This window comes from Diadema antillarum, unplaced genomic scaffold, assembly GCF_040938485.1.
Source record: "Diadema antillarum isolate AM-2024a unplaced genomic scaffold, OU_Dant_1.0 seq00001495_RagTag, whole genome shotgun sequence".
Taxonomy (NCBI): domain Eukaryota; kingdom Metazoa; phylum Echinodermata; class Echinoidea; order Diadematoida; family Diadematidae; genus Diadema; species Diadema antillarum.
In genome coordinates this window covers 659448-781343 of record NW_027272232.1, presented here as the reverse complement: position 1 = coordinate 781343, position 121896 = coordinate 659448, and the positions used below count along the sequence as shown (strand labels likewise).

Below are 121896 nucleotides of genomic sequence, written 5' to 3'. Positions count from 1 at the left end.
TTTCTTCAACCGGAGCCCGTTAATATGAACTTTAATATGACTCTTCAGTTGGGTCCATGATGTGCCATGAATGGTAATGTATGAAGCAGATCTCAAAACGCCCTTGCGCTGTTGCTGTTGGCTGGGCTTCCTTCGCTCGCCTGTTATAGCTACCATACAGGGCCTTGACAAAAGGTTGCCTACTGTAGGCTTAGTATAGTTGTTCGTTTGTGAGTTTTTTTCTGATGTAATAGAAATAATGCAAAAATATGGTTTAAAAAAATGATAGGGAAATCTGCTGAATAAGGGACATTATTATTGTCTTTCCCGGACAAAGATTATTGTCATGGGGCTCACTTTGGAAAAAAAGAAAAGAAAAATGGCTGGTATTGAGTGGGTGAGAAGAAAAACCACAATTTAGGTGAATTGTCTGAATGTACTTCAGCATTGTGTATATCCATATTTGGAGATCGTCTCAATTCTCCCGTATGTAACTAGACCATACAGGCGTTAGGAAGTAAAAGCCTGCCCTCTACGGGACAATTCAGTTGTTTTCGTGATTTCCTACGAGGTACTGTAAAAGCTGGTATCTGTGTTGGGGTTCCTTATTTCTATTTACTTCTTTAGGAGGAAGCAAATGACGATGATGGACACCGTCAAACGAAAGGATAGATATATTCCCAACCATGTGAAAATAACACAAAGTACATGTATTCAAGAGTTTGCATTAGTCGGTGCTTTACCCATCTCTTAATTCTGTCTTCTTCCCATGCTATGTATAATCATTGGTTTTTGATTGAAATACCGTGCTAGGTTTCTTCTACCACGCAGTTGACGCAATGATAGTGCCTAATTTAGATATTTCAGATTTATTGAAATTAACATTATCATTGTACTACTCTCAGACGAGAGCATTATTTCAGCCGTTGTAATCTGTGGTCGCTTTCACTGATGACATCTACAAATACTTTAACAAAGTTACAGTTGTATTGATTTGCAATGGTTCGCGTGGTCCACGTACTGTACATTTTAGAAGTAATGCCACCTTCACTTTTACGGTACACTGGCTAAGAATATCGGTATTATTATGCATACAGTAAGATTGTTGGCATCATATATATATATATATATATATATATATATATATATATATACATATATGAAGAGTTTGTTCGCAAAACACCGATATGTCCATTTTTGAAGATTTTGAAGTAACGGTCTCTGACCAATGTACAAAATAATACCTTTTAAAATATATATTGGTCACTACATATAAAGGTATATTTTTTAAGGTATGGTCAAAAGAAGCAAAATTTTTCTTATTGTTCTCTTTATTTTTCTTGACCTTTAATCGCAAATATCTCCATTTGGCAAATATGGACTTATCGGTTTTTGCAAACAAACTCTTCATATATATATATATATATATATATATATATATATATATCTTTTGTATTTGATATCGTAACTGGTGATTATCATATGTTCTATTACATTATATCGTGAAGATGTACATAAAGCATGAGATAATAGCAATATGAAAGCAACAATGAAATAAAAGATTTTACTAACCCAGTGAAGTTTAACAATAAATACACTTCCAAACTATTTTGTAATGTTGCATTGCTGTCTGGTATGATTTGGTGAGCAGATAATACAGTAAAGATATGTAACGATAATATGGCATTGCCTGGCGGGGCGAAGCGCATGATTTAGAAACATGACACCAAACAGATTAGTCATCGCATTCTTCATCAGCTACCAGGATGCGATGTGATGTTAAATGAAAATCTGGTTCTGAAACAGACATACATTCAAGGTAAAATATATAATAATGAATATATATTATATAGTGTGTCTGTATGCGTGTTTCTGTGTTTAAAAAAGAAATCATAAAAAGAAATGCACCAGGTTCGATGGTGACACACAACGCGTCTTTCTGCCTGTTCAGGTGGAGTTAATGCTGAAAGTTTTCAAAAGTTCTGTACCGCTGTCATTATTCCTCCGTGAGAAATAGACATGAAATGGACACCAAAACAAGCCGGGGAACATAAAAAAATAACAACAAAGTTAGTATGTACTTCACCGTAGAAAAACAATTCAATTACACACACACACACACACACACACAAAGGAACAGACAATGCCATGTCAAATGCTCGCCAAGTTCACAAAAATGTTTTGTGTGTGCGTGGGTGTGTGTTTTTTTTTTAAATCTAGGCGTTATGAAAAATATAGTGTATCATTGCATTACTTTTTATATGTTTATGTTGCATGGATGTGTGGAACTTTATGATTAAATCAATATAGTTTGGTGAGTCAGGTTGTTCAAGTTGTCTTCATACGCACACCTACTTCCATGTCATCTAATTCTATAAATTTGATGAAATTTCTTCACCTCAGTTGTGTTTTTTAGACCCTGCAAACATGGCAAAGTTGGGAATTTTGTGTTTTCTGATAATCACGTGCAACACCGGTCAGCGAATGGTAACACGGCATTCAGGGAGACAATTGCTGCAGCCTTATTTATATTCTCCAAAGACTTAGGGTTAAGGTTATGGTTGAAATTAGGTGTTAGGTTTAGTTTGATGTGGGGATTAAGGTTTGGGTGTAGACTATATTATGTTTGGCTTTAACGTGCAAATATTTCGTGGGAACAGGATTGTCGAAGGAGCAAATGTCACGGAATCTAGCAAATTATACGCTTTGAAGGGTATACGCTCATGGATAACGGGTAAGTTCAGTGGAGATTCTATACGGCTGCATGTGTTTATACTTACACAGAAATAGTGATAAGGCTGTCAAAACTTTGTTACGAGTTTCTCGAATGTATCTGAGGAGACTGAACCAGCCTTTCCGCTTCATGAATCTCCACGCTACAGAATCTTTAACACTTGTTATTCGTGAATAATTTACACCACGTGGCACGAAATTGATTAAACAGAGTAACAACACACATTTCATTTTACCTCACAGAGAAAACAGAAATAATGACCTCAGTGTAACTTCGTTTAATATGTCATATCAAAATCACATTATTACATTATTACTTATTAAAATGTATTAATGATAAGACACTAGCAAGTACTGACTGTGTCAAATCCCATCCTTGATTTTGATGCATGTGCATGTTATGCCTGCCATTGCTTCGTTGTTTATAAAGACGCTGTTGGATTCTGAAATTCTGACCAGAGGTAGATAAGATTTGAAAAAAAGAAATGAAGTCTTCCTAGGCCTACTTAACTGTTCAGAGGAATAACCCACGTTTGTGTTCGTCATGACATTGACCTATTGGACTTTATTCATCTTTCTGATGTCTCCGTATCTATCTATCTATCTATTTATCTATCTTTCTATCTATCTGTCTATCTATCTATCTATCTATCTATCTATCTTTCTTTCTTTCTTTCTATTTCTCTCTCCCCTCTCATTATACTATACTATGATGTTATAGAATTATCTTATGTTATATCATATTATCATATTTTAGTATATGATATACGATATACATGCATCATATACAAGATGTACGCATATACATTAAAGCATGGACAGTTAACACACTGCAACTTATGTAAATAACCAATATATTAACAAAAATTGCAGTATCTATCTATCTATCTGTCTATCTATCTATCTATCTATCTTTCTTTCTTTCTTTCTTTCTATTTCTCTCTCCCCTCTCATTTTAATATACTATGATGTTATAGAATTGTCTTATGTTAGATCATATTATATCATATTTTAGTATATTAATTATGATATACATGTATCATACAAGATGTACGCATATACATTAAATCATGGACAGTAAACACGCTACAACTCATGTAAATAACCAATTTATTAACAAAACTTAATGTAATGTAATGTAGGAACCGTCTTCGCATTGTCTAAATATCAATTTCCCTGGTTGTAAAAAAACAAACAAAACAAAACAATGTGTCACAATCCTGGACAGTCGGGGGGGGGGGGGGGGCAATGGGGAAATCTACTTTTATCGAGTCAGTAGTTGTAATATTGCATATCCACGTGTCTGAACATACAGTGTAGGATTTCTATTCCAACCGCTGAAAGAAGAGGCAAAGTCCAACCGATATCTGTGAAGTAGCCTTCATGGGGATTACCATTGATATGATTATAATCGAAGAGACATTTACTTCAAAAGAAGTGCAGTGCCCAATCAAGCAGGATTCCATTTTCTCTTCTTCTTTTTCGTCTTCATTTTTTCTTTTCATACACGATATATTGCACAACGGGTTGGCCTATATCGCTTCAGTAAACATTTACAGTCAATATAGAAGGGCACATGTGAACGCTTTGCTTGCATTATACACTGCTTTAGTACAATGTATTGTTAATTGGGATTCCATGTCGCACTGACGCCCACACAAATTACACTATACGAAAGACTTTTAAGTACGTTGTATTGGTATTGGACTCGCAATGTATACAAAACGCGTTGGACGTACGTTCTACCGGTCACTTTACACAAGAACAACTGATCACTGCATTTGAGAAACACTGTTGGGTTGTCGTGAAAGACACTCTGATAGTCATTACAGCGTATTAACCATTTTAGACCATCACAAAACATTGGAGTGATCGCAGTCTGCTATATGATATCTGTGACACACCAGCCATGTCAACTATACCGGTATTATACCACGCGGAGGGCTCGTTCTACTCACAAAAGGTACGTTTCCATTACCATCATCTGAGTGATAATACATTTTGAGAAGCAGCAAGCACATTACGACTGGATGAAACGATCGTACGAGTCCATACAAAGATATTCTTGCTTTTGTTACCCTTACAAATCTTTATTTCGTGTGGACCATTTACGATTGTATCAAACAGTCCTGCATGAGTAATGTCATGTCATCTCAATAAATAGTACAGAAGTGCCGATTCAATACCATCCAGTTTCCCTAGATTAGTTGCCCCTTGGTCATATCGTAGAATGCCACAACAAACTCCTTCTAGGGTACTATCTCGTAGTGCCAGGAAATTAAACTACGTCGTGAGAAGGAAAACGATTTTATTTCCCAAGGCCAATAGCATTACCCTCGCTTCTCATGCGTTCCTCATTAAATAATGTTGTTTGCTTGTTTGTTTTTATTTTTGTAACTTAGGGAACGGAGGAAAACAAAGGCCAGTACCTCTGCAATTTCTCAAACTTTCATGCGCATGGATTTTTTTTTTTTTAACAGAACACCTGCAAAATAGTAGGCCTACTTATCATCCCAACTACTAGTATGTTGGATACCCATTAATTTTACATGAAGTATTCCTCAAGATAAAAATGTATGCCAAGGGCTTGATCGACAAAGCAACAAAACAACCGTTTCGTGCAAGATACACTGTTATAATGAGATTAAAACCTAAAATGGCATTAAAACGCTTTATCCTGGCGAGGAAAGCGCATGTTTTAGAAACAAGACACCAAACAGGTTAATCATCGCATTCTACATCAGCGACCAGGATGCGATGTGATGTTAGATTTAAAAATCCGTTTCTGAAGCAGAACATACACACAAGGTATACGACGTCTGCTCCTGGTCAAGGGTATACGTCAAGGGTATACGTCTGCTTGTGTGTATGTTAATTATATATATATATATATATATTGTGACGAACTCGCCTTCTCGTCGTGAATGATGAGAGTGTATTTGACTGTTTGTACAAAATATGTCTCCGCGAGCCGTGTCAGGATGGCCGAGTAGGCGGGGTTCGTTTTGTTGCAGTTTACAACGATCCCTCTAAATTATTAAAACTACTAGTCTGTACGCTACCATGTATTATGTTGTGTCAGAAGCAGCTCACCAACACAAGCGGCACACATACCAAGTTCAGCATCACTTATGTATGTCACTCCCAAGCGTCACTTGTAGAGGATGTTAAATTGGTACACTTATTTTGTTATCAACTTTTACTACCAACTCTTGCTACCAAGTTCTGCTACCAAGTTTTGTTACCAACTCTGCTACCAACTCAGTCACGCTAACGTGGAACACCTTTCACAACCATATGGTGGCACAGGTATCGTTGATGGTACGGGGTAAAGTGTTGTATCGCACCGTTACCAACTTCCTCAGGCGACGACTGGATCTTGGATTGGGCACGGACTATGCGACAAGTCACATTACCATTATACCCGAAATCCAATGACGACGACTGGAACTTGGATTGGGCACGGACTATGCGACAAGTCACATTACCAATATACCCGAAATCCAACGGCTTGCTAGTTGGTCTTCTCAAGAACGGTGCTCCAGCTCAAGACATGTACCACCACTCTGCACACCGCTGCTTGGTGATAGAATTCTCAAAAAGACACAGTAGAGTCGTCAGTTCAGAAACACATGTACAGTTTATTACACATAGAAGTGAACACTAACAACACATTGGAAATACATCATACACGGGCTATTTGTTGCGGACTATGTCACACAACGGCCACTTTATATGCCTCTCCTCCTATCGCGGAATGAGGAGGCAATCCCGCAAGACCGTAAGCGACGCGAGTAATACCCATAGTAGTCATTTAAATTATTTACAATGCTGGTGTGGTTACAAAATTCGTACAATGACTATACGTTTTAACAGTATCTCTTGTACATGGTTACTATAATTCGGCATGTATCATCGGTCTAAACCGGAGTTGGTATTAAAATAATCCAAACTTGTCCATGACAAACAAGTAACCATATATTAGATAATACATGTTTAAACTCATAATGATGCATTACCACCTTGAAACGTTTGTCCAACGTTTCGATAGTGTGCCCATTTCTATACTACAGGCACAATCGATTATGACAAATTATAATCGAACGGTTAAATCGAATTTCGTTACATGGCTTCTCTCCCCATGCAGGCTTCGTCCCTGGAGCCGAACACATGAAGAAAGAAAAAGTGACAAAAACAAAATTCACTTACTACTAAACGTTTTGTGCACTTATTCTGTCACAAAACTCTTACAGTTCATAACAACGTTATGTGACAACTACAGTCTTTAGTTCAAAGCTGTCCAATTGTCATATAGACTAATTGTTCGTCAGAATCTCATCTTTTAAGAGTTCAACAATCTCTTCGTTTGATTTTCCTGACCTGGCTGCTCCCTTGCAGCAGACAGGTCGACACGAGGAATGTCACATTTCACCCTGGCATGGTGTGCCAGAATGAATCCGATGTATGACGAGAGGAACGGGCGTGCCCCAACGGAGAGCGGCTCCTCGATCGGGGTAGATAATAAGGTGGTCTTCCCGGTGACCGAGAATAGCGTGCAGGTGAGGAAGAGTCGTCACACCGGCGATGTCCACTAGGTAGCTTTCCCGCAACCACTGGTGCTGTCGTGCTGACGCTGACACGTGTCCTTGCTCGGCCTGTAGAGAACACCTCTGAGTCGTCTCTCAGAAGCTGGTATGCCGATGAATTGCTTTCTGGGGGAGTTTCTGTCAAACTGCATTGACAGAAGTTATCCAAATGTGGCGGCACACAATTCTGAGTTATACCTTCGTCGAGAGGCGTGGTCTCCGTGTCGTCCTCAGCAAGGCGGGTAAGGTTGGCTGGCGCTGTCCCTTTTACCAACGTCGGTGCTGTCGTTGCTGCACATATATGTTTCTCATTGTTTATACATGGGAGAGATACCCATGGAGTATGCAGCTGCATGTTCTCGAAATCTAGCGTGGTTTCCAGACCAATCAAGAGATCCAGACCAAGGATGCCCTCAGCTCTTATGTCAGCTACTACCAAGTCAACTTGGCACAAGCAGGAGCCAAGCTGAAGTTCCATGGTAGCATGTCCTTTTGTTTTCAGCCGAGATCCATCTGCTTGACGAACGATGCTTGTCACTGGTTCAAGTGGTGGCTTTCGTTCAGGTCTCATTCGCAGGTACATTCCTTCTGAGACATATGACTGCGATGCACCACTGTCTATCAGAAACATCACCTCCTGCCCATTCACGTTCAACTTCACGTACAGTCCTTTCTGGAACGTGGATGACAGAAGTGGAGCTGGGGAACTAGGTAGTGGCGGGTGAGATGTCTCTGGTTCGGGTGCCTCTCTGGCTGCTGTGCACCCGTCGTCTGGAGGATTCGTACCCTCCTTGGATGTGTCCTCCTTGTTGTCAGAAGGCTGATTGTCCTCCTGTTCGCTTTTAGGGAGTGTCTCAGTCTTTGATGCCAAGTCGTTTCTCGGCACTGGCGCTGGTTGCTCCTTCTCCCTCTTCTTTATTAGATCGCTCACTGCTTCGATCATGAGAGTGGTGTTATTTTCACACACCCCCATGGATTTGTCAGCAGTGTCTTCATCCGTCACATCCACGTCTTGTTTTTCCTCCTGTGACAACAAGACACGGTTATACTGCTGACGGTCGCTCTCCATCCGTAGGAAGGCTTCTGTGTTGAGAGCAGCTTGGATTGCCTCGTCGAGCGTACGAGGCTGAGCTCGGAAAAGGCCGATTCGGATATCCCGGTCAACTATAGCATCGAGAAAGTGACCTCGAGCCAATTTATCTTGGCCCGCTTCCTCGAATTCAGGATATGCCATGCATGTAAGCTCGCGAATGCCCTGTCCTAGCTCCTGCAAACTTTCCTTTGGTCTGCGTCGTCTGGTACGCAGTTCTGCCAGGAATACTTCTGAATGCGAAACAGGTCCAAAGCGGTGCTTCAGGCGGTTCACAAGTTCTTGGTACGTCAACTGATGTCCCGCCTGCTGTGCTAGTACTTTGACAGCAGCTCCTTTCAAGCTGGCAGCCAAATATTGAAGAGCTTCCACTTCCGTCCAGCGGTTAACTCCAGCGCAAGCTTCGAAATGGCAAAGATAATCCAGCACAGGTCCTTTGCCATCATATCTATCTGGTATGACAACCGGTTTGCTGGTTCCGTTGCCCTGAACATCATAATGACGTCTCTGGTCCCAGAGCTCTGTTCGACGTCGCTGGTTCGGGCCAAACTGGTGTGGCATTACATCTGGTTGTCCACCAAATGTAACAGGCTGGTCACTTGTACGAGATGAATGCGACTGCTGCATTGGAGTTTGATGCTGCTGAGATAGTAGCTTTGCCGATGGCGAAGCTGACAACTCCACCTCTCCATTCGCATCTCCAAACAGCTGAGGTGACATCACTGGCGAGCGTGACAGTGACGACTGGTTACGGCGCCCTCCAAGTGTCATCGGTGAGCAGCGTAAGTTAGAAACCGAAGTTGGTGCTACTTCAGTTTGTTTGCGCACCGACTCGGACACCTGAGCAATCAAGTCGTCGATTTCGCTAATCTTGCTCTCCAGCAAAATTGACAACTCCAACAATGGCGTTTCGCGTGCCATAGTGAAAACACAGTTAACTACATTAATTCATACAAAAGTTACAAATAGGGATCCCACTCCTGACACCATGTGTGACGAACTCGCCTTCTCGTCGTGAATGATGAGAGTGTATTTGACTGTTTGTACAAAATATGTCTCCGCGAGCCGTGTCAGGATGGCCGAGTAGGCGGGGTTCGTTTTGTTGCAGTTTACAACGATCCCTCTAAATTATTAAAACTACTAGTCTGTACGCTACCATGTATTATGTTGTGTCAGAAGCAGCTCACCAACACAAGCGGCACACATACCAAGTTCAGCATCACTTATGTATGTCACTCCCAAGCGTCACTTGTAGAGGATGTTAAATTGGTACACTTATTTTGTTATCAACTTTTACTACCAACTCTTGCTACCAAGTTCTGCTACCAAGTTTTGTTACCAACTCTGCTACCAACTCAGTCACGCTAACGTGGAACACCTTTCACAACCATATGGTGGCACAGGTATCGTTGATGGTACGGGGTAAAGTGTTGTATCGCACCGTTACCAACTTCCTCAGGCGACGACTGGATCTTGGTTTGGGCACGGACTATGCGACAAGTCACATTACCATTATACCCGAAATCCAATGACGACGACTGGAACTTGGATTGGGCACGGACTATGCGACAAGTCGCATTACCAATATACCTGAAATCCAACGGCTTGCTAGTTGGTCTTCTCAAGAACGGTGCTCCAGCTCAAGACATGTACCACCACTCTGCACACCGCTGCTTGGTGATAGAATTCTCAAAAAGACACAGTAGAGTCGTCAGTTCAGGAACACATGTACAGTTTATTACACAGTGAAGTGAACACTAACAGCACATTGGAAATACATCATACACGGGCTATTTGTTGCGGACTATGTCACACAACGGCCACTTTATATGCCTCTCCTCCTATCGCGGAATGAGGAGGCAATCCCGCACGACCGTAAGCGACACAAGTAATACCCATAGTAGTCATTTAAATTATTTACAATGCTGGTGTGGTTACAATATTCGTACAATGACTATACGTTTTAACAGTATCTCTTGTACATGGTTACTATAATTCGGCATGTATCATCGGTCTAAACCGGAGTTGGTATTAAAATAATCCAAACTTGTCCATGACAAACAAGTAACCATATATTAGATAATACATGTTTAAACTCATAATGATGCATTACCACTTTGAAACGTTTGTCCAACGTTTCGATAGTGTGCCCATTTCTATACTACAGGCACAATCGATTATGACAAATTATAATCGAACGGTTAAATCGAATTTCGTTACAATATATATATATATATATATATATATATATATATAATTATATATACAGTCAACCTCGGATACCTCGACGTCGGATAAGCCGAATATCACTTACCTCGGGTGCAAAATGAAAGTCCCGATTGTTCCTATGGAGTTTCCGTGTATTAAAATTCGCGTAGCTCGAAGAAAATAACTCGAAGTTTGGTTACCTGGAAGTAAAATCTAATGTCCCAATCTTAATTAACTTATTGTTTTTCCCAGCATGTTGCTCGAATCGAAATTGCAACATCACTCAGCATCTCCGATTAAGCGCGCGTTGACAGCGGAGAAATGTCATAAATCTTTTCACACTCGACTGTAAATATTCTTAAAAATCGCGCTCCCAAAGAAATACCTGGTAGGTCTACACAGCTGACAAGAAAAACCTCCAACACCTACCTACTACACACGTACACGATATGCACATAGCACCCGTGCCAATGGAGTGCTTACGTTAACACTAAGCTCTTTTCTTTAACCACTGTGTTTTTTTTTTTTTGATCGTGTTACCGAGTAGTCATACCGTGCGCGTAGATTTCATAACCGTCGTGGCGCACCTGCTTAGGTGTTGACAGTTATATCTTTGGCGTTAATCACGGTCCACTGTTCTAACATCAATCTCCTGCGTAGTGCCTATATTTTAACTTTTTTTTGGCCTTTCACGAAGTTGGTTTCATTTATTCTTCCCCGAGAACGCAAGCACTGGATTTTTTTTTCCAGCAATGCGATTATGAAAAATAATAGTGTGGTATATGATCTGGAAGTATAAGCCGAGGATAATAAAGTATGGAATAGACAGGGCTCCACACTGACTTTATCGGGTCACCAATGTCATTGATTTTTATTTTTTGGTGGTCGAAAGTAAAATCTGCTGACGCAAAAAAAAAAAAAACAAAACGTGAAAAACATTAGAAAAACTAAAACGGTCCTACCAAACACAGAAAAATTAATATTAAGCATTGTTGAAGTGATAGAGATGCCCCATGTCTTAAACAAATGAATAGAAAATTCAATCATCTTATTCTGTGTTTTAAGATTTAGCAATTAGGCGTAGAGATTATTATAAAAGTTGATGCTTATACTAGGAGGTTAAAACTTACGTTTGAAATGAGAAAGTGGGAGCATTTGCTGACATTTGTTATCATCCGAAAGTTACCGTTATTCATTTCTTATTGTAAAAGCAATCATCCAACATATATTAGTATGTTAGCACCTTACGGAGCCGAATATAACCGTCAATCATTTTTAAATGTAAAAGCAAACAACCGACATTCATTTTAGCATCTTGGCGGAGCTGAATGCTATCCTTATCCATTTCCAAACGTGAAAGCAAACATCCGCTATTTGTTTTAGCATCTAACTGAGTGGTTTAATACCGTTAATCATTTCCAAATGTAAAAGCAACAATCTGTTATTTGTTTTTGCATCGTACGGTGCAGGATATTACGGTTGTTTATTTCAAACATCCGACATTTATTTATTACCGTATCCGGAGCCGAAAGGTAACTGCTGTCCACTTCCGAAAGTGAAATGAATCATCTGACAATTATTTTATCATTGTACGGAGCCGAATGTTACTGGTTTTCATTTTTGAACGTCAAGGCAGACATCAAACATTTATTTTACCATCAAACGTAGCTGAATTACTGTTATTCATTTCGAAATGTAATGGCAAATATCCAATATTTTTTTAACATCGTATAGGGCAGAATGTTACCGCCATTCGTAAAAGCAATCATTCGACATGTCGTCGGCGTTTTCACGAACCGACGCTATTTCGTTTTTGAGCGAAAATGCAATTCTGAGAAAATCGCGTTTAAAGATCTCACAAGTTTTAGACAACGTTTTCAATGACATTTCCTGTCTTGTGTGTGAAAATTTTGACAGGGTGATGAGAGTGGAAGTTGTTCTTCCTATCCATAGTGTAATTTTAGTGTGAATTCAAAAAATTTACGATATTTCTGTCTTCAAACTCACTGCGTCGGTTCGTAAATCCATCGTTTCTTGCGCGCACCATAGGTTATGTACTTAAGCGCGGGTCTCACGAACCGACGTAAGTTGTATTACGCCGGTTCGTGAGACCCGCGCTGTAGGGCCTGTACAATAGGTAACGTGCAATACGCGTCTATTTACGAACCGTCGCTATTTCATTTTCGTATGTGTTTACGTACAAATACTATTAGGGCTATACCTGCTTATCAACAATAACCTTATTAATTGAAATTAATTGTCATGTAATGATTGTTGTGATGATTACAATACATTTAGTGATAATTAAGATGATAATACAATGTACAAGCCAGTTTCTCTTAATTGTTCTAAAAAGAGTGTTGTCATTGTTTTCATCTTCATTTAGTACACGCATATATTGTTATTATAGCTGTGGTTGATCGTTCCAAAGATTTCTTTGCCCCCCCCCCCTTTTTGTGGATATATTATTATTTAACACTTTTGCATTTGGACATCTATCATTTGGTAATACATGTACTCGGTATACTGTGTTTCATATTTTTTTTTACTTTTTACTGTTTTTTTTAACTTTATTAACTTACTCTTTCATTTTTTCTCATTATTTTTAATTCAAATTGAGTTCACTTCTTTCATAATAATTATGAATTTTTGTTCTAAGATGAAGGATACCGCTAAATCTTGGGAAAAAGACGTGCCAGTCAGTAATAATTACTTGTATTTACTCATCTTTCATACTCATGCATGCACTCTGTTATTTCTTTCTCTGAAATAATATATTAATTTCTTTATTTCTTATTATTCCACATATTTGTGACATTTACTTTGTCACAATTTTTATCAGCGTCATTATTGTCATTTGGCTCGCATGCGAATTCACTCATAATTCCTCATTTTCCATCTTTCTCTTTCCTGCTCAACAGATTCTATGATAGCTGCACCTGATCATATAAAAACATAAAACTCATCCTGCATGCACTCTTCGAAACTGATAAACTCCTAAAAATACATAAATATCAACACTATCAGAATTTCAAGCTTCATTTAAAATATATAATAATGGTCATGTTTTATTATGCCTTTTGCAGCAATATATTGAAGAGGTACATTATGTAATCGAAGAAACATAGGTCCTCAATAAAATATCAAATTTGAATTATTCAGAGATGAGTAATGACAATGGGAAGGATAACAATTGTGGAAGAGCTCCATAAATCAATACATATCTAATGGCAAATGGAGATGGAATCAAGATTTAAGAATATGTGTAATTCAAGTTCATTATTATATCAGTTCTTGTGTGTTCACAAAAAGAGGAACACAGTTCGAACATGCACACCAAATCTTACATCGTACATTTACATCTATAGAGTGCGGACGGAACATATACAAGAGAAAGAATAACATTCTCAAATTAATATATCAAGCATAACTATGTATATGAACACACAAAGATGTTGCTGCATATGCATGAAGCTTGAGAGTGCTGCAACACCCATATGCTCAGATAAAAACTTGATGTATATCATACAAAAGAGAAGAGGTACTGCATGTACATGTAGTTACACTATTCACAGGACAGTAGAGAAAAAGCACGAGAGAGAGAAGGAAATGGGTGTCTAAAATAGGTCGATGCAAGGAGTGCCAAGCCAATTAAGTCTCTAATAGAAGTCATACATATATAAGGAAACAAATTAATCACAACATAAATGATCATGCTCATGTTAACCATTAGCATCTAAAAATGTGTGTAGAAAGCCCATAATATCAGCCTTTCGCCCCGTAGACTTGTTACATATGAGAAAAGAGAAAATTTGGCCGACCCCCCCCCCCCTCCCTGTGAATCCTTAATCCACCAGTACTATAAACACATTCTGAGAATGTGTTTTAGTACATGTACTAGCAAATTCACAAGAGGGATGGGGAAATTCAGCCAAAATTGTGTGTGGCTAAAATAATTAAAAAGAAAGGTAATCAGCAAAACTACGGGGTGGATGCAGACGAATTTTCATGTGATGACTAAAGAAAATGCAGCTAAAGGAAAAAAAAAAAGACAGCGGAGAGGGGCCAAGGCTAATTTGACTCCCCTCCCCCCCCCCACCAAAAAACAAACAAACACCACTGTTTTACAGCACCTTTAAAGGACTCTTAATTTTTTGTTTGTTAAAAACAAACGTCTCGAAGTAAAGAATTCCATATTGTAGGCGAAATGTAGACCGATACAGTGTATAAAGTGTACATCCCAAGCTATTAAAGAAAAAAAAAACAGATTATGAATATCATTTAAAGTAAGAATTTCAGTGTGTTTAATCATCTTTAGTTGAGTTGCAAATGACATGTACATAATGAATAAGAGCAGTAAACTTCGAAGTGCCCCCAAGCCCTTCTATACTTAATTATTCATGTGTAAAGGTAGCGCCAGGGCACTCCGGTGGTCTAGTGGTTATGACGCTGGTCTAGTAATCCAGAGGTCGTGGGTTCGAATCCTGCTTGGGCTGCCTGTGATTTTTTTTTTTTTTTTGTTTCACAGCAGCCTACAAACTGCACACTGCAGTTGCGTGCGTTACTACGGATGGAGACAAATGAATAATCTATTATTTTAATATACAATGTTTGACATCCTTATTGCAATCACTTTCTTTAATTGTAAATTTAGAGACATAATGAATAATTGTTAAAAGAAATCAAATTTCTGTATTTTGTTGTGAGTTTGCATGGGAACATACACATATTATAATTTACAATTTTAGTTAGATAAAGAACATCTTATAACAGAACTGTCTAGTGATGGTTGAATAATTATGTCAATTTGTTATAAGTCCTATCAGTTACATGGAGTGCATGTTCCCATGTTTATAAGAATCATACGTGACACATTCAAAGTGGGTTGAAGACAACAAAATAATAAATAAAAGAATAAAGGAGAATAGAACTTAATCTGATTACAGCATCATCTAAATATTGCCAATGTGCACTTACAAATCTATCAAGATTTATCACAAGGTTATGATTACCACACAAAACCTTCAAGATTTATTATCATGAAATACATACCAATGAACACTTAAAAAAATCTAACATTCCATATCCACATGAAGCTTTCCTTGATATAAATGTCTCTCTGTAGTGTTATCAAAGTGTAGCAAAATTGTAATTACGACATCACAGAATGGAATGCATTGTTTTCACCTTCAATCTTAGGATCTCCTTTCAGGTTTCCACTTTACAATCACATTTCACTGCAGATATACCGTCCTTATGTTGTCGCCCTTCATCCCAATTTCTCCCTTCTATCCTATCTGTAGATTGTCTTCTTTCCTAAGCCATTGTATTCACATTCCTTGATGATCAGCACGATGCTGTACTTTTTTCTTCTTCTCTGAAACAGTCCAGCTCTTCGCTACTGCATGGCATCAGTCATCTGAAAGAAAAGACAGAAATTAAGAACTTTCGATTAAAATCAAACATCATGATACAAGATACAACTTTCATTTTGAGAAAAAGAAATCAGCCAACTAAACTGTAGTTGAAATTATTTTGCTCTATTTATATTAAACATAAAACAAAACGGTATACATGATCAAAGAATGTCAAAAAAATACTGCTGTTCGTCTTTGATGCATATTCAAATTGTCTCGACTTTTACATATTTTAATGATGCAAGATCTTATGTCTAGCACTTAGTAAGTCTCATGTAGAATTTAAATTATTATTCACATGAACAAATCTGCATGTCCTTGTAAACAAGGCATTGCTTTGAAAAAGCTGAATATTACTAATTGCATTTGGGAAACAGTCTACAACAATCAAACTTGTTTATTATCAGAGACTTTAACATCTTAATTAGACCTAGACTCTACATTACCATTGTATTCACATCCGTTGGTGATGTACACGACCCTGTACTTTTCCTTTTCTTTCTGAGACAGTCCAGTTCTTCGCTACTACATGGCACCAGTCATCTGAAAGGAAAGAAAGAAATTAAGAACTTTTGATTAAAATCAAACATCATGGCACAAGATACAACTTTAATTTTGAGAAGAAAAAAAAATCAGCCAACAAAACTGAAGTTGAAATTATTTTGCTCTATTTATATTAAACAAAACAAAATGGTAGGCCTATGCAGGATCAAAGAATGTCAAAAAATGCTGCTGTTCGTATTTGATGCATATTCAAATTGTCTCGTCATTTACACATTTTACTGATGCAAGATATTATGTTTAGCACTTAGTATGTCTCATGTAGAAATTGAATTATCATTCACATGAATATAAATCTACATGTATTTGTAAACAAGGCATTGCATTGAAATAGCTGAATATTACTACATGTACCTGCATTTGGGAAACAGTCTATGACAATCAAACCTGTTTCTTATCAGAGACTGTAACATCTTAATTAGACCTAGACTCTACATTATCATTCAGCTTTTAAAGGTATTAACCATTCACCTATAAAACACTGGCATTGTCATGTGCATCATATTTCTTTGATACTGCACATATTTTCATGAAGTCTGCGCAAGAATGCAAATGAAACACGTCTGCTGTTTGGTATTTATGAAAAAAAAAATCACTAACCCGGAAGTCCTTGGCCTTAGGAATAACACGTGGCGAGTTAGTAGGAATTGACGTTAAAATAGAATAAGAATAGATCTACTAAATTGGCCTTTGCCTCATGAATGTCTGGTCTAATTATAGACTAAGTGAAGTCTAGACCTTTCACTTTTAAGTTACCAGTGGTTCACAAAATTTATATTATAGGGCTATCTAGACTACATCTACATCTAGACATCTAATACTATTAGATCTTGGCAACTTTAGTCTTTGTGACACGAAATTAACATGTCACGGATGATATTGCGGCGATATCCAACAGGATGACAGTACCACTATTACTGAATCAGTAAGTTGACATAGATAACTAACATCAACTTGTTAACGTACGCTAGATATGGCACCATATACAATAACCGGTGACACTGACACTGACAGATCTAACGACTATGTTTAGACTAACGTTAAAGAGTTAGATTCGCCATCTCAGTAAGTCGGCCAAGGACAAAGTCAATACAGGGCTAAGTCAGTGTTACTGTTATGTTAGGCCTAACAAATGTTAAAGGTTACTCGGTTAGGTTAGGTTTACCAGGACTCAAGAGTCCTGGTTAAATCAGTCGAGGGACATTTCTTAGAAGTCCTTCGATTCCAAGAATAAAAAGGGTGAAAGAACAAAGGGAAAAAAGGAAAGAAGAAAGGACAAAAGATTATGTATGGCTGCTGTGGAAATCGACAGCGCTACTGTATCACTATCAATCACGCGTAAATATGTAAACGCCATTTGGTTGGGCCGCATTCACAAGTTTTAGGGAAAAAAAGCCCCACCGCTGTGCTTCAAAGGTACTCCACTCGAACTAACGTTAGACATAATGTCACATATCTACACACAGTACGGTACTAGGGCTGAATTCACAAGTATACTAACACTGCACTGTACAGGAAAGCCACCTAACCTGTAAACTACTCGTAGTGTTTAGGTAGTATCACTAGACCACATACTGTCATAGATGACATCTACACCAACGCTGCACACTGGCACTGGTCCGACGGTCCCTGACCAGGAAAAATCACTGTTGGACACTGACCAGTAACTTTTTCAGGAATGGACCAGTAACAATTGGGGGAAAAATGGGTGGACTCTACCTACTATTACCACTAGTCTAGATGTAGATCTAGAGCTAGACTATAGACTCTGTGTTAATTTGACTTGGTCTTAGACTTCAGATGATCTTAGTTTTAGTGTAAACTGGCATTACAAGTAAAGTCTTAACTTAGACTTAATAGTTAAACTTGAAAGTTAAAGTCTAATATGTCTAACTTTATTCTTTACTCTTCCTTTGAGTTTTACTTTTAGACTTTTTACTCTTTTTTTTAGTTTAGTAGGCCTACTTTGTCAATCTCATGATTTCATTTTCAACTCATGAGTCAAGGGCAAGTCAAGGCATAGCCATGAGTGTCTTCGAGACTTTGACATCTTGCATGTCTTGCACACAGACGTTACGACTACAGTACTCAGTAGTCTCAGAAGTAACGACATAAGTTGAAAAGAAACTATAAATACATTGTAATATGATTTGGGATCTAATTTGAAATTGGATGGCGTTTACATACTAGGCTTCATAAGCATCACGCGATTGAATGCATTGGACTACACTCTACCGCAATTATTGGTTATGGTAGTCCAACTGAAACTGTTATTTTGAGCATGATTTTAATAGGATTATAGCTTACCATTCACTTCACTCGTGGACAGTGGGCTGGCTTAGGTCGTCATTCATCTTTCAGAAGGTTTGGTTCTCACTCTGAGATCTGGATTAAGGCCAAAACCTAATTCTAGGCCAGTAAGTTGAACAAAGCTCAAAATAATGCAACTGCGACGGTTCGTAAAACCCGCATTGCTCTTCACCCTAGCAATTCGGGTTTCACGAACCGGCGTATCTTTACTGCGTCGGTTCGTGAAACCCCTTTTTCTCAATTTCTCGATATTTCGAGTACCGTCGTTTTTTTCTTTCTTTGATAAAATTAAGAATAATTAATTTTGTGATCTAAAATTTTGGAATTTGGTAGAGTTTTGAAAGCACTTTCATTTGGTACCAATATCTCGATTTTGAAAATTTTGACCAAAATCGAAATAGCGTCGGTTCGTGAAAACACCGACGATGTATCGTGATAACTTCTGGAGCTAAATGTTATTGCCATTTACTTTCTAACGTAAAAGCAAACATACGGCATTTATGTTATCATCGTACGGAGTTTGATATTATTGTTATTCATTTCAGAAAATCAAAGCAAACATTTCACATTTATTTTAGCATCTTCCGGAGCTAAATGTTATTGGAATTTACTTTCAAATGTAAAAACAAACATCCAGCATTTTTTATCATCGTTAGGAGTAGAATATTATTGTTACTCATTTACGAACGTCAAAGCAAACATCAAACATTAATTTTACCGTTGAACGCAGTTGAATGTTACTGTTATGCATTTCGAAATTTAAAAGCAAACATCAGAAAGTTATTTTAGCATCGTATGGAGCAGAATGTTACTGCTATTCACTTCCGAACGTAAAAGCGATCATCTGACATCTATTTTAGCATCTTCCGGAGCCGAATGTTATTGCTATTTCCTTTCGAAAGTATAAGGAAACACCCGACATTTATCAAACCATCGTACATCGTACGGAATATTATTTTTTCGTTTCCAGACGTCAAAGCAAATATTCGACATTATCCAGCGTCTTCCGGAGCCGAATGTTATCCTTGTTCATTTTCGAACGCAAAATCAAATATCTGACATTAGTTTTAGCACAATACGGAGCTGAGTCTTATCATTATTCATTTCCAAAAGTATTAGCAAACATCCGACATTTATTTTTGTGTCATACCGAGTCGAATATTACCGTTATTCATTTCCAAAATTAAAAGCAAACATCTGACACTTATTTTAGAATCTTACGTAGCCGATTGTTACCGCTATTCATTTTCAAAAGTAAAGGCAAACATCCGACTTTTTTTGGTGGCGCGGTCGGGCCACCAAAATCTTTATTTCTGAAATTTTAATTTCAATTCCGATTTTCATTCAATTCATTCATATAAAAGTCAATTCAATTCCAATTGACAAGCATGCAAACAATCAGTAGGCACTACAACAGATACCATGTTGAACAACGATAAACTTCGGATAAGTCGAAGAATATTCGACGTACGCGTACCTCGAAATTCGCGTACCTCGAACCATTTTCTTCAGTCCCGACGAATTCGAGGTATCCGAGGTTGACTGTATATATATATATATATATATATATATATATATATATGTATATATAATTATATATATATATATATATATATATATATGTATATAATACATATATATATCATTTTATCTGTCAAAGGCAGATTTTTTATCAACACTTTATCGTTTGTTCATTTGCGAGCCATCAATGCTTGCATTAGGTCAATAATATTCTGCCTCGTTTGCTCTCTATACCCAACAATGTACTAATCTCTTTGTTCGTGCCTGCGTTTTAATACTTGTGTGCGCGTTTGTATGTATGTATGTGTGTGTATCTGCCTGCCTGTCTGTATGTCTGTCTATTCTGGCCCATGGGGTATGCAGGCTCGACTGGCCTTGGCGGAGAAGGGTGTGGCGTACAAGAGTCGTCTGGTGAATTTGATCATGGGCGAGGTCCACGAACTGTGGTACTTGAGGACCGTCAACCCCCATGGAACCGTGCCCGCCATGGAGCACAAGGGAACTTTATACACAGACTCTGCCGACATCATCGACTACGTCGACACATTACCGTCGTCGAGTACGTAAGGATTTCTATTTGTTTTCACAGTTGAGGAATTATGCAGTAAATTACCAATGTGTAATGTTTAATATATAAGTTGTAATAAAACTACTCTCTCTCTCTCTCTCTGTATAATACGAATCATAAAAATGGCAGGATATCGCGTGTGCCTTTGAATATCTTATCTTGGAGTTAAAATATGAGTCTGTGGCTGTGTATAATAATAAAGAATATAAAGAAATTAACGGTTTCAAGGCCATTGATTCCTTCATACATGCACTATAAACTTTCTGTTTTGATAAATAAGGCGAGTATTAGAGATCGGTGCTTGTTGTGCTCCGATTTTAGTTCCTTTACGGTTTTAGAAAATCCCCAATGTCACAGTAATCATGGATTGCGTCGCTATAAATATGAAACGAAATTGTCCTTCTGCCCTTCAAGACCTTCAGTAGAAATTACAAGGTGACTGTACTTGAACGTTATATACATGTATCAAAGAGTCTAAAGGTAAGGTCCTCATAAAACAGCAGAGAAAAACAATATGTTCAATGTTAACAAGACAACTAAATGTTGTTTTTTATGAAACAATTATACATATCTAAACACAAATATATTTTGACTGTTTTCCTTGTTTTTAATTTGCTTGTTTATTTTCAATTTGCTAAACATTGATATAGCTGCTTTTGCATTTAACCTTCGCTCAGCAGTGATAAACTTGTATCAGCACTCATCCCAAACAGCCTGTTGACTGTTTATATTGGGAGCAGTGATTTACAAAAAGTTCGTGATATCACATTGATACATATGTGTAGCTCATTTGTATTAAAAAACATCCTAGCATATAAGAATTTCCCGATAAAGCCTAGAATATTAGGAGATATTAAAGGGACCGTATAGTTTTGGTTGAGACCTATAATTTCAGGTTTCTAACATTAATTTTGTTGGTGGGATAGTGAGAAACCTCTTATGAAATATGAAAGAGCATGTAATTCTATGAGGAATTCAACGTTTATTTGATGAAAATTGGTTTTGAAATGGCTGAGATATCCAAAAAAGAGCGATTCTAATAAAGTGTGGGACCCATACTTTATTTATACGATCGTTTTATTTTACTTTGTTTGTGGATGTTTCAGTCATTCCAAACCCGATTTTCATCAAATAAACTTTGAATTCCTCTTTAAATGGTATGTTCTGTACTATATCATAAGTGTTTTCTTGGCATCTATAGCAAAAAGTTAAAAGCCCAATTCTCATTTGCACCAATACTGTTCCATCCCTTTAATAGTTTTCGGTTTTGTCAAAAAAAAATACAACCATTGTTCACATTTTGTCTACTTGACAAAGCTTACCTTTGTTTATACTGATGTAACTGTTTACATTGGGTTTTTTCTTTCCCTAACTCCATTGTAGAACTATTTTGAAGCATTTAAGCTGGATTTTGTTTTATAAGCAAATGGTGAATAATGTCTTTAAATTATATGCATTTTTTAAAGGACCCAAGCTATGCCCTCCCGGGGATTCAGACGAAGCCGTTCGCGCACGCCACTTCCGACAACTCTTAGATCCGATCGAAATTGACATCATCTCCTACGGCGCCATATTCAATCGCCACCTGACCAAGAACAGTCGTGTTCCAAACTTTATGTCAGTGGACCAGATGAAAGGTTAGTGAGGCACCGAGCTGGACCACAGGTCTGTTATAAGTAACACGTATTTCCCTTGCAAACAACCATTTGAGAGGTTTCGAAGTTCGATACCAAAGTCAAACCAAAAGTACAGTGTTTTTAGAATACCTGGTAGGGAGCAGATTCATGGGAGGCCCTATTCATTCCCTACCAACCGGGGTATGTAGGCCTATTACTCGAAGGACACAAATAGCACCGGTAAGCGAATGACTACGTGCATAATTCTTCGAATGTGTGTGTACTAATACAAAGAGGATTGAATACCGGAATCTCGGATCTATCAAAGCCGGGTCAGCCTTCCTAATGCGCTATCGAAATCAGCCCAGTTATTTCGAAGATTCGATGATTCGAATATGAAAAATCAATAAAGTTCGTTGTTCCGAATGCTCGTTAATCCGAAAATTAAATAAAGATTCGTTAATCTGACAATATTCGAAAAGTTGGTTTAAGTTATGGGACCTTATGAATTATGAACCTTATTTCGTTCTGGGAATTACGAACTTTTGGAATAGCGAAACCCCCTTTCTCATTTTATAATTAACCAACCTTCCGAATAACAAACTTAATTGCATTTTTGGAGTCACCAACAGCTGCTTGAAAGGACAGCATAATATGCAACTCTAAAATGTCTCTCCCACTAAGAATAGTTCCGTAAAAAAAAACAGCAACACCAAGCAAAACAGACCTTGAGGGACGTAAGGACAATCATATTTGTCTGACTTATAAGGCCATTTGAGAACAGGGCCGGAGCAACCGTGGAGAATACCCTACTCCACAGGGGCACTGCGGTAAGTGAGTAGTACACATGACATTTAATCGAAGGTCCAGAGTTCAAATCCCGCCAAATGCCTGCATGCGTCTGGACAAGATGTTTTACCCACCATGTCCCTCTCGAGCCAGCTGTAAAAAAAAAAATGGTACCTAGGTCCCGTTTAATAAAGCTTGTTATCAGTGACAACTGTCACATTTCTATTACAATTAATTTGCTCTCAGCCGATCAGATGCAAGGATTTCAGTATATAGCTTACAACAACTACACTGTATGACAACTTGTCACTGAAAACAAGTTTTATGAAACGGGTCCCAGGTAAATGTTAGGATAAGAATAGTGGAAGGACCTTTAGAGTAGAGGCAATAACGAATACTAATGGACCTGACTACTAACGACTTTGTTATTATTTTTAAGTATAGCAGTATCACTCCTTCGTTGAACTGCGCTGCAGGTGCGATAGGAAAGTTACGTGGATTCTTCGAATCGTCTGTAATTTCGACTGTGTATAATTATACCAAATTGATGTGTCTCGTTGTCATGTTCATGATTCTGCAGCAAAAATGGCCAAGGGGGCACAGGCTCTTGAAGAGATCAAGCAGAAACATCCCGATCTGGCCCTACCCCTGACAAATCGTCGCAACCTGGTTACCTTCAGTGACACAGCGAGTAACGAAGTGGCCTTCTTGAAAATTCTGGACGTGTGCGACAAGGCCCTGGCAGAGGTAGAGACAGCACTCGAAGACAGGAAAGCTGAGTTTGGTAAGTTTTTTTTTTTTTTTTTTCATGCGATGGTTTTATTTTCCATGATGATACTCCATTATTGGATAAGGAAATGTACCTCTGAGAAATGTACATGAGTCTATGTATATATCTATTTATGTATCTATTTACCTATTTATTCATTCATATATCCATTCACTAATTTATTTACTTTCATATAATTTACATAAAATTTACATGTTCTGAAATTTGTGGATTTGGAACAACGATTTTTGCATGTTACTGTAAAACGAATACGTAGCCTACCTGTTCTAATATTTCTTTCTGTGACTTCCCTGGGATGACTTCTCAACTCTACACATTCTCATCCTGTTACCTCCATCACTCCAAAGAATTTGCATGAATAGAAATGAAACATTTCACAGCCAGTAATCGAGTAATATGTGCATCGGCCACCTGGAAAGCTGCACAGGCAGGAAAGCCTGCCAGCCTGGTTTTTACTCATAGGTCAAAGTACGGTCAAGCATGCACACACACACACACACACACACGCACACACACACGCACAAAAAAAAAAACAACCTCAATTGTCACTGCCTAAGTTTTCCATTTTTTCACACGAATTCCAATATTTTGAGGACTTTGCTGCATGGAACTGCTAAAAAATAGTACACTCTGATTATGATGTCTTCTATCAGGAAGTTGAATCTGATGAAATCACCACCTTTAACCACCTTTTGAAAAGAAGTGTTATTTCTATCTCCTGTTTAGGTTGCAAAGGAGTTTGTTTTGTTTTGTTTTAGATATTGACCAGCAGTTACATAATTATGTACTATGATTTTTTTTTCGTTTGTTTATGCATTTTCAGACAATGAAGAGTACTGGCTCTGTGGACGGAATTTCACAGCTGCTGACATTCAGTTGGCGTGTATCTTGCATCGACTGGTATTCGTTGGTCTGGCGGAGCGCGTGTTCATCTCGAAGCGCCCTCACACGTCTGCATACTACCAGCGTGTCCTCTGCAGGACAACGTTCAGGCGGGAATGTGTCTACGCGAACAGTCTCTTTTGGAGTATGGCCATGCCAATGGCTCGCGGAATGTTGAAAAAGGCACGCCCGTTTATATTCACATTATCTCTCTTCGCCGCGGTCGGAGCGTATGCGTATCACTTCCACCGTGCCACCCTTCGCGAATACGCTATTGCGTTTCTCGACAAGTTCACGTACATACCAACTTCATAAGACAATCATGCCTAAAACACTACCTCTCCATGTGCCAATCTCCTTTTTTTAAACATTCCTGATAAACTTTAATTGGAATATTATCAATATTCTTGTGATATATGTTGATTTTCGTTGTTTTAATTAGTTATATTTGTTTTTGTATTTTATCACATCAATGAAGCCAAAAACAACAACAACAAAACAAAACACACACACACACACACACACACACACACACACACACACACACACACACATACACTATGGATTGCATGTTTAGTGGCTAACATTTTTTTTTTCCACTGACGTACGAGTGTTAAAAAGGCAGGTAGACTTGTGTTGAAACCCCGGCCCCAACACGGCAATGAACGGATGCATCTCTTGAATTTTTTTTTTTCTTCCCCGCAAATAAACAAGGCGGTCACACACACACATACACACATATATTATACGCACGCATACACATACGCACATACATACATAATCATAGGCATCTAAAAATGTGCTTCGTTGCTCGGGGCATGGCCACCGACAGTGACAAACATTGACAATAACTATCCGATGTATAAATCCAAACTACATGTTTCCATGTCAGTCTTGATACTCTGTTTCCCATCTGCTATAACTGTTGATAGAACTTTTGCAGCTACTCTGCAATTGTTATGAAGGAATGTGTTAATCTATTCTTCCAAAACCAACAATCGCTGGCGCCAATTGCAGAAGTAACAGAAAAATGACCTTGTCCTGTTTTGTGTGGCAATTGTTTAAAAAAAGAAATGTTTTCCCAATCAGATTATGTAGCAGTTTTTCTTAATGTAGCAACTCTCGCATGTGAATGGAAACTCTTGTCAAATCTAAGTGGAAATTCGAACACGTGAATACGTCAATAAATCTTATCATAAATTGTTATAATCTAGCTGTACTGAATGTCATTGTGTCCTTCTTGTCGCCATGTCATATAATATTTATACCTTTTATGCATAGATAATATATTTGAAGAGTTTGTTCGCAAAGACCGATAAGTCCATTTTTGAAGATTTTGAAGTACGGTCTCTGTCATAAAGTACAAAATAACACATTTTAAATGATATATTGGTCACTTCATATAAAGGTACATTTTTGAAGTTATGGTCAAACGAAGCAAAAACATTTTTATTATTCTATTCATTTTCCTTGACCTTCAATCGTAAATGTCTCCATTTGGCAAATATGGACTTATCGGTTTTTGCAAACAAACTCTTCATTTACTCACTTATGATTTAGCTCACTTTCATAGTAAATCAGTACTATAAAAGGAAGAAACACACAAAAGGGCCAAAGGGCACACTCACAGTCATGAATGCAAATAGCAAAATCAGATGCAAATCGTGGTAAAGGTATAAACCTGTACATACAGAGAAGGGTCTTGGCGTCCAACCGCAAGTCTCCTGGACGTGGGGCCATGCACTCTATGAAAAGCGCTGCTATATCATAATAAACAATTTTCCTGTAACAGACTTTCCGAGATAAGTCGGATGCAACAGCTCACTGTTTGAGATTATTCTTCTGCTTCGATGGTAATGCAACAGTTGATGTGAAAAAAAAAAAGAAATCAGCCAGACCGTGCTCTTAGTTCTGGGGTTCAGGGACCTATTTGACCGCTTAAACAATGACTTTTACATGCACTTGTACAAAAATACACACTTCAACACGTGATATTCATAGAAGAGACAATCACACACACACACACACACACACACACACACACACACACACACACACACACACATACACATCCATGCACAAGTATACAATCAACTCGCACGCACAAGTTGATATTTTGGCTATTATTCGAGGAAAATTCTACCCTGAACGGATATGAATACTTGCATACTATAGTGTCATTGTGTCTCTTTCATTGTGCAAAATCGAAATTCACGTTCAGGTGTAAATCAAGCTAGGCGTAGATCTTGAGCAATGATAACGATATTAATATATTTATTTCATTCTCTACATTTTCCAACAATTCAACACATATACACGAGGGTCATGATATAAGTACATTTTGTGCATTTACATGTGCTACATCCTGCCTAGAAATGTCCTAAAAATAATTAATAACAACAAGTGATTGTAGGATGTAGAGTAGTTCTTATGTACTCTTATGTACCATTCAGCAGCAGAAAAAAAAATAATGTCCGCGTGAATTTATTATATCAGACATATTCAACATTAACCCCTAGCCTATATGTGCACCGGGCGGGTCCTTAACAAGCCAAAGGTAACTGGGAACCTCGTTCTGAGCGAACTTACACCATTCCAACGAAGACAGTTTTCATGGATGTGGAGCAATGATAGCCGAAAGAAAACAACCCCCAAAATCCCCAAACATTCACTTTCCGATTTCTGCGAACTATGCTACAGTTATCTAACAATATAATGTAATGACTTTAACGTCAGCATATCAGCATTCCATAACTGAAATGATTGTCTACATTCCATAATGACCACTGACAATCAAATTTGTGATATTATGATATCACAGGATCATAATTATACTCCTAGTGCATCTTTACTGACAATACCATTACTCCTTTGTTACCGTGCCACAACAGACCGAGTGATCTACAAAATGATGTCTCGAAAGAAACTCTTGAAGGAGTGCTGCCCCGTCACAATATATCTGTTTCCATAATTATGATATAAACCTTTCGATCATAACAATTCTTTGCTTCCTTTCATATTGAATTATTGCGTTGTTTCAGCGTTCAGTTCAGTTCGCTCTCATCGTTCCGTAACATTCCATGTTCGTCAGAAAATGCACTTGCAAAGTTGCAAGTGATATCCTTTGTGCAATTGTCTAGAATAACGGGAATATCCCGTCATAAATAATTGCTTCAAGATAGACCTTTATCAAACTTCATCAATGTTTTCATATACTTTCAGCACGGCGTACAATTCAACAAAACTATACCATAGGGCTATCGTGTTGATATTTTGATTTCCGAGTATCCGACCGCAGCATTTGGGCTATCAAAAATATTATGGTTAATAACCAGAATCCTTGAACCTGAATTCCGGAAATATTGCACAGTGCATCTTGTGCAACACTGTGAAAGAATAAAGCGTTCAGCAAGTATCAGTCAGCCCTCCGTGAATTCCCTGCTCTTATGTTTGTTTCTTTTTCCTCAGCATATCTCCAGTCACATTGGTGCGTTTGCATGTGCAGAAGTGACCTGATATCGCAAACAACTATTATGGCCTATGAAATGTAAAAAAAGAAAAAAGAAAAGAAATGCTCCATAAGGCATTATTCCATTGAAGCAATGACCAATGCAAAATCGGGTGATTCACATATACCTGTTTGAATAACATGACAACTACACGCCTATCCAGAGCGTTATATATTTGAGTTGTATGAATGAAGATATCATACTTACTCTTCGATAAGTTGTATTAACTGTAAAGTACCAGATTCTTTACATGCTGTTGACATTGCACAAACACATGTAGCCGATGAGTGTTCGTCCCACAAAATCGGTGTTTGGATCGGCATTTCGATTCTGAACTCTTACAGCGTATGCGAACACCTTTAATACTTCTGTTAGCCCTTTTCGGTAGTCTGTCTTCGAGATCATCTTCCTGCACTGTAATGCTTCCAAGAATATTAAAGCCCTATAATAAAGACATAAATGACAGTATGAACTGGCTGGTCCTGCATTTGACAAAGACGGCGACTTCATCGCTGCAGAGGGTGCATTTTGTGAAGGGGAACCACGGTTTACAAAGCGTCTGGAAACCAGACTACCCTTTCGGGATGAATTTATTTTATTTTTTATTTATTTATATGTTTTATTTTCACAGGGTGGCTCCGTCAGTGGGTTAAACACTGTTGTTCTTGGAGGCCCTGCATGAACACGGCACAGCATGAATGGAAGATGATTGCTCATTACCATGCTAGCTACGTCATAATAATCTGTTTTTATTTTCATTATGGTGTTCTCTTTTCTGTTGATCAAACTTATACCACTATGGTGTGAATCTTTATCATCGATATGATACAGGTGCAAAGGTACAGTGTAGACAGAGGACTCGGTTTCAACTGCTGCCCTACCAGCTCATAGTCTCTGAGAGTATGGATATGACAGTTGGCCTGGCCGTCACAAGTCTGTCGTCCATAGAAATTTCTGTAAACCAGATTTCAGGGTAAAACATCTCGCTTGGGTAATCTAGGAGACGTTCTAAGGGGCTGGGAGATGGAAAATGGTTAAGATTCAAGACAACATGGAATGTTCTCCTAACCTTCTCACACTTTCTTTACCAATCGTCATGATCGTTGACGAACAATATTATTATTGTCGACTCATAATACGCGAATGTAAAAAAAAAAAATAAGTGAGTGCGCTGTGATTACTATTAATTCCAGATAATTTAACAAATTTTTGATTTTGTTTCTATCATTTCTAACTTTCTGGCTAACCTTTCTTGGTGCAAAACAGATTACGAAAAATTATCTATCTTACATGTACAGCGAGAGACTGAGAGGGAGAGAAAGGACTTTTTTTAAAAGTTAAGTTTTAGTGAGTCACTGGTCGGCTTCCCAGAGTCAGATCGTGGATTCGGACGAAGAGAGAAGTCGTGTCCTCGGCAGGCTCCATGTCGACGACGCCCGCGTTGTCGATGGCGATGACCGAGAAGCGACGGTGGGGGCGCTGTCCTGTCGACTCACGGCCACGCTGGCGACACTTGAACTCCGCGAGGTGACGTAGGACTGCGAGTCCGTGCAGTAATTAGGCGAGCCGAACCATCTGGTTTCACGTTGTGTTTGGCGGATCATTTTGCAGGGCATGGTTGCGTGTGTGTGTTGGGGGGGGGGGCAGGGGGCAGGGGGCAGGGGGCGATTGTGACGTGAGGGGAGTTCAGCCATTTGGCGACGAATATCAATTTAAGAGCAATTCCAAGGCATGATAAAATCCATGCAGGGTTTAAGAAGGTATGGAAACAGGATAAGCGTGGGATTGGGCAGTTCATAGCGAGCAAGGTTCAATGAGACAAGTTGATCGATCACATGTCGAAAAGGGGAAATTTGTCAACAATGAAGAAATTGATAAGGGCGCGTGGTTTGAAAAAAAAAGTAGAAATGGACCACAGATATTGGAGAGTAAAGCGTGTTTTCAGAGGGACAAGAAAAGAGAAGTATAGGACATAGGTGAATAGACAGAGGAACATGGCAGTTATGGAAATGACGTTAAACGATTCGAGCATTACAATATGAAGTGTTTCCGTGCGAGAGAACCAGAAAGATACCGTTGATATACGATATTACCGTTGTGATAGAAGGAGAAAAGATAGTTGAACATGATTCGTGTTATGAAGACATGATTAGTGCGATGGAGAGGAGTGCAAACAGTATTCGTGCAACGTAACGGAATAAGGTGGTAAGAATAGAAATGATTATTAGTCAGCATGGGCATGACAAACCAAAGTATTGTGGTAGTTTCGAGAATTGCGAAGAGATGACGTCAGTTTACACTAAACGAAACGGAGGAATTAACATGATAAAATACGGAGCGAAAATCATAGGAAAATACTCAGAAAGATAATGATCTGTTGGCGATATTAAATAAGACGCATGAAATCAAAAGGGATTTTTTGAAGGTTTAGATATGGCCGTGAGAGAAGGGGACTCGGAGTGTTAATAATAGTTATGAGGACATAGAGACATTCGTTGTCATAATATCAGGAAGAAAGCAAACAGAAAAAGGAGAAAGAGTATATCAATTTACCCAAATTTATCATCATTAACATTATTCACCGTATGTTATCCTTTTCGTACGGTCATGTTCCATCTCTCTTTGCTCCAAGTGAACTTACTGCTATTGTAAAATATGATATACATCAATTATCTCTTCAACAAGGTGCAAAATGCAAGTTCGACCATCTGAAATGCTACTAGGTATGTAGCTGCAGCACTCATTAATTAACCCACAGACGTATGTAGCATTCTTGCAAAACTTGTGCAGTGATTTTCTTCTTTAACTTACATCATGTAACCGTGACTATCAAGCACTGACAATGGGCTGTGAGATACTTTATATTACTGTTCAATATAAGATGCTTATGACAAATGGCACACAAATGCAGAATGGATCATTATTCTTATTTTCTTTAAAGTATCTTAGACTTAACAATCGACGATCTTAACACAATAATTATACTCAAACTCATATACAGTACAGTGTACCACATTATCATGCTATTAAATATGATGATAATTTTCCTATCAACTATACCGCATAGGCACACAGTGCAATAGTGATGTGGGATGTGTGTATAGTGTCATGGAGTGAAGTGAAAATATCACAGAAAAGCATGCTGCAACCACTGTTATATCAACTATAGAAAAAAACTAAACTAAATGAGTTACAATGAGATATAACATCACATATTCATCATGTCCATATGTATTTTGCGACAGTTTCATCCATGATATGACATTATCTATTATACATGCGCTACTTGCAACACAGGATTTGCAGAGAGCATTCGACTATTAGCATTTCACATGTCTTATTAAGTATAATGTTCTTTAAACCTGTGGTATACAATCGTGAAATCAGCCATGCATTTGGACAACGAGGAACACAGATGGGATGTCATGTTGACTGCTCGTATTAAAATGAAACCTTGCCTTGATCTTTATCAATGACACGCCCACCCCCAGCTCTGAATTAAAATGTGAACCAATTGTGCCTCGAGTTCGTTTTGAGTATTCATGCGAGGTGTACTTATTTTCTTCATTTGTTTACTTTATGTTGCTTTATATATTTTGTTCTACATGATGTCAGGCACCTAAAAAAAAGAGTTTCACCAATTGCTAGGCAAACGACAAACAAACATTCAAGAAAAACCCGAATGAGAAAATTCACAGCGAACTATATAAAAAAAACATAGTAGTGAAAGAATTATGTGCTCGAGTATGCAAGGACGAGATATTGAACTCTTGGAACACCGCTCTAGATGAAAATGAATAATAAAAAGAAATAATAAGTAGGGACCCTTCACCACGGTACCCTGATAAAGCCGACGACGAATCTTAGGGGGAAAAAAGGGAAGTAAGGTGATTTAGATGAAAAGGGGGACATTTTTCATGTTCTTGTTTAAGAGGCAAAGGCTTGAATAAAAAAACTAAACAAACGAGAGAAACGTCATCTCAGGATCTCAACATCTTTAGAGACTCTTTCCTTCCGTTTTTTTTTTCGGATAGAAAGCATGTTTTCATGGCGCTTCTGATCACAACATCAAACCATCCCATAAATGTATGGTGGATCGGCTTTTTACAGTTTCTTTGGTAGATATGAATAAAGTAAGACAAAAGTGAAATATTCACTAAACAGCTGGGAGTCTGCGAGATGGTCAAAGGAGATCAATGAAATTTAGAAAGAAAAAAGTTAGGCTGGGTTTTCAGTGATGACGAGCCACATTATCATGATAATGATATGATACGGACAAACAAAGAAGGAAAAAAAACTATGCAAGATGACAAAACAGAAACAAGAAACAAGAATGAAGTATTTATGATGAGGTGAGGGCAGTGCTTACTAGAACTCTGCTAGCCAGTCTAACTCAATCGACCCTGACCTGCCGTGCTCCCCGGGACCTTCCCCCTCGTCGCGGTCCTCCGCCTCGCTGCGTATCTCCATCTTCTGCACGATGAGGCGCAGGAGATCGTACTGGCGGTCGAGCTGCTCCTTGACCTCCTTCAGTCTGCGGGAGATTAAGGTCAACCTGAAAATGAACTCATGACGTCACTGGCGAACCGGACAGAGAGACAGATAGAGGCGGGGTATATATACACAGCTGCAAGGGCGTTAGAAAGAGATAAAAGAGGCTAGATCGCTACTTGTGCCAAGACTACTAGGACGATGGGACCTTCTCCGTATAGTGGGATTCAGAGAGCTACATTAAACGTGAGTGTCATATGATGCTTTTTCGTTTGCAATGTTTAGCATGGACTTTATGCTACTATGTCCTTTACTTTATATTATCACAATTGGTAATTTACTTGTAACTTGATATTAGCATAATAGACTATATTATGGTGTTTTTAACGTAAATTAATGCAAACTCTACACTACCATAATTTGGTACAGAGAAAAAAAAATAAAAGATGAAAATATTCATCACTTTTTTTTGTTCCGAAGGGGAGGGGGTCGCCAGAAAGAACATTACCACCTAATACTTTCTTAGCTTTTTGAAACATGATGTTCCGCTTAATTTCCGACTGAAGAAACTGATTTAACGAAGACTGTTTTCCAAGCCCTCAATCCACAAGACGACATGCCAATCACTATTAAGCAATCCAAAGCTATATAGTGGATATAAGGTATCACCATCTATCTTCAGAACAGGCCAATCAGTGATCAAAGTGAATAGCAGTGAGAGAATTTGGTGGGCAGATGATGCGGTTCTTGCACTCTAAGAGAAATAGATTCAACTGTCCACATTTATGGGTGCAACTTTGTGCCTTTCTGGTCTGAAAGGTGCAAAATTGCACCCGTCAGAAGTTACGCAGTTGTACCCATAAAGGTGCTACAATTATGTTACACGTAAAGGTGCCAAGATGAACATGTTTTTCCTAGTGTAAACACTGTTACGGAAAATAAAAGTCTTCCCGTATCTTGTTTTGAGTCAACCACACCAGAGTGCACATTGGCATGCTTTTAAAATCATATAGCGGAAAGAAGAGCACTATCTCATTCTGTTTTTATTCAATTCTATCATCAGTAAACATTCTGTACAAACTAAGTCAAAAGCAATCAATTGCAGGTACCAAGGACGGGGGAAATGCAAAACAGCAAATAGAAAATAGTTCCTATGTCTAATAAAATCACAACGATAAACTCAAAGGTAAAGACAATGAGAGAGACAGAAATAAAAAAGAAAGAGAATGAGAGAGGGAGATAGAGAAGGAAAAAAGGAGGGAAAGAGGGAGATTGCATGAGACAAATAGATAGATAGGCAGTTAGAAAGATAAATAAAGATAGAAAGAAAGACAGAAATAGGGTGTGTGAATTTTGTTTTATTGATAGCACTGTACTTGCGAGGAAACAGACGGAGGCGTTTTGTAGTATCTTCGACAGGGTGTGGGATTCGCTAAAGAGGGTAAAGCCACTTCCGCCATATTCCATGCTGCTATAATCATTTCCTCCGCCAAGAGAGCTACAATTTGCTGGCGTTGGTTTGTTTGTTTGTATATCTATTTCCAAAAATAACTCAAAGAATTATCAAACGGATCTACACGACACATTAAAGGGTGTGTACAGTTCTGGTCAAGGTGAAGATTTAGCTTTTAACGTTTTGTGAGATATTCAGAAACCACTCTATGAGATGTCAAAGAGCATGCAATTCTAAGGGGTATTACAAGTTTATTCGATGAAAATCGGTTTTGAAATGGCTGAGATATCAAAAAACAAGGTGAAACAAAGATATACTAATAAAGTTGGGGCATGTCGCCTTTTATTATTAGCACTTTTTTGGATATCTCAGCCATTTGAAAACCAATTTTCATCAAATAAACGCTGAATCCTTCTTAAAATTACATGCTCTTTCATATTTCATAAGATGCTTTTCATTATCTTACTTAGGAATGTTCAAAACATGAATCCCTACCTCAACCAGTACTGTACAGTCCCTTTAAGCAACAGTTGATAGTGACACAGTGAACAAATGATTATGTTTTGGCAGTGATCTGGATCACCGTCTTGATACAGGATTTTGTGTTTTTGTTTTTGTTTTTGTTTCAGATTTTTAAAGGATTCTTTATCATCGGAAACTCTTCGGCCATTTTCAGCATGTTTGCTTGGCGGAGGTCTGCTCTCTCCAAGTGCGTTTCTAGTTGGTTTATCATTTTTATCTAATGACTTGTCAAAATGTTCTAGGTCGTGGAATACCTCACCCATCGGTAAGAGAGGATGCAGAATTTGTAATGAGTCTGGATCAAAGACGTCAGTGCAAGCCGTGAGTAAAGAAATGGAGGAAGAAATCGAGAAAGTGGATGAAACGACAAGCACTATGATTCTGAATGGGGGATGCCACTTTTTTGTTTTCGAAACAAGATAATTATCAGAATATTCTAATGATCGGCTTCTTTTGAGAATTGATCGCACTACGCGTTTTTGTAGATAAAATCATGAACGTGGAGAGTTCATTTTTTTGGTTGATTTATTTTTTCAAAATATTTTCCCGAATAATTTCAAATCTTACGTTTGTCCGAACCCGCCGTGAAGCATACTCGGCTTGTGTAACAGGCTTTTTTTGTTCTATACTTTTTCAAAAAAAAAAATCCGTCTAACCCTTAAACATGAGGAAACGTCTGTCAGCAGTGGCTACAGTGATTTACATAGGCATACAGATAAACCACGAAAAACTCTCGAAAATTTACTTCAAGCTCACCTTCTCTTTTGACTTATCATCTCATTTTGTAAGATGACGAGTTGTGGGTCGTTCGCTGCGTCCCTGCCAATTTTAGAACCGTACGGGTTGCTCTCCATGCCCGCGGTCTCGCGTATTTTGTTCCATATCTGAATCAGCGAAATCGAAAAGAAAAGAAAGAACGCACCTAAAGTATGGTGAGTTACATTCGTGTGAAATGTTAAAGTGTCAAGGGTCTCGTGTGCTCTTTCAGTACAGTTTTACATGTATTGCCATCGTAAGTCGATAATGAACGATAGTTCATTTTGAGGATTTGTATCTTTGACGGTATGAAATATACGTAATCTTTTCCTTGACGAGATCTTGTCCTGTCCCAGCTGAACCAGCATCTCATATTTCGACAAGAAATCTAAAACTGACTAAGGTCTTATGACTTCTTAGATGTTGCTTGAAAAACAAAACAAAAAAAGTCGAGAGATAAGAAAGCTTCGTGATTACATTCATTTCTCATCTGTATTTCCAACCTGCATTTTGATTAAAAGCACCATTACTGTCATTCGAAGAATCGAGACATTTTCTCTCTACACATTAATGACTTGACACGGGTGATAAATATAGTGGGATAAAATGAAAGAAAAGGACAAGGGAAATGATAAGTTCAAATGTAGCATGCATTATACACAAAAATATAACATCATAGTGATAATCGCTCGACGTAATCTCGCCTTTTCTCACCCTGTATATGAAGTACTGCGCCATCTTTATATAGAAGAAGTATTTTCCCTTGTCTTGGGCCTGTGGCATTGCGGTAGTTCAGCAACAAAATAAAAATCACAAACAAACAAAAGAGGAAGGGGTTAACGAAATAGAACGAAAATTGGGTGGTGGAAGAACTTACATAAACGAGCAAAAGCATGGAAATTAAACCGAATAAAATGATTGGAGGCTTGCAGTTGTCTGAGATTGTACGCTGCTTGCACGTTTACTTACCTTTGTCCGTCTAGCTGTTAAACTATCCAAACCGTCTTACCCACGTCACCATAACAACGCCATGAACATTGGTGTTAACGCTCTCATTAATGGAACAAAGCAAAACATGATTTTTCCCCTGACTTTTTGGTACAAAATAAAGTGACACTGTTTTCTGTTTCATCCATTTCTTCATAGAGTATGAAGTATTTTGCCGTGTGTGTGTATAGACGTTTACACTGTGCACTCGTTACTCATTAAAAGTATTCTTAGTGTTTGTTTCATTGTCTATTTATCTATTTCCTTGTCTCAGTTTTCCTTCCTGCGATAGATACACCAAACATACTTGGCCCTGTGAGTGTAAGCGAGTACATTTTGCTTAGAGGTTAGCTTTTACTGTATGGTGTTTATCTATTGGTTGCTTGCTTTAATATTCGTTAGTCTCTGTGCTATTCCTTTCGGCACAACGCACAATTTCCTGTATGGGTGTGTACACACATGTATATTTGCCTACTGGTTATTCACCGAACTATACTCAGTGTACGTTTTTTTTTTTAATTTCTTGTTTCCTTCTAAGTGCGTAATGTGCACTGAGTTTCAAATACACTTTGTATTGGACTGTGTGTCAGTTGAAGTAGGCATACACATTTTGGTGTACTGCTTAATCATTAGAAATGTTTCAAGTGTGCTTTCTTTGTTTCTTCCTTCTTGCTACCTACACTGAGTATGAAGTATTTTGCTGTGTGGGTGTAGACGGTGTACTTGTCCCGCTCCCCTGCCTTGAGGATCCGCGAAGGCAGCTTCTGCTCCAGGTCCGTGTGTAGCTCCACCTGCATGGCCAGTCTCTTGAGATGAGCGTTGTGCTGCATAGAGGCGATATCACCGACGGCGAGACCAATCTGTAGGAGGAGGGGTGAGTCATTTTGAAGCGTTTTCAATTTCGCTTGTTTGTGTGTGTTTGTGTGTTGTTTTTTATCTCTGTATAATACACAGTATCTATTATCTGTTCATGCCTCTTTTTTGATTACTATTATTTCGTACCAATACAATCGAAAATTTACCGAAACTGTTCACATTTGGAGTATAATTTTGTTTTATTACCCTGTATTGGTTGTTTTCGGTAGGGGACTTTGTTAACGAGTCATAAAGAAAACCTCCTTGCAGTAATATGTTATCTCATAATAGCGTGCCTAATTTTGTCACTTTGGGATTATAATCATTGATAATTGACAAATTTCTGGCTATCGACAAAAAAGCGCAGATTAATAACAACGCTTAGATGAAATATCAACATCAATAATTATAACAGCTTTTTATGAGAGTTTAAAACTCGTCTCTATACGCTTGAAAAAAAACATGAATAGTAAAGAATAAAGAAACTGATAAGAATGTTTCCAACGCAATTGTTGCCATGTTAACATTTGACCTAGATAGAGCTAACCCGCAGTACTTTTTAGTCAAAGATATTAGGAGTCTACACGAAATGTGCGTCTGATGCGCTTTACGCTATTCAGAACGACTGTGATGAAATATTGTTGGCACGTTGGCATCATATTGTACAGTTGCCGGCAGTCATGGAAATTGGGTTATTCACTAATGCGACTTTAGGGTCGGATGATGATGTCGTACCAAGAGATTCATGAGCAGAATCGGCATGAGGAGAACGAGCCCGATGAGGAAGAAGTAGGTGAGCTCGGGATAAGGCATGGTGTAGTCGAACTCGTCGTTGGCTGGGTCGACGAACGAGTTGATGAAGTCGAGCTCGCCCAGGAGCAGCGCAGTGGAAACGCGGAGGAGCGACATGGCCGGGGAGGTGTGAGCGTGATTTAACTGTCGTGAACAAAAAAGGGAAAAACAAATCTTTGCCATGAGCCAAACTTCGTATGGATGATTTGCTTAACTGTATTTCTGATTATTTTCCTGAACATAGCCACAAATGAAGAATTTTATCGTAAAACGAACTAAGTCTATTCTTGCTAAGTTGAGATATTTGTGACTAAAGCTGTTAAAGACAAAGACAATAACAATAAAATACAGGAATTTGAAAATCATAACTTCTAGAATATTCCTTGTTATGTCACAAGTGAGTTATTACTGGAAAGGTTTAATTTTGCTCTTTCAGATGATGGACTTACTTTGAAATGTTTAAAAATATCCCTTAGCTCATTTTACAATTAAACTCTTCAAATATATCAATGAAATTGAGTATGAATTGGCCCGACCTTGTGTTTAGACTTAACTATAAAGGAATAACCGTCTCAAATGAATGGTAACATTAGCGCATTAGTTCTTAGATATGCGTTTGTACCTTCAGTTTGTACTAAAACATTTGTCTTCCGTCTTAAGATCAAAAGATAAGGTGAAAATATATATATGTCAATACAGAGTTATGGCTGATGCTTACTTTTGCATCCATGACCACGTATAGGATACTTTTACACAATCAAATCGCTATATTTTCCCTATGAGTCAAATACGTCTCAAAACGTAGAGTCGGTTAGACAGTACTTACTTCTCGCGGTACTAAGATGTGAAATATCAAACCGAACGCCACGATGAGGATAGAGAACACGAATAAGCATCAATATCCCAAACGAAAATACAGAGTTATGGTTTATGATTACTTATATATCCAAGACGGTACTTACTTCTCGCGGTAATAAGATGTGAAATGTGAGACCGAACGCCACGATGAGGATAGAGAACACGAGAAGGACTTGGACTAGCGTGCGCAGAATCTCTAGGAACATCACCACGTAGATACCAAATATATCAAATCTGAAAGAGCGCAAAGTGATTAATACAAGAGTATGTACATTGTGACAAAGGGGGGCACCATGGTCTACAGTTGAGTGAAATTCATACACGTGATGTGAAAAAAAGAATGACAGCGGTTTTGCTCAAATTTTAGCAGCAAGTTCGGAAGAGAAATACGCATTTTCTAAAAGATACGAAATACGTACCAATATTGAAATTAGCAGTGCTTTAGGAAAAAAACCCCACAAACATTCAATTCCTGTTATCACCAACTCCAAACAACGCCAAACGCCAAACAGTCAGTGGCAGTTCGAGTGATACATTGTAAGAAATCACATCGTCTTGAATATCCCAATTACGACTAGCATTGAGATGATCTTTTTTTTTTAATGACTATACATAATTATTATGCTGGCATTTCGTCTGGAAAAGACATTTTCTGTCCAATGGCTTGCTGCTTGAAAGCTATAAGTACCTTTGTAGGTATAGCAGAAAGTTGAACCACGCGAGGAAAACAGCCACCGCCCCACATTGCCACTGAAAGTCCTCGTTCTGCCCCGCCAGATAAGGCGCCACGAAGGCCAGCGAGGTGGCGTAGAGGGTCCACTCCAAGAAATTCGTGAATTCGTAGAAGTATTTTCCTTTCTGGGATTTGACAACGAAGAAAAAAACAAGAGCAAAGGAAAAAGAAAACAGGTGGGTAGTTTTCCTTGTGAACAATTTCTGATTTGTCATAACACTGATGACGTCAGCATTCCCGCCATACTATGGTATATAAGGATAAAACTCCAAGAGCGACTGCATTCAGCAATACAGATTATTTGAATTCTTCGTGCATGTCGTGTTATCATCATGCAATCGATCCATGTTTTCCGCTTCGTCAAACAGCAAATGCCTGAAAACGTTGTGTATGTCATTCTACAATATCTGGTAGTGAGAGCTGTTTACATTACTATTAAGATAAAGCAATAAGTAACAAACATGCAATTTAAGCGTATGACTCTCTCCTAAGTAGTATCAAATATTAAAATTTTATCATCCAGTATTACTAGAACTTAGCATGCACATAGATTATATTGCAATGAAGACTTGCTCAACATTTCCATCATTATAGCCTAAGACATAACTCAGGTATTTATGGCTTCTAGATTGCTATGTGAGAGTTTTTTTTTTTCTTTAAATGCATCCATCCACACCAAAACAGTCAAGCAAGCTATTCTACCACGCCAAAATGCTTTCTAGTCTAGTTGAATAATCAAGAAACTATAGCCTTTGTTTGTGGCGGCATAGCTGGGAAACTTACACCTGTTATACTTGCCTGTTGCAAGAGTTGGACGATTTCTTTCAGAATGTTCATGGAGGCAAAGCCACATATCACCCACACAGACACTTTCGTTGACATCGTGAACTACGAGAAATACAAAGAAAGGAGAGCAGTTTCTGAATCGGTTATCACCTTCTTATCGTATTCATCAGAATTACTGGCGATACTTCAAGCCAACTCATTTAGACAAACAAAAAGACGCAGCCTTTTGGAAATGGGTAAATATTCAATTATGCATTTTCTGACAAAAAGGCGTTTTCTTAGTGCTCACAAAGTACCGAGAATCCAATCTCTCTAAACTAATGATTCTCAGTCTTACTTAGCCTTTAAAGATGTTTTTTTCTTGTTCCTTACGAAATGATTTCCCAAATTTGCATTATTTAAGACCTCGGCACACCAAGCAAGGTAACTGCAATGGTCCGTTTTGTTTGTTTGTTTGTTTATTTATTTTTGGCTATCATGGCTATGGTGCGCCAAAAGTTACAACACACTTCCCCGCGAACAATTTTGTTACAAAATTAATCTTCAGCTGGTGATTTTGTTGCTCTTGCTTTTGACATAGGAATAAGATGTTAGGTGATTGTTACCGAGGCCTTTATTTTTGGTAGGTAAAAAATAGAAAGCTTCGTAATTCTGTGACAATAAGACATTTCACAATTTTGAAATAGTTTTCTCTTTATATCAATTTGATTAATCCGTAGCCAGGAGTTCATCCCATTTGTATCAAAACAAGAGGGAGATGATGTTGCCTAAGTTCCCATCCCGTAAGGGATCCAAGTGGTGCTCAGACCTCGGTCACAGGGAGATGGAGATCGACCACGGAGTCGGTGGCGTTCTCGGGCAGCATGCTGTCCGGCACGTCGGTCACACACACGAAGTAGGTGAGAAAGAAGACGAAGACGAGGTATATCGTGATGTTGGTCACGTGACAGGCTCGTCCGTAGGCATTCCTGTCAAAAAAGGCAAGACTTTGATTAATCATCTGCTCAATGTCTTGAAATGATCGTAATACGTACATGATTATGTATATGTCATATCTACTGGACGTCCCAGTCAATACTTTGATAGCACAAGACGACCCCCACAAAATGTGTGTGACATATTCCATGTGCGTATGTTTGTATAATGTATGTATAATATGCATTTTGTGAATAAATCAATCAAATCAAATACACACAAAAAGATTAACTTCTTTCTATCAAACTGATGATGCATACGTGTATCACAGGCACACAAAAGACAACAGTCCAATAAACTATTTCCAGGAAATTTACATTACCTCGGAATACAACTGATTATAAAATCATGTGAAAGATATAAGCATAGTGTGACATAATTATAGACAGAACTTCATTCAATATCACAGTTACTCTCCATCATTGATACATGACTTTTATAATCACTTATACACGTTTGGGCGTGCGCAAAATGTATAAAAGAAATATTTGCAGTGATTTTTTTTTTCACAATACAATAAATATACACATCCAATCATATTAGGTGCGGTCAGACTGGCAAAAGATCGAGAAGTTTAAGATCGCGATCTTTAAGATGTCGAAGTTTTGCCAGTGTGACCGCAAACTTCGCGCGAAACTTCCCGCGAAACTTCTCGATCTGTTTATGGGCGGCGTCTTCGAAGCGCGAGGCCATTGCCATGTACAGGTGTGCATTGTTACGTAACAATCACTAGCCATCGGACGGCGTACTCTTGCTTGCGCGCCTACCAATTGCCCAAAATTCGCGATCTTAGGGTGCGTTTATAAGATTTTTCTTCTGGCTAGAAACAGTGTTTTGAAACACTGTTTCGGGCCAAACAGTGATTCTAGCTCGAAAAAAATTCTTATAAACTCTCGCCGTGATTTGAAACAGTGTTTTGAAACACTGATTGAAATCGCTCAAAATAGTGCGTTTCAAAACAGTGTTTCTGTAGAATCAGTGTTTCAAAATCTTATAAACGCAACCGCGATCGCAAACACTGTTTATAATGACGTCACAATGCCTTGCGCGCACCCTGTTTGATCTTTTGCCGAGGAAAAACTGCGCAGAGTGAGTTGCGCAATGGCACAGTCTGAGCGAGAGCCCCAACACGCTCGGAAAAAAGAAAATCTTATAACCGCTCTCCTGACGAAAGTGTGATTTGAAACAGTGTTTCAAAACAGTGTTTCAAAACAGTGATTCTAGGCACGCAAAATCTTATAAACGCACCCTAAACTTCTCGATCTTTTGCCAGTCTGCCCGCGCCTATTATCTCATTCTCTTACATCCTCTTGTGATGTGTAATAACGAAAATTTCAAATGACAAACTAAAATGTAAAGATGAGAATGTGAATTTTTTCAAAATGTTTGCTTTACGGGAATTTAATTCATGATACGCGCAGCGCATTATCGAGAAGAGACATATTGTAAGCTTTTAACATCTCCGTCCTTACCATTTCATTGCAAGGTAGTTAACACACACTGGGTGGGATAGCAGGTTGATCCTGTTGAACTTCACCATAGTCTGAAGGAGAGGCAGAATAAGTGGGTTTAAAACAGAAACATGAAGCAAAATGTACACGTTTGCGACGGAAGATTAGCTGTAAATTATGAGCGTGATTGATTCATATTGATAAAGTAAAGTAAGCCCACATGATAAAAATAATTGATATGTCAAAACTGAGCTGAGCAGATCAGAATCAAAACCGCTAGAAAAGAAGAGTGGATATTTGTTATTTACATTGAATACTATTTCTATTTCGTATGAACAATGATTCACCTGGTGTACGTGCTCAATTTAAATCATTTGTATCATGATCCTTGTATGTGTGTATCAACTATTCCCTGATGTGCTTCCTTAAGTTGGTTGGAGAGGCCAAAGGGCCATAGTGATGTAGATTGCTCCTTTCCAACCCGGCAACTTAAGGAAGCGTACGAGGGAAAGCCTGGCATCTTGTATGCTTGTAGTTCGCCTGTTTTGTATGTTTATCTGTTATCACCTGTATTGTCTTCCAAATGCCGAATAAATAACGATAATTATGATAATAATAACAAGCCAGTACATGCAATCATTAGTCAAACTGCACGTTTGAAACAATTTGAAACACAATATACCGTCAGTCACTTATTATATTTCTATGATGTTCCTTTTCCGAGTATTTACTACTATTTTTAAACTGTTAAACTTTATGGGAATGAGTTCAAATTTCTAAGGCTAAAGCTTTGATACTTACATTGAGAACTAAAAGAGGTACGAATCCCTCTTCGCTATTCAAAAACCTCGATTGTTTCTCCTTTGTACATCTCAGATACGTGAAATCGTAGTTTCTCTGGAGAAGGGTAGAGGAAACGACAAAAGCAGATGAGGATGAAGAGTATCACTGACAGCGTCCCCCAACTCTAAGGCATGTTTCAGAAGTTTTTGACTGTGAGTTTCTGTGTGTTTGTCAGTGGAGTTTGTGCCTTAAGGGCTTTTTACACTTGTAAATTTTTGCTTAGCCCCGGACCAACGGTGGGGCTAAGGGGGGGCCTTAGCCCCACCGTTGGTACGGGACTATCCTTAGCCCACTTTCTGTTTACACTCGTTTTTGCCAAAGTGGGCTAGCCCCACCGATAGTACGGTACTATCTGGCCCTGCAAAATAGCAGGGGTTAGCACCGCAATTGCGGTGCCAAGCAAGTGAGTGTAAACAGAACGAAAAAATAATCCTGGGCTAAGCGAAGGAGGCGAAGTCCGACCCTCACTGACCAATCAGAAACGAGGTAATCAAGTGCTGCCGGTGCGTGCGTGTACGTGTACAGTACACAGCGTAATTATGAATATTCATGTGGTTTGGAAAGTCCGGGGCTAAGAAATACGAGTGTAAAAAGGTCAGTTTTCTCCTTAGCCCCGGACAAGAGATAGTACGGGACTAATTGGCGAGTGTAAAAAGCTGAAAAAAATGGTACGGGACTAACGATAGTCCTGGGTTAGAGAAAGTCCGGGGTTAAGAAACACAAGTGTAAAAAGCCCTTTAGAGAGTATTGATAAGAGCATAAACTGCGCAGCACTGAAACACCGGTCATATTACAGCCAAACACTGTGTGGGAATTTAAAGGGTTTGTTGAGCAGAATACGAGAAGAAAATGATAATAAAGAAATAAAACAAAGGGGAAGAAGACCCCCCCAAAAAAAAAACAAAACAAAACAAAACAAAACAAAAACAAAAACAAAACAAAAAAAACAAAAAAAACAACAACAACAAAAACAAAAACAAACAAACAAACAAACAAAACTAGATGTGGACAAGGGAAGTACGTGAGAGAGTACATCATAGGCAAATAGAAACAATGTGTGAACAAAGAAACCGGCCTCTTCACTGATCAAACATTGTTTTTGATAAATGACAGTAGATGAAACAGTGGCTATTGTTTACTAGCAACCACTTATTGATGCAACAAAGAATGGATCTGGTTCTAGCAAAACAGTCATCTCATCTGAATGAGGGCTTACAATGTGATTGCCTCACACAAAATAATTTATGTTATATTTTTCGCAAAGGCGTTAAGTGGATTTGAGGACAGAGTATTCGGACTCACCCTACTTCTTGGATCTTCTTCATCCGCCTTCTTCTCTGTCTGACATCTCTCTAAGACGGTCTAAACGGGGGCGGGCGGGTGGCGGCAAAATAACACAAATAAAGAGATTCTTCACACAACGTATATTTGAGAGAAGTTGATGAAGCTGCGACATGGTATTCTTGCTGCAAGCCCATCAGCTGATGCACATTTCATGTTTATTACTGGCAAAGCGTTTGTGCTGTTGAAGTTAGAGGAACGCTAATCATTACATACCAACATGACCAATTATTATAATACCAATTGTGCTCATGCTTTTTTTTCAAAGGTAGAAGTCAAATGCGATCACTATAATAGTTTCCTCTCTTCTGAATTAGGAAAACATAGGTCATGTATTAATGCTCTTCGAGATGTTTTGGCTTCAATCGAAAAAGCTCATCAGCTGCTCAAAACGTCAAGATTGTTTTAAATCGAAAGAAGAGATAATTATTAAGTTTGTCTCACAAAGTACGAGGTGATATTCTAATAGCTACCATATATATTTTTCCCTTAACATGTTACCATACTTCTGTGAAAGGGGTCAGTTTTCCAAAGATTGTATCATAATCAATGATTCATGGCTTGTTGGTCACCGCCTGTCATGGTAATAACTACAATTTATTATTATCCTATAAAGTCATAGTTTGGGATTCACAGGAGATGTGGACTGTTGAATGACATCTTGAGGCTCTTACGTAGGCGACTTCCGGAAGCTGCTCGATGAGTCCTAGCATGTGGGGCGCCGTCCTGTCCCCGCAGTCATCCATGGCTTCATGCCACCTTGGATACAGAGAGGATGAAAAAAGCAACGATTGTCGGAAACAATGATAATTAGTAAAAGAAGAGTTTTATGTAAAGTCAAAATTATATAGATTTAACGATAAAACTATAGTTTTCGAGTTGGTTGTTGGGCAGTGATAAACAAGAGGTGAAACTATTTTTAATGTTTTTATTCTCTGCTGAATATAGTCACATCTGTTATTTGAACGAAATCAAACATTTCTCATCACGTCACCTTATTAACAGCTGTACAAGGTTCACTACGACCCGCTATTATACACAAATACATTCAATCCAATGTTGTTTGACGTGGAAAGGATCAAAGACTAACAGCCTTGCATTTGATATTTATCTTTAATTTTTTTTTTCATTGTTATTCATAATTATGTGGCAATCTGTAAAAATTTGCTAAAATCGTAAACATTGAATCATCATCATGTAATGATACCAGTGACCCTGATCGTCATTTTATAAGTAATCATACTACGGTCATAATAAAATGCTTGTTTGTGTGCACATTCATTTGATGGTGATGAAGATGATTATAACATTCAAAGGCGCCGAGTTTTTACAAGCGTTTCTTGGGATTTTACCTTTCGTTCATGACAATCGCCATGGCGACATCCTTGTTCCGACATTCGATGGCGACCTCCATGCAACTCTGATCGTTGTTGTTACGTAAGAGATTGGCTTCGCTGTCGAGGAGGAATGTGACGACGGCCGCCTGGCCGGCGCGAGCGGCGAGATGCAAGGCAGTGTTCTGTTCGTCACAAGTGAAGTTGCAATAGAGAAATATTACACTGAAAATGAGTTGAAGTCCCCTATTTGTATCGATTTAAAAAAAAAAAAACATACTAGATAAAAATGATTTTCATGTTTCTTTTATGATTTAGTCTGGGTTCAATGATTCTTTATAGGCAAATTAATGGAAAACCACCCAAATGCATCAATGTCCCACATCCTTTTTCGTCGATAAGCCCAGTGAAATGCCATGATTTACGTTCCGTGACGTATGAATGTTTGCGTATGTATTATTGACGTCAGGTAAGTTCAGTTTAATTTTTGCATATTAATGCCATAAAACATTATATTTGTATGTTCCGATCTTTCTATAGATATCCAAATTGCAATATTTGAGGCTTCCCTATAAAAGGAATTGAAAACTTTCATTGTACAGTTGGAGAATAAACACTTTTAGTAAAGGACTGAGAAAATTTGAATGAGACCCCTCTTCACAAGCGGAGGTTCACAAAGGAATATGATGCCTTTCATCAACAGTTGTTGTCTTCCCCAAATCATAGAATTGGTTCCCCCGCTAGACGGTGGTTTGCTTTCTCTTTCTCTGTCACTCTGTCTCTCCAAGACACACCAAACACAAGCACACATGCACGTACTTTCTCAGGTGCATCTAGCACCTATCTCTGTCCCTCCCAGCCTCTCTCATCCTGACTCACCCCCTCATCGTCGGTCTGGTTCATCAAGTGAGGATGTGTAGCCAGAAGACCCTTCATGGTGTTGATGTAGCCCTCTACGGCGGCTAGGTGTAGGGGCGTCCTACCTTCGTGGTCACTAGATGTAGGATTCAAGGGTTTATAGGTAGATAGTGAAGGCACACAATCATGCACAATAGGATAAAACGAGTCTCTTTGATTTTGTGTAACTATATTAAGCAAATTATCATGCTGTTTTCATACTTCGTTGGAAATGAAATAGATGAAAAGGTATGAAAACAATGAATCAGTAAACGTCACAGGCAATCATATTGAAGCAATAACGGTAAGCATAGTTTTGCCATTGGGAGTTGATGGTTTTGTAGTTAATCATACCCCAATATTCTTCAAAGTATCAGCTATAAAAAGCAGCATTTATCATTGTTTTCTGGGGTCTATTCGAAATGCTGAGAGCAATCGTTATTCCTGTAAAAACTTGATAGATCTGTACAGGCACTTTGAGTGATATTTTGCCAGCAATTGGCACCTGCGATGAAGATTGTATTGAATAGTTCAACAGAAAATGCCATATGAAATGCCTTGTGCTTAAGGAAGTATATTGTTTAGATTGTTGATCTAAAGTGTATGAATTACCGATGTAAGAGGGCCCCCTTGCTGAGAAGCAACTGCACCAATTTGACGTGTCCGCTCCACGACGCAATGTGAAGGGCAGTCCGTCCCGCACCGTCGCTCTCGTTTAGTATGTGGGGACCGATTGCGCTGTCCAGGAGCCGTTTGCATGAATTCAGCCGCCCGTACCTTTTCGTTACAGGGACAGAGTTCAAATATAAAACGAGAATCAGCCGTCGCAGGCACTGGTTGTCCAAATGGACGTTTACAAGTGAATTTAAGTATTCCTCGGGGAGGAAGGTCTCGAGCCTCGGTGATTAAGTTTGCCTTTTCCTCCCCTGGCAACCAGCAGCATGCACCTGGAACCACCACAATTTTTATATCATGTATTTACGATTTTCTGTTTGTATTTTACATCAGCTTGTATTGTACATTGTATACTGAATTGCCCAATAAATAATAATAACCACGCGATGCAGTCACTGCATAATTATTGATGCACCCATGCACTGTAAGAACTGATTAATGCAAGTAACAATCATAATTCCCACATTGTAACATGAGTAGGATAGCATGTTAAGTTATTAAATGTTACGGCATATTTGGTATAACCATAAGAATTACTAAGCATTAATAGATTCTAAGAATCTTAAATCATCTAACCCACGACCCCCCCCCCCCACCAAAAAAAAAAAAGTAAAAAAAAAAAAAGAATGCTGGTCTGCATAGACGTGAAAGACTGATCTAAACAATGTCGTTGACTGGTAGTGATATACTAGCAAGGTATATCAATAAGCCTTTTTTAGCCATTTGCACGACTTGTATAAAAGCAACAACAGCGAGGCTTTGACACGCTGGCAGACTGCCTGAACATATTTATATTAATTGATACATAAACTATTCTGTGAGTTGACAGAGTAATGTACATGAATTAATTCATGAATCATGCGTAATCAGCGGTTAGAATTATTTTGAAGCACGTGTCAACGTTTGCCACCACCATGCACGGGCTGCATTCATTTCCATTATATGAAAATATCTCCCTATGATTATACAAAACTAGAAAACTTTGTCACATCAGCCGGTCAGCCAACACACTTTTCGGGTCAAGCATTGGTTTCTCATAGTATACAGGGAGCTGCCGCTATGGTTAGGTTCTGCCCTCACAAGCCATGCAGATTCTGATGTATAGGTCTACGTCACGTGGGTGGTTTCGACAGATCATTCATGTCAAATTGTATGGCAGCAGGCTTACGGGCAATTTGGTTGGAAACGGTTGTGGAAGTTGCAAAATAGTTCATGCTATAAGCACTAGATACTTAAATCTTAACGCTTTGACTCGTCCTTCATTCAAGAGTAAAATTCCTTGGACACTTGTTAATTGCTTTATGGGGCATTAGATGTTGGGAGTGTTAGAAGATAGAACGTTATGTTGTTTACTACATAATCGTAAAAGAATGAATCCATGAACCAGGATTAAAGAACACCATATGTACGTAATGTAGATTATTAAACAGTCTGACAAAAATTCATCGGACTGAGTTTACATTGATTTTCACTTGTGCTGCCATTGGACTATAATTACATTAATACCTTGCAATGCCTTGTCTACTCTTGTATAATTGCATTGGGGCGGCTTGAATTTGGGAACGAGCAATCATCTCAAACATCTTGATCTCTCATCTATTGGAAGGATGGGGTCCGGGACTCCACGACGAGTGGTAGGGAACTTCTCTGCTGGAATGTACGATAATATTCATTACTTGTTGTATATAACCTCCCCCCCCCCCCCTTTAATTACAGCCTCTTTCTCTTTCTCTGGTTTGCCGGCGTCGGATCTTACTCTGCCAAGAGAGGTCTACCTTGTTACGTCACGGCTCTATACGTCAGCCAGTGAAGTACCGCCTTGGTGTCTCATGCGGGCTCGAAGACAGGTCCCATTATTATGACATAAATGTGTCGTGTGCAGGCATCAGCTGCAGCCCTAGTGAGTTGATTTGAAGTGTCTCTGAAGCGTTTGGTGTGCAGGCGAACGGGCGAGGGAAAGGGTAGAGGGTTAATGCACTGCCGTCAGAGGTATATTGCGCATGGTAAAGTCAGCTATTAATATTCGAAATATTAAAAAAATACTCCAAGTCTTGTCCTTGGAGAAAGATACTGCAGCCAAGTAATGCTCTTTTTTGTCAAAGGTGGTATGCTATTCATTTGTTTCATTTATTTAATTCTTTTTCTGAAAAAATAAAGGGCAGTGAATTGAATTTAATTAAAATCAGTCCAACGCAAGCGTGTGCAAATACCCTTAGAAAACCAGCCGCGTTTCCGCATTACCGCATGCATTTTGTCCATTATATCATTTTTTTTTAATGCAATTGCCACCAAATTGTGGTGTGCATGCAAACACCTCCTCCACTGGGTTCCACCTCATAGGTTAGAGGGCGCTGTTATGGTAGGACGCCCGGCAATTTCTACCCTCAGTTGTCCTCTTTCTTCAGAGTTTGGTTTATTCATATCAACGTGGACACGAGATTATGATTTATCAAAAAATGAACTCAGCTCACCCAAGGGATTTTACCATGAAAGCACCATATGAAATTTGTCAGATCTGTAAGGAAGTTGAAAAGAAGATATGCCTATTTGAGTCCCCGCTGTCTCTGCACCACCAGTTCTTAAGTTTTCGCTTTACTTTCGCAGAACTGCCAACAACATTTTGTTCTCTTAGTTGGGAACATTTGCAATATCATTTAAAGATACCGTTTAACAGTAGGCCCTATACAGGCCCAATGTCAACGATTGCCGAATTAATTAGCAGGCTATGTTGCAAAATGGTGTTCAAATGCAAGAACACTCAAACATTTTCACAAACTTTTTGAAAGTTATTTCATCACCACAACAAGATATTCGTGAATGTACGTATATTATGTTATTCAGAAGTAATGAATAATCCATGAACTGCTAATGATACCAAAGTTTTCACTTCTTTGGGCCATATTAACCCGTTGAGGACGGACTGATTTTGCTACAACACGCATTTCCCGTAGACACCTGCCCGAGTATACTCGGGACTCGTCCTCAACGGGTTAATCGTTTCTAGTTACAGGTTCATGTGTTGTTACAGGTGTCAATGTTCTTGTCCATGTTGTAGCGTCACGTTTTAGTAATACATGCCCCATTTTTTTCTATCTGTGTTTCAGTGGTGACTCGATCTACAGAAGTAATCTTCAAACGCTGTCGTTACTCTGTAAAAGTGCTACCGACGACGCAATAAATTTACAGTCAAAACCAATGCATGACTCATCATCGTCATCAAATAACGCTAAGACAGCTGTAAGACGAAGTAATCTATCATCTTAAACAATGGGAACAGCTACGTCGCGCATGTGTAGAACACCATTTTTATACTAATGGCGTCGTCTTTACGTTCGCTCCGCAGATCTAAAGCTCGCTATATATACCTCTGGCGACGGTGCATTGAGTGAAAGAGCGAGCTAGTGAGGGATGGTAAGGGCCAGGGAAAGGTTGGGAAGCGGAGGTTGGGAGGGGAGAAAGAGGAAAGGACAGTGTGTGCCTTACGTCATGCAATACCTGGCGGCAAAGTGGAGCGGCGACTGCTTCTCCTTATTTTTCAGGTTCACCGTGGCGCCGAGATCAATGAGTCCCTGCACTGACTTGATGTTGCCCTGCTGGGTGGCGTAGTGCATCGGGGTGCAACCCGAGCAGTCCCGCTGGTTCAGAAGCTCCAGCGCGCCGTCCTTCTGCTCCAAGACGAAAGCAGAGAATGATGTAGGAAGGAAGCATGTTAGACGAACACCAAAAGGAGAAGCAAAAGATTGATCATAATAACGATAGCTAAAAAAAAATGATGGTCAAATTAAGGTAAAAGGGATGTATAAAAAGATACTCAGTATTACTCTACATGATTTAAAAAGCTTTAAAAAGATCATTAAAGCTGATAGTTGTTAGGCAACTATCGGTTGCCAAACAGGTTGCCAAACAATCAAGCTTTGTGCTTTAAATATTCTTGACAACCGTTCTGTATGCAAATTGAGATGTACCTCATGAAACCATTATTACAGATGTATTGTAAAATTATGGAAATGATGGTAATTGTAAAAATAGTCATATTACTGTCATTTTGCATAATTTTAATGAAATTGCAGAAAATTGATATACTTGAAAAATTGGCATACAGACAATAAATCAAATCAAATTAAATCATGATCGTTTTGACGAGGCATTATCAACGTGTAATAGTATCTAATAAATAAAAGGGAATGTTGATCATCGCCCTTCTCTGCTCAAGAGACACATCTTCAATGACCATAATGACATCAGATCACTGATCTGTATAAGAAATATCTAAAAGTCTCATTGGCCAATCGCTTTGAAGCCACCGTGCCGCCATCTTATACTATGCACATCCATTTGCCATACGCCTGTGTAAGGAGCTCACCACGTCACGTGATATTGGTGACAATCTCTGCTGGAAAATGCATGCAAAATATCTGCATGGGTGTGTATGTGTGGTACTTGACAGGGCGGCGCGGCGTCTTCATTGTTTGTACAGCATGAAAGGGCAATGAGAATGATATCCAGCTACTTTGCCATAGAAATCAGTGGGTCAGATTAATAAACTTCGCCAATCTGCATCGGGAATGACGTCGTGACAGTTGCCCTAGGTCTGTGTGACGTCATTTTAATTTCGGACTGACCTAGGTCGAGACCCCACGAAACAACCAAATCGCCTCACTCATAGGCCCGACTTCACGAAGGTGGTACAAATGAACCCGTGGTTTAAACCATGGACAAAAACCATAGAGCGCCAAGTGTCGCACGGAATATTTCGTTACGAAATTGGTCATTTCGTCGGCAAAATGCCTGTTTCGTTAACGAAATCGTAATTTCGTGGACGAAATGTTCATTTAGTTACAAAATGTTGTCATTTCGTTGCAAAATAATCATTTCAGCGACGAAATGACTGATTTCGTAACGAAATATTCCATGCGACACTTGGCGCTCCATTGTTTTTGTCCATGGTTTAAACCATGGTTTCATTAACTGTACCACCTTCGTGAATTCGGGCCAATCAGTGTACAATCTATTGTACTGTGGTATGACGTAACCAAGCCGTGTACTCGCATTTAGCGTGTTGTCATGCACTTAAAATGAGATGTTATCATATTCATTATAACGTATGCATGGACGTTAGATTTATTGGAATACATAATCAAAGTAAGAAGATGATAATAACGTATCATTCTTATTGCATTGAGATCATGACCGGAATCACTGTTTATAGAAAATATGACTCTGTGCTGGCAGATAAAACGTCAAAATATGCCCTTTTTATGAAAGTAACTTTGTAGGGCCTTCTATGATATTATTTGTATTAAAGGCTACTTAAGAGTGAGGGGTTGAGTTCTTTCAATACCATACATGATGCGTTACCTCATACCCATGGTTGATTTCGTGGAAAAACAACAACAAACAAACAAGCTGGTTCATACTAATGTTCGGTAGCTTAACGCGAGCTACCAGAATAGAATTTAAAGAAATAAATACTTTGTTTAGATGTTTTGGTCCATTATCTCAGACCACTGTTATTTCGTACTATTTCATTCTAGCATTATTTGACTGGTTAAAATGCAATGTTCGTGCGAGATAGATCACTGTTTGCAAGAAGCAAATGGTCGCTGAAATCGAGATTTGTTAAAGGATGATCCGCAAATGGCGGGTATCATTTCGAAGGTCATCCGCACTACATTCCCCTTATGGATGTAGTCGCATCTCGCTGCTCGGACATGTCTCTTTAATGGGGAGTCAGCGTGAGGATAATTTGCGTCATTAACCCCCTTAGGAGAGCCATGTTTACCGAATGAATGAATGGATGAGTGCAGGGGGCGCTATAAAAGGGTCTACTCCCTGCGCTGTAATACGCTGCTTGCAGGGTCTATCATACCTCCAAAGAGGGACATAACAGGACCATGATCTAGCATTATCACGTTACATCAGGGCTGTGTCTATACGTGCTTGAGAATTTGCCGGTTTGTTGGTTTGTTGGTCGATTTGTTGGTTTCGTTGGTTGGTTTTGTTGGTTTGTTTGCTTAATGGTATGTTTTTTGTTTGTTTGTGTTTTGCTCTGTTGTTGCTATTCATAACAACGCATTCATAATTTCGTTGTCTCATTTTTTTTTAAATCTTTCCCCAGAAACATTCACTGATATTTGGTAATCTGATAGTTTTTAATCTCTGCGTGATATTCGGTTTGACAACTATTAATCATCGCAGCGTTTTCACTTCAGGATAACTATTGTAATGTCATTATAACAAAGTCGCATTTGCTTTCTGAGAAATAGACATGTATGTAATGTTGTGCATTAATGATGGTGTATCAACTCTTCAACACGCAATAATCATCTCCTTTTTCTTCATCTTCTTTTACTACTTCTTCTTTATCATCATCTATCTTCTTTTTCTTGTTTTTCTTATTCTTTATCTTCTGCGCTTGCGAAGACCGTACCGTTTATATAAGAATGTTTTTTATTGCCTACGGATGCTTTATTTTGTGTAGAATTTGTTTGGTTTCATTCAAAGCATCACTACAAATCTCAGCGCTGGTCTTCAAAACCTCCAATACATCGAAATGACTCATGGTGATTTTAACTGACCCATTGAGACTATGCCACCGAGGCCGAGCCATTGTCTCATATGTACCAACACAAGCTTCAATGTGCTTCCAGGTATGGACCTACAGTAGGTCTATGTTCTAGGTTAGTAATGCAGCTGCTTACGCCCCTCAGTTCAGCACAAACATTAATCTTCCATTTCCGCATGCCAAACGTCAGACTCGCGCTGGCTCCCCACGAAATGTGAAATTCATACAATAACAGCGCCCCGGGCGGCGACAAGTTGACAGGCCGGGACAGCTTTCAAACAGAGGGCGATCATTACCGTGCCATTATCATAGATTGCACAAGCTTACACCCTACACAACCGACATCGGCAGACATTGGACATGTTTGAAATGACCGTGTCAAGTTGCAATGCTTCTGTACAATCGTAGTGCGTCAATCGCATACGCCATGGTTACGATAATTTTAGTTACTCCCGTGAGGTAGAAGAGAGAACAGTGAATAGTTGCTTTGGTCCTCCACTGTTTCGCCTTCTCCTCCTCCTCCTCCTCTTCCTCCACCTCTTTCTCCTTTTGTTGTTTCTTCTAGTGATGCGTTTCTCCCTTTACCCCTGCCTATGCCTTTAACTCTTGTACCCCATATTATTACGGCGTTTGTCGCTTGTGTAATTCTGACAAAAATCATGCCACACAATCATTTTACATAAATGTTTTACGTTTCTGTTGTGCGTTTGCGTTCTTTAAGTACAAAACACCTTTTTTCCCTCTTCCTTTTCCCATTTTTCTGTTTGTCTGCCTATCTCATTTTCTTTCTTACCGTTTGACTGTGGCTGTTAAAAAAAATTAACTTATTTGTTTAAATTTTCTTTGACACCATTACCAACGTTTAAGTTTCCTTTTACTACTGATAAGTAACTGATATAGCGAATCATTTGAGTAGGAACATGACCGTATGCTCTGTCACCAAATCACACTGCAAATGTCTGGTGGGCCGCGAAAATTGCAAAATGAAGTGATAATATAGCCGAAAATACGAATTTTCATATCTGTTCAAAGACTGAACGTTCAAAAGCATAGTAGCTACAGCTGTCAGAGTTTCACATTCAATGTACAATACACTTGAATACGGTACGGTCAAGGTAAAGATAATGATGATACTGAACAAGCTTCCATTGATCATGTGGACTTCACGCAGAAGGTTCATGTATAGATGAGTCATAATTATACTTGTACAGAGCTCCAGATTTGATTTTCTTAAAAAGAGTTTATAACTACACATGGTTTAATGATCAAGCAGAGACTATTTTCCAGCCTAATGCAGCTACTCTGAAGGTGCCATCACTCGCAAGATTTCGGATTACCGCGGGTTGTTGGGTTTTTACAGTGGATTTTAAAATTGAAACCTTTCGGTTGTCATGAAGAGCGGAATGCTGCCATGGTGTTTTGATTGAACTAATTGTGCCAAAATACACAATTTCAGGTAACCCTTAATCACATGTTAACGTGATAGCCGATCTTCTCGAATCTATCTTAATCTGGTGGCCGGCATATCCTAATTTCACATAGCACGTTTTCGGAATTTGGTGGGATAACATTCATGTACATCACATTATTTTCATAATATAGCGAAGAGCGTGGGAATTTGACTTTACGAATATCAAAAATGTTCCAGTTCCAGTTCAGGTTCAAATTTATTTTATTTTTCCACAATAGAAAAAATATATAAATGTAAATCTCACTTTATTCAGTGACAGAAATAATTCATGTAAATATGTACAGAGAAAACAATACTTGAAAAAATACGGTAGCAATATATTGCAATAGGTGCTGAGGTAACGAGAGAGAAATATTTATCAATGTGCACTGTGGGAAAAAAGAAATGGATCTGTCACTTGAAAAGGCTTTCGTTTACTAGTGACGGCTAACATCAATGATAATATGCCGTGTCTTTAAGGAACTGAACAAACCTTGAAAAATTCCCTCCCGAAGAAGTCGAGGTTGCCCCCGTGGAGCAGTGCCAGGTGCAAGACGTTACGTTTGTCACAGTCCGTCTGCGTGAAGTCGGCATCACGCTTCAGTAGCGTGCGCACGGCCCTCCATGCCCCGCGCGCCGTAGCCAGCAGCAGGGGTGTTCGACACTGACGGTCCTTGGCGTCTATCTCGCTCCCCTGTAAAGATAATAAAACAATATTTAAGCAAACTATAAACCAAAAAGAAATGTCGAGCAAACGAAGCATGTGACCTTCTTTATTATAAAGTCTGCCGCCCTATAGATATTACATTTCTCGATTTTACCATCGCTTTGTGTGTGTGTGTGTGTGTGTGTGTGTGTGTGTGTGTTTATAGTTATTAGTGTGTTTACATGGCCGGCGGAATGTTTTCAAAAATGGGGGCCAACTTTCGGATTTCATGAGCTAATTAAAGAAAAAAAAAATGGTCTTCAGCTCATCTTGTGATGCCACTTCCGGGTCTCTTCAGCTGACAAGCAAAAAAAAAAAAAAAAAAAAAAAAATCTTCAGCGAAAAAACACTCACACTTCATGGTTTCCGGGGTAAAAAAGAGTGGGGGCCCAAAGTGGAGACACCCTGTGTATTCCTATGTATGGGGCAAAAAAAAAAGGAGGGAGGGCCCGAGCCCCTCCGGCCCTGTTTTAAGAGGTAGCTCATGCACTGAGCGGAAGATATTTGTCAATGTTTGAGAACGTAGAAAGGTTTTCGATTTCTTCAGGGTTTTTGAACAGTTGCAAAAATAATTTCATACAGTTTTCATCGTCGCAAATAATAAATATCTTTTCTTGTCGCAAACATGTTTTGAGCATGTTCACAATAGAATATATATATAATTATTTTTTTTTTTCGGCAAGAAAAAAAATATTGTTGGAACAGTGAAAGCTGTCTGCGAAAAAAAATTGATTGCAACTGTTAACAAACCCTGACCGAACTGTAGATTATCTTCTATACGGGGATCTTTTTATCACGTCTTCCTCCTTAGATACTACATTTCTTGATGTGACCATCGCTCTCTTTCCCCACGCATTGGCATTAAGGGATTGTAGGAGAGGCATGATGGATACGATGTTGACAGCTTGGACTGCTATAATGAGCTAAGTGAAGTGAAGGTGTGAATGACGGCTGCCATTCAAACTTCAAAGCCGCTGGAATTTGTGCTCAACATCAGGTGCCACAGTTGGCATGACCCATCAAAAGCGACATCCTCAATAGAAGAAGAATGGAGGAATATGAAGAGGAAGAGGAGGAGGAGGAGGAAAACGGCAAAGTAGAGATAAAAAGAAAAATGAAAAATAGGGCAGAAGTAAAAGAAGTAGAAGCTTATTGGCGATGGAATATCTATTGCCATTTTGAAGGTCTCGAGATCAAAATCTAAGAATACGACTGAAGACTTTACTGTTTAAATGAGTGAGTGAGATTGTGTTTGTGTTTGTGTGTGTGTTTGTGTGTGTGTGCGTGTGTGTGTGTGTATGTGTGTGTGTGTGTGTGTGTGTGTGTGTGTGTGTGTGTGTGTGTGTGTTTGTTTGTTTTAAGTGTAACGAGCTTAGAAGGCACGCTTTTGTTTAGAGATGAGAAAGTCTACATTTCGTGTGATGAGCACATTTTCTTATGAATCGGAGGGCAGGCGGTCACGCATTGCATGACATATCTACCTTTAACATCATCATCAAGAAACATGAAGATATTCTAAAATTAGGTGAGAAAGATCCAACAAGGTACCATATCAACGCCATAGCCAAATGACAGTACTGAAATGAAAATCAATTTGACTTAACAATATTCATACAAGAACTATGTTCTTTTTAGTGAAATAAATCGCGAGTGACGATTGGATTTTTTCTTCCATTTTCTGAACGGTTTCACATACGATTCGGTCTAACAGTGAGGTACATTTTTATGTTCAGTAGTTTTGGATGTCAGTTTTGGATATGTGTATGCGCAGTAACAAGTACGTCCTCCTCCCTGCCCCCCCCCCCACCCCTTTATTGAAACTTTGTCACCTGACGAGGCTGATGGGAATTGTTAGAGATCTAAAAAGAAGAACAATGCTACTTTGCACTTAGTCATGTAGTCACGGATCATTCCTTTAACCATGTTTGTTTTTTCATCCTCTTACCATGTAAATCTCTCCTTGTTTGAGATGCAATCCTCCTCAATGCAATTGTATATATTTCCCAGCCGGGCATCCCGGCCTATGACGTTAGATCGAGTGGATACGAAGGAAATACTGTTTGGGAATTTGTCATGCGTGCCTTTCGCATTGATCTCAACTGTGTTCATATCAGCTAGGTATTTGTGCACCTGTAGGGGAAAATCTATGCAAACAGCGCCTCTCTCGTTCGTAAATGGAAGACCAGTGTCTACAAAAACCCTCGCCAAGAACTAGGAAGAGGAGGAAGATTCTCATTATTGTTAAAGAGTATGTTACAAGAGTGAATATGACTCTCTCGTAGATATATCTGGAGAGAGATAGAGACGGACAAAGAAAGGGGGGGGGGGATAAATCCTTGTATTTTTTTTTGAGTTATTATTCATGCAATTGATTTCTTTGTAGGCATTATCCATCACATCCGTTGCAATTGAAATTACTCCAATAAGATATGTATTTAAAATTTATACCGGGTTAATGTGATATTTTGTTGCGATATGTATCGCTATAAATGGTGAAATTGATAATGTATTAAAAGGAAGTCCAAGACTGAAAGTTACGATATGACTTTAGTATTTACTATTTTTCTCTAAAACTTTTTTTTGTATTTGGCATGCAAGAGCATTACAGTAACATTGTAAGACAAAGAAAAAGGCTTATACTGTCTTTACCAGGAAGCGTTCATTCTTATTCACATCCTTGTTGGCACGGCTGAGCATGTGCCATCACGTACATTATCTGCGGTATTTTCCAAGAGCTGTCGAGTAAAGCCGTGCGTGATATACAGTCTATGATGTGTGTGTGTGTGTACTTGTAGGTGACTATTTATTGCAACCGCGAAGTGCAGAATACAGAGGAGAATTAGCCCTAACGAGATTTGCTGAGATGCTTAACATAAATGAAACATTCAATCTTGTTAGTGACAGTCTCGTTTCTTGGAGACACGCCAGGACAGCATGCTGCGTTTTGCAGGCGGAAGGGACATTCAAACGGATCTGAAAAACGCAAGACATATTTCCTGTAATACTATAATTATGTTCTAACACTGAAGACGAGAGAGGTAATAGCCAATACCCTTCAAATTAGAAACAAACTGTGTTGACTATTTGTCACGTGTGAATTAAAAAGGAATCTGACGATTTTGCGAAGCCGAGCCAACGTGAGCAGAATCGAATTGAAAAGCTTTTTTAATAAAATGATAACTGCGTTGTATTGTTCATGCTGTTGTTGTTGTGCTATGAAATAAGAAATGACTCAGAGAGAAGGTGAGAGAGCTTGATAAGATATGCAAGATGTGAGATCCCACAGGAAAACTTATTCTTGGGAGACATACTTACACCACATTTGTGTTTATTTTTCCAACCTGAATACCATGCGACAAAAACGCACAATATCTTTGTAGAATTTCAGTGCATCCATCCATTTGCAAAAGTTATAAAATCGTTTTGTTTTTTTGAGCTCTCACGATAAAGTTCAGAAGTCGACACTACTCATTACGAATGTGCGTACTTAAAGAGCCAAATGACAGATGAAAGTACTACAACTACTCTTGCGCTGGAAAGGTATCCATTATGTAACTGGAACTTGGTTAACGGCTAATTGATTGCTTTTGTCTCTTTTCGAACCACAGCTTTCGTTTGATGGGCTCTTCCGTCAGACATAGAAAAGGCAAAGTTGACGGGTTTCTTGTGTGTGTGTGTGTATGTGTGTGTGTGTGTGTGTGTGTGTGTGTGTGTGTGTGTGTGTGTGTGTGTGTGTGTGTGTGTGGTCGTCGTCATAGTTAAACACTGATACATGTCGTTGCTACAGATACGTACGTCTGTAGAATTAGCTGCAAGCGTCTTTGTGAAATTGTCATGTAAAAAAAAGCATTCACACACGTACAGGCACTCTCTCACACAAACACACACACACACACACACACACACACACACACACACACACACACACACAAAGAAAAAAAAACCACAAATCCAATTTGCGAGAATGTCGAGTGTGGCAAGAAGTTATTAGATCAATTTTAGGTGCATGGCTAATCCGCTGTCGTCCAATTATGCAACCGGAGGAGAGTTTTAGTCGAGGAATGGGCGACATGTATACTATTCTAAAGGTATTCTCTCTACATTAAGGAACATGAACACGTAAAGCAAATCCGCACGCAAGGGACATCACCGCAGCACCGCACTGTGCTAACCGCACTAAGTGCACTCGTCACGCACACCTCAATCAGTGTGTTACACGTAGAAAAAGCATTAAGTGTGTAATGCAAATACCAAAAGAGAGACATGCATATTTCCGTTCAGTCCTAATGGTAATCATGTTCATTTCCCTTCCCCCTTCTCCTCTCTCTCCTTCTCTCTGTTCTCCCCCCACCCTCTCTCTCTCTCTCTTTCCCCTCTTTCTGTTGAAAAACGCAGTGTAATGAAACTCTGAGAAAATTTGTAACAAAATATTTGAAATATTAGATGCTCCCGATATTTTTGAAAATTTCCATCGCAAAACGGGTTATGATTCATACTAAACAATATTCAAAGTAAGTCCATTGTCAAATAAAGCATAATGAAACCTTTCCAGTGAAATCTCACTTGTTACAAAGCAAGTAGGAGTGTTCTTGAAGTTATAAACAAAAATATTCCAGAAAAAAACTTCCCGCATTTTCTTATCATTACATTTGTGTTTAAACAGCTGTAATCGCAATTTTCTAAAATTGATAAGAACGGCGTTAACTCGCTTTGCGATTGAAATATTTATTTCCATCTTGCACTGTTGAAGAGATCTTAGCATCACCCTTAAAAAGCAATAATAACAGGCACAACAACCATGGCATTGAAAAGAGTATCACATAAAAAATGCATGTGAAGATTAGGTGAGTTGAACAGTTGCTTGAGGACATTTTCTGCTCAAGCTTAGATGATTCGAACATCCACTTGCAGACGACAAATTGATAATGTGATAAAAGTGATGCTGTTTTTGGCTTCGCGGTCTTCTTGCTCTTTTATCAAATTGGTGTGCGTCTCTACACCCCTCTTGAATGTGATCATAATGCGCGAAACACGCCAAAATGCGACTGCCATGCGTGCGCTTGTGTAGGCGTGTGTGTGCGTATGTGTGTGAGTGTGAGTGTATGTGCGCGGGCGCACCCATGTGCATCTATGTGTGATGAAATGAGCGAGGCCAGCAGCAGGGTACTAATTTGGATCTAGCTTTGATTTTCAAAGCATTTACGGAGGGTACAGAAAAATGCACTACACCCATTGAAGTCGGTCTGCTATTACATCTACTATGCTAATAGTGATAAAGAGGCATGGGACATTACATCATGGAATACGAAACTGCGAGAAGTTTTAAAGTTGTATGGAGGATAAAGGATTATTTGGTTCTTCTCCTTCCCCCTAATACTGACACAGTAGATTCTCTTGTTATATGGCCCTGTTTGCGTGTGTATGTGCACTCACGCAGACACTCATGGTGAACAGCGTGCGTGTTTTTGTGGCAAATACATCTCTTTCCGAATAGTGTATGATTAGGTTCCTTTAATAAGCTGTTTGACAAAGTGTATAGCACACTAAAATAGTTCAGTTAGTCCATTTGTCCTCTTGAGCAAAGGAAATACGAAAAGGAAATCAAAAAAGGGTAACGAGCTTACCTCATTCAGTAGATATGATGCAACCTCGCTGTGGTCAAACATTGCAGCTCTGGAAATAATGAAACATAAGTGATAATGTGTAAACAAGGGCACTCAAAATGACAAACGCACACACACACACAAACACACACACACACACACACACGCGCGCTCACTCCGACAATAAGTGATAATTAACAAGTTTGTTTCCACGTCCTTTGCAGGGACACGTGATATCTAAAGTAGATAAAACAAATTTCCATAAAGTGTTAAACAAAATTGCGTTAAATTGGAAATAACATCAGCAAAACTCGAAATTGTCTATGTTTAATTCCAATTCTGCTATCTTGTCATATTTCTCCTACATGTTTAATCGAACCTCTGCCTATATAGGGCTTTCATCAAATGGTAATACTAAGAATAATATAATCAATGAACGACGATTTCATCCATGATGCTTACTTGTGCAACGGCGTCTGATTCTGGATGTCTTTTATCCTGAGTGACTTCCTGCTCTCGTCTTGAGAGGAAAACATGAGTTGTACCATGTCGAGAGCGCCTTGAGATGAGGCTAAATGGACCGGTGTCGATTTGTCAGCCTTATTGAAAGCAACAAAAATTTGGTCATTTTCTAGTGTTTATCCTTTTTAAGTAATCTGGGTGAATAAACATGTAGTTATCTCTTTTAATATCAGCAAAATTTGGAAGCCACATTCTTTCGGGATTTTATTAAAAATTTTGTAATCTTTTGATCAAAGAAATATGATTTTCTTCATGCACAGTCACTCTTTACAAATTACGATATCAGAATGGACAACGAGTATCCTCTTTTTTTACCATGCAAGAATCAGAACTCGCCTGTGCTCTGTCAAAGTGTAATATTGTAAAGTTTGTTCCATACCTATTTTTTCAGGGTTTTTTTTTGTGATCAATTGATGTGAAGATGAAGTTTTTCAGTCATTTATTTAATTTTCATTCGTAAAAAAAAATTATCCTGTCAGCATCCTTCTTGCTTTAAATAAAAAAGTGAAATTTCTTCTTTGCGTAACGAGATTACCATAACAGGAATATTTTATTAGTATTATTATTATCATTGTTGTTACTATTATTATTATTATTATTATTATCATCATCATTATTATTATTATCATTATTATTATCATTTTTATCATTATTATTATCATCATCATTATCATTTTAGCACTGTATTCAGCCTTTGTGGGGATTTTGACATCATAGAATTTTTGCATTTTGATATTTAGACCTAATATCAAATGCAGGAGATGGCAAAGTTATAGGATTTTGGCCTCAAGGGTTTGTTGTGTGTACCTGCTGTTTGTCTATGCGCGCGCCGTATTGTAGACAGAGCTTGACGGCGGCGAAGTCCCCGCTGTTCACCGCCGAGTGGAGGGCGGAGTTCCCTTCTTTGTCGACCACAGTAAGAAGCTGCGATCTGTCCGTTCCATTTTTTCCACCTGCTGATATATGGAGTGCGGGAACCCATTAAAGGGAACAAACCACAGGTAACCTAGTCCTGATTGACGCGCTCCAGTTGGGACAAATGCATTATCATTCATTGAGCAATTATCGTACATTAGGCTTTTACCGGCCCTGATATATATAGAGAACATAATTATATGTGTCAAATATACGATGAAATAATGGATGTTTACTTGTTAATTTGCGCAAGTCATCTGCTGCTTCGTTAATTGTCATTACTCGCGAAAATCCATGACAGGGCCAGCGTGGTGGTACCAGGGTATTTTGACCGTAATTGCCATGTATAGCCATAGCAACAAAATTGTAATGAAGGCAAATTAACTTCAGCCAAATCCGTTCTGTTCAGCGGTTTGATTTTCCGTTTCATTAACGTCGATCACTAACGTTCGTTTGGTTTTAGTGGGAGTACTGGGTATCCAATAAGTTTTCAGGGTTAAATCCACTTAATGGACATGTAAAAGTGCAACCACCACTACCGCCACAGTTGTCATTCAAGCCTTGCAGCGTAGGTAAACAGAGCAAGATCAAACGAAAAACTAAAGTGATAGAAGTTTCATTAAAGTTAGTTTAAATCTATAGTAAAACTGTGATTTTTTTTTCTGCTTTGACGAAAGAGGATAATCGGTAGCAAACCACAAGATGTAAATTTAATACAATAATGATGATGCCATAATTAGCCTCATGAATCCGTTGAAGTACACAACTCCTGAACGAAGTTCCTTGAAAGGGGTTAAACACATCCAAAAGAATAAGTTTCTTGCATCAAGTTATCTCATTGTAATCAAAAATTGCTACATGAAAGGGACAAAATCTATACAGCTGCTATAGCCATTCGACATAGGGCCTACAACTCAAATTTAAATTGCATTTTATTTGTAAAAGCTTCTGAAACAGCAGCGAGATGAAAGAGCTATTGTCCGTTATAATTCATAAAAAGCTTGCAATTGACGTTTGTATCCATTGAGGACATTGGGAATCTGAGATTTAAATGGATCTACAAACTTTGCTATTCTAAGGACTTTTTCATTGTCCCAAACTTGGTACAACTTATCACTGGAGTTCTCCTGTGGGGGGGGGGGGGGGGGGGGGGGGGGGGAGGGGGAGCATCGCCCCTTGACCTCAGCATAAGAACTATTTCTGACACTCTACATCCTCCCCTCACCCCCCCCCCCCCATCCTCCCCTCCACCTCCACACTCACTCAAGGGCATGAGATTCCACACACTATACAGTATAATTATACAAAAACGATATGCAGTCTAAGTATGCAATGTGATGCACTGTTAATGGATTTGGACACATAGACAATAATGTACTAGCAAACAACTGACATATTTTGGGCGTCTAGCCACGTTTCCAATTGGTCTTCAAGGAATAGAATGCGTGCGAGCATTGCGTGAAGTGAAACACACTATAGGACTGGAATGTGAAACACACTGACAGATATAATCGATGATGAGGAATTGTTGCAATCGACTCACACTCTGCGAAAAGAAGATCCAGCACTTTGGCAGAGGCGTGCGTGGCTGCCGCGTGGATTGGATAGACGCCATTTTGATCCGGTCTCGATAAAGCCGGTTGGAATTCAAGCTGAAATGCGAAACACGAGCGTCAATCACTTAATGTCGCCAGATATGACAGTAGTACGTGTGTCTTGATAGTGACATGGTTCACTGAAGCCATTTCTTATTTGGTCCTGTTTTTGTTTAGGAGCTTAAACTTTCCGGTCACTTCATCTCATCATGCTTACCGAGTGAACTTAATTACGAATGTCTATCTGTTTTTGGTTGCGTTGCTACATTAAACACGTTACAAAACGGGGTGTGAAGAACGGGCATACTGTAAACCTGTTTCAATACAATGTGACCCAATTTCAAGAGCGACAATCCTCGATCCTAATCCACTCTGAACTGCAATACAGCTAGTGCAGAATGTTAAGGCATCCACATGACTTACGTCATTATAAAACCCCCAAACATTTGTGGTAAAATAATCAAGAAAAAAAAAAAGAAAATCCTAAATTCCGCGGCAGTAACAATGTCACTGACGTACATTAAAGGAACGGTAGTGTTATTCTGCTCAAAGAATACATACTGTTTCAGTGGTTGAGGTAATGCAATCGACCTCATCATGTAATTTTGATATCAAAGTTCAGATGTTTTGCGGATAGTGTTAGTTTCAAATTGCGACCTTCATGCACCAAGTTTTATAAAAGGACAGTACACCACTACGCAAATTTTATCAAACTGAAGCGCACTGACGTTGTGGAAAGAGAAAGGGGTTTAGATTGGGATTACTTATTGGTGAGAGTATTTTACTGAGGCAATACGTGGTGAAGTATGAGGAAGCAATAGACGCATAGCATCACAAACGTTGCCTCTTGACATGCTTGAATTCGTTTCTGTGGCACGATGCTGTCGTTTTTCATCATTATTTTTATCATAAGTTTAACAATTTGCTGCGACAGTATTTCATCACACTGAATGCAAACTTCTCTTTCATTCGAGTCTCATGGCCATAGTCAACTTTTACCTTTTCAGTAAATAAAAACAACTCTTTCTCACAGTCATTAATTTGTTACAGTGACCCATCAAATCGCCGCACAGCTGGAAAAATCTAAGTCAGTATTTCTTGTGTTAACCCCATTTGACGCTTTCTTGTGCGTCTGTACAGATTGATTAGATTTATTCTGTTCATCTATATTTTTCTTCAATGCAGGATACGCAGTAAAATTCAGAGTTGTCAATTTGGAGAGTATAATCGAGGATGATTTATTCAGAAAAATTACGCCAGGATACGATGGGTTGGGGGGGGGGGGGAGAGAGAGAGAGAAAACAAAAGCAAAAAAAAAAAAAAAAGAAACGAAAATGGCACTCTGCCACAACTGACCAACTTTCTAGCAGCATTCACGCTGTCCCTCACGGCACAGTAATGCAGCGGTGTCTGACCCAGCTCTCCCGGGCAGTTGATATCAACCTGGGGTCTGTGTTTGCACAGTGCCTGGAACGTTGTCAGGGAATTCAGAAAAAAAAAAATCACAACAATAAAAATCCTCATTGCACTCATTCTACATTGGATACTCGGAAATCAAGTCTGTGAGGCTACTCTTTTCTTTTGAATCTGACAAAAAATCCTTTATTCATATTTTCATCCATATCTAAGGAGACAGTTATAATCCATCTCCATGAAAATGATACCATTTCTATCTTGTTGATTTATGTATGAAAGTGATGCTGTGTCACCTTATCAGATAATACACTATGTATACGTCATAATATGACATACATCGTGTATAACCGATAATATATTATTATTTCATATTATGAAACGTGTAATTTATTCCCTTTTATTCCTTTGAAATATATACAAATTGACAAGGAGTAAAAAGATTAATCATCCTTTTGGATGTCATATTTTTCAGTGATATCGACAGACTATATCATGTGATGCTATTGTACTTCTGATGACCCTGCAATCAATGAGAGTCAAATCTCCATTCTTCGGTCCATCATGACTCTTAACATTGACCAATAAAAGACCAATGAAAATAGTCCATATTTCCTCCATAACAATAAGGATGGTTGACACGCATGTTGTCATCCCCCCCCCCATTCCCTTCCTTCAGATGATAATCATAATTAGTCACAACGTGTGGCTGTTTTTATAGCATTGTATTCACACGTTGTCTTGTTTGTTTGATTTTTTATGTTTGAATGAAAAGAAAAATACGATTTTTTTAATACCTTATAGGCAAAATTGAGAGAGCATCATTCTACATACAAAATTCTGAGAGCATGAATATGTATGTCTATATCTATCTATCTATCTATATAATAATGTGTGTGTGTGTGTGTGTGTGTGTGTGTGTGTGTGACCGTGCATCACAAAACAAACAAAAAGTCGCACCCCTTGATTTTACGTGAGGACTCAAAAAAGGTGAAAAGGGTTCAACTAAGTCAATAATGAGTTTTTTTTATATATTTTCCGAATGAACTACCCTTCTTCTACATTATTCTTCAGTTTGTGATCATAAACTGAATGGGACAGTGCATTTTCAGCAGTATTTCTACAACTCTTTTTTGTAGAGAAGTGAAATACATGTATGGCTACTTTGTGTTTGTTTTGTGATGCAGGGTCACATAGATTATATTTTTCTGCACAGTTATGATCAACATTAGATTAGAGAATATAATTCACATTCTCTTATACTTAAACCTGACTTGAAAAACACACAAAACGTTTGTTTTTGTATTAAACAAGTTTTATTGATACCAGCAATTAAGATATCATTGCTGTCAATGGCGTTATATCCTAAACCATTAGTCAAGACTTATGTTATCACGTTCACTTACACCATCTTTGTTCAACACGTGGGAGATCTGGGGAATGGTACAATGTACCTGCTGCTGAAATTTGAAGTAAAGAATACGGCTGTACTTTTTTTTCACCTTTTGCTTCATTTTAGGAGGAAATGCACTTATCCCTATGTCAAGTTGCTTTTTCAAAATTGATGTGAATTTGCATCATACCTCTGTTGAGTCTGCAACGTCCAGATCACACGCGGTGTGCAAGGGGGACATGCACTGATGATTAAGACGATTCGGGGTGATGCCCTTCAGGATGAGAAAATCAATGGCGGCAGCCTGGCCTTTCTCGGCTGCCCAGTGGAGGGCGCTGTTTCCCTGGCCATCGATAGCTTCAAGGTCTAGAAATTCAAAACAACAACAACAACAACAACAACAACAACAACAAAATAAACATCAACACGTACAGACATTGAAAATGTTGATAGTTAATTGGTAATGAGTCATAGCGCGAAATGTATCTTGCCATTTAATCATTGTTGTGACAGAAAACAAGAGCATTAATCTTATAGTTCTTGCTGAATGGAACAAAACAATGGGACATAACAACTATGGGACACACACATGATGATTACTTGGTGCATGAACTACCGACCCATGTAGTACCACGCTGAGGTACGTCGTGGAGAACTTATCATTTTTGTTATGTCAGGATTAAAATGAGGACAAGAAAATGCAAAGATTGTTCTATATCAGCTCACATGTGTTTTGATTTCGTGGGCTTGTCTGGAAGGACTTATTCCTCATTACGGACAGAGTGATGTGTATATATACAGCTACTGTATTGTTCACTTGTTGAACTCATCCTGTCAAATTATCTTTATTTTTCTTTAAATGCATTCTTGTTGTATCAAATTTACATCTCATTTTGTATATTTGAATGTATTCAAATTCATGAAATTTCATTTACTGATAGGAGGTCCATAAATTGGTCTTTTGATTTTGGATGAAAACAATCCAAATTGAATAATCAGATAAAAATATACCGTCCTGAAGTTACTTATTGTTTGATAGAAAATGATTTCCTTTCGACAGTCTCCTTTTTGAGGGCCTCCCTTAGTGAACACAAAAATGCAAACGATTGCTACTTATGTCTTGAACAAACGTGCAATGTATGTGGAGGTTGCTCTATACTGCTACCCGATCACTTGTTAAGGAGGAAAAAGACAAACATGACGGGAATGAGAATGACACTTATCACGTTACTCAATTGCTTTAGGAAGAGGGAATTTTTGGATGTGAAAACATTGGCCGCCGTATAATAATTATCCCTCTGCGGTACGCTGCATCGCTTAAGGCCAGTAAAGGGCGCGGAATAAGCACTGACGCAAATTCATCGATATAATATTTCAACCGAGTAAACATCCATCTGACAATCGCGTCAGAGCTCAGAACGAGATGCATGACTAAATAATATGTCATCGTGGAATCGCTCAAAAGTCTGCACCGGAATCAATCAAGAAAAAATTCAAGAACACCGTATACTATTATAGTTGAACCAAATCAATTGCCCTGACATAGAGGTCGTGATATCGTACAAGAACATTTTTTATAATGTGCAAGAAGAGATACGTACAATCTTAAACTGTGTATGTATGTATGTATGTATTATGAATTTATATATATTTATACATACATCATTATCATAATATTGTGTACTGCAAATCACTTCGTTAAAGATGTAGAGGTAGGTGTTAATATGATTGTGTAAACATGATATGCGAGATTTCAGGTAGGGGTTATATTGCCGGGATAAGTGAACAGGGAGGCTTTTTGTACGTTTCCTTTTGCATAATTGATTGTGAAAAATCATGTTTTCACTTTGTTTTATTATTCGTTATCAGCTGCTCATGACAACTTATGTACTAACACGGTCATATGAAATTAGTTCGGCATTTTTTTTTCTATTCGTAATTATTATATTATTTTCGTTAAAAAATCATTAATAGTTTGGTTCAATTTGTTAACACATTCAAAGTGATTTTGTAAATTTCCATTGGCATTAAATGTGATCATTAATAGAACTGATGGAAAGAATAAGGAAGAATGTGTCAATCTTTTTATATCTGGGCACTAAATGTGTATATTGAAATAATGCACTGTCTCCGTGCTCTCATTTTTGTGGATGTAAAACACTTCAGAGGTGCAACTGCGCACTACGTGAAGATTACGCTCTTATCCTGTACGTTGCTTTGATATAGAAACTACTTGTGGAAATTATGTGTATTCTCATTTTGATGTATAGCTAACTCTTCCTATAAATACAAACGGTAGAACAAACAAAATCTGCAGCACTAAGACTATACCGTCAAGCTATTTAAACAGATCGACTAATTGATTTCTTTTTTTCCCCGAAGACTAAGAGAAATAATTCCCAGTTCATCGTAGATTGTAACAATTATTGTGAATTCTAACAATGAAAAAGGAAAAGACAGAACTGGTGGTATTTTTGAATATTTCATGAGATTCGGGGATATTCAGAGGTTTCCTCAAAAATAAAGCTACACTCATTCTGGTTCATGCATTTGTCACCAGCCGGATAGACTCCTGCAACAGCTTGCTGTATGGCCTTCCTTCTAACGACATCAACCGCATGCAGATGCTGCAGAACGTCGCAGCCAGGCTTGTCACACGAACTCCTCGTCAACAAAGTATAACACATACCCTCAAAAAATTACACTGGCTACCTGTTGACAAACGCATAATGTTCAAACTCATATTGCTGACCTACAAGGCACGACATAGTTCTTCCCCAACATATCTAGCAGATTTGCTCGAGCAATATCACCCTCCTCGCAACCTTCGCTCAAGCACCCAAGCGCTTCTTCACACACCCAGAACCAACACGTCATATTACGGGGGCAGATCTTTTGCAGTTGCTGGACCTAATCTTTGGAATAATCTCCCACAAAACATTAGACGGGCACCCAGTTTTGGAAATTACAAATCCAGTTTGAAAACTCACCTTTTTCGTCTTCCTCGATTAAGATAAACATTCATTTACCCCTTTCCTTATTTATTGTACTTATCATGTTGATTGTTATATTTGTTAGTCATTTGTTTGTATGTTGTATCTTTGCCTTTCTGTACAGCGCATAGAGAAGCGTGTGCTTAATACGCGGTTCATAAATGTATTATTATTGTTATTATTATTATTATTATTATTATTATTATTATTATTATTATTATTATTATTATTATCATTATTATCATTATTATTATTATTATTATTATTATTAATATTATTATTATTATTATTATTATTATTATTTTCATGCGCTGCCTGTGTTTAGATACCCACACACAGGCGATATAATGTCATTGCTTCTTTTCTTCTCATATTCAAATAGAAAGAATAAGAGAATCGTACATACGAAATAAGCATCCTCATAATAAATAGGTTAAGTGCACTACATTATTGTGTCGATGCCATAGCATAATTACCGCACACGCGACTCATTTTGTCATCTTGAGAGCCATTAAAACTGTCGGACAGATAATGGACTCTGCTTGTCCGAACTCCAATATTTATCTACTCTTCGTCTCAGTCAGCTCAAAAACGAGACATCCAATATCACTGCAAGAGTGCTTTATTCGTGCATGGTCACACTATCAAGTAGCACTTCACGTGCAGTGACATAAGTGGGGGAAGATTGTACGCATCTCCATATAGCATAATATCAATTCGAATGCACAGTTTGTCCAGTGTACAATTCACTCTCTCCCTCTCTTTTGATTTCCATCAACATGATAGTTTCACACATGATATGTGGATATATAGATATACATGTATATATACATACATACATACATAGATACAAGTGTGTGTGTGTGTGTGTGTGTGTGCGTGTATGTGTGTGTGTAAAATGGCGTTCTAAAACGGTCTAACTCCATTCTTTCTATTAAGTTGATGTATACATGAAAATTAAATTTGATAAACAAAGAAAAGAATAAGAGAATAAGGGATATATTCAATAAAAACCTTAAGTTGCATGCCTAGCTATGAAGTCGAGTAAGGTATCACCGGAAAGGTTTTGTTTTGCTCCATCTGATAATGTAATAACTTTGAAATTCTTAAAAATGGCGCTTGGTCCATTTTGCGATAAACTCTTCGTAGATGTAATTTACTCATTTTAAAAGTTTGTGCATCAAACTATGAAATATCGAGACGAAATTAAATCCATCTACTAGTAGACCTATTCAATTGTCCCTGCGGGAATTGGCAGTGTGTATTTTACGTACCTCCGCCCTTCTGGAGTATGAACTCCATGATATCCAGTTTACCCGCCCCGCAGGCATGGTGGAAGGGTACCGCGTTACTGCTGTCTCGGAGATGCAGGCGAGATGTGTCCTTCTTGTACACCCTTTCAAAGTCCTTGACGTTACCTCGGACTGCTACCTATAGTTACAGTAAACAATAATAAACACAAACACAAATCGATTTATTTCATATTACTTGTTCGTGCACCAAATCCTTAAGTCAAAAGGTCACGACAATTCACAGCAGCGATATTGTTTTTTGCCGAGCGTGTAAGTTATTGAGAAAAACAAAATCATTTTTGTTAACACTTGAATTGAACACACGTTGAAGGAATGTATGTTGGTCTGACATGGCTCTTTAAACTAAAATGATAACAGGCACATCAACTACAAAGAAATAACAGTGAAATTGATACTAAACATCAAAACGAAAATGATCCGAGCTTCAAATCGATCCGATATGTTTCATGCATTGCTTAAGAAAACATATTATAGAATTACAAAGAATTACCAAGTGTTGAACATATAATTATAATAAAACACATTTCCCACCAAAAAAAAGTATCACGATAACATAAAACAAACTCCTTACCCAACATATTGCATGTATATTTCCTTCAATTAATGATATATATATATATATATATATATATATATATATATATATATATATATACATATATATAATATTTTACATTATATATTATATAATGTAAAATATTACTTACGTTTATCAATGATCAAATCTAAGTAATATAGACATAACGAGTCACTTGACGAAGGTGACAAAAGAGGTAAACAGGAAAAAAGAGCAACAATATTTTCCTTCTTCATGTTCTTGTTGTTGTTTTTTTTTTCTCCGGTCCAGGCTGGTCAAGCATTCATGTCGTGGTTCAGCAAATCTTTGTATGTTTTCCTTCATGTGTTTTGCTGTCCTCAAGCTCTATACAAGAACTAAAATGCTGTAATACTCTTTTCATCGGAGGTATCTATTTTGCTTTCTTCTCCGTAAAGATATGACATGAATATCAAGAACGTGTCTACTTCGTATGAAGATTGAAAGATTATTGTATAAACAAGATGATAATGATTAGTGTGGCACGTTATAGCAGTGTTGGTTTACCCTACTTCGCGGGGCAATACATGCAATATATGCGTCGAAGATTGCTCAGTTAGGCTGAATCTCTATTGGCTATTTTTTAGTGTCTGTGTATATATATATATGTATATATATATATATATATATATATATATATATATATATATATATACATATCATGTCATGTATATATATATCATATACTATGTATGTGTGTGTGCCTTGTTTGCAGCTGTATGTAATCATCTCTGGTATCATAAATATCATCATTAGTACCATTCAATCCCCCCCCCAAAAAAAAAGAAAAAAAGAGCCAACCAAACCTCCAGACAACAACAACAACAACAACAAAATCCCACAACAATACAGAAAAGTTTTCTGTGCTGTCTCCTACTAATCTTGGATATAAACACACTGTTGATGCAGATTGTTCACCAGATTTGAGCGCACTAATCGAACAAATCGGAGTAAATTGTCTGCTGCACGTTGGTGCATGGGCAAATCGTACTCAATATTGCCCAAGTAAGATGCCCAATCCTATGACGGATGGAACAGTGCCAATATTCCTACGCGCATGGATCTCCTAGACGTTTTGTCGTCTCTTACACGTAAAAAAGACAGACCGTCCATCAGGCCGGGTGTATTAGCAATGAACGGAGTACGATTCGATCCGAGTATCACGGCTGTCGTGCAAACCTTCAAAATTGATAGATTTCTGTTTCTCTACTTCCAAACGAAAGAATACATATTCGCAATAAAGTCATCGATGTTCAAGTGGGCATACGTGGCCTGAAAAGTGAGGTTGATATGTTTATGAGACGAGTTGTATAACCAAGTCAAGATAAACATGACCCGCACTCTCTTCTCCACAGTCTTCGTGTCTGTTCATCCCCATCTCTTTATCTGTCTGTGAGTGAGTACATAATTATGTTGGTGTGCATGTGTGTGTTCTAGAGTATGTATCTTCGTGTGATTCAATTCACTTTACAATGGATGTGACGAGACTTTACATGTGAACAAAGGATATTTCAATAATGACTGTACATAAGAGAACAGATTTCTGCTGGTGCGTGGCGCAAATGTCATTTATCAGGACGTACTTGAATAGGACAGCTACAAATTTACAAAGCAGCAGCTAATTCAGCACTGCTATATCTCTATAATGAACCATCGCAGGAACATAATAGGTTATCTGTCTTCGTATGATTTTGCTCTACTCTCTATTTCCATTTGTTGGCACCAATGCTCATTTCGTATGTGAGGTGAAATTGTCGGTTTATGCATATTATTAATATCACTGTGGTGTCCACTATACATGCGTCATTCAAGATTGGTTATTTTGACATTATCCAATCACAGGCGTGGCTTATTGCTCATTCATAATCCTCGAATTTGACGGCTTTTCAAATTACAAGTACACTGCCAGTCAGTCTCTGGTGCACAAATATCCCGAAGGGTCTGCGAAGAACTTTAATTAAAGAGCCCGACGTTGCCAAATCAACTTTGAGAGATGATGGGCACGCCTTAGCACTTAATTCTCTTTCTCTCTCTGTGACCTTAAAGGAACGATATCGTTTTGGTTGAGATGGTATTCGTGTCTTAGTTGTTTTTTTTTTCTGTTAGATATTACACATGCTTTATTAAAGAGCACACAAATAAAAAGAAATCGAACGTGTATTTCACAAAAATCGGTTTTGTAATGCCTGAGATATCCAGAAGCAAAGAGGTCCTAATAGAAGGTGGGATCAAGCTTCTTCTTTTTTTTTTGACCACTTTGTTTTGCTTTGTGTTTGGATATCTCAACCATTACAAATCTGATTTTTATCAAATAAACTTGTTAAATACTTTTGGGCTTGTTTGCTATATAATTATACATATCAACGGTTTCTATCATCTCTTAAAAAAATTTAAAACCCAAATCCATTTAAAAAGAAAAAATACCAGTTTTACCTATGATGAATGAGCGCAGCTACTCTAGAACATATCGCAAATTATTTGCAGAGATTGATGGAAGTCAATTGCTCTTTGTACTCCCAATGGAAGGCATAGACTCTGTAGCTAGGGAGGGAGACAGTGTTTGCTGCATCAGATTATTGAGTGACCCACCACCATCTTTCCCTGATTAACCCTTTGTGTCCCCCGAGTGTCAATTGGCCCAGATAAACCAACGGCACTGCAAACACTATTCAATGTCTCTGACACAGAAAGGGTTACTCCACAAACCTTAAAGCGAGACATGCGCACTAAAGACCCCGTCAAATCAAGGTGATCTTACCATGTGAATTTTGTAACCTTAAAAAAGAAATTGATATGAGAGATCTTTTTTATATTGTTCTATCGATATACGCATACTCACCTAATATCCAAGTCTAGAGTGAGTGTCTTTACATGCGTATACATTTTTGATTTCTCTGTTTGTTAATGGTGATGTATGTGAATGTTTAATCTCATCTCGGTTTGACTGGTTTTGGCATTGATGTAAACATTATTTTAATCATAACTGTGCTTCGCTGCTGTTTTTGTTAATGTCACTCCCTGCAGGAAAGAAAACATTGTCCCACAGTACGTGACACAACGTGAAACAAGGGGGGGGGGACGGAACACCTTGTGAACACAGTGTGAAATTTCTTCACGTTGTTAAACTCGAGCGTTTCAACATTGTTACCACATTGTGAATACAGTGCGAAATCTCTTCACATTGCTGAATTCGAGCATCTTGACATTGTGGACACATTACGAATTATCAATTCCCAGTGTGGAACAGAACGCTACGATGTGAACACTCCGTGAAAACCACACTACAGTAACATCTTCACACTGTAAAATTCGAGCGTTTCCACACAGCCGACTATAGGCACACACTGCGAATACACTGTGGGACACTGTGTTCTTTCCAGCAATGCTGTTACGGTGTTTGTTTTTATTCTTATTTGCTAAGTTTAAGTTAGACTGTTCAATCACTGGAAAACCTGGGATCTACTGAACAATAGCACAATTAGGAAAGTATGGTACTCCGTAAATTTATCTATCGATAGCTTAGTGTTGAAAGGACACATTTAGGATAATGCTATTTAATCACATTCATCCCATGATCCTCATGAATAATAATTTTCAGATTCCGATAGCATAATGGATATAGTTTTACTTGCGTGCAATATCTAACACTTTCTAGGCAGTGATAAAGTTGGCCAAAACAAATAAGAATGACACTTAGCGTATGCATTTACAAAACGTAGTCGTATCTTCGGATTGACGTTATGTAATCATGTGTATTCTGCTCTCTTCTTTCCGTTTTCATTTTTCTTTAAACCATACTCATGTTCTACAGATTTTTCATGGTTCATGGTGTAAATCTGGTATGTGTAACGTCACCTGATTATTTACATTGGGTGAAGAACAGGTAGACACGCTCTATGAAATAGGAGTGGAAACTAAAATATTACCAACGGCGTAAAAAGAGCTGTCCAAGCAGGGAAATCATCAAGCAATGAAAATAGCAAAGGAGTCCTACACGAACTATAATTCACTATGGATATTTTACCGTCCTGTTCGAATCGATAAAATTATGGTTGCTTTAAAGATTGCTTTGCTCGGCGAATGGGAGCATAGATTATCACCCAGACGGCCCGCCGAGATGCGCATTGCATATCCGTTTCCAACACAAGGTCACGTGTGCGTCGATGAATCGATAGCAGTCACATGATCCTGGTAAGACTGAGTCAGTAGCTCCTCAGATTTATGCCGTGTCTCAGAGTAAATGTGCGTTTGCACTTTGCAGACGGATTTTAGGGATATTTCGTGTCGTCTGCTAGGTCTTGAAAGCATTCTTTTCTTTTTTCGATCGCAAGAGTGTTCATTGATTAACCGACCTTTTTCGATTTCTGCAAGTATAGTTCAAATAGGCAAATAGACACTTTGTATTATTCCTTCACACGCACAAAAGAGAAATACATCTACGCATAATGTTGATATATTATATCTGTACGGGTATATCATATCATATCATACGTGTATATATAGCTGTACTTAGACCTTATGTGTCTATATTATGTTCTTCCTTATACCCTTCACTACTTCTGTGCCCTTAATTTTCATTAATTTTTCCCAATCATCGTCAATCTGATATTGCCTTGGCTATTCTATTAATCGCCATATTTCTTTTGTTGTTTGACTGTAAAGCATTCATCAAAGTTCGCAGTATCTAAGTCCCTTCCCTATTCCTAATTATTACCCTGTTTAATACGTCATCAGTACAGGAAGGCAATATCGCCAGTCTTATGATAAAGGGACCATTACAGAATTACGAAATTGTCCGCTCGGGACCCCGCCCGCCCCCGAGCGCGTATTGTATTATCACCGCTGCCCTTTCAGTCACTGCCCACTGGCCCCAAGTTAGAGGAGGCCTCTTAAATTGTCGCCGCTGCGTGATGTAGGTCAATCTACAAAGAACCTTACCACGTTCATCCGACAACTGCTCTTGTCCATCGATGCTGGCGATAATTAGGTAGGGCCATGCAGTATTAAGGGCGAAGGTATCGGTAGCGTTGGTGTTGGAGGGGGTGTTGGATGGGGGAGGAGTTGGGACTTCTAACATTACTTTCTCTTGGGGAATTTCTGACATCATTCTTTAGGTAAATGTTCATAATTCATACATTTGTCGCTCTCACAAAACAGACATCCAACAGCAAATTTATCAAGGGAATCGCAACGCAAACACATACTTCATTATCTGTTTGTCTCTGTGCTATTATTTTCTTTGGATATCAAACGGGATGAATATTACTTAGGACGTCATACTATTCGCTGTCACTAGCATTCATACTAATTTCGCGGTTGTTCAAATATACATGTAATGAGATATTATAGATTTTGTTATCGTATGAAAAACAGTATTCTTAAATCCTTGGCAGATAGCCTGATAATGTGTATCAAGATATGGATGCATGGATATAATTAAAACATTATTTCCATGACGAACACCGCAAAAATTATGTTCAAGGGTTCTCCAGCTTTACAATAGGTAAAGGCCAGAGTTGTCCTCAAGTACTATTTCATGTGGGCTTTTACCATTCAATTCCATCAACAACTGTCCAATGAATCGGGAGAATACAAGTTTATCGTCAAAGTCAATCCTTCAGGGACCTCAGACTTTCACGATTTCTTGCGGTGAGTAAACTAGTCTGTATTGCACTGTGGATACATCAGGAATGAAAAAAATAATGGCAACATTAATTACCCAAATCAAGTTTTTGTGTTTGTTTGTTTTCCTTTGGTTTCTTCCTTACCTAAGCCAAAGGCTCAGTTAACAGATTATGTTCATCGTCCATTGTGCATCGTGCATAAACTTTTTAACATTTTCAGTTTCTTTTTGAGAATGCCATGATGGATAATTATTTTACCAAACTTGGCAGGTAACAGTTACACGTAGTATCCCTGGGGTAGGGTGATATGATCGTTATTTCTTCAAATGCACACCATGGCTATGCCCTCTGGTTTGCTATATTCTTCCTGGGGCCCGTTGCATAAAAGTTACAGTTATGGTAACTTTGCCATCCAATGGTAACTACCATGGCAACAATACTCAACAGTCAATCAAAATCAAGAATTACATGGAAGTTACCACTGGATGGCAAAGTTACCATAATAGTAACTTTTATGCAACGGGCCCCTGGTAACAGTCTGCATGTATTGAAGGTGAACTTGAGATACTCGGGTGAGCGCTCGACCCCTGGGTCTCTTGATTTTAAGTGCTCACACACGACAACAAAATGTGACCCTTCATCACAAAATCTTCACAACGTCGCCAGAATTCTGATAGAAAAGACTCTAAGCTTTAAAATGACATATAATTCAATACAAATGGACTTTCCAAACTCATCTTAATATTCGAAAGAAAACACACACTCTGGAAAGGTGTGGAAGCTTGGAAGTTTAGATTCTAGTAAAGTGCATAAAATGTGTATAATTTTATTCAGCTGAACTCTTTGCAGTGAGTGGAACAAAGAACAGGATATAAAACTCCGTGGCAACCACTATGAAAGGATTATCAAACTAAACTGAACGTTTGAACACCATTATACATTCTATCCATGGCCGATACTAATTTTACTATTTTTTAGTTTGGGATCGTAACATGAACGGGAAAGTGTTTTTTTTTTTCAGCATTTTTTTTCTACAACCTTTTTTTTTTTTTTTTGGGGGGGGGGGGGATAACAGAATGATCAGGTATGTCTTAGAGTCCCCTTTTCATTTCTTGAAATCCTTTACACACCCTTCACGTTCAGGTCTAATAACTTTTGAAAGGATAATTATGCTGCTTTGAAAGTTGACATTTATAACTGACAGAATGTGTTATTCATTATAAGAACATGCTCAATTTCAGCTTAGTCTGATTATCCCTTCATTGTTGTTGCTCCGGTGATTTATATCCTATTTTTTTTTGTCCCTTCCATTGCACAGGTAAAGATTAAGCGTTTGATTAGACATTGTACTTCAGAGCCTCTTTCCTCAGTTCACACTTTTCCAGAGTGTGTGCTTTCTTTCTAGAATTTAAGGGAAGTCCATATGAATTGAGTCATATATCATTTAAAGCCCAGAGTCTGCTCTTAAGAATCTACTCTTAACTAAATATCCATGTTTGGTGACTTCTTGTTGGTTTTGTGATGCAGGGTCACATAATTATTATCATTATCAATATTATCACTATATTATTATCTGTCCTCATTTTGTGTGGGTTTCTTGACGTTTGTTTTGTTTTCTTTTGTTTTCTCTTTTTTTTTGGGGGGGGGAGGGGGGCTCTTACCCTGTTTCAAAGTCTCCATCTATTCCTGTGTTAGAAACACACACACACACACACACGCGCGCACACACACACACACACACACACTCTCTCTCTCTCTCTCTCTCTCTCCTCCTCCTCCTCCTCCTCCTCCTCCTTTGCTCCCGTATCAAAATGGGGACTGCAAATGTAATGGACGGAGATACCGGCTTGCCTTAAACGGCAACGGTGATCTAGATGCGTGCTTTCCCGCTGGTCCTGCGAGAAAATCAGATTAGTCCTACCCGGTGGGCTCCGACGGGCAGATTTGGAGAAGATCGCACGTTAGGACGACTCCTGAGCTAATTCAATTTGGATAGTTGGACAGGATAGAGGCATCTACATTAGCACATGGTGTTGGTGAGGCGTCTTGCCACGAAAAGAGCGACCGATATCCTGCGTAATGTTGTATTCTATCTCCGAACACCAGGCTTTGACCGTTGTGTTAACCGAATTGTGTTAGATGTCACTTTAGCCGTGATACATGAACTCGCCGTCTCTCGTTTTCTGCTTCATAATTCTCTTTCTTCCACAGCTTTACAGCAATGATGATACATATTGTAAGGCACTTTACAAGGACACCTTTAGTGAGGATGAGTGTCCATCGAGTCGAAATGGTGCTGGCATATCATTTCATTGCACAAAAGTAAGAAACAATAATTTGTAATAATATTAGCACCATGTTGCATGCATGCTAACATGTCCTTTCAAGTTTCCATGCACATATTGGTATCATCAGCCTATATACTCGTAATAATAATAATGCCTTATTATCTTTCTTCTGACGATAAAATTTAGTCTCACTACACACTGAAGGCATGATTTTAACGCTGATTCCATTTTGATTTGGGTGTTTTTTCTCCTCAGTTTTCATCTGAAACTGCAAGGTCTTAACTGCTACCCGTGTTTCTGATCTTCTCTTGAAAAAAAAAATGAGATGGGCGACGGTTATCAAAGGCTTCACAAAGAAGTGTAGTTATGTTTCCTTAATTAACATCTTGTCAAATTGTTAAGAGTCAGGAACCACGACTACAATAACAATATCTAAAGAAAATTAACTGCAGAAAGTTAGTGATAATTATGATTATCGTTACCAAGGTTAGATGTTACTGTTTACTGTTTTTAGATCTTAAACAAAACTGACTGATATCGCATCTGCCTGTAGGTGTATGTGTTAATATGTGTGTGTTTCCGTGTGTTTGCATGTATTAGTGCTCGTGTATACCTGCATGCATACGTATAATTGAAATTATACATGAACAACAATAGTAGTAATAATACAGATAAATCATATTTGTGAGGCGTATAATGATAATTAATTTTCTTTGCGCTTGAGATCAAATATACCATCATCAATGCCTTATCAGATACGTTTTCAGCGTCTTCTTGAAAGATTCAAGAGAAGATAGGCTACTTACTCAAAGTGGGTAATGAATTCCACAGAGTTAGAACTGATGATATGAAGGACCGGTTAGCATGTTTGAGTGTTTACAGGCTCGACTGACAAAAGATGTTGTGATGATGACCGAAGGGTTAGAATGTGCTGATGAATAAACTTTGTCATGTATCTGAAAGAAGGGGAGAGGTTTTCCGAGCCCTAAACACATAATGATTATCAACGCGCTGTTTGTTTGTTTGTTTGTTTGTTTTCAACTGATAACTAATGAAATGTACACATAATTTGTTTTTTTTTTTTTCAATACAGTCCCCTAGAGCGTGCACCCGCTATTAACATAGCTAATCTGTTCTGAATTATTTGAACCGGGATTACACCTTTCTTTGGAAGTCCGTACGATAAAACATTACAATAAATGAGATCAACGAGTGCACAAGCGTTTCAATAGCCTTCATGTTGAGGTGATGCCGAATCTTTCCAATGTTTTCGAATGGCTGTGATTGCCGACTGACAGGTTTTAGTGATGTGATCAGCCATGGACACATGTTTATCCATGATGACAGCAAGGTTGCGTGCTTTGCTGACCGCAGGGATATCAACGCCACTCACGGTGACGAAAGGAGGGATATAAGTATAAAACTTCAGTCTTTGACGCAGTAACGAACTGATTATTTTTGAACGACCAAGATGTGATGTTTTTTATGCAGCTGTTGATGTGCCTGATCGCCACCCCCCCCCCTGTCACTTGGTTTGAATGCCAAATATATTTGGAAATCATCTGTATAAGAATATCATTGAAAAAAAGTTCATGCGCATTAATAACAATTATACAGAGGGGCACTGTAGAACATGTACAAGGTGAAAACATGAGGACCTATATGATAACGGAGCGTTGTGGGACCCCAGAGTCATCTGCGACTGAAATGGAATGGCAGTTTTCCATAGCCATAGTATGGGAACGTCCATACAGATATGGAGAGAAATAGTGTATAACAGAGCCTCCTAAATCCATACCGCCTTGCGGGCTGGTTGAGTAAGATGGCATGATCGATGGTATCAAATGCTGAGCTGAAGTCCAGCAATGCCAAAATAGCTTCCCATCACCGATCTAAACAGAGTGCGATGCGTGGTTTTGTACAAGCATCAGTGCAGTCTCCACACTATAATGTCTTCTGTATGCCGATTGGATGGGAATGTAACTGTTTTTCTGTAGATGTGTAGGATGTGGTTTGTACACGCGTCAGCGCAATCTCCACATCACGCTGTCTTCTACATGCCGATTGGATGGGTATACACAAACTATTTTCTATTTATATAGTAGTAGTCAATAACTTGAATAAAAGAATACAAGTACACGAAGTAGGTAAAAGGTCGTAAAAGAAACGAAAGCTCGTATGAGGTATTCCATAATTGTTCCTGGGTTTTTATAGTGTTTTATACACACGGGAGGTATTCTCTATTTTTGCTTTTCTCATTTTATAACGCAGGCTCTAATTTCAATCAAAGTGTGCGAGTATAGGGCTCCTCTTTCTTGCTATTTGCTTTATACTATATGGGAAGGATGACTAATAAAAAAGAATTCAATTAAAATGTCCAAGTGTAAGGGAGAGGGCCGAAAGGGCATTCTAGTGAAAGATATTACTGTCGACTTACCCATTGTTCCCGTTTACTTCGGGAACCATTGTATACGTGCATTGCCTGAGCAGAGCTGCCACAGCCTTTTAATTTCAACGGTCCCTATGAGGCAGGAGTCAGTCTATTATTTCCTTGGGGTACCAAGCAGCTTCTTCGACAAAATGCGCATTGATATACTTTGCCCTTCCATTTTTTCTTTCTTTCTTTTTTGATTAGCTCCACCATCGCGCTACTTGGCAAAAATACATTAAAATATCGAGCAATATCCAACAACAAACTGTATTAATGTTGAGAAAGTGAAGCCCATTGGACAACGTGCACATTCGTAGACATACCAATATCATGGACGTACTCTCTCTCTCTCTCTCTTTCTATGTTTGTCTGTCTCTTTTATATCTCTGCTCTTAAAGGATGGAGTTCTGTTCCGCTAAAATTGAACGTCATTGGATGCACTTAGTATGGTCATTGAGACATTAAAAAGAATGCAATATGGCAATGATAAGACATAATACATGGTAATGCTTCGTCATATATAGATTTAAAGGGTCGTATGAAAAAAAAAATAGAATGTTATTTTCCCAATTTCGGCCATGATGTTTTGTCAGGGTCAGATTTTATCGGTGTCGCGCTCGAGATTTCGGTAGACAATAATTTGAATAAAGGGTACTATTGACCTAACCAGCGCTATGAGTGTGAGGCCTGACGTATTAATCAGTATAGTATAATGTTATGCTCCAATGGTTGTTAATACCATACCCATAACCCACATCATAAATTGTAAAATTTTGTCAGACAGCTTGAACTAGTATAATGCTGATATCAATACAAATTATGTTTCATATTTCGTTCCATCCGATTTCATATTGAATGAAAGTAACCACTTTTGTTTAAAACTCGCTAACAACTCAGCGACAGATACTGCATTATTCCTTTTTTTGAAAGAGTATAATACATCATCAGTGATCATTTTACCATTAAAAAAAAAGAAATTACAGGTATTTAAGAAAAAAAATACGGAAAGAGTCGTACTGAAGTTGGTAGTTTAATGGTGTAGACAGGTTGTTTTTTGAGATGGGACCAGAGAGAATATTATGATCTAACAAACAAACAAACACACACACACACACACACACACACACAAATATCCACATATTCATGAAATAATACGGGCTTATCCCATGTCTATTCTTGATGAATCTAATTCTTCAACATGACATTTAAAGGGTCCTAGAGTGAAAAACCTTAATTAGAATAAGCGGATACACTTGCGAGTAGGATATCTGTGGCAACGCACTCCTAAATCAATTTATTGTTTAAATGAAATCCCGTAAGGCTGTAATAAATGTATATTACGTTGAGACCGGTAATACGGTACCATGTTATGCCTCTGCGCACGTAATATAGAGCTTTGTATTTTTAGGAAGTTACTTTCTCGGAATTGCATGTTAGACTGTTCAACGTTGTAAGCTCCAGCCAATTCCGGTGGGTTGCTCGGTAGCCAATGCTAAGGTACTGTAACTCGATTACCGACGCGCTTAAAATCGATGATTAGGCATGATACGCTGCTTGAACACGATATCTTGAAACACGAGAATGGATTTGTTAATGTCCTTTAGAGGGTAAGCCAGGCATGGACAGAAGGGGAAGCACAGACATACAAAAAGAAAAAAAAAAACGAAGAGAAGGTAACATTAAATATGCTAATCACGAGTAAGGGATGAAGGGGGAAAGAGAGAGGGAAAGAGAGAGAGAGCAGGTCAGATTGATGATACATAGAAACAAATTGTGATTATATCGGATTTCTTTTCTTTTCTAGTAATACAATCTTGATTTTAAGATGAATTGAGTATATGAATATAAGAACGACCCAAGTCCAATTTTTGGCCAAATTCAGTTGACATGGGAAATTGTAGCTTATGCATGGACTCATCTTGTGTGTAAATGCTAAGTCCTAATTACCCCCGGAAGTGCCTGAAATAAATGAGTTAAATCTTATATGAATGTAAGAATGAAGGACTTGGGTCATTCTTACATTCATATTATAGCGCCCTCTCTCGTCCTTCTCTCATCTCTATAGCAGAATATCATGTAAGCCTATATGAATCAAAGAACGACCCAAGTCCATATGAATCAAAGAACGACCCAAGTCCATCACACAAAATGGCGTCTCCATAATTAATGTTCATGTTAATTGTCATAATAATATATGTTCTAATTAGTATATACAATGTTGCCTCCCCATCACAGTTAAATAGAATATTATTGGACAAACAAAAAAGATATGAAGTTTTTTTAGTTTACTCGAAATGGTCTTCCATGGACTTGGGTCGTTCTTATATTCATATACTCAATTGTATGGTTCTTCTAACCAGTTGTTTCTTACTAGAAGAATGTGAACGTGTAGGTCTTAGACGTTTTTGCTGTCAATGAGGACAATCTTTTATTGTGAGGGGGTTGCTTGTGGGAGCGTACAAAACAAATTCAAACAAAGAAATGGCGAATAATCTATGGAAATTATATATACATTTATGTGTAAACATTTCTATCTCGGTGACAGAAAATGCATTATTTACTTAGGGGGTACTTCCCACAGTCACTGGTGTTATTTCTGTTACCTCGGAATCCAAAATTTAAACCAGCGATTCTCAGTGCAAAGAATTAGTCTTTAATAACTTGGTCTCCTTTTGTTCTCTTGATCTGGCAAGACTATTGGGAGGTTTATAGCATCTAATCTCCCCCTCCCTCTCTCATTTCATTCCCTTTCAATTCATTTATTGCATTTCATTAAAATTCATTTCTAACAAAGTATAATTACAGAATGGCATTCACAAACACACAATCATAGTGATACGAAGTTAAATAGATGCATTTCATATAAAAAACAGAAATAATAAAAAGTAATGAAATAAAATCTCTGTCTCCCTCTCTCTTCCTTAGTCCTCTATTCTACGAGCATCATGTTGGACTCCTTTGTTTTGTTTTATTGTATTAATGTTATTCATTATCGGTTGCCAATTAGTCAAGCTTTGTACTTATCCATGGTTAATCGTTGTGTGTGGAAATTATGCCGCATGTGATTATTATAGATGTATACGAATATAACAAAAGTTGTTAAAGTAAGAAGATTTAGACACATTATGTGAGGCCATATTTGTACTTAGAATAGCAATGAAATTGCTGAAAACTGATGAAACTATGTACCGTGCCATACAGACAATAAATCACATTAAAATCAAATCGAATCAAATTGAATACAATCAAATCTTAACTCCCATTCCTGACACGGCTGAAACCAATTTCAGGTCTGTGTTGAAGGTGAGCAATAAGATTAGAAAGATCAGTGATTTAGAGGTAACATTTTATATTCTAAGAATCATCTTTATTTGTATGCAAATAGTGGGAAAGCATTTCAGGATTTATTTGCAAATATTGTAATGTTTATCTAACTAAGATATGAATTATAATAAAATGATATCATGGTATAGGTGAAGTATCGTAGATGCTGTTGTAATTCCCTGAAATATTCACAGCCATATATTAATGAAATTGATAAAATCTAGTCCAAAGAATGACGAAAAGATCAAAGAAATAAAGAAACAAAGTTATAAAAGAAAAGAAAATATTTTAATGTGGTCTCGAAACGCCGCAAAAAATTCGAGCAGTGCTCAATTATTAACTTTGTGAAATAAAAGGTGCGAATGCTAGGGAGATATAAGATTAAAAAAAAAACAATCCTGTCTTCTTATCATAGTAATTAATGATCCGTTTGAGAATTGCTGCCATTATAATTTAAAAATAAAAAGGACAGCTTTCAGAATTTAGTGAGTTTCTTCTCCCATCATCTTTCATGCCAACTTCTATCTGTATGTCTCTCTTTCTCTCTCTCTCTCTCTCTCTCTCTCTCTTTCTCTCATCTTCCTCTCATTGAAAGGAATGGTGTGGTCGAAATGGGGATTCAGGTTCTAAATATATCAAATACTAAACTATCATATGACCGTACGAGAAATCTGTTTTTGATATGGCCTAGATATCCAAAAACAAAACAAACAAAACAAAGAGGTCATAATGATATGTGGCTCACATCATTTATTGCGATCTATTTGCTTTTGGGTATCTCAGCCATATCAAAACCGATCTTCAAATAGACGTTGATCTCCCCCTTCAGTGATTATTATTCTCTTTATTTCATATGCATAGTTTCTATCACCTCGCAAAAGTTAAAACCTGAATCTCCATAACAACCAAAACCATACCATCCCTTTAATCTTGGCGTGTTCGATGATGTACAATTGAATCATGGAATGTCCTTAATGGGAACATCTCCTTGTGTATGATATTTGTCTCCACGTGTTATTGTATTAGCTATTGCATTGTAATATCTCTTCTACGGGTCAATTACATAACCAAGTTATAGCGACAGTCTGCACTCCTGTATCTTATGATTTTGGTCCCGCATGTCTTTGCGGTCGCAAAGATACTTTTGGATGAATGGTGAAATATTCTGAACTGAATGGAGCAGCGGTAGCCTAAACGAAATATTTGCCACAGGAATTCATTAGAGAAGTGTATATTCAGGACATGGATTACCCTGATGGAAAGAACACAGTGTACCATAGTGTTCAAAGTGTGTTCTCATAGTCGACTATGTGAAAACGTTTGGATTTTAATAACCACAGTGTGAAGATGATTTTACACCATGGTGGTTTTTTTTTCCACAAAGATTTCCGTAGTAATGTCCTGTTTGATACTGTGAATTGCCGATTCATGATGTATTCATAATGTTCAAAACGCTCATATTTAACAGTGTGAAGAGATTAAAAACACTGTGTTCACAATGTGTTGACACTGTGTTTCATATTATGTTTCACACTGTGGGACACTGTGTTCTTTCTAGTATATAGGGTATACATGATATTCTTGGCCCGCGACTGATATCATACCGGGTACAAAATAACAGTTACACATTTGATAGAATATTCTTCATATTTTTGTTTTCATCGGGAAATAACATTGATATTAATATTTTGACTAAAAGAGTAGGCTTAAACGCGCCATGTTCATTGCCTTTGCATGCTGATAACGATAGTGATAATTAGAGAGGCACAATTACCCATACTAACTTTCTGCGCATGTGGCTCTTACTTACTTTGAATATCCTATAGGGGCTTTCGAAGATGCTGCACACTTCTCCGTCTTGTTCGGGGGGCTTCTTGCGGAGCAGGGCCGCCTCCCCGTCTGACAGCACCTCCCCGTCAAAATCGTCGCACCCTTTGCCCGTCTGGCACTTCTTTGACTTGTGGCGCCATTTCCAGAGTCCGGCTGCGCGAACTGGCGACATGGTTGTAGGCTTGTTAAGTTTCTCTTCGACGTTCTCATCCATTTGGGCGGGAAAATAAGTCTTACCTTCTTTTGTCAGCAAAACGTCACTTTGATGATGGGGAAGAATCTAACAGCATGTTTGATTTATTCACTTGTTTTGCCTCTGTTTAATAGCTTTTTTGTTTCTTATGCAAGCGAAATGGTGATGACAGACATGCTTTTTGTCACCTGAAATTCCTTGAAATGTTGGTTAAAAGCATTATTTCTTGGATGTTTCATTCCTTTGATTTCCTTGTTTAGGCTATAGAGAATATCACTACAAGGGGGAAAAAGTACGACACTCTTTGACGAAAAGTCAAAACTTATTGAATACTATCGTACATTTTCCTACAAATATATTTCAGGGGAGGTACCGAGTGAAGAACCGGAGGTATGAAGGGAACTTCTTTTAGTCGCAAATCCAAATTATTGGTCAAATTTTCACTTTCCTTTCCCAAGCCTTTTATTGTCCAAAACACAAAAGGTGGAGTCGATATTTCCCAGTATATCCGATCGGAAAATTTGATCACCGAGGAGAGATCACAGTTGTACTTGCTTTCCGCACATTCTTACGCCGCCTTCTATTCCAGGTACGTGACTTCGCATCGTGTAACGACTGAAGTAGGGATGGCTGGTCACTCTGGATCATTTCCAGACATTAGACATATCAGATCTGACAAATTAATCCGCGAGGTTTAGTCACGGCTCGGCTAGTAATAAATCACCTTCCAAAATCCCTTTTCCCGAACTGTAAGCAGCTCATTCATAAAAGATTCAGGGTAAACCTCGAGAGAAAGTTGTTACGAACAATATTCCATGAAGTCATGTGACCATCACGTTTTGTGAATGCGAAGGGTGGATTGGGTCATGATACTACCGTTGCAGAAGTGCGCTGTGCGGAGATCCGACGATGATTGAATTCTCGTTGGTCTGAGGGATTCGTGGCGTGCACTGACGTCACAAGCACTCTGCTCATCACGTGCTAACTACGCCCAATCAAATGCACTGATTGCATTTTACATAAGTATCCTTTGCGTGTAAGAATCTGGGGTGTGCCCTTTTTACATTTTTGTGGCTGGATGAATTTGATGGATTGATGACTTGGATGACGTTCCATTTATTGGAGCTTGACTGAGAGTTACGTGTATAAGAGCATAATTATTATATACGCGCTGACACACGCACGCACGAACCCACACACACGCACACCAACCCCCACACACACGCACACATAATGGGCCTACTACAATAATACAGGGAACTGTGTCGTGATAACCCTTTCGTTGACGACAAATTTTCTGGAACATACCAAATAAAGGTACAAAAAAAAATGTCAATCCATCTCGATTTACTGACATTACAATATTTTCCCAAAACGGTTTCACATCCGAACCTTGACGTTTCATCAGCTTGTCTGATTTCTAGCCTTTGTAGGTCCTACCAAGCAATTAATTAATATACCGTTTTAAATCTTTTATGATTGGTTTGTTTCAAAAGCTGTTTGTTATGTACATTGTACGTTTAAGATGTATTAGAATGTCTTTTGGAAACTCAATAGGGACCGTTCAAAAGCAATGACTTATGTATTAGGTGCAATTGTGAAGGAAAGCGGGGTTGTCGATAAATGCATAGTCTTCTTTCTAGGATTGTTTGAATAAAGTAAAGTGGCCCTGTGTAGTGCCTTCGATGATTATGTGTTCTTACAATGTATATAGACCTATGTGGGTATGCCTAGGTTTCTGTTATTGCGCGTGTGTGTGTGTGTGTGGGAGGGGGGGGGAGTCTGCGCTGGTATTCATATATTAAGTATTCATTTAAGTGCATTATTGTTGTCATTGGATGGGCATTGCGCATACACTTATAATCCCATAAACTCAAAGGTATAACTAACGTGGACTTGTATCGCTTTTACTTAGTATTAAGCTTTCAAATATTGAGTATGGAACGGACAAAGAAGAACACAGAATATAATCTTACCTAAAAACGCAAGCCATGCTCGACTTCCTCTAAATGATCCAAGATATTCTGATGACATTTGACCCCAGTCGAGCTTGCCTTGCGTTTATGCTTTGTCTTGGCTCAAGTATTGTATGAAATCGTTATTTTCTCTCCTATTTTTTAACGTCGTGTTGATATAAATAACGTAAAGCTCATTGCGTCTGGAACAAGTCAACAATAATGTCGAGAAATGTTGAGTACCCTTCCTTTTTATCCAAATTCAATAGGGAACTTTAGTGTGTGAAATACAATTGTTTGTGTGAGATATACAAACTTGCAGATCTAATCTTCTTCATCTTTAAAAATAGAAAATTGTCTAGTATTACATCATTTCTAGAAGTTGAAATTCAGATAGGTAATACTGATATCACTGATTTTGATTATTTAACAATAATAAGCATCATATTGAGCGAGCTTTCTAATTTTCTAACCAATTATCTGTAGATCTGCTCTTCAGATATGTAATCTGATCAACGGGTAACGGCTTACAGTTATTATTTCTTGCTGCAGCCAAGATAGCATAACCAAAAGTGTATAGCTAGATGGATGCGGGTTTCAGAGGTAAGGCAGAGGGGTTTCTTATTCTGTTCGGACCGCGCCCTCTACGGCACTAACGCAATACGCGATTCTCTAATCAAAGTTGACAAGCTTTCTCAATTTGTAGTGTTGTTTAGTGCTGCTATGGCTGGATGAGAGGGCTGCAGCAACTTGTGACACCAGATATGTCCAGAATAGCACTATAAAGCTTGCAGATGCAAAGAGAATTTCATAAACTCTGATTTCTATCTTTTGTATAAAAAAAAAGTCCGCCCCTTGTATAATAGTGACATTGAAATTTTGATATACATGCAACTAAAGACATTTGTCTGGTGTAGAAGTCTGGTAAGAAGTCGCATCAAAACCAAACACGAGTGCTGTTAAGAAGTACAACCTATCGTTATACTGGTCCATGCGAAGATAGATGGAAAATGACAAATTACAGTCCGTGCAGTAGCTCGATTCTGACGAAACATTCTTTTTATTTTCTCATTGCTGCATGAAATAGTCCCACATAATCTCATTATCATCGCTATCGGGTAACTTTAATGCACAACGTCGGTAAGAAGGTTAAACGTCCTTAGTCCGCAGGCTTATTACAGCCTGTCTTTGGAAAATTCTTCTTTTTTTTAAAGATTAGTCATATTAGTAATTCCGAATGTTTGATAACGTTCGTTATTCCGTTGATTCTTTACTAAAAAAATGAATAAGGTTCGTTAATTTGGTATCTAAATCTCGAAAAATGAAGGAAATAAAAGAAATCAAGTAAGTAAAGTAATTTACATATCCAGAACATGAATTCTTTTGTTACTTGAAGCAACTTTATTCTATGTTATAATCTGTCTTCTGTTGTAGGCTTGCCGTGGAATGTTTTCTCTATTTTCATGTACAGATATGTAACTGGTCCGTTCGTTGCTTCACCCAGCCGTTACCTGTCAACGGGGTGAATGCACCTGCCATATATTATAGTGTTGTATTTGCACAGTGTATTATTGTGCAGTGAACGAGGAGTCTCTCTATTTCCCTCTCTCCTGTTCTTTCTCACCATCTTCCATTATCGCTATCCCTTTCTTCTCTGTTTTTCTTTTTTAAATAGCGTCACCTCTTTACATGACCGTGTATGTTTTGTTGTGTGAAATAGTTTGTTTTTGTTGTAGTTAAGCAAGCCGATAGTTGGTTGAAACTGTTTATTTATGTCTTTGTGCATGAGGCCCCAATATTAAGCCCGGTTTACTTGGGATCCTCCTGCATGGTACCTTGACTTTTTTTATTATAATGTCTCCGTTCTTTGTCACAATGATTTCCTTACCTGTCATGTGCAAAAAATCAGCCATGAATTATTATGAACTATGTGTTTATTTTTAAAAGTGGTCATAGTTGATTATATTGTACCACACAGAAACAATAAAATGACATGAAATAAAACGAAAATTCCGAACTACTTAACATCCATACCAAGACCGTCTGGTGGTCAATTTTGTAACCTTTTTTTTTTTTTTTTTTTTTTTTTTTGAAGTTTGAAAGGTTGCTGCCGGCAGGAGCTAGAAGGATAAAGATACAGTTTAGACAGTACATGTATAACCACTGCGCTCAGTACTAAATTGAAGGAAGGCAAATAACCCTTTCTTTTTCTTAGAAATAACAGTAGCTGATAATAAAAACATAACTGTATAGATGATAATAAAACACACGGTATACAAAACTTCATTATTTGTATGACAAATCCGAGACCGCTTCAAGTATAAACAGTGTCACAAGTTTTAGGAACATAAACAGACCGGCAAATACTAGAAGACGTTATGGGCAAATCTAAGATTATGTCCCCTTAGATGCTCAAAATTCATCTTGATTGAATTCAAGAATGATTGATATCACATTGTAGCCCAAGAGTCATATCATTTATAGCCAGCAAAGGCAATATTAGATTATGCAAATTTATGCAAGAAACATTTACATAGCATCGTGTTGGGATCGGCCCGGTTATCGTCATTCTATAGGAAGAGGTACTTCACAAGCAATTCACTTGAACAAACTGCGAGTAAGCAGTCATTCCATATACAGTTTCATTTGTGGTTTTATCAACCGGCACTTGACAGCAACACAATCTTAGGGGCGAGTGAGAGATATATATAGCTTGAGCTTGGTTAACACACCAAAGTGCTCCGGTCGGAGAGCATGAACAAAATGAGATCCTTGGAATTGGGTGCCATCTACTTTTATGCACCAAGACTGAATCACAGTATAAGTAAAAAATTACGACATAAGAGTTCAGGGTTGAAGTCATAACGGACATGAATGGGGTTTAGCCATATACATGTAGGCAAGTCCCGGCTAATCAGCTAATGGCATGAATTGACATTCTTTGCGGTGTATCTCTTTGGAGTAAATCTGGGGATTTCTCCGGTAATATAGGCTATCCGCTAATGGTGCCAGTCAGCTGTCTAGACCTAATTCTTTTACTGAATGAAATTTAACATATAACATCCCCCTTAATTCCCCCCTTTTTTTTCTCTCTCAGGTTAAATGTGTGAAACAATGACTGATTTTTTTTTCTTCCTCCTTTAAAGGCACAAACTGCAATGTCCTCTGCAATAATACATGTTCAATAACAACTTTCATTACAATCATTTAAACAATACAAACATGTGTATAAACATGTGCTCAAACAGTTTGAAAATTTAAAGATAAATGAATCAACAATGAGATTAAGTAATCATCGTTCAAATGAAATATGACTCAATCTAGTTCGCTGAAAGGTATACATTGTAAATAATGATATCAACGAGCCTCACATTAATGAAAATATTTTACATATTCATCAACTCCACTATTCAGATTGTTATATCTGTTATCATAACTATTAACAAGCGAAGTTCACAATTAGTATTTCCCTCTTCTGTCACTCACACTTTCAATGAATGTATTAGTAAGTTAGAACTGCGAGCTGCAGTTTGAAATCCATATTGCTTTTACATGACATACCATAATTGGTTAAAATACAAATCATATATACATGGAGACGTAGGAAGCAACAATAACCAAAAATCTGTCTGAAATATTTGTAATCAGTCACTTATTCCGATGCTGTCATTTGACAAATCGATTCGCAACAATTCAATACTCTTGTATCGGCGAGAATGCTACCTTCTTACTTCATTAATAAGACATAATACCGACACTGTGCAGACTTATGTACTTTCCGTGCAGTGACTTAATAATCATTCATATACTCCCACTGTGCAGACTTATGCACTTTCTGTGGAGTGACTTATTTTACTACAAGGATTAAATGCGATTAAATATGATTAAATATATTCAAATACTGATAAATAAGCAAAAATTTTAAATGGGAGTCCTCTTTCTTTGCACTTTAGCATACAAAAAAACACACGAATCTAGTAGAATGGAAAAAAAAAAAAACGTATATCAGTAATATACTGTCTATCATTGTTGTCAGATTGAGACAGATTGTTAGCAAACTGCTCAATTCAAAGAAGACAATCATAATCTGATTTATGTTTTGACATACTTGTATATGAATATGTCGGCTGGCAATCATTTGATCTCCAACAATGATCAACTTCTGTATTATTCAACTCATCAAATAAAAAAAAAACAAAAAACAGGTGCGCCCAAGACCTTATAACATGCATATGCAATAACAATAACGATAGATTAAAAAAAAAAAGATAACACCTTGCGTAGGGGAAAAATAGAGAATAAAATCAGTCGACTTTGTTTTCGATCAACCTAAGTGAAACGACCTCTCTGTGATCTAGTACAATTTGCAACTTGCAAGACAAGATCAGCTGATTATGCAAAAAAAAAAGCATTTTCCCTGGCTAAAGTGTCCCACACATAAGCATTCGAGTACATTTCCAACGTTGACCAATCATACATTGTACTTTTAGAAGTTCTAATTTATTCATTTGAACTCCTGATTATCAAAACTATAGGAACTGAAATGTAATTAATCCTCCATGTTACAATCAAAATTTGCTTTATACGCATTTGACAAGTGTCTTACGTATTGGATATTACGTGGATAATGAATGGGAAGATCTGTTTTTGACAAGGACATGGTTGATGATCATCTTTACCGTTACTGTGAAGGATAGGTCTTTTATAAGAGTGAGACTGCATTTGCCTCTGCTATTCAACTGGCCTCGGGGAGGATGGAAGAGGACCATTATTGGATCACTCCATCTATAAAAAAAAAGAAGGAAAAAGTAGATTTTTTTAAATAATATCCCTTATTTTTCATAACAGGTGGTGTAACATTCCTCTCCGTAACATCTTGAAATGTGACATGTTGATACAAATGTAATTCAGCAATCATTATAAACTTTACCTGTTTGTGAAATGAATTTGCCTAAGAGACTGGGATTTTCTAGGAACCATTTGAGTACAACATACTCTTCAGCTTGTGCTATAAACTGATAAGGGAAAATCATCACAACTGTGCTTGTGGCTCTCCAAAATGACAACATCGAATGTACTCGTAAAAATCCACTTGAAGTGAAAACAGGCAACTTTGTCATTACTAGAATTGATTGCACATGACAAATCCTGCTATATATTATTGTTTTGATGTTTGATTTTTCAACTGGACACTCCGGAATATGTCATGACTCGTCAAGGTCATGGATATGATTTCTCAAAGTCTTGTAACATGAAGTTCAGTTTTGCCATGAAACACAAGTGACAACAGGCAACTTTGTCATGCAGTTGCGAGCATACGCATATCTATGTTCTGACTCTCTCTTTGGTCTACCATGGCTTTTAAAATCTTACTTAATTTAAAAAAAAATAAAATACAGAAGCTTCATTGTACGGGGAAAAATATACAGATGGAAAAATGAAACTGGACTTTCTTGTGATGTCACGCTTTTAGAAACCTTAGCCAACTTACACGGTTAGGCTACGGTCACAACTCAGAGCGGCGACCGACCGATTTGTAGCCTGCTCGGTCGCTGCTAAAATTTTGGCACCGCTCAGCAGTTTTGGGAGATGTTGAATAGGCTGCGAAACCCTAGCGATGACCGAGCAGTGCCCTGTCGATTTCCCGTCGGTCACCGATCGATTTTCAGTAAAATTTTGGCAAAATATAGTGAACTGGCACAACGCGCAGAGTCCGAGCAGTCACCGAGCGATGCCCCATCGGCAACTGGACGATCTCCCACCGGCCACGGGCCGATTTTACGAAATCGCTCAGCGACCGAAGGGTGATCGATAGGTCATCTACCGGTGACCCGTAGGCGTACCGACGGCCAACTGCCGGTCTCTGCCGGAAATTTTCCACGAGATTCCTGTGTTTATTAATGTACCTATGTGATTTGTGATGCGTTGATTAATTAATTAATTAAGATAAAACTCGAGGCAGAAGATCTAAGAGTTAAATTATCAACTAACAAACCTCGACTATGTGATACCAAAGATAACTAGAAATTAGGAAATAAAACAAAAGGGAGAAACACCCAAGATGGGACAAAGATTAGAATAGATTAGAATTTTCCAAAATATCTTGTTTGCTTCTATATTTGACAGTATTTTTCTATTCCTATTTAATTTAATATTTTAATTTTCCCCATGTCTTGTCATTCATTTCTGCTTCAATCAATAGGCCTTTAATGAATGATAAGGTAACCAGACCATATTTTACTACTTCAGCATATCGACACTAATTTTTAGCTTTCATCTCTTTTGCCCCAAATTGGTTGCCCCTGACTTCCATGTCCCTCATGTTGGTTGCCAAGATGTTGAGATGCTGAGATGTTGGTGGGGTTTCCTTGCCTTTTATCCCTCCCCCTGCTACTTCCACTTTGCGCCAGATTATCTTCTCTATCTAGTCCCTGGTTTCCTTCAGTGCTTCTGTCATTTTTATCTTAATATTTTTAGTCCCTAAATCGCTCGACGGCGACCTCTTGATCAGGTCAGTGCCTGGGCGGTTACCGCTCGGTGGTATTTTGGGCAGCGAGTGAAAACCGGTCGGTCGCCGCTGAAATTTTAAATCCGCGTTAAAACTTCAGCGGCGACCGACCGATGCCCTAAAAATCGGTGGAGCCTGGTCGGTCACAGGTCGGTCATCGGTCGTTGTCCGACCGGTTTTGGCTTGCAAAACTCGCCGACCTGTCGCCGAGCAGGCTGATTTTGGGGGTTGTGACCGTAGCCTAAGCCTTCAAGGGCTTTGACAGAAAGTGCCAATTTCAAACTACAGCTTGTGTTTGCAAATAAGATCAAACGTGTCAGTGTTCATGACATGCAGTATGTGGATTTTAAAGCAGAGACTGACATGACTACATATTTTAACCGAGGTACGTTAAGTATTTAGGACACAACCTAGACTTAGCATATTTTTTTTTTTTCAATTCATAAAGGATTGACCACAGAATATTACAAATGGGCTAGAATTAGAATGTCAATGTAGAGTATCTGTATCGAAAGTACATTAGATAATGTAAATGCATAATGTAATCTAAACTAATAAGGACGTTTGGTGTGACACTTTGGTGTTACTTTTATTTATTTGTTTTCATTTTGACTTTCTGTTAGGTACCTGAACCAGGAAAGTACGCATGTACAAATCTATTTCATTTCTCGCATTTTGTAGTTTACTTTGTGGAACAAAATATAAGGCTATGGAAAAATTCAAAATGAATTTCATGAGTGCACTTGCTCACGAAAGACAACTGTCCCATAAAAAAAAAGTTGTGTTGTATCCCATACGCAAGGTGTTATTTTCTCTGATTAGATGAACCTCATAAAAATCTGGTTTTTTTTATTGAAGTGAAACTTTGCTTAAATATATTTCCCTTATTGAGTATTGTAGCAAGGAAAAAAAAAACCCCCAATAGTATACTCCTTTTAAAAAAAAATTCAGTACAAAGTTCATTTTGAAATATCTACTTTTTTGTGGTCCCATAGGTAAGTTGGCACATTTTTCTTCACATAATACAACCTAAGGTCAAAATATTCTTCTCAGGGATACCTTTCAACCTGATGATAACCTGTACAATCTAAAGATCGTTCATTACTTTTCAGAAGTTTGAAATTTTTGAATGCTGTTGCATAACGTGCGCCACTACTTGGGCTTGCCCTTTCAGACACCGTCTATTAGCGTACGCTATCAACACAACAATACAATGTGACCGTGCATCACAAAACAAAACAAAAGTCGCATCCCTTGATTTTACATGAAGACTAAAAAAAGTGGAATGGGTTACCTTGTTCAATCTTGGGTTTATGATTATTTTCAGAAAAATACTATCCTTCTCCATTATTTTTTAGTCTAGGATCATAACATGAATTAGAAAGTGTGTTTTCAGCAATTTTTCAACAACTCTTTTTTTTTTGGGGGGGGGGGAGAGTAGAATGATCAGGTAGGTTTTAGGGCCCCTTTTCATTTCATTAAATCATTTGCACACTCTTCACTATCAAGTCTAATGATTTTTGAAAGGATATTTCTACTGCTTTGAAAATTGTTATTTATTATGAATAAAATGTGTTAATAGAACATACTCAAATTGCAGCTTAATCTGATAATCCCTTCATTGTTGCTACGGTGGTCTACATCCTGTGTTATGTCTCTTTCATCGCTCATCTATAGCTTAGTAAAGAATAAGCGCTTGAAAAGACCCTGCACTTCAGAGTCTTTTTTCTCAGTTCACACTTTTCCAGAGTACTTTCTTTTCAGTTCTAAGGTAAGTTAATGGAGTCCATTTGAATTGCGTTATACATCATTTTAAAGCTTAGAGGCTGCCTTTCACTACAAATTCATATTTGGCGACTTTTTTGTCTGTTTCGTGATACAGGATCACATAATGGCACTACTTACACCGACTAAACAAAATACACCGGTATCTCCTTTAACCATTAGGCCTACCGATCAAAGTGCTTATTGCCTTCAGTCAAATAAGAATAACTGACACTTAAAAAGTGAATATGTTGCGTTTCTTTCTCCCTCTCCTTCTCTGTCCATCTTCTAACCAGCTTGCATTGGGGGTAATTTCTGACTATGGTTACCTTTTCTGCAATGATGATTGAAAGCCAGATCCTATCACATAACAACAGCCATCACGTACACATTGGGAATTATTATAGTTGTTTATTGATTAAAGAGAAATCGATCTCATTCTGACTCGGATTCAGATTCCTCTGGGGTCTTCAGAATACTGGGGTCCGGAGTCAAAGTCTCTCCAGTCATCATCTCACAAATACTCTTCGGCAGCACCCCATGGTATGGAATTTTGTTCTGGAGGACAGCCCTCGATGCTATTTCTTTTAAGGATAGCATATTGGTCGTAGGACTAAGCAAGTCACTCAGCACCTTGAAGTCTTCATCATTGGGATTTCCATCAAAGATTCCACATTCCATCAAATAGGCAAACATTTCCCCAGGAGTTTCGCCGAACAAATCATTCTCCATGTTCACAGGGCAGCCATGACGGACCATGATCTTCGCCAAGTCAACAAGGAAAGACTGGTCGCGCTTAGGTTCTGTGAAAAGTGTATGCACAAATATATGAAATATCGAATTGTATTTTTGGTCTTTGTATGTAAGGTCATCGTACCACAGCAGCTTGCACATCACACGCTTTACACGATTCAATGATGTTCCACGAAACATGTTATCAAGAAATGCTGAAAACAGTTTGTCCATGATTTCGAATGTAACTGAGCCTGATTTGTACTTGCCTTGGTCTAACGAAGAGCATGCAGCTCGAACTACAGTCAAAACCTTCTCTGCTGTCTTGATAAGGGACTCAATGAGGTCAAGCTCAGAAAAAAAATATGCAAAGTCAAAGAGCAATACTCCAAATATTTTAATCAGCTCTGGACCATGCTCAACTAGGGATGAATTGCTGACATGTTGAATGACATCTCGATATTCGTTAACAATCTCGCACCCCTGAGAAACAACCTTGGTGTCCAGTTTATCCTTTGTCCCAAAGAAAGGAGATATCCCGTCCATCACAGTCCCCAGCACTGCTTTAGAGTGTGATTCACAGGACAGCAAATACTTGAATATATTGTAACCTCTTGAGGCATCATCTTGTTGCATACACTGACATGCAAACCTTGCCAAGTGCTGGAAGAAATATTCCCCCTTAGCCCCTTCAGGTATGATTCTATGTCCGATAAGTAACCACTGAACTTTCATGGCACGCTTGTCATCTTTGATAGCTTTAAAATCAGCAAGTGAATATTTTTCAGTGCATTGAACAATGACTTCAAGCTCGTGATCAGCTCCACTCTCAGGAACATGGCAGCGCTGGGAAATGACCTTGCATAATGTTTCATAAGCTTCGCAGTGCCCCCCAGCCATGTATTGCGAGAAACCAAGCATTTCCAAATATTTGATCTTATCTGTCTCTGATATTTCACTGTGACTGCACTGCGGAGACATCAGGAAATCCCCCATGGAAACAAAGCCAGACAGCGCTGCTACATGAAGAGGAGTCAGTCCTGCTCTGTTATCTCTGAAGATAACACCATGCTGCAGAAGTGTCTGCACAATTTTAATTTTGTTGTCTCTGGCAATATCCAATGAAAATGGGATATAGCCAGTTGGGTTCTTGCAGCTTGCATGTAAAAGTGTGTCACCACTCTTTGGAGAGGAGAAATGTGGGTTGGCACCCCTCTCCAAAAGAAACCTGACAATGTCTTCCTGTCCATTTTCACAAGCTATCATCAGAGCAGTCCTTCCATCATCAGCCGTGGCATCTATGCCACCCTCATCGGTGTGACTGGCCAAATACTCCTGGATGCCCTCAGCACACTCAAGGCCCATTAGTGTATCGTCTGCCATTGCCTGTGCCAAAGAAGGCATCCTGATTTCCTCGTCTGTAACACTCGATGAACTTGCAAGGGATTCCATGACAAGTGGCATAAGTAATTTCTGCTTTACAGTTAGCCGTGTCCGTCAAAGCTGTAAGATACAATTCAAACACAAAGAATTCGCCAATTATATTCTGCTCTTAAGAAATTTTTTGATATAGATATTTGCACAGATAATGAGTGCAGACTTCATTTCTAACAAATGTGAACAACTCTAGTGAGTAGTGAACATTTCATGCATATCCTCTGCCATTTTACATGCAATGATGACAAATATCATGTTACATTCTGCAAGTAAGTGATGAGTGCCCAAGACATTAACAAAGATAATGACTGCAAAAAAAAATCATGTATACGGTACGAAATAATATTATTATATTTAGTAAACAGTGAATATTAATCATAATATATATAATAAGATACAAACTTAATCGCTGACGGCTTAAGTTGACGTTATCTTGAAAAACTCACATACATTCAAATGTTTATTTATGACATAATAAAAAAAACGTGCACAACGTAACGTTACGACATTTGTCTGAGTTCGCTTTTTTGTTCTTTAGTGATGTCATTCATGATTTTTTTTTTTATTTACACATTACATGCAGTACGATTTAAGTGACCCATGTATTACACGCAATTATTATATTTCAATGCATATAAACTCCTCGGAGGAATGAACAAAAAAAAAATGGCGAAAATGTACACGTACAATTTTCTCTTTTTGGAAAAAGGCACACATTCAAAGTCAGATATCTCAGATATCCAAAGAAACAGCTTGGAAAAAAACTACCCTAATGTTGTTACTTAAACAAAACCTTCAAAACCCATTCGAAAATCAGACCCAGTTTCCTCATTAGACTATATTTATGGTACGTTTACCTACTATGGGTCATTTGGCGATGCATGAAGGCACTGCGGCAAGTGTGAACTAAAAACCAACGATTTTTTTTTTCTCCAGTGGTAAATTTTGGCCCCTTGTCCATTTTGGAAAGGAACTTTGCATGTCTTGATATTCCCGAGTTTGATAATCGAATATAGGTATTGTCTCTTTTCGTTTCAAAATTGGCTTACTGCAATGTGCTTTAAAAATTGAATGACTGTTGCAGTGCACACATTAAATTTCATAATGCATGCTAGTCTCAAACTAAGGAAGGCACTTTTGCTGGTGAAATTAAATAAAATGAAGTGTCTCCATTCAAAATTTTCAGAGTTATGGTTTCCTGTCTAAGACACACACACACACACACACACACACACACACACACAAACAGATTTTATTGTTCGTTCGTTTGTTTGTTTGTTTGTTTTTGCTTTGAATAATGTTAAAAACACTTTCAGCCTCAGGACTGTTTTAAGTCAGTCAGTATTCAAAACTTTTTTTTTTCACTTTGCTGCATGTGTATAAAAGAACACAACGTAAAGCTGAAAAAAGGATAACATTCACATCGAAAGAACACATATTGGATAAACAAACTGCAAAACAAAGGTTGACTTAATCCAATTAAAGTCGTATTGATGAATAATAAAATTAGATATAATATATGATATTATTATAAGAAGGAACATACAAAATTGCAATATATCATGGCCTATGTTCAGATCATGTGAATGGACAGAGGTGAAGAAAACAAATCGAGACCATCTAGACTATTTGAATAAAAAAGAAAACGAAATCATTGATTAAGATGGATACAAATGTGCAATTACCTTAGTTTGAAAATGATGGGATCAATGCTTGACGAAATCAATTTAAAAACATTTCACATTTGAGATTGATTGAAAACCTGTCCGAGACTTTAGACGCTTCTTACAATGGGCTCTTTCTCTTGGAATTTGAATTTGGCTTTGGTAGGGAAACTTTCGATTTGTTATTTCTCAATTAGTAGCGTGATAATTTGTTGTAGTTCGGACTATTTATGAATAGGTGTCCATGCTCAATAAAGGATTACTACCTAATAGTTCCTCAAGTTAATTGAAGAAATATATCCATATAGACAATGACTGGCGTGTAATGCAAACAGGAATGACCTTTTCCAGCTTTCATGCAGTATTTCTTAACTTCTATCTGCAAGCATCTGCATAATCTGAAAGCATAGTTATGTCAGGATTCATTCATTGTTTGTAGAGTTCCCGTCCATTAAACATTCATCAATGTTTATCTTACCGCAGTTCAATTTGAAAAAGTTAAGGGTGATCAGAAAAAGCCCGTGTCAAAGTAATGGGATGTTAGCCCCTTGAGCTATCGCGTCACGACATTTGTTGACCCATAATGTTCTAAACAAATTAACCTTATCTCTCATCAACTGCAACGACCTACGAAATTAAGCCAGAAATTGAACTTTCTATGATACACCCAGCCTCACACCCAGCTGCTGGTACTAGCGGCTGTGTGGTAATTCGTGGCTGGCGTAGGCATATAAAGTAAGGAGTTTGACTAAAAATAAAATTTCGACGCAGAAGCCCATCAAGTTTGGTGTATCATTGGAAAGTTATTCAAAAAGTAAATGAGTGGGTTTTGTATCAGTTTTACATTCAAATTGTCCGAACTATGCAGGTTTCATTTGTGTGTGTGTGGGTGTGTAGCTAAATTCATTATGTGTATGTGACCGTGCACCACAAAACAAACAAAAAGTCGCACCCTTTGATTTTAAGTGAGGACTCAAAAAAGGTGAAATGGTTCAACCAAGTCAATCTTCAGTTTTTCATATTTTCTGAAAGAGCTATATCCTTCTTCTACATTACTCTTCAGTTTGGTATCTTAACATGAATGGGAAAGTGTGTTTTTAGCAGTTTTTCTACAACCCTTTTTGGGGGAAGAGTAACATGATCAGGTGTGACTTAGAGGCCGCTTTTCATGTCTTGTAATGCTTTGCACACTCTTCACTTTCAAGTCTAATAACTTTTGAAAGGATGATGCTACTGCTTTGATAGTTAGCATTAATCATGGGCAGAATGTGCTTATAGAAGATGTTTAATTTCAGCTTAATCTGATAATCCCTTCATTGTTGTTGCTCCAGTGGTTTACATCCTGTGTTTTGTCCCTTTCATGGCACAGCTAGCACAGCTTGGTAAAAATTAAGAGTTTGAATAGACCATGTATATATTTCAGAGCCTCTTTTCTCAGTTCACACTTTTCCAGAGAGTGTGCTTTCTTTCCAGAATTTAGATAGGTTAGGGAAGTCCATTTTGAATTGAGTTATACATCATTTTAAAGCTTAGAGTCTGCTCGTTCAGAATCTACCCTTAACTAAAAATTCATGTTTGGCGACGTTTTTTTTTTTTAAATTTTGTGGTGCAGGGTCACATATTTCAATGGTAAAACCGTAACAATTAGCTATTTCACCAATGCAATTGCACTATGATGGACTTTTGATGCAGCCACATATATAGCTTGTCTGAAGAAAAACATTATTAGCGTTTAAATCAGCTCTATACTTCTATGTTACGGTATACCATGATTATTATTATTATAGTTATGATAATTATCATAACACTTAGAATAATAATAATAATGTTTTATTTCCAGGGTAACATTTTCGGTGTATGCTACTGCTCTACCAGCGGGCCCCAACGTTGTGGCTAGGTACTGAACATAGTTTTTGAAAATCAAAGATTTGTACCTTTTTTCAACTTGGGCAGTTTATGTTTGCTCACAATATAAATGCGCTTCTCAGTATTTTCAATTCAATGTTCCCACGGAACCAGTCTATTCATAATTATCCCACTAGACAATCTAATGAGTTTCATTTACCCCTCCTGAGAACTTTATTGGCTCAGAATACATTCATATACACCGGTCCTAGATTTTCGAACTCGCTAAGCTGTGAAATACAACATTTCCCATCTTTCTATTCTTTTAAGCGCAGGTTGAATTTTGTTTCTATTTAATCCTCACTAATATGTTGGGTTTTTTTTTCATAAGCTACAGGTTTCGTCAACCTCAGGGTTCATCATCCATCCACCAATCATTCAATCACTGAATTCATTATAACGTAATGAAGTACAGTTGTAGCTATCACAATCCTTGCACAGCTGCATGCAGCACCAACTCACGAAGCACATTTTCTACCATCCCCTGTTCCATTTCCCTTGTTCAGCGTGTGGGCATTCTCTAATTCTCTCTTTTTCTTTCTTTCCTTCCATTCTTTTCATTTATTCTGACAAGTTGGGTCATGTTGTTGTGTGTCTCCTGTTTTTTCCCGTCCTGTCGTGTATCATATTTGAGACAAGTGTTTGCAAATAAGTACAGATGTAATTCAAAAGTTTTATGAGTGGTTCACAATATACAAGCTTCGCTTTTTAGTGGACCTCTCAATTCTTGGTTTTTTTTTCAACTGAAGCGTGACTCTGTATGATTTTTTTGCCATTATGCCCTCTTATGTTTATCGGTACATTCATTTATTTGTAACGGCAAATGCTTCTGTTTATGATGTAATTCCTGAATTTTCTTGTGTTACATGTATGTTTTGTTGGAGAAAGGAAGAATGAAAATAAATGAATTGAATTGAATTGCATCGGGGTGGAGAGGGGCATGGTGGGTATAAGCATTTTGTTTAAGGACTTAAACACTGGGCGGGAGTCGATTTCTAAAATGTCTCATTGCAAAGAGAAAAATGGGTAGTTTATTCCTCCAAAACACTATTGTGAAAGATGTGTCTAGAACTTATAGATTGTGTTTCATTTAATTTATGCGTTTACTTTCGTCTGGCTATTCTTTACTTATGAAACTACTCTGATGTCTATGAAAGTAGATCGGCCTACAAACTTAAATTGTGATTATACATGTATTTATTAAGAGTGAAAATAAATTGAAGGGTGCTTAAGAATTCAAGCCTTCCGCCAACTATTCCTAATAATAAAAAAATAAGAACAAGGTAAAAAAAAAAGAAGATCCCAAGCTTCGTCAACAATGCTCCTCTTCCCCAATACATATCCGATCGACATTAAATTTCATGAGCGTCATTTCAAAACTCTTTACTCTAAACACAAACCCATATTTTTCTAATGAAAACAATATCCAAAACTGCATAATGACGGTACAAACGAACTCGGTTCTACTATGAATGTTAAGATCATAACATATCCCAGGATGTTCGACAACATCAAAATCTTCAAGGGATCATTAGTTGTTTGTTTGCTTGTTTTCTTTTCATCGGAAAATCGAAGCTTAGCGTAGGTACTACACGCACAGCAACGCAGTGCAACATGCTCAGAAATCTTCAGACTTGCATAAAATACTACTTCCCATATTTTTTTGCAGATTTCTTGATACAGATTTTGAACGTTTTGAAACAGGGATATCGACGTAAAAATGATGCAAGCGTCTCATCGAAACGATATTTTGACTTTCATGGAGAAAATAATGAAGACTGGTTGTAGCGTGACAGGTATCATTCGAAAGCGCGATGTCTGAAGTATACAATGCATTTCGTAACGCGTATGACGTCAAAGTTCAAAGTTCTAGCAGAACATATCCTAAAATGGCGATTTCATCGCAGCTTTTACGAACAGATTTCGTCAAAACCATGTAGATATTAGATTTGAAAGCGTCATCTTCTTGGCTGCGCAAGAACAAACTCAGAAAGTATAAAAGATCAATTTTCAATAAATTACCATTTACCTGGTTTTCACACGTTAGCAGATACATCGCACGAAATGGAATCTGTCAAATTACCTAGTACAGGGGAAACTCGGTTTAACGAACACTGCTATAACGAGATATCGGTTATAACGAGGAAATTTTCCCGGTCCCAAATTTCCTTCCACACAAGTCTATGTAAAATGCTACTCTTATAGCGAGATCGGCTATAACGAAATAACTGCTATAACGAGATAAATTTTGTGACTTCCAAACAAAGAAAAACATAGTCAATCAAACCTGCTATAGCGAGGTAAAGCAAAATGCCTTCGGTAAAGCTTTACTTCGCATGTGCTATCATCTTCCGAGATTGTAAAACTTGATGCGCCAAAAACCGTCTTGTATACACATAATCATTTTCTTCAGTGCACTCCAGCTAGCACTAAGTGTGTGTGTGCGCGCACACTGATACATGCAGAAAATGTGGTGGGACGGCCATATGTATACATGACATCATCATGACGTTTAGTAGGTGTGAGGCAATCTGATGCTGTGATTGGCCTTCTACGTAGGGAATTCCCCATCTTCACACACACGCAGTCATAATGCATACAGACTGTGTCATATACACACACAGCATTGTGCAGACCATATTCAAGCTTTCCACACAACACACACCCATACGATAACCACATACTAATCCACAGACGATCTTGATACATTCTCAAGCTACATGTATATAAATTTACAAATTCAAACATCTACAATTAATAAGAAACACATTCTTGATATTGGATTTCCTTGGTGAAAAACATCTTCTTACCCATAAAGGTGAGTAATTCCCTCACACACAATATCAAGTTATCACAGTATTGATTGAAATATGATGGGTAGTCCCACATGTGCAAATTAATGTCTTTATGTTATGCCCTCTTTTATGCCTACTGATATAACGAGATATCGGCTATAACGAGGAAAATGACTCGGTCCCGACCATCTCGTTATATCGAGTTTCCACTGTATAAACACACGGCAGTATACCACCGATCATAATACCAGTGGAGTGAAACTAGAACTCTTTTCATGTCCATTATCAACTCAATATTTCCCTTCTCCTGTATATAGAGCCTTCGGAGAGAGGTTCTACGAACACTGACCACTGAATTAGGTTGTATGCATCATCAAATACGATGAGGTAAAATTTATTTTACTTTTCAGTTGTTCACTAATTTGTTATGCAGTCCAATACAAGTCCATCATAGAAGTATTGTGGCCCCTCAACAATGTCCACTGTCAATGATTTTTGTTGGATATCACAGCCACAATCTTGTAAATGCACAGTAATGATCAGGATCAGACATATATCCCGTCGCATAATACATCATGCGACCCTCAGTGCTGTATGAGTAGCGGTTCAGTACAAGGAAGCGCGCTGTAAACTTTCCAATGTTTGTATGTATATTGCGTTATTATCAGCTTCCGTGTACGTATGCAAACCCATGGGATTCTGGGAGCTGTGGGGTCATATAGGTCACTGGAGGAATGACGAAACATGATGTTCTCACTATCTCATGTAACTATAAAAGCTCAAACGGCGTATTCAATTTGTCTCCCTCCGAATTGAGGGAAAATTTGCTCTTTTGCTCAGAATTGAAATTAACCGCTTTGCAATTTTTCATTAAAAATGTGAGAGAAAATAACAAAATTAGGCCTATGAAAAAAAAAATAATGGTTAATTCGTTCAGTGTTTCTGTCCTCTTGATCCCCTAGATCTGCGACTATTTACAAATCATACTAGGTGTAAGACAATTAGAAAAAAAAATCAAAGAAAATTACGATTAATAAGCATTGAAATGGAGGGTGATGATTCAGAAAATTCCAGAGAGACAAGTGGAGGCACGTCCCTCCCTCCTCCCGATTTCGTCGTCTGTGATACATAGCCAAACGAGCAGTGCAAACGAGAGAAAGAGAGAGAGATAGAGAAAGTATGAGAACGCCCTAGCATAATATCATTTTATAATCTATAGATAACTCAACGAATTTTGAGGGACTACTAACCCGATAATAAATGACATGTCTTCAATTATAGGTCACTTCAATTGAGTTCAGTTCATTTTTGATTTTTTACATCGCAACATGATCAATAACATTATAACTATGCACAGTGTACGTGACAGTCAAAATTCAACATAAAGTGGTAAAGAATGTATTTCTTCATTATATTCCATGCTTAGGCAGAAATGTTGCTTTGGAATGACTTTATGACAAGCTAAAGATGTAGGTATATTTACCCCCTTAAAATGGGGGGGGGGGGGGGAGGGAATGAAAGGGAGGCAGAATTCCCTCCACACAGCTGCGAGGTGTCACCATGTCCCCAGTGGTCACGGCAGCCCAGTTTGAGCCAAAGTGCGCCCTGGGTAGATGGAACATTCTCCTTTTCCTCTACCCCCCCCCCTTCCGTATTCTAGTCTTGTTCATTCCAATCATCGCTTTGTTTAACATACTTATTGGAATCAGACGCTGACCAAACGCCGCGGCGTCTGTCAGGCTTTATATGCGATAGGGAGAATGCATAACGCTATAATTATAAAACGCACTGGGCATAGGTATCCGCTATACTGTTCAAAGTGCTAACTGTTGCTTTTTTATTAAAACGGGATTACTGTAACCAAATAAGTGGATTACGTAGATGTGTTCCTTTCTCTTTCTCTCTCTCTCTCTCTCTCTCTCCTTCTTTGTCTCTCTTTTGACTAGCTTTTGCGGGGAGTAATTTCTAATTATGGCTATCTTCCTGCAATGGTAGTTGAAATCAGATTCATAGTACATCATAATACTCGTCTATGTCAAATCATACTGGTGAGGCTCTTTTACTAGCACAGTATAAACACTAACCTCTGCTGAGCAGACCTGTATTTGATAAAACCGAATAGAAACAACAAAACCAATACAATGGACAAAACATCAATTTGTCGGCCACTCTTGTGGAGCAGAACATGACAGTGAGAGGGGCGAGCATCATTAACTTCGGCTATGAGCTATTTCGAAGAGTTTAGACTTATGTATACCGCCATCAAGAAATCATGGAATTCAGATTCGGTTTTTTGGTGTGTTTTTTTCGCGAAAGAAGAAGAGATTGACACAGAAAGATAGACTTCTGTTCAATCATTTCAGCATTCTGGCATCACCTGTGATAAAGTCCTCAAGTCATCAAACTAATGTGCGTTATCATCGTGATTGTAAACTAAAATCGACAATAGTCGTTTCCAGCATAGTGACGCCCTTGAAGTTACGATGCGATGGACTTGCGAGTTGCGATGCGACTTGTTTATTATAAAAACCATTACGGATTTATGACAATCACAGACCTTAACAATTACAAACGTTTTATTCTAGTTTCTTTCTCCCCCACTAATTTCATCAAAGGCAAACATTTTGTTTAGAATTTAAATAAGGCATTTTTTAGTATACAGAGCGTACACTGTATATAAACGCTACGACAGTCAGATTTCCTACGGTAAAAACAAATTACAATGATTGAGTATTTGTCTGAAGCTTGAAAAGGTAGAAAACTACATTTGTATCACATTATTTACAAAGTGGGGTTATTCAAAGCATCTTAGGATATTACAAAGACAAGAAAGACTGTTCAAAGAGGAAAATAACAATGGACATATTAGAATGATGTTTCTAGGTGATTATCCTCCGATTCTCGCATGTTCAATACCTTTCATGATTATAAGTAGACGTCGTTTTTACGGTGAGGAGTAGCCAGATTGTTTCTGCACAGGAAGAAATCAGTCTGATTCTGAGGTAGATTCAGATTTCTCAGGAGTTTTCAGAACGCGACAGTCCGGAACCACAGTCTATCCATCAATCATCTCACAAATACTCTCTGGAAGAAAACCGTGGTATGGGACTTTGTTCTGAACAATAACTCTGGCTGCCAGTTCTTCTAAGGTCGTGATACTGGTCGTAGGACTTAACAAGTCAGTAAGCTCGTTGATGTATTCTTCATCGTCGGAATTGAACCAATTATCTTCCTTCATCATGGCCAACACGTTCACAGGAGTTAGACCGTGTTGATCTTTCACCTTGTTCACAGGACAACCATGACGTATCAGGATCCTTGCCAACTTAACAAGGAGAGACTTGTCGTCACGCTCATAGTCTAGTGAATATAACACTACATGAAGCATCGTATCGTTTTTGTCGCCCACGTATGTGACATCATCGTACCTGAACAACTTGCACAGTGCGCGCTTTACACGATTCAGTGATGGCATATGAAGGCCACCATAAAACATTTCCTCGCAGTACGCTTCTGCTTGTTTCCACAAAATGTGATAAGTAAGTGAACCAGCCTTAAATTTGTCAAGGTCTGAAGGAGAAAATGCGGCCCGAACTTTAGTTATAACTTTCTCTGCTGTCTTTATAACGGACTCAAGTAGTTCAAGCTCAGAAACATTGTATGCAATATCATAAAGTAATAGTCCAAAACTTCGAAGCAGCTGTGGACCGTGCTCAACTAGGGAAGAATTGCTGACCTGTTGGATAACATCTCGATATTCGTTGACAATCTCGCACCCCTTGGTAACAACCTTGGTGTCCTGTGTATAATCCTCAAAGAAATGTGATATGCCTTCCATTACAGTTCCCAGCACTGCTTTCGAGTGTGATTCAGAGGACATCAGATACTTGAATATATTGTAACCTCTTGTGGCTTCGTCATGTTTCATACATTCACATGCAAACTTAGCCAAGGGTCGGCCGTGATAAGGCAAAGGAACGTAACTCAAAATTTGGGCATTTTGAGTTATGAGCATATGGCTCCTAAATAAAATGCGCTCTTTTTAATGATGAATGTCTCAATTCTCAAATGTTTACCATTTCAGAGATAAAAAGCGTATCTCACACATTTTTTTCACAACTTTGCCGTTTCCAGCTAGGCAAAACAACGTAACATGAGATACGTATAGAAATGACAAAGAAAGCATTTTCGCTGTTACGGCAAATGAACGTATCTTTACATACACTGTTTTGTCATGGTGGTTTCTCAAGAAAAAAGAAAGAAATTGCGACGCCAAAAGAACGTATGTCATCATACAGCGCTTTGCTGTATAAAAGCAGGGCCATGCGCGCTACAGTCAGCACGGCAAAACAACGTATCAACATCGTGGCCATCACAACACACGCTACGCTGCATAACTCTATGTGTAATACCTACGGCTACGTGCTGCAGATCCATTTCAGCCGCGGCAGTGAATGTAGTGCCGCCGCTGCTGCTGCCGCGCCGGTTGCGACAACAGCTGGCAGCAGCTGGGTGCAGCAGAGTACTCTCTGGTTGACTGGCAGGCAAGCTTTGCTGCAGTGTGAACCATGAAGTCATGCCCATTGTTCTGTTTTGCAGTCTTGGAATGGACATTCTCCTGACCAGTTAATGCCACCACAAAGAAAAACAGCGGTAACACCGGTAAGTTTTATTTGTCATTTTGTCAGGTCTAAGTTTGATCTAGCCCGACCAGACGCCGTGCGAAGTACGGCGATTGGGCTGTACACAGAGTGGACGACAGTACGCTATGCTAGTGTAGGGTCCAGTCCTTTCGATAATAGTTTTCACTAACATTTAAGAAAACGATGAGTAAAAAATAAATAAACAAAAACACAGCAAGCTATGAAAATAAAGAGCAAACTTAGAGCCATGAGTATGACAGCCTTTCCTTTCGGTGGGCTTGGCAAAACGTGGCTCATTGGTGTACTTGGTTGTGGTTCTACCAGTTAATGTAATAAGGAAATGTAGGTGATACTCGTACTATACTAGTCGTCAAGTAGATCAAGTAGTGAATCTCAAAAGAAATTTAGCTATGCACAAATAAATTAAGTGGACCCCAATATACTATTATAATCATCGACATCATTCGACTTGACGTCGTCTACCTCAAATGCAGTTTTTGTCTAAAAGTATAAAAAACAAGTAACAGCTTTATAGTAAACAGTAGACTCGACTTCAAGCTAATGACAATAACGCTTGATACTGATGAATTTCATTTAGTCTTCAGTGGCAACATGAACTGATGGCAGACGATATATTCTAATAATGGCATTAACATCATTACTTTGGCAAGAAAAGTAAGGACAAAAAATAATGTTTGGTATACATCTTTAGTTAAACACAAGTAGTCTTTAGATCTTGTTTGTTATTCCTTGAAAGGATGAAGAATGTGATTTTGGCGTTTTCATACATACAGGAATCTATCCACTTAAAATTAGCCTAAAAAATAAAGTCATTTAATGGTACTCTGTACCTGCTCACTATGGAGGCCTGATTTATTTTTTTTTTCTTTGTGCAACTTTAGTCAGCTGTACATATTCTTTAAAACATTTATTTTTTTTTTCATTTCGATACAATATAATGCATTGTAGCCATGGTAGATCCTATACATGCTATAAGTTCCATCCCTCCCCCATAAAAAAATGTTGAAGGCAAAAGCTCATGGAATTCAAACATTTATTCTTAAGTTAGGTGGTTTTTAATACTATGGAAAGTTCAAACATTAAGACCCAATCGTCTACTTTAGAAAATATTAACATTCGTGTTGAAATACATATTTCATTGTCTCTCTTTTCAGGGTCCACACCAACCGCCAGCCTTTACCAGCACAGAAAAGGAATGCAGTGTATCAAGTACAATAAAAGGTACAAGTTGAATAATCACCTATTAATTCATACTAAAAAAAATAGAAGAAGGGGGAAAAATGAACCCCACCTTTGTCATTATCACTACGACACAAGCCGGCATTTGGAAAAATTATTTCAAAAAAAAGAAAAGAAGGCAGAATCCATGATGATGAATTTCTGATAATTTGAGAATACCACATTTCACAAATCATTCCTTAGCGATAAAAAATATTTATATTACATGAAAAATGATGATATCACCATTCTCTCTCAAAACAATCACACAGCCTTGTACATCCTCAAGGGGTTATTTGTATGATGTTGAATAATAGATATTGTGAGTGTGTTTCATAAATACTCATTCTCATTTTCTTTGCTTTTTTGGAGGGGGGGGGGGTCTGTGAGAGAGAATTTGTTACACATAACCATGTCTAATGAAGAATTTAATCACATAATATAACTAAAACAGAGTTGAAATTCACTAGCTGTCTATTATGGAAAATGCAGAGTACCTTAGTTTGTATTAATTATTCTCTTCCGTTTCTTGTACATTTTCCTGCAGTGGTCTACCGAGCAGTTCAAAAGCAGGGAAAAGAGCAACTGGACAAATTTCAGCTGTGCACGCCCGTCAGAATCTCATGAAAGATGGAGTGGAATGTGCACTAGATCAGTCAACTGTAGAAGAAAAATAATAAAACTCGGATTGTTTATATAGGATCAGGTAAATTGTTCACAGTTAAATAAAGAACTCGTAAAACTCAACTGTGAAGTGTTAATGACTATTCTCACGTTATGAAGGCACAATAACGATTTTTTTTTTTTGTATTGATTTGAAACTAAAGATTCTATTTCGAAAAAAAATATGATGAGGGCTCATTGCCCTTTGAAATGATGACTATCAACTTAGGTAAAACTATCACTTGTTCATATCAAATATTGTTGTAAATGTTTTCCCTCAAAATCAATATCATGTCGATTGAAACATGTCAACATATTTCAGAAAACCAGGGAAATAGAAACCTTATTTCCTGCATAATTTTGATTTATTTTGGGCCTAATCCCTCCGGGAGCTCTCAGACATCGCAGATGTATTGCAGCACAGGAAATCACTGTTGTGATAAGACGTTTATTGAAATATGTTTAAAGTGAATACTGTTGCAAATTTTCCCTTCGTTTCAGCTGCCTAATAATTGTTCTTTACCCGAGTATTTACTTCTTACTACTCTTCAACAACAATAAGGATTAAAAATGTTATGTGTGCTATTTATAATTTGTAATTTGGAGATGTTCTGATCTTCCAAGATAAAAATTGATGCGAAGGTCTGATATGGTAATCGTATAGCTAATCTCCAGAAAAAAAAACACACAATTCTGTTCTGTTCTATTCAATTGAGAACTTTGTTCCCAGGGTTTTGTTCAACTGTGGTACGTATGTAAGCTACTTTACTCGGGAAGTAAATTACATTTTTTTTTTTCTATTTCTTATTTATCATCATGATAATGTATAGTTGCTGCTGATTTGCTTTCAATGTGATAAAAGCATAATGGCATATCAAACTCTGTCTTTAATTGTAAAAAGGAAGCGTAGATATATATTTCGTATTTTTAAGACTTGCAAATAATCGAATGATTTATGTAATGCTGTCGTCTTTGAGAAACAGATGTACACACATTTTTCCCTATAAACCTTTCAGAAGATGTAAATGTCTCTGCATCATGTCTATCTCAAAGTTATTCTACTGAGAGAATGTTTGCACCTCTGACAAGTCTGCGGTGTGTGTGTGTGTGTGTGTTTTGTGTGTTTTTGTACTTGCTTGATTGTGTGTGTGCATGTGTGTGTGTTTTTGTGTGTGTGTGTGTGGTCAAGTTACACCTAACAACATTAAAACTTGGATTCATAATTACCTGATAATTCATTGTTATTGTTGTTGTCGTTGTTCAAAGAATTGAGCCATATTATCATTAGAAGTTTTAACCTTACGGATACAATTCATGTAATCAACCAAACATTAGCAACTTATAGCGATAAACAAAGTACACAATATTATTCTTTCTGTTCAAATCCTTTCATCTCAATGGAAATCGTAAAATAAATAAAAGAAAAGATAGAAATTAAAATAGGAGTCTCAATATTAACACATTAAATGCGTGTTTGTGTCTTTGAAACGAAGTGTATGTACAGATGTTTATACAATTCTTTTTTATACCCATTTTATTTTTTTTTACCACTTTTCATACAGTCATAATAGTTGCCACTCATGCATTGTCATACTAAAAATTATACATATTTCAAGTTCATCTTAATTGTATCACATGGCATAAGAAGTGTAATGAAATCCATTTTACAGACTTTACCCAAACTCGTAGTTTAGTTGTGAATATTAATCCAAATCCATGTTTTTGTTAAATCAACATGAATGATAAACCAAATATGATTATGTTCCCAATGAAAAATCTTACATCAAGGGATAAAAAACATACACTTAAAGATAATAAAAAAAGAATGGACATCTCAATAAACTGTAAACTATATGCAAATGAAGAAAAACAAAAATTTACGGTAATTGGTAGATAAAAACTAATTACATTTAAGTATATACTCGGTAAGTTTCCAGAAAAAAAAAATGAAAATGTTCAATTGCATCGATAATTTTGCAAGCTACTGTGTTTTACTATTCTTAATATATATTTAAAAACATATAACGGGACTTTTATCATCCAGTTAACAAGATTTTCAAAGTAAATAAATGATAGAGATTGTTGCCATTGAGTCGGGATACGTCATTCTGCCTAATTACATTGATGAAAGGGTTGAGGCGCAGATATTTGTAAGTCAAGATACGTTCTTTTGGCATACTGAAGTGGCTTCGCTGGAGAATGCTTACGCGCCGTAAGTCAGGATACGTTCTTTTGCCTAATTGATATGTTGCCGCGTGAGGATTCTCGCACAACGTAAGTGAGGATACGCTCTTTTGGCAAACTAGAATTACTCATCAGCACAGTGCTGTGATTAGGTAAAGTGCTGTATCTATTCTAAACATGGTAATAACTCTTAAACGGGAAGTCCTATTTTACTGAAATTTTCCCGAGATATTCTTTATTAATGCCTAAGAAACTTCGCTGCTTCAAAAGTGTTTTACTCGTATGACGGAAAAATGGGAACCAATTGAATTTTCAAACTCGTTTTTCTCAGAACATGATATTCTGAGTTACGTTGTTTTGCCTTATTACGGCCGGGGTCTGAACAGATATACCCCCTTAGCCCCTGCAGGTATGATTCTATCTCCAATAAGAAACCACTGATTTTCATGGCACGCTTGTCATCTTTGATAGCGTTTATATCAGCAAGTGAATATTTTTCTGTGCATTGAAAAATGGCTTCAAGCTCAGGATCAGCTCCAATCTCAGAAATATGACAGCGCTGGGAAATGACCTTGCATAATGTATCATATCCATTGTCGTAAATTGTATTCATGCAGTTCGAGAAGCCCAGCATTTCCAAAGAGGTGATCTTATCTGCTTCTGGTATTCCACTTCCACTGCACTGTTGAGATATCAGAAATTCCACCACGGAAGCAAAGCGAGATAGTGCTGCTACATGGACAGGAGACAGCTCTGCTCCGTTTACCCTGAAGGTAGCACCATGCTGCAGAAGTGTCTGCACGATTTTCAATCTGATCTCCTCGGCAATGTACTCTCGGTCATGTCGGTTCAAGCAGATCACATGTAATGGCGTGTCACCACTCTTGGGAGAGGAGACATTCGGGTTTGCACCACTCTCCAAAAGAAACCTGACAATATCTTCCTGTCCCCTTTCACACGCTATCATCAGAGCAGTCTTTCCATCAGAAGCAGTGGCATCTATGCCACCCTCATCGGTGTGACTGGCCACATAGTTCTGGATGCTCTCAAGGCCAGCTACTTCACCATCCTGAATTGCCCTTGCCAAAGAGGGCGTCCCCTCCTCTCTTGTATCACCCGTCGTAGTCCAGGCTAGAAGGCACCCAACCTTGTTTTTTGATATATACAATGTTTTTTGATGGTTTCTTGTCAATTCGAGGGTGCTGATTCCAAATCCGATTGATGCCACTCGCGTAACCTTGAGCATTTTCGGCAAAATGCAAAAATCCAAAATGGCCGCCAGATATGCTAATTCGGCCGTGATAAACACAATAATGTGCCTTATATGACCAATTATTCCACCAAACTTTATACATTTTTGTTCCTAGAGTTACTCCATCTGCATTTGCAAGAGAATTTTCATTTCACATAGGTTCATATAGTATTTAAAGGTCATTTCTTATTCAAAATGGCCACCATTCCTATGCTTATGTGCTATATGAATGGCAAAACATATGCATGGAAATGTAGAACAAATTTACTGTATTTCCAGTCCCGTATACCTACGCTGGCATGAAGTGTTGCATGTGTATACAAATATGTTGGGTGTCACTTACAATATAGAGGGCCTTCATGTATATTTGAGCATTTAATATTCATAAACCTTACGATGTTTAACACAATTTCTTATATACTTCATTTTGTCTCAACAACGAATTCAAGTTCACTAAACGTCTCGCAAGAAATCAATATACCATCACATTCTACATGCAGGTTGAATATAGAAATGTAATACTAACACAATATAATAAGAAGTCTACATGAATGGTATTTATCAAATAATGTTGAAAATGGAGGGGAAGCTAGAAAAGAAAGCTTCTAATATGCATTCCCCTAAAACCATATCAACAAAGTACAGAAAAATCCTATACAGTAAGTGCAGAGATACATGGTTGCAGACAAAAACACATCGGACATTAATGACCCAACTAAAAACCCTTTCCATTGTACATTTGTTTTTACCAGCAAGGAGTTGGGGGGGGGGGGGGAGGGAGGAGTCCTGAGGCGAGTTTGAAATGGATCATAACCTCCATCACTTTGATATGATATAATTTAGAAGTACCGCCTTGATATTATCGAGCAAACTTGATTTTCTTCTTGAATTAAAACAACAAAAACTGGTGAAGGCATAAACGAAACTGTCCAAACGCAATACGGTACAAATTATTAATTAAACATCAACCAAGGAGCAATGTAAATACTCTTTCAGTTCTCTCACAGTTCCCAGGAGTTGATAATATACACTTTGACATCATGATCTCCTTCAGTCTTGTCTTAAAAATAAAACTGTCATTTTTATTGTCTTTAAAGAACCCTGCAATTGGATGTTTGGTAGCAGGCGACATCAGCCCCATATTTGAAGAATTCTCAGGCTAAAGATGCATATTAGTCCTGCAATTGCTTTAATTGCAACCACATCTGGTGATGTTCAGCACTTCCTCAGGAGTCAGAGGGCAATTTTGCCATAGAAACTAAATGAAGACATGAAGACTTGCTTGATCACCACCCGTTGAAGCCCTATGGCTTTGTTGCCAGGCCAGAGACAGTTGTAGGTAACTTGGGTGGTATCAGAGATGACATCAGACCAGCATCTGCACCAACCTGTTTTGGGATCAAAGCTTTCAAGTTACGGGAGGGAAATCTAGGTTTGTGGGATTTCAGACGCATTGATGGCAGGTTGTTCAAGGGGGCATTTCACACTCTAAAAAAAAATCCGAGTCAGAACTGACCCGGAACTGGGTCCGTTGTGGTCACACACCGTTCCGGGTCAGAAATGACAAGGAATGGGGTCAGATATGACCCCATCCAGAGTCATGATTGGATCAGGGTGACCCCATTCCGGGTCTTCATGACCAAATTCCAAGTCATCAGGTGTGTGACCCTAACGGACCCAGTTCCGGGTCAGTTTTGACCCAGATTTTTTTTTAGAGTGCATGAAGCGCTTTGTCAGATCTTTTCTTTTTGACAGTTGTTATAAGCTACTAAAATCCTTGCATCTTATTGGCCGAGAGCAAATTTGTCAGACAAATTTGTCAGACAAAACGCTTCATGAAATGCCCCTACTGTATGCTATCGTGTTTAGAAGGTCAGGGTATGCGTTGACGGCACTGGTGAGGTGGTGACACTTGTCTTGTCATCCTTTCCTTCCAGCGTGAGGGAGAGTGCTCGAGAGCCAGTGAAGAAGGGTGGACTTCCTTAGCCCATGCTTGGAAGGCTTGCCACAGAGGGCTACCTTGAACATAGCGTTGGCAAGATGGTTATTAAGATGGAAGGCATGGGTCTGATGATAATCTTATAAAGGTTGGGGCAAAGTCGCCAGAAGGTGAAGTACTCCTCTATTGTCTTGAGATGGGTCAGTACTCGGCTGAAGTCATCCAAGGACTTTCTATGAGACGTAAAGGCGAGATCATCTGCAAACTTCCTACGTGAAGCGAATGTTATGTCACCATGTATATGTTAAAAAGAGCTCTAGTGGAGTTAGTTTACAGCCACCATTAAGGAGGCCATCATTCAGAGTCCTAACACAGCCGGTCTGGTTACCTAGAGCAATCCTGAATCTGCAAGTGCTGAAGATTAAAGACAAGCAGTATGAAGTTGTTATAACACTGCTTTCAGAATGAGGCAGCACTGCACAGATCTCAGAGTCTCTCTTGACATCATATACGCAAACACATTCACTTCGAAAAAAATGGTGATAAAATTCATCTACCATATACAATTCATCTGGGTTAACATGAAAAACTTCGGGGCATTGTTTTCATTTCAGAGATTTGACGACAGGGAGTGAGGTGGTCCGTTTTTTCCTTTTTCCCCTGCCTCATATTCTTTCTCGCATGAGGGGACTGAAAAGTTTGTATAATATCGCTTTTAGATAATGTAGAACAGGACAGGTAATTGGAATTTTCGTTTGTGTGATCATCTAGGATTCAGCCTTTTAATTTAGTAAATGAGAGTGAATATTATACTGTCAAACATCTCAAGGCAAGTAAGTGTCAAATGTTCATATCTAATAATTCCTGATAAACAATCTTGATGTTGGCGTCAATTCAAGCTTTGGTGGATTTTTTCCAAATTCCTAGGGAAAAATTCAGATTGAGGTACGCAGCAAATTCAGATGTTTGCATCAAACAATAAAACAGCTTTTGTTACTAACAACCTTCTGATTTATAATCAGCACACAAATTGATAAACAGTGTACCTGAGTGACAGAAAAAAAGAAAATGTGTTTATTTCCATGTACACTTTGCCGTTCATATTGTGCAGGGGTATATGAGTGGCATCCATTTTGAAGTTTTGTATTAAGAAGAATATAATAAGCCTAAAAACAATAGATTTTCTGTTTGTTTCCTTGTTTTGCTATTGGCACTCATCAGATTTGCATTGCACATGCAAAACTTGATAAAAGTGAAGGTATGTGACTAAAGATTCGTCTTCTATTTCTATGCATATTTTTTTGCCATTCATATAGTACATGGGTATAGGAGTGGCGGCCATTTTGAATTGAAAATAAGCTTAAAATACTAAATGTGCCTCTCCAAATGAAAAATTTCTTGTATGTGTAAGTAGAATTACTCAAGGAACAAAAATTTAAAAAACTTTCATGGAATAATCGGTCATAAAATTGACATAACTGGGATTATCATGGCCAAATTAGCATATATGGCGGCCATTTTGGATTTTTGCATTTTGCCGAAAATGCTCAAGGTTACGCGAGTGGCATCAATCGGATTTGGAATCAGCACCCTCGAATTGACAAGAAACCATCAAAAAACATTGTATATATAAAAAAACAAGGTTAGGTGCACTTTCTATGGAGCCTAGCCTGGACTATCGATCCCGCAGCGGATTCCATGACTAGAGATGCATCCGCTGCTGCAGAGTTAACCGTGTCTCTCACAGCTGTAAGATACAATTAACAAAGAAAGAATTTGACAAATATTTACATTTTGCGTGGAAGGTGATGAGTGCCTCTAAATGACTGCGAAGATTTTACGTATTCAATTCAATTCAATTTATTAATTTCCATTCTCCCTTTTTTCAACAAAACATGACACAGAATAAATCATGAGTTATATCATAAACATATACATTCGACTATGCAAAGGATAAATGATACAGATAAACATAAGATTGCATACTCGTGACAAAAATACAAAGTTATGATTCAGATGAGAAGAAAAGGGAATTGAGAGGTCTACTAAAAATAAGCTTGTATATTGTGAACCACTCAAAAAAAAAAAAAAAAATCTTCCCAGACATTAGTTCCCTGAAAATATTCCCAGACACTAGGCCTATAGTTGGATGTTG

The 121896-nt window shown here is 38.1% G+C and overlaps 2 protein-coding genes across 2 annotated transcripts; one reads left to right on the top strand and one right to left on the bottom strand.

Annotated features, from left to right (window-relative positions):
- The first annotated feature begins 4457 nt into the window (after positions 1-4457).
- LOC139710055 (ganglioside-induced differentiation-associated protein 1-like) lies at positions 4458-25365 on the top strand. The gene is made up of 5 exons (XM_071622002.1): positions 4458-4675; positions 20769-20964; positions 22440-22610; positions 23959-24162; positions 24992-25365. Exons 1-5 carry the CDS (start codon positions 4622-4624, stop codon positions 25363-25365), a joined length of 999 nt encoding a protein of 332 aa, XP_071478103.1. The 5' UTR covers positions 4458-4621.
- A 4567-nt stretch (positions 25366-29932) lies between these two features.
- On the bottom strand, positions 29933-72822 carry LOC139710038 (transient receptor potential cation channel subfamily A member 1-like). The gene is made up of 26 exons (XM_071621984.1): positions 72738-72822; positions 68661-68836; positions 67021-67131; positions 65613-65721; positions 63962-64107; positions 63095-63231; positions 62654-62702; positions 56817-57017; positions 51804-51976; positions 48246-48410; positions 47616-47730; positions 46755-46921; positions 46077-46161; positions 45364-45423; positions 44020-44115; positions 43240-43310; positions 41601-41760; positions 40790-40894; positions 39962-40131; positions 39378-39507; positions 38359-38559; positions 37449-37628; positions 36496-36555; positions 35782-35909; positions 32968-33093; positions 29933-30134 (listed from the first exon to the last, which is right to left on the bottom strand). Exons 1-26 carry the CDS (start codon positions 72763-72765, stop codon positions 29933-29935), a joined length of 3351 nt encoding a protein of 1116 aa, XP_071478085.1. The 5' UTR covers positions 72766-72822.
- Between the last annotated feature and the right edge of the window lie 49074 nt (positions 72823-121896).

Coding starts and splice junctions, on each gene's coding strand:
- LOC139710055 (XM_071622002.1), top strand. CDS start 4,622: ATGTCAACTATACCGGTATTATACCACGCGGAGGGCTCGTTCTACTCA. Junction 22,611..23,958: donor GTCAGTGGACCAGATGAAAG/GTTAGTGAGGCA, acceptor ATGATTCTGCAG/CAAAAATGGCCAAGGGGGCA. Junction 24,163..24,991: donor AGACAGGAAAGCTGAGTTTG/GTAAGTTTTTTT, acceptor ATGCATTTTCAG/ACAATGAAGAGTACTGGCTC.
- LOC139710038 (XM_071621984.1), bottom strand. CDS start 72,765: ATGGAGTTCATACTCCAGAAGGGCGGAG. Junction 68,837..72,737: donor CATACTCCAGAAGGGCGGAG/GTACGTAAAATA, acceptor TTGAATTTCTAG/ACCTTGAAGCTATCGATGGC. Junction 41,761..43,239: donor AACTACCTTGCAATGAAATG/GTAAGGACGGAG, acceptor CTTTTTTGACAG/GAATGCCTACGGACGAGCCT.